General features: G+C 37.1%; 11 protein-coding genes and 4 pseudogenes across 18 annotated transcripts; 7 read left to right on the top strand and 8 right to left on the bottom strand.

Annotated features, from left to right (window-relative positions):
• Positions 1–10,963: 10,963 nt before the first annotated feature.
• Positions 10,964–11,933, bottom strand: LOC125218083 (AT-hook motif nuclear-localized protein 20 pseudogene; annotated as a pseudogene).
• A 2,392-nt stretch (positions 11,934–14,325) lies between these two features.
• Positions 14,326–16,646, top strand: LOC125219497 (Tetratricopeptide repeat (TPR)-like superfamily protein). Its single transcript, XM_048121487.2, has 8 exons — positions 14,326–14,500; positions 14,577–14,693; positions 14,802–14,897; positions 15,107–15,179; positions 15,826–15,887; positions 15,999–16,080; positions 16,209–16,269; positions 16,352–16,646. The coding sequence occupies exons 1-8, from the start codon at positions 14,360–14,362 to the stop codon at positions 16,401–16,403; spliced, it is 684 nt and encodes a 227-aa protein (XP_047977444.1). The 5' UTR covers positions 14,326–14,359; the 3' UTR covers positions 16,404–16,646.
• Positions 16,647–30,710: 14,064 nt separating this feature from the next.
• On the top strand, positions 30,711–30,897 carry LOC125185818 (small nucleolar RNA U3; annotated as a pseudogene).
• Positions 30,898–36,812: 5,915 nt separating this feature from the next.
• On the top strand, positions 36,813–39,269 carry LOC125223400 (mitochondrial inner membrane protease ATP23-like; annotated as a pseudogene). Its single transcript, XR_016130264.1, has 6 exons — positions 36,813–36,996; positions 38,066–38,303; positions 38,374–38,503; positions 38,593–38,722; positions 38,800–38,883; positions 38,959–39,269. The product of XR_016130264.1 is annotated as a mitochondrial inner membrane protease ATP23-like (transcript).
• A 1,773-nt stretch (positions 39,270–41,042) lies between these two features.
• Positions 41,043–46,192, top strand: LOC125221593 (protein HESO1-like). 3 transcript variants are annotated; one of them, XM_048123732.2, is made up of 9 exons: positions 41,043–41,197; positions 41,523–41,689; positions 43,404–43,568; positions 44,045–44,220; positions 44,298–44,393; positions 44,634–44,703; positions 44,879–45,009; positions 45,172–45,282; positions 45,408–46,192. In XM_048123732.2, the coding sequence occupies exons 2-9, from the start codon at positions 41,551–41,553 to the stop codon at positions 45,867–45,869; spliced, it is 1,350 nt and encodes a 449-aa protein (XP_047979689.1). In that variant the 5' UTR covers positions 41,043–41,197; positions 41,523–41,550; the 3' UTR covers positions 45,870–46,192. The 3 variants fall into 3 exon arrangements, with proteins under 3 accessions (XP_047979689.1, XP_047979692.1, XP_088914716.1); XM_089058590.1 differs by having other exon boundaries at positions 41,045–41,138; XM_048123735.2 differs by lacking the exon at positions 43,404–43,568.
• A 612-nt stretch (positions 46,193–46,804) lies between these two features.
• Positions 46,805–50,067, bottom strand: LOC125221594 (BTB/POZ and MATH domain-containing protein 3-like). Of its 5 annotated transcripts, none has more exons than XM_048123737.2 (5): positions 49,407–50,067; positions 48,980–49,328; positions 48,112–48,379; positions 47,263–47,307; positions 46,805–47,167 (listed from the first exon to the last, which is right to left on the bottom strand). In XM_048123737.2, exons 1-5 carry the CDS (start codon positions 49,772–49,774, stop codon positions 46,950–46,952), a joined length of 1,248 nt encoding a protein of 415 aa, XP_047979694.1. In that variant the 5' UTR covers positions 49,775–50,067; the 3' UTR covers positions 46,805–46,949. The 5 variants fall into 5 exon arrangements, 4 of the variants coding, with proteins under 4 accessions (XP_047979694.1, XP_047979695.1, XP_047979696.1 ...); XR_007176388.2 differs by having other exon boundaries at positions 47,077–47,167; positions 48,072–48,379; positions 49,407–50,065; XM_048123738.2 differs by lacking the exon at positions 47,263–47,307 and having other exon boundaries at positions 49,407–50,066.
• A 5,225-nt stretch (positions 50,068–55,292) lies between these two features.
• LOC148933309 (uncharacterized) lies at positions 55,293–56,387 on the bottom strand (annotated as a pseudogene).
• A 416-nt stretch (positions 56,388–56,803) lies between these two features.
• Positions 56,804–57,655, bottom strand: LOC148933310 (uncharacterized). The gene has a single exon (XM_089059814.1). It carries the CDS (start codon positions 57,653–57,655, stop codon positions 56,804–56,806), a length of 852 nt encoding a protein of 283 aa, XP_088915940.1.
• A 2,695-nt stretch (positions 57,656–60,350) lies between these two features.
• Positions 60,351–64,129, top strand: LOC125219949 (mannose-1-phosphate guanylyltransferase 1). The gene is made up of 5 exons (XM_048122055.2): positions 60,351–60,528; positions 62,384–62,500; positions 62,678–62,740; positions 62,843–63,082; positions 63,176–64,129. Exons 2-5 carry the CDS (start codon positions 62,390–62,392, stop codon positions 63,845–63,847), a joined length of 1,086 nt encoding a protein of 361 aa, XP_047978012.1. The 5' UTR covers positions 60,351–60,528; positions 62,384–62,389; the 3' UTR covers positions 63,848–64,129.
• A 126-nt stretch (positions 64,130–64,255) lies between these two features.
• LOC125219950 (CASP-like protein 5B1) lies at positions 64,256–68,118 on the bottom strand. Its single transcript, XM_048122056.2, has 3 exons — positions 67,530–68,118; positions 66,860–66,992; positions 64,256–64,696 (listed from the first exon to the last, which is right to left on the bottom strand). The coding sequence occupies exons 1-3, from the start codon at positions 67,658–67,660 to the stop codon at positions 64,496–64,498; spliced, it is 465 nt and encodes a 154-aa protein (XP_047978013.1). The 5' UTR covers positions 67,661–68,118; the 3' UTR covers positions 64,256–64,495.
• An 809-nt stretch (positions 68,119–68,927) lies between these two features.
• On the bottom strand, positions 68,928–75,890 carry LOC125223260 (delta-1-pyrroline-5-carboxylate synthase). The gene is made up of 20 exons (XM_048126329.2): positions 75,673–75,890; positions 75,048–75,119; positions 74,844–74,947; positions 74,478–74,580; positions 74,234–74,395; positions 73,556–73,833; positions 72,597–72,747; positions 72,348–72,512; positions 72,189–72,266; positions 71,422–71,511; positions 71,176–71,262; positions 71,008–71,094; positions 70,807–70,903; positions 70,587–70,690; positions 70,434–70,509; positions 69,841–69,991; positions 69,653–69,721; positions 69,487–69,553; positions 69,327–69,397; positions 68,928–69,231 (listed from the first exon to the last, which is right to left on the bottom strand). Exons 1-20 carry the CDS (start codon positions 75,730–75,732, stop codon positions 69,150–69,152), a joined length of 2,154 nt encoding a protein of 717 aa, XP_047982286.1. The 5' UTR covers positions 75,733–75,890; the 3' UTR covers positions 68,928–69,149.
• Positions 75,891–96,874: 20,984 nt separating this feature from the next.
• Positions 96,875–98,036, bottom strand: LOC125223349 (ras-related protein Rab2BV-like). The gene is made up of 3 exons (XM_048126462.1): positions 97,901–98,036; positions 97,638–97,816; positions 96,875–97,518 (listed from the first exon to the last, which is right to left on the bottom strand). The coding sequence occupies exons 2-3, from the start codon at positions 97,800–97,802 to the stop codon at positions 97,030–97,032; spliced, it is 654 nt and encodes a 217-aa protein (XP_047982419.1). The 5' UTR covers positions 97,803–97,816; positions 97,901–98,036; the 3' UTR covers positions 96,875–97,029.
• A 10,450-nt stretch (positions 98,037–108,486) lies between these two features.
• Positions 108,487–112,559, top strand: LOC125221196 (cucumisin-like). Its single transcript, XM_048123321.2, has 10 exons — positions 108,487–108,591; positions 108,865–108,953; positions 109,037–109,131; positions 109,207–109,450; positions 110,164–110,677; positions 110,878–110,981; positions 111,156–111,374; positions 111,455–111,563; positions 111,654–111,867; positions 112,042–112,559. Exons 1-10 carry the CDS (start codon positions 108,487–108,489, stop codon positions 112,557–112,559), a joined length of 2,211 nt encoding a protein of 736 aa, XP_047979278.2.
• Positions 112,560–115,332: 2,773 nt separating this feature from the next.
• On the top strand, positions 115,333–118,429 carry LOC125221195 (cucumisin-like). The gene is made up of 9 exons (XM_089062686.1): positions 115,333–115,413; positions 115,499–115,590; positions 115,688–115,773; positions 115,882–116,125; positions 116,193–116,706; positions 116,893–116,996; positions 117,082–117,412; positions 117,510–117,723; positions 117,909–118,429. Exons 1-9 carry the CDS (start codon positions 115,333–115,335, stop codon positions 118,427–118,429), a joined length of 2,187 nt encoding a protein of 728 aa, XP_088918812.1.
• A 1,400-nt stretch (positions 118,430–119,829) lies between these two features.
• LOC125224436 (uncharacterized) lies at positions 119,830–120,391 on the bottom strand. The gene is made up of 2 exons (XM_048127835.2): positions 120,057–120,391; positions 119,830–119,973 (listed from the first exon to the last, which is right to left on the bottom strand). Exons 1-2 carry the CDS (start codon positions 120,382–120,384, stop codon positions 119,957–119,959), a joined length of 345 nt encoding a protein of 114 aa, XP_047983792.1. The 5' UTR covers positions 120,385–120,391; the 3' UTR covers positions 119,830–119,956.
• Between the last annotated feature and the right edge of the window lie 1,505 nt (positions 120,392–121,896).

Consider the following 121,896-nt stretch of genomic DNA (forward strand, 5'->3'; position numbering starts at 1 on the left):
TTCCAGTGTTAGAGTGAAGTGTCTGTGATCTATGCTTGTAGTGCTTTGTTTTTCCATTTCAGTGAAGTAAAAAATGGTTAGAGTGAAGTATTTCAGTGTTAGAGTGAAGTGTCTATCATCTATGCTTGCAGTGCTTTGTTTTTCCATTTCAGTGAAGTAAAACATGGTTAGAGTGAAGTATTCCAGTGTTAGAGTGAAGTGTATGTGATCTATGCTTGTAGTGCTTTGTTTTTCCATTTCAGTGAAGTAAAACATGGTTAGAGTGAAGTATTCCAGTGTTAGAGTGAAGTGTCTGTGATCTATGCTTGTAGTGCTTTGTTTTTCCAATTCAGTGAAGTAAAACATGGTTAGAGTGAAGTATTCCAGTGTTGGAGTGAAGTGTTTGTGATCTATGCATGAATTAATAGTAAACAAATAACAATGCTACTAATATGAAGGCTTCGAATTCTTGTTATGTTATGATGATTGTATGTATAGCTGATTGTTAGTATAATAATACTTGTATATGAAATACTATGGTGCTTTTATATACAAATGTATTCTTAACAAAGGTGAATATTTTAGTAATCATTGCTAATGTTATCTTTCTTCTATTGATTATAGTAACACTGCACCATATATAGATTCAAGAAGCTGCATTGCACCTTAGAGTGAAGTATATGATGACTGTTACTATGGCGAGCGGGAACACGATTGAAAATGTATTGCCTAAAAGAAGCAGCAAGTGAATACTCCAAAGGCTAAGAACAAAGTATTGAAGCTCATTACTATTGTCGGAAACAAACCATGAGTCATTGAATAACTTGGCGACAACATCAAAGCATTATCAAGAATGTAGCAACAACATGGAGATAAATGTGGAAAAATGATTGTAAACTTCAAGCGTTCATGACCATTTGTATGAAACTAGTTCATAATATGTGTCATTTAGTACAATATAAAGCTTATCCGTTTCAAGTAAATTCAATATTATGTTGACTATTAATTTACTTCACTGCATAGCATATTTGCTTCACTATAAAGCAGTTTTACATCACTGTACACAACAGTTACTACACTATATAGTATTTCAACTTCACTGCAAGTATATGTTCACAATAAATGAACCAAAACATGTAATTGAAATAAAAATCACTCAAAAGTGTACTAAAAATGAGTCATAAGTGCTCTACAAAGTGAATTATTTATGTCCAAATCCTCACTGCCTATGTTTTGCCTTCTCATTCCCCTTTTTGCAACTCCCCAATCAATGCTCTCTTTTGTGTGGAAGACAGGACAACACCTTCTGCAAGAAGATGCTTCTTACCTGGGACAGAAGGGCAACAACAAATGTCAAATGGTGACCATGATTATCCTTACCCGTAAAAGGAGCAAATATCATACAGTAGCTACATATTAAAACCTTCATATAAGTACACTATAAAGCAACTTTAATTAACTATAAGTAATATAAACTTCACTATAAAGCATGCAAAATATATTTCATTATAAGCATATACTAGTTCACTATATACTCAATATACTTCACTATATGTTCAATATACTTCACTATATACTCAATATACTTCACTTTATGAAATATTCACAATAAATCGCTGTTTGTATAAAAAGGCAATGTTATACTTCATTGTTTGTTATATATACTTCACTATATGAAATATACACATCAGTGTAAACATTAAATCACTAGTGTATAAAAAACCAAAGTTATACTTCACTCTATGAAATATTTACATCACTATAAATGATAAATACTTCACTCCAACGTAATATAAGTAGTTTTAGAGCTAATCATGCTGTGCAATTCACAAAACGCGTACACTTCCATTTAAAGCATATATACCTCACTCTGACATCTTTTTTCGCATCATACACACACTAATCATGCTATAAGAACAAACACATAGACTTCATCTTCATCACTTTAACTGATAATAATTGATAATTACCTTTAGATTCTTCTTCTTCTTCTTCTTCTTCTTCTTCTTCTTCTTCTCCTGATGAAGGGGAATCTGAATCAGAATAATCTGCCAACGATGGTTACGGAATTGAATCCATGCGATCAGAAATTCAAATGTCGTTGATCAATCTCGCTGGAGAAATGAATCAGAAAGAAATCGAGCTGCAGTATTGAATCGTGGCTGACCAATCGCTATGAGGAATGAATCGAGATGAATAAATCAGGAATCGTTGAATTGTGATGGAGAAAATTCGTAAATCATGACTGATCAATTCACAAATTTGGACGATTCACGATGAACAAATCAGAAATCTGGATGATTCAGGAAAAACGCGATTTGATTAGGAAGATCAAATAAGAAATCTGGACGGAAGATGAACAATTTTGAATCTATGGAAGAAATCATAAGCTGAATTTGGTTCAGATTGTACAAATCGCTACACACAATTCACGTTAATCTTATGAGTTCCGAAAATGCCCTTGGGCTTTTATTTTGAGAAAAATCTGAAAGATTATTTAAGCCATAGGATTAATTTGGAGTAATAAGATATGTGGCTGAGATTTAGTCTCTAGTTATACACTTAAAATTAGTTAGACCTTGATCACTCCTCTCTCTATATATATATATATATATGAATGGCGGTCGCCGCACGTGTGTTCACATGTGCAGGATAGGTCGGGCTTAGGGCGGGCCGAAGAAACCACTGTGCGGGCTGCGGCGGCCTGCCAGGAAGCGCCGTTTTACGAAGGCTTGTTTTGGGTGGTGAATTGAGGCTTGGTGAATAGTAACTCCCTCTTGTTTATACTTGATAATATTTTGTAATCATGTTCATAGCATTGTGAGGCTATTATTACTTCCATGAATTGCAATACTTGTGAATTTCTAAGAGATTATAGATTAGTATTGATTTATTGTTGATACGTTTCTACATGGGGGATGAGTTCACGTTGGGGGATGGATTTTTGTGTCCTATTTTGGTTGATTATGCTCTACAAGTTTACATGCTACCATCTAGGATGCTATGATACACAAACTTGCATATGATTGTTGATTCTTGGTTTTGAGTTATATTGAGTGCAAGTTTGGGGGACCCTTTGATTGCCTATTCGTTGGTATTCTTCTTAAAGAATATAAATTTTCTTATGTAGGATAATAGGATCAAAGGGAAAGCCCAAGAATGCAAAGAACTATGGCATTAGCCTTGCCACGGATGAGCAAAAGGCTATGTGGAAGAAGGTGTCGGCGAGAGAGACGGCGCCCTCGAGATACCCCCAAGATTTCCCTCTCCAAACTTTGGGAATCACGGAGGACTTTTGGGCGTTGTGCGACGTAGGCGACGGGAACGGTCTCGGCTACATGTTCCAGAGGAAGTGGCCGTCATTTAGGAAGTATACTCTTGAGTTTCTTAGCTCATTGAAGGTCACCAAGGATCACCGTCAAAATGTTCCGCTTAGCATCGACTTCCACTTAGGCAACCGTTGGCACTCGCTTACCATGGACGAGCTTAGTGGAGTATTCCATTGCTTCCACTCCAACCCCGAGGAAGACAATGACTACAATTTTGACGAGGTTTGGGGTGCGATTGAAGGAACTGGCACCGGAAGCGTGCATGAGTATAAATCACATAATAATCGGATCTATTTAGCAGATTATTTAGACAAATTTTATTCACGTAATTTGTACTTGTATCATGCTCATAACTTGAATTAATCATGTTCTAAGTGTAATTGAAACCTAAAACATGCTTTTCTACGGAGCAGAAATAATACCTTATTAATTCTCCAAAGAACTGATGATGGCTAACGACTTCTCCACGTGATGCTTTGAATACTAGACCACAGATCTTCTCTCTGGTTCCCGAACTGTACTCCAATATCAGTGTGGACTGATCTCACCGGAATACTAGGACTCAAACAAGAGACAGAAAAACTACTCCACGGAGAAGAAGGAAATTCGACCAGCTCAATATGAGAGGGGCGAAATTTTCGAAAATTTTAAGAATAAAAATTGTGATTATTCTGTCTCCTTTATTCTCCTATTTATATTAAGTTCCTTTTGGGCCCAGACAGGGATCTATGGAAGGTTTTGGATATGGGCTCATCCAATATACTTTTTACTAATTAAATTGAACCCACAATTTAATATAAGCTTAATTGGAATATTACGAGCAGCCACTACAGAAGTAACATTGAACTCTCCCCATCCAAATCCGAAATTATAAGTAATCCGGATTTCCGTTTTATCTTTCATTTTCCGCGCTTAAGATTAAAATGTCCATTAATGAATTAATGTCTGCTATGGACTTAATTAATTAATATCTTATTAATTCCAAGAGTGGACTTAGCATGAAATGCTTATTTATTATTCATAGAGTAATCAAACTCCAACTAGCCAGGTTCCGAATAATAAAGAATTGTTTCGCGCTCCTCTTGAGGACATTATCAAACGAGACTCACCTCGCGCACGATTAAGTATAATAGCAATCGTAGCACCGCTAGATATTAATCACCACTACCCAATATATCAATTTTATTGGGTTACGGAAAACTCGCACCATTTGATAAGTCAAAGTAATGCATAATCAATACCGTATGCTCAATGCTAACCTACATTGATTAAGAAACAAATATTTATCAAGACCTCGCCTTTCAGTAGATAGCCCAAGGACAAGTCTTGCTGTTAGATCCTTTCAGTGCTATACCACACCAATGTCATCTTATTTCAGTAAGGCTTAGAAATATGCCGACTGACATTGCAACCTTTCACGATGGATAGTCTAATTCCATATAGGTTGTGAAATTCTTCTTTTTCTTTGTTTAGGACTGACCGTGTTACCTTAAAGTGGACGCTGCCCACAACCGGTCTACTAAAACAAGGACTTAAACTTTGTTAAGTTAACTTATACATTTAAACATGCAATTAACATCCATTAAATGTAAAACATAACAACATTATGAAAAAAATAATCTGTTTGATTCCTTGGAAAATAAAATAAGAGTTTTACAGTATTCAATCACTCGAAACGTGATTTCTAGTATATAAACTCTAACAACGATGACGAATGAGCACGAGCACGCCGCGGGCTATGCCAAGTCTTCATCGATTCGCAACCCCGTTTTGAGGTTCTGACCCTTACGTGGCGACCGCCGCATGTGTTGCGGCGGTCCACCGCTGGAAAAGAACTGACATCGTGCGGCGACCGCCGAACGGCCGCGGCAGCCTGCCACCTGAGCACTGTTTCCAGCGCGATTTTTCGCAATTTTTCGGATTTTCGCCTCGTCAAGCCTCTACGCGAAAAATTTTCAAGGTATGTTTTCTTTTTAGTAGTTCACTCACGTCCCTACTGACTTTACAAACTTATTTTACGCTTTGTTGTAAATAAGTTTGGGGGGATGAAGTGGTGGACCGTGAATTTAGGGTTTTTGTTTTAGGGTTTTCTTTTTGTTTTAAAGTTTATGCTTTCATTTTTCAAAACCCGTAGGTGAATTTTGTGTTCTAAAAATGTTTTCTTGAATCCATGTCATGAACTTAACATGAAGAACTTAGAAACACGAATGCTTAGGGACACACTTTAGGTCGAGTTGCCAATGATATTACATTCCATCTATGTTTAAGTGTGGCTTAACGTTTTGATTTGATGGTTTGGTTAAAAGGTGCATAATTAGTGAATTGCTTGTTCGCCTTGATTCATGCTTTATACCTTGTGAGGATTTGAGCCTTAATTTCATTCTTGTGTGATTTATCTGCATTCATGTATATGTTTCTAGAACTTTCTCCTAGCCTTGCCTAAGTTTACATAGTGTTAAAGTGGATTTAGGAGGATGATTGGCCATCTTTTCTTAGCCTACTTTTATCAAAAAATTTCGACCCTCTCAAAATTTCAAATTTTTCCTTTTGGAGCCAATTTTGAGCCTTTAAGCCTTTTCTTTGGAAGCCAAAATAATGGGGACAATTCCTTGGGTTAGTTAGAATTTTATATTTTTGTAAAGGAATTGGAGAGATAAGGAATAAAGTACAAAAAGTAGTATGCTTAAATGTATAAAAAGTACAAGTTGTGAAAGTGAAAATCCAAATTATGTGCTTGATTCTAGAAAGGATGCGTATGAAAAAGTAAGGAAGATTAAAAGAAGGAAAAAAAGAAGAAAAAAGAAAAGAAAAGTGTGAAAGGTTGTGAAAAGAAAAGAAAATAAAAGGATTGGAAAGTGAGTTGAAGGAGAAAAACAAAGTGTTAAAAGTATCTTGGGTTATTAGAAAAGTGGAGTCACTTTAACTCTACTTGGGATATTTTATTTTTAGTCACTTTTTAGCCAAATATTCCTCACCTACCAAAGAGCCTTCATTACAACCAAAGATAAAGACCTTTCGTACTTTTGATGCTTAATCACATCTAGTAAGGAGGGATTAGACTTTGAGCAAGCCTATGGTAAACTTTGCACGATGCATGATTTGAGTGCTTATACACATTACCTTTATACACTTTGAGAGTGAGAGAACACTTCACATATTTGGAAGTTTGCCAGATGTGAGTGCATGAATTCAAGGTGTTCCACGAGTTAGTAATGAAAGTGCACTAATAAGTCTTGCTTGATTTGATTGCGTTAATATATGCTTAATCTATTCTTTCATCTTTTAAGGCAATGACGACGTCTAGTCCTTGTGTATTCTGTGCGTCTATTCTTGTGTCTTTATTGTTTTGTTCGAGGACAAACAAAAATGTAAGTTTGGGGGAGTTGATACGCTCGAATTTTGCACTATTTTAAGGCCATTATTTGGTCTGTTTTTTATGTCAAAGTCACTCTATATGTCCATTATTTGTATATTTTATCTATTTTAGTATTTTGACGTGTTTTGTGAGAAATGTGCATAATTGAGCCAAAAAAGGGAGTTAAAACACGAAGTCTGGAAATCTGGAGTCAGATGGCGACCGGTCAGAGCAATGCAGCAGTCCACCTCGGAAAAATTACACTTAGAAGAGAGTCCGGAAGTCGTGCGGCGGTCCGCCACCGGAGGAACAGACACTCTGGAATCCAACGCGGCGACCGCCGGCCAAGGTGTGGCGGCCTGCCGGAGAAAGGCGGCGAATCCGAATTGCCCTAGATCTACTCCAAGATTTACCATATTTTGAAGATCTTTTCCTTCTACAATGAGGATTGGCTTTTCCCTATAAATAGGACCTCAAGCTTCATCAACCAGAGAGCTTCTTTTTGCAAAATAATTCACAAAGATCAAAAGTTAGAGTACTTCAATTGCGCAAGGAGTTGGAGAAGGATTTCAAGAACATCAAGAACGACAAGGATTCAACCTACGAGTTTTATTTGCTTTAGTTTTATGTTCAAATTGTCTTCCCTTCAATCTATGTGTTTAGCTTATTCCATTATGTGTAACTAAACTCATAGGATTCTAGGGATGTGTTAGTAACAACTTTGGTTATACAATTCCAATTTTCTATTTAATATCTGTTTTGTTCTTACTTTGTTTCTTCCCTAAGTAATTCTGATGTTGCATGATTGAGTGACACAATCTTGTATGATTTAATATAACTTGCTTCACAACTGTGAGAAAGTTCTAGCGAGTTAGATCCACTTAGTAGACGATACAGTTAGCTTCCTTTAAAACGGCGCTGTTAATTGAGAGTGGAGACTTTTCAAGGGTCTTAGGAGCTTTATGGAGTTACGTGTTAGGATTGACAACCTTAATCTTGTAATCAACGTTTGCATCGCATGAGCATAAGCTACGCGACTCGTCCTATCAAAGTAATAACTGTGCTAGGGTATTGTAGTTTGGAATTTGTATAACCATAACTGTGAGCGCACATCCCTGAAATTCGCTTATCTCTATTATTTATCTTCGTGTTTATTTGCAATTGGTTGTTATTTGCTTTCTATTATTTTCTGTTTTCAACATTTCCCAAAATCCTTGGGTTTTCCAAATAGTAATTGAGTTCTAGTAGAGGATAGACACTTTGTGTTTGCCTTCCCCGTGTTCGATATCCGGTACTGACCTTTTGCTATACTATATATACTCTGTATACTTGCAGGTTTATTTAGTGCTAAAAAATAGTGCATCAGCAATGTAAACGCAAAATTCAAGCAATTTTTACGAAGAATCAGCACATGATCAGAATTAGCTAGGTTTTAGAATGAAATTCAATCAATTTTTTTCAACACAAAATTCGACATCAACAAAGTGTCAAGGATTCAGCACGACATTCAACATCAACAAAGATTCAACGCCATTTCAATACATAATTCAACATCAACAAGGAATCAACGACGCAGTGTCAACACAAAATTCAAGCAATTTTTTCGACGAATCAGCACATGATCAGAATTAGCTAGGTTTTAGCATGAAATTCAAGCAAATTTTTTCGACACAAAATTCGACATCAACAAAGTGTCAAGGATTCAGCATGAAATTCAACATCAACAAAGATTCAACGCCATTTCAACACAAAATTCAACATCAACAATGAATCAACGACACAGTGCCAATGCAAAATTCAAGCAATTTTTTCGATGGATCAGCACATGACCGGAACGCATAAACCTAGGGCTGGGAAAAAATACCGAAAAAATGATATATCGCTCGTATCGTATTGAAAAATATCAAAAAATTATCGAATTTTCGATATATCGTAATTTTCGATACAATACGAAATCGTATCGTAAGTTTTCGATACGATAACGATATGAATTTCCTTATATCGAGATATATCGTTTTATATTGAAAATACGATATATATTCAAAATTTTCGATATATATCGATATTTTAAATTCGATATATATCGAAATTTTTGATATATATCGATATTTAACGATATATCGAAATATCGATACAATAACGATATGAAATTCTTTCATATCGATATTTTTGATATGATACACGATACAATGTTTTTGATACGATATATCGTATTGACCCACCCCTACATAAACCGCTGATCAAATTAATTGTTGAGAATATGAGACGTCAATTACAATGGTGAAGATCCTCACTGAAGATGTGAATATTTGCAGTTTGAAAAGTGGGAGATTAATTAGGAACGCACAAACCGCTGATCAAATTAAGTTACAAAATTACCCTCTGTTGACAAAATATATATTCTTGTTGATATATGAATTGAACGTCATATTAACCACAAATCTGATATAATTAGTGACTATGGTTAAAGTTTTGAGTTTGTATTAAATATATGGTTTTCATTTGATCACATCCCTTATTAATATTATATATTTATTTATTTATGATTAATATTTAATTATTTTAGTTGAAGAAGTTAGTGAATTATTTATTTATGACTCGTTATTTTATGCTATCAATCTAAAATTAAGTTGTGAGATTTAATCTAATGAATCAAATATACTCTTCCCATTTCATATTATTCCACTTTTCATTTTAATTTGTTAATTTGTGATTATTTTTTAGTATAATTAAATTAGTAGGTTTAGGTGTAATGAGAGATAACTTAGATAGTGAAATATTTAATTAATTCTAATATACTAATTAAACACTCTAATTTGTATTTAAATTATTAATAGGGCGATTAGTTTGGGATGAGCCGAAATAGAAATAATAAAATGTAGTATTATAATCTTTCAAATTACATGGAATCGAGCGGGCCCATAGAATAATTTAGTGATAACGCTATACGCGTGCATAATATATTAGACAGTATGAAAATCATTTATAACCAAGCCCGTATCTAAAGATTGTAACAAAGATCCGTACTAGACAAAGATATGTATCGCCAAATGAAATAAAATAAAATGCTAGTAATATTTTTTTCATAAAACACGAATTCATCAGGCATCTATAAAAAGTTATCCAACATTACATAGTCCGTCTGATATTAAATTACAAGAATTGAATCCTGAGCATTAATTAAAATGAAATTAGACGAGGCGTCTCCAAACTAAAATAGTAAAAATAATCTATTTTTTTTATAGAATGAGGTAACCGGGATGTGATCAAATAAAATCTCTAAATATTGTATAAACTCAAAACTATAATCTAGACTATTGAAAAATGTCAACAAATCACAAAAAAACATCAACAGGTAAATGCCAATAGAATTTCAACGGTAGTCAATGATTGATGTTGTGTTGATATTATGTTGATATTGTATTAACATTAAAATCTTGAAATTTTACACTGTGTTGATATTGTATAGAAAGTGTGTTGAGGAGTTTTGAGTCTGTACAATATAATACTCCCTCCGTACCGCTTTAGCAGTCCCAATGACTTTTCTGCCCTCTTTTTGTAAAAATGATAAAAAATAGTTAAAGTCGAGAAATGGTAAAGTAAGAGAGACAATAATATAGAGAAGAGTCTTATCTACATTATTGTCTCTTTTACTATTTTTTATCATTTTTACAAAAAAATGGCAGAAAAAGTCAATGGGACTGCTAAAGCGGAACGGAGGGAGTATATAAGTTTGCATTTTATCACTATCCTGAGGTAGTATATATTAATTAATATATATAATTGATGCTTAAATGGGGTATTTAATTATTCCATCATGGAGTAATAATTTGTGGACAGTTAAAATTTTTAATTTTATTAATATTATTAAAAAATTTAACGAAAAATCTAAAAAGAGTCTGAATAATCGTAGCATAATTGTTTAGCATCACTTATAAATCTTACGTACATTATAATACACCAACTTTATAAATTTGTGGATAAAGGATTGGAAAGAAAAACTTTTAAAACAAGATGAAAAATAAATAAATTGCAAGTACAATGAAGTGCAGTTTTGTTGATTTGTCTTTTAACTAATATATAGGTCGTGTGTTTGAATTATTATTACTGTGTTATTCTTTTACTAGTTCTTTTTTTTTTTTTTTTTTTCAAATTTGTGATATCATCACAAAACAATGGAATATAATGCAGTCTTATATTGACATCAAATATTAAAAAATTTGCAAGTAGCATATAGCAACTCAAAACAATGGAATCTAATGTATACAACAAAAAGAAATAGTACTAGACATCTAACAAAAAAAATATTCCTATACTATTAGTAAATTTATGAAGAATTGGAGTTAAGATCTAAGCAATTTACTTTACTAGGAAGAATTGTTCGCCCTAATACGGAGGAAGGTCCGCCTGATCCCAAAACATGCCGCCGTTGGTACCCAGATTCGACGGTTCAGCCACGGCCGCAGGCGGCGGCTGCGATTGCATTCCGTCGCCGGCGTCTTGGAGCGGCACTCGCTCAAAATTGGCATTGGTGAATGTGTTGACGACGATTACGACCGGACCCGAGGCTATCAAAGTGCCGACGACCGGGCCGCCGAAGACCTTCCCCTGGTTTCCGGCGAGGGAGACGTTCAATGCGGCGTATCCCGGCTGCGAAATCGAGGACGGAAGAAAGGCTCCGGAGAGGGAGATAATCTCGCATATCCCGGTGACTGTGAAGACGCCGTTGGGCTGGCGGAGCGTGACGTTGCTGACTCGGCCGGAGGCGCTGGAGACGGAGACGCCGACTTGGCGGCTGCGGGCGATGTCGGCGAGGCTTTGGAAGATGTCGCTGCCGGCGGCGATTTGGATGAAGTTGGTGGGGTGAGCAGCGTTGGGGACGGGGATGGGAATGGGAGCGCGGGGCTTGTTCTTGGAGCCGGGGGGACGACCGCGGGGGCGGCGGCGGGGGAGGAAGATCTCTATGTCGGTGACCTCGTTGTTAGGGCTAGGGTTCGGGTTGGTGGTGCCGCTGCTGTTGGATGTGTTGATAGCGTCTTGATTCATCCCCATACTCCCTTGTGCACACCACATGTTGGCCATGTGTGTTGATTGATTTTTAATCGTTGCACAAATAATATCTATGCATCAAATTCTATCTCTCGCCCTATATATACAGGAGATTACCATCCTATCTCTATTAGGAAATAGGATACGAACAAGGAAATTTCCATGTATAAAGGACTCCTAACCATACAAGGAAACCTATGACAACCCAAATCTATTACTCCTATTTACATAATTTGATATTTTCCTTTTGGAATTAAATACTTGCCATATCTATCTCTGTAGAACATGGAATAGAATCGGGGGAGTGAAAGATTTTCGGTAGAAAGTAGTTGAAAAGAAAGTAAGTGTGAGAAAAGGATAGGTGTGACGGTAGCCATATCAAAGCATAAAGATTAAAGGTCGGAGCACTATAAGCTTATCATCTTGGGCTGCTGTCCCCATGCCCCATGCCCACAAATCTTGAATGTTTATTTGTTTTCCTATTAAGGAAAATATAGTACCTTTCTATTTCAGTCTGCTATATATTTTTCGGAGGGGGACGTACATGTGTATCTATAATGTATTGGATATGTTGATAGTATAGTTTTATTAATAAATGAAAAAAAGAAATTTAAAGATGAATAAAGATTATGTTCATGATAGATTTGAATCTGAATTAAAGATCTTTGAACTCAGACAAATATCGATAATATCTCAATTAAAATTTAAAAGTGAGTGCGGGCAAAGAGACAAAACTCGGATGTCTCTGTCCGATGTGTATCGCATCAAATTGCTAATGTCTCAACCCTCACCCAATTAGATTGCCACGACCAATTTTAATTCAACGCTAAAAATAACTAATTATACGCATCAATATTTCGACACTATTTGTTTTGGTATTTATTTACGTATATTGATAACTAATATCATGGAACTTTCAAAAAGTTAGCTTTTCTCACGAATTTTAAAATTGACAAATAATATCATGAATTTTATCGAGTTTGTTATTTCCCATTAATGAAAATTTTTCAACCATATTAATAGATTGAATAACAATTTTGAAGGGTGTGCTCAAGAAAAACTATCCTTAAAGATTGAAAACTTGAAGCTCTCGAAGTTGTTGTCGAGAAATTACGAAAAAAATTCTATATAATGATATTATTTGCCGAAATTTTTTATTGGTGGAAATAACAAACTCGAGGTAAAGTTCGTGATATTATTTGTCAATTTCAAAGTTCGTGGGAAAAACCCAACTTTTTGAAAGTTCCATGATATTAGATGTCAATATCCCTTATTTTTAAGAAATATCCAATACGGGATGAGTCTTTATTTTATAGTACTCCCTCAATCCCAGTTTAGGAGTGCAATTTAGTTAGGGCACGGGTTATAAGAAATTATTGGAGTGTGTAATAATTGAAGTGAGGTAGTAGTTGTTGAAGTGCGTAATAATTGAAATGAGATAGTAGAAAGTGAGACTCTTTTGACTTTTTGTACGTTTAGGATTTTGTTTTGTTTTATTTTTATAAAAGTAATGACATTTGGTGTAAATTTCATCAACAATGAGGTTATATTTTATGTCCAAATATAATAAATTTTAAATGAGACTCTTAAATCGGGATGGACGAAAATAGCAAAAAATGACTCTTAAACTGGGACAGAGTCATTCAATATATAAAAAACACAATTAGCAAACTCTAACTAATTAGGAACAATCCGAAAATCTAGCTACTCACGGGGTCACAATTACAACGTTAATTGAATTGAATACCATGATACTCAAGTCTTCGGTGGATTAAAGTTATAATCATATCTCTAGAACTTGAGTGGCTCTCCTTTTCTTATATGGGGTAATATTATTTCAGTCTCTATGACAAAGTGTATCATATACTATTCTATTTATGGTCCCTTTTCGAACATCAATTACCTCCAACTTTTGGATATCTCGCAATGCATCAAATGGAGGCATAGGAGGCCAATGAATGCCGGTGTAAGCAATCCATACACTGAAAAAGAGCAACTAGTTTCTCCAAAAATATGTGATGGGCTTGAAATATTATATCGTTGCTTACGACAAGCCATAATTTACTTTTGCACATAGACAACACGTTGTCAAAGATGAATTAATTAAGAGTTCTTCCAACAAAGACGCGACAACACTAGATGCATAAATCTCTCTACACTGCAAAAATACATATCGATAAAAATAGAAGAATTATACAAAGGCTTGAAGGGCCACATATACCAGTGGACTTTGCTTATATCAGACCATCGTCCTTGAAGCAATTGCCGACCAATGACTTCAACTTGTTAAATCATTCCAACATAATTTACAAATTAGATTATTATTATTCTTATAATATAAATAACAAATACCATAAGATTATAAGCACAACCGAATTATTAAATCTTAAATAAAAGAAAATTCTTACTATGTTTTAAGGGGTGGTAATAGTTCATTATAAAATCTTACCATGTTAGGGGTGGTAAATATCATGTAAGTTCATTACATCGTTTTATTTGAATATTAAAATTTGGCTGAGTTTTTAAATTATAATATTATTTAAACAAATGATATGAAAATGAAATTGTCCACGTAAGCACTAGCATGAGTCGGATTATCCAAACAAACATGAGCAGCTAGCAGTTATCCATCCAATACCACTCATCAATGGCTGCTCTCAACTTCTGCTGTTGTTCTAATCTCTCCCCTCTTCCAAACCTCACCACCGCCACCACATCTCTCTCTCACCACCAAAATCCCCACTCCCTCACCGCTTCCTCTCCCCTTGCCAGCTGCAGTGCGCCGCAGGTACTTGCCGCCTCAGCAACAATCATCACCTAATTTTTCATTTTGTTCAACATAAATCGCATTTACTATTTTTTAGGGCACTCAATTTCGGAGCAATCTGTCTTCCATATGTGAGTCATTCTCTAAAGCGAGTGTCCTTGCACTAGTTTCCGCTTCACTTGTTTTTGCTTCCAACCCTGCCCTCGCATTTAAGGTAATTCTCGAATTTAATTATATTTGATCTCGCTGAATCGTCGATCGTTTAGTTTATTTCATGCTTTTATGTTGAATCGATCTTAAATTGGGGGTATATCATGATTAGGGGGGAGGTCCTTATGGTGCTGAAGTTACAAGGGGGCAGGATCTAACTGGGAAAGATTTTAGTGGCAAGACATTGATCAAGCAAGATTTTAAGACGGTAGGCGTTTTTGCAATATGTTTTATCTGCGATTTTCCGTTTGGTTTCTTCCTGATTGATGAAATTAGGGATGGGATTTTGCTAGCTTGATGCATACTCAGTTTAGAAATATTCGTATTTAGCTCGGATCACATGTATGGAGATTGTATGGTATATGTTGCAGCTTCACTAGTGAATGTCAATGAGTTAGTTGCTGGGTTTTTTGGCAGTCAATACTAAGGCAAGCAAACTTTAAAGGTGCTAAATTACTGGGGGCCAGCTTCTTTGATGCTGATTTGACAGGTATATCCATAGTTTCTGTCTTGTTCCCAAGTTGAACACCTTCTTTTTTCGATACCTTCTTCGTTCAGCATTTTTAATCACCAAGGATTTCTACTGTTTCATGGATAATGGCTTCCTTGGAGATGAAAGTTTGATTTGCATAAATGCACGGGGCTGGCTGATAATCACTTTGTGTAGAATTTAGGTCGATACGTAAATGATGAATTGGAGGGAAACTAGGTGAGTTGTTTGTAAATAAATTAATATCGTTCCCCTGATGATAGAACTTACTATAGATGATAAATACTTGTGATGGAAGTGTATCTTCTTACCCAAACTATAGTAAAGCTGGTTTTATACTATCCATGATCCACCGGCAATTATGGGGATTGTAATACTGTATTCATTATTTGCCTTGGAGATTTTTGTGGAGTGCTAAACTACTTGATTTTCTGTTATATTAGTGGATTGATTGTATTATATCCTACATAATTGATATGGAGAGAAGATAAAATGAAGATGACATTCTGGAATCTTAACCTTCGTATATGGGAGCTTGTTCATGCTAACAAGTAGACATGTCAAACTAGTAGATATTGTTTTCTTTGAACCAATGAATTGTAGGTTTATATTCTTTTTCTTTCCTAAAAATACTTGTCATGTTCAGGAGCTGATCTTTCTGATGCTGATCTTAGAGGAGCAGATTTCTCCTTGGCTAATGTAACAAAGGTGTCAATGCTCTTTCTGGTTTCATACGACTTTTCTGACTCTGGCCGTTCCAACATAGCTGGTGCTGAAATTCTAAAGATCTCTTATAGAAGTGTTTCCTCTTTTAATTAGGTAAATTTGAGCAATGCCAACCTCGAAGGAGCACTTACCACGGGCAATACATCTTTCAAGGGTTCCATAATAACTGGTGCAGGTACTACTATAAGAATATATCTTCTTCAGAAATAACTAAGTGATCAGATTGAATTCATTAAAACCAGACCAGCAAAAATATTGCTGAATTTCTTGGTTAAGACTCTAATTTGTTGATGTATTTTTCAGACTTCACGGATGTGCCATTGAGAGACGACCAACGGGAGTTACTATGCAAAGTTGCAGATGGGTAACCACACATCAGTCACCACCACTATCTTCTCCACTACTGTCTTTAGTCTCTCTAATCTAATAATATGTTTGATTGACAGGACGAATCCGGTAACAGGTAACGAAACCAGAGAGACATTGCTTTGCAAGTAGCACGTCATTTTGGAGGTGCACGGGCAACAAAATTGTTTTGTGATTAACTTTAGAAAACATCATCTCCTTCTCCAACAGCATTTGTTTATGAATGAATAGCTCCTAAAATAGCCTCGTGAAGGTATATTCTTTGTATGGAGTACTATATGAACGGAGAAGTTCAGTTTGCTATCTCAAGTTTTTATTGCCTTGTGAGACTCAGCCCGCTTGGGCCCTTATGAAAAAAGCAATGTTCATTCTTAAGTTGGTGTATCCGGGCCATGGCCCTCACAAAAAGTGTAGCCCACGTTAATTAAACTCGGCCCGCGTGAAAAAGCATGTTCATTCCCATCAAGTAAAGTTGGTGTATAAGATTACCGTCAAAGCGAAACGCGGCCCTATTTTACTTTCTATCTTACCTTCTAGTATTAATTAACTAATTTATTAATCAATAACAGTTTAATTGATAATGCAAACAAATTTACAATTTTAACCTTCTAGAAATCAAAGTAATCAATTTAGCTTAAATAATCGGAAGTACATGCAATAATTAATTTGGATCACATTAATCCTAACGTAGCTTAATTATTAATTTAATTGTTAAGTTAATCGTAATCAAAATAAGATAAACGTACTTATATTGCACAATAACAAAAATGCTGTATCACATTTTATCCTTAATTGATTTAGGCTAACAAAGTACTTTTAACTGAAAAATAGGTAGTAAAATAAAAATTAAAAACAAAAATTATACATAAATTTGTGCTAAGGTAACTGGCCGAAAAATGGTGATTTTAAAACTAAACATTAAATTATGGAATTATATAAGTTCTTATAATTAAAAAGAAAAAAATGTTTTTTATCTACTAAGCAATCTAGTCTATCAAATGTATTAGTGTTATTTTTATCTTGTTTTCCATCTTTTCAACCAAACAACATCATTAAATTATTATCTTGATTCTCATATCATGATTTGTATCTTAAATTGAAGCTCATTATAGCCTAATTATCTTAAATGATCTTATCATCGAAGCACTAACTAAATTATATGTTAGGGGACAAAAATCAACATTATGTTTATTAATCCTGAAGCAATTGATCGTGATTCATAATATTTCAGGAATTGGCGAAGATTTTAACAAATAAAAATAAATTTTAAAGGATTATAAAAGGACTGTATTGTTGAATTATATAGTATATATTAAGGTGAAAATGTATGGACAATCTTGATTTTATACCGAGTACTTTAATTTTATATAATTACCGAGTACTGTATTATATAATATACTCTCTCCGTCCCCCATTAGGAGTCACACTTTGACCGGGCAGGTTTGAAAAAGTTAGTGAAATGTGTGACCCATTTTTTTTATATTGGTTTTATAATAAAATGTGAGTGAATTGAGTTAGTGGAATGTGGGACCTACTTACCATTTATGGTAAAAATGAAGTGTGACTCTTAATTGGGGACGGACCAAAATAGAAAAGTGTGACTCCAAATAGGGGACGGAGGGAGTAAGTTACTCCCTCCGTCCCCTATTAGGAGTCACTCTTTGACCGGGCACGGGTTTTAAGAAATGTAAAGAAAAGTTGGTTGAAAAAGTTAGTGGAATGTGGGACACATTTTTTTATATTGGTTTTATATTAAAATGTGAGTTAATTGAGTTAGTGGAATGTGGGACCTACTTACTATTTATGGTAAAAATGAAGTGTGACTCTTAATTGGGGACAGACCAAAATAGAAAAGTGTGACTTCTAATAGGGGACGGAGGGAGTATATTTTTACGTACCCGATTTATTTTTTTAAAATATGAAATTGAATCAAAATAGCATTCGTGGTTCCAACTCATAGATTGTTGTGGACGCTCGTGTGACTCAAATTTCTAGTTTTTCCAAAGCTGAAAATTTGCTTATTAAAATATGATTCATTTGCTGAAAATGCTGGATCTTAGTAGTTTCGTTTTTCTTCAAAGTTTGCTTATCTTTGTACGCAACATCAAATTAGTCTAATAATATGAAGATGTAAATTGTAATTAATGAATACTTACTTGATCCACTATTTAATAATAATGTAAATATTAGTCAATGAAAACGAAGGGAAAGTGTGAAATCCATGGCATCGAAATTAATTACTGTATGAATTGCAAAAATCTCATCGTGTTGTGATATGTTGAGCAAGTCATCCAACTGAACTCGATATGTATATTAGATTGACCAAGCATTCGTGCACTTTAATCAAACTTTATTATGTTAGTGATATAGATGTATTACAATATGTCAATATATACATTTTTTTTAATGAATAATTAATCCAAACCTCAAAGCCAAGTTTGCAGTGGTTAGGTGCCCTCGAATATGCATAAGAATGTCTAAGTTCTTACTTTCCATTTTGTAATATATTCCCACTATTTATTATTTTTCCTTTTTGGTCCATCTTATTTGCACGAATGCTTTTATAATATTATTTCATCATTGTGAAATTATGTCCAAGAAACGTACGCAAATTGTGTTTGAATCTTTTGAGTTATACATTAATACATATATGTATTATTCAACATTTTTACTAATTAATTACCTTATTGTCCATACATGATTAGTTTTTGACACAACCTATTTGAATGACAAATCAAACACTTATTTTTACTATCTGCCAGAAAAAAGCTAGATCCATCTATTTTACCAGGCAAAGCATAAGAAAAAAAAAAAGTATGTAATAACTACTCCCTCTGTCCCATTAGAAATGAAACGTTTTTCTTTTTGGTCTGTCCCATTAAAAATGAAACGTTTCTAAAAATAAAAACAATACTTTCTCTATATTTTTTTCTCTCTTACTTTACTCTCTCTTCATTAACTCAAAAAACAACACTACATAAAATCATGTGCCGAAAAACAAATGTTGCATATTTAATGGGACGGAGGGAGTATTAAGTAATCACTTGTCTTTTTTCATTTTTTGGGTTTCTTTCATAAAAATTTCTTGAACCCTTTCTTTCTCTCACAGTTTGATTTCTTTCTTCTATTCGTAATTTTCCCCTATCTCTAATTTAGTTAGGGGTCACTAAATTATCTAAATGTATTATCGAACCCACCAATAAACACATTTATTTCTGGTAACCCCTCCATAGTTTCAATGTAAAACAAAAAAAATATATGTGTATATATAGAAACAGACATTTGGATGTGTTCTTGTGCACATCATTCCTTAACTCCATAGTTGATGAAGACTGTCAGAACTGAAAGCGTACTGCTAGTTTGTTACTTACTGGTTGTTGCGATGTTTCAAACAAACTCATCCCATTAATCCCTTGTTCACAATACATTTGCTTCCGCAGCCAATAAATGTTACTTTTTGCATATCTACTTCTAAATCTAAACTATTCTTGGTCCAAATATTTATCATATCTCTCTATTACCCTTGTAGAAAATTGAGACTCTTTCCAAGAATAGTCGGATTTCCCCATTACAAATGGTATTCTAGCTACTTCTTATTTCAGTACCATAGATGCATATATACCACTTGTATTTTAATGATGTCACCGATTTGTATGTCAATTTCATAATTTTTCTTACACTATTTAAAATAGGAAATATAGTATACTCCATCCGTCTAAAATTAGTCTAAAAAATGGAAAGTTATTTTCAATTTATTACTCACTATTTATCTTCTTTTCTCGTACTTTATCCTCTTTATCTTTTTTCTTAATCATACTATACCAATGAAACTATTTTTAGTGGACAACGGGAGTACTTAAGTTTTCTATTGTTTAAAGCGCACCCTACATTTTAACAATGTAGTAACACTAAAGGTGGGTACCCGCAAGACTAGGGCTTTCAATTTTTGACCTGACACGATATTCCGACATGAATGCGCACGAAATTAAATAGACACGAACATGCAATTTTTGGATTTGGGTCCTTATAGGGTCGACCCAATAAGAACCCGATGATATCAAGTTGAGTTATGGTCGGGTTAGGGTCGAGTTTGTGTTATCCGTTAAGAAATAAAACTATGATTTTAATTATTTTATTAATTTAAAAATATTAAAATTTAATTTTATTATTTAGATTTAAATCCTGATAAAATCTTAATCATGTTATAATAAGTTTTAATTGTGTAATGTAATATTTTATCGTGTACTATCAGGTTTTAATCTTGTAATATCATTTTCTGGTCGTTATCGTGTTGTGTCAAGCTAAATGATATTCTATTCGTTTCCTAAAAATAGAAATTCTTTCCTTTTTGGTCTGTTTTTTAAAAATAGAAACTTTCCCTTTAAGAAAACTTCTTTCACTCTAACAAGGTGATCAAACTCATTTTCCACTATCACACTTTTTCTTTTTATCTGGCTCTTATATTATCAATTTTGCATTAAGACTCGTGTCCTTTCAAAAGTTTCTATTTTTAGGAAATGGAGGGAGTATAGTATTCTCTATTTCCGCGATTAGGAGTCCCGATTCACTTTTACTATAAATAGTAGGTAGACACATATTCCACTAACTTACTCAACTCACATTTTATTATAAAATTAATAAATAAAAATGAGTCTCACATTCCATAATTTTTTTCCACCCCCTTTCCTTTATATTTCTTAAAAACCGTGCCCGACTCAAATGGGACTCCTAATGACGCACGAAGAGAGTAATTTACTATCATTAACGACAGGCAGGGACGGAGCCAGGAATTCCATACAAATGGGGCAAAAATATATATAAAGATATTTTAAGAAGTAGAGAAGGGGCATAATTAGAGGATATTTCAAAAAAAAAATTAAAATTAATGATCAAAATAGTATAAATAATTTTTTTCAGCTGGGGCAATTGCCCCTCGTGATCCTCATATGGATCCGTCCCTGACGACAGGGCTGATATATTTTTGCATGACGCTATAACCCACACGAATACTATGAAGTTATTGGGTTGGAACACATAAGAACCCAATGATTTTGGGTTGAGTTAGTGTTTGACCTTATTGGATTGGGTCGATATTGGGTGGACCGGATAACTACCCATCCACATGATTTGTCAGCTCTACGCAATGTAGGAGTAGTTTTTTAATAAAATGTGAATAGAATGAGTTACTGGAATGTGAAATCCATTTATCGAAAATAGCGGACGAAAAGAAAAGAAAAAGATATTTAATGGCGGACGAAGGGAGTAAAGAGATGGATCACAATATACCACATTAACAAAATCTTCTCGAAGTCACGTGGAAGAGTACATGAATGCATAACTTTAAACACAAAGTTATGTTGCAACCCTAATTTCACATTTGACTGCCAAAAACATTTCAAGCAGAATATTCAGATTCCGAAAAGACAGCGTGTCACATCGAATGGTACATGAATTCCTAACCCTAAATTCACAAAATTAGTGTTCATGTTTCAAAATTTGGAAACTACATTTTAATTACTCGATAAAAAAAAATTGGATATCAAAATGTTAATATTTCATTATTTGTACTGTTTAAATATCTTCCCATTAAAAATACAAATAGTGGGTTTCAGCAACGGCCTTTCCTAGTACGTGAAATAAAAGCTGTTTTCAGTGAGAAGCATACACTTGCATAAAATCGTAGGTATAACATTATTTAGTTTACTCTGGTTCTGATGAATATAAGTCAATTAATGGTGTCCATCAAAATCCCATTTAAAGAATTAGGAACACTTGCCGTTAATTATGCAATAACCTTTGGGATCAAGTACCAACTGTGGACAAGAAATTAATTTCTGTGTGGCTAGGGTTTGAGAAGTTGTGTATTTTATTTAACACATATAGCTAGCTAGGTTAGTAGACTTATATGTTGGATGTTTAATTGTAGCTTGTAAGATTCTGGTATTGATTGTCATGCCATTTTGGATATAATTAATATGGAGTGCTAATTAATTATATAATTATTGAATTGTATTAAACTGTTTTTCCTTGTGGATGAGCACAAGAGCATACAACATTTAATTAGTACCATTTCAATTTCTACTAGTTCAATTAAATATTAACTTGGATTTCCCTTGAATTAATTTACAAATAATTAAGTATACCAAAATGGACAACATAATGAGCAAGTTAGTTACTCCATTATATACTCGTTGCATAGATAAAACACCTTTTAAATAAAAAAAAATTCATTGGTTATTTCGTTAGTTAAGTTGTTTATCCAATATATAGTAGTAGTACTAGTAGTAGTAGTAGTACATTTCAGAGAGACCTTTTAAGGGTTTATATTCATATGAACGATTTTAGTAAATAGTTAAAATAGAATTATGTAATAAATTTACTTTGTAAGAGGGGCCGGGGAGATTAATCTAGCTACAACCAAATTACTTATTTTAATAATTGGGGCCAGTTCTTATCAGCGTGTGAAAAAGTGTCAAATTCATATTTTGAAATTTGAATGCATCAAATGTCAAATTACTACTATTAATTTGAAGAATTTATCCAATGCTTACTGCAAACTAAGGGCGTTGACATTGTAAACATAAAACACACGTCACTGAATTAATCTTATAAAGGTTAATTATCACAACTAGTACAAGTAAAACATTTAGATTGTGACTTGCACTTTCACCCAGATTCAAATATTCCTCAATACTATTATTAATTAATTACGATTATGCGTACTTAAATAAGCTCTATCATTTGTTACATTCTTGCTTGGTTAACTTATCGATGTTAAATAAATCCTTTCTATTGGCTTTTTACACTGAGATATACAATTGTTATTCAATGTAAAACCATTTTTGTAAAATAAACATAAATTAGCATGGATATTGAAAGTAAATACTGAGTTCATATTAATATTGAAGATGAGAGAGAGAAAAAAAACTAAAACACACCTGTTATAAATTTATAATTAACTAGTTAATTAACGACATAATTAGTAGTGAAGATGAAAGAAGCTACAAAATGTGCCCTAATTTAACTGCCGGAGCTCCTAACCTGAGCTCGAGATCAATTTCCTGATCCATAGCAGAAAAACTCGAGCATAGTTTATGCCTTTTACAAATAGTTTCTTCACAATTGATAGGCGGAGGAGTTTTGGGAGGCGGAGGAGATTGCTTGAGTTTGGCTCGGTCGCGGCGGTGGACATTCATGTGGCCGCCGAGAGCCTGCGCTGACCGGAATTGGCGACGGCAGAAGGTGCAAGGGTAGGACCTCGGCGGCCACACCAGCGATTCCTCGAGAAACGGCGCCGGCCGGAAGTGATTCATGGTGGTGGGGAATTGGCTCCACATGAGGTAATGTGTGCTTCTATGATGTTCCATTTTTCTAAAAAAAAATTAGCTATTTAATTTGGTTGAGAAGGTTTTTAGATGGAAGGAGATTTAGGAGTGGAGAAGGGTATTTATTTGTGAAATGAATGCATGGAAAGGTAGAAAAAGAATCTAGGGGAATAGGAAAACATGATGTTGAAAAAAAGGTGTTGTTGGTGGTTTTGCAATTTGGCCCTTTGTTATGTTGTGTCTTTCTTGGATTTATTTTGAAATCTCTATTTTGTTTAAATATAGGACTTGTTGTTAGACTTGTAACTTTACCATTGAATGCTATTTTGGGGGCATGCAATTTTTTAGGGCGTAATCCCTTAATTCACTGGTAATGTTTTAAATAATCATGTATATATTAATTATTCTATCCGTCCGTTTTAAATAATCATGTATATATTAATTATTCTATCCGTCCCTGAAAAGTATTAATATTTGATTTACCATGAATTTTAATATACAATTGATAAAGTAAAAGAGAGATAAATGATAATGTAAGAGTGTTAATGGACTCCACAATTCTATATCAATAGTAGTGTAGTGTAATGACTTCTGCCAATCGCAACACTGGTTTCCAACCATCAAAACTACATAATTTTCACAGTGGTACATTATGATGGGCGGCTTGTTCAACAACCTTCTGCCATCGTCCATCTTGTTTTGAGCATCACCATACGATCTCATTTTGATTCCTACTGCCATATCACCGCTGGTTTCATCCAAAATTTGATGGGTGGGACGATTAAAAATAATGAAACTTTATAATTAAATATTTTACCCGTATATATAACTAAATCATAATTTAATCAAATTTCATACTATGATATAATTATCACTATATATCAAAGACTATTACTTAATTGAATACAATAATCTAATTTATTTTCTTCTCCAAAGCTCTTTTGAGCGCTTTTAAGTTCCCATTGTTTGTAATATACTGTCATTAATAATAACATCGTGAAATGTATGTTGTCACTTGTCATAGATGCTATAAAAATGCATTGTCAAATTTTAAATTCAAGTCATTTGGTCTATTTCAAGTTGTGGTCCGTTGATCATTTGAACAATATATATGGAATGAGTCACTTTGGTTTTGGATATATATACCAACCGGTCCAAGTGGGGTTTTTTGAAAAATAATGAATTCGTGGTGATCTTAAAATATAGGTTAGGCCAATATCGATATAAGATTTCAATATTTTTCTATATCACAACTTTGCAAAAATGCTGGAGCATGAATCAATCACAACATACTGAGTGAAATTCGATTATTTTCGAGAACTACATTTATTAATTTAATTATATACATTAATTATACAGCCCTGATAATTTAAGAAAGCAACACTTATCAAATAGTAACGAATTAAGTGTTGATTAAAGAGGTCATTATACTTAAATTACAAAGGGCGTGAGAGGGACTAGATAGTGCCAAGCAATCAACCGATGAATTAATCAATTAATGATTAAATTTTATAGTGGAGGTTTCCATTTGCAGGCAGTCTACTTCCTCAATTCAAAAGTTTTATTAAGATCGTTGTAAAAATATGATGTTTTTGTTAGTGTAGTGAATGTCTCAGAATCTTTCAAATCTTAATTTTCTCTATCACGTCATTTCTGTGCTAAAACAATACATCTCTCTATAGCATGCAATATTAATTTCTTGCACTATATAATCCAACATTCAAAAACATAACTTCTATTGGAATTAATGTGTAACCTGTGAAAACTGTGAGGTAATCATTAACCTTTTAAAGCAGTCATATTACTTAAATATAAATACGAATTTCTAATGAATGGGTCATATTGACTGTTAAACAATCACATGTCATGTTCCAGCAATGCACAAAATATCATAAGTCATAACTTATAATAATATTAGTAGTATTTTGATTAATCCTGACCCATCTGATAATTTTGATTTATATCTATTTAATGATCTATCAATAAATTTTGAGACTGAGACTATAAAAAATCATGCAAGAGACCACCAAAACTCAGTTAAATATAAATAAGTTTGCTTTAGACAAGGGTCAACAAATTATGCACCATGTGATTACTATTTATTTTTATCTATTAAATCCAAAAACTATTCTTAGACGAAAAACATAGCTTCCTTAAATAACTAATTGATTGACTTACAACCACCAGCTCTCTAATTCTTTATTAGCAAGAAGTGAATTTTTCTTGAATTTTGATGTTTTCTTGCACTCTAGATTCTTTCTGTGTTGTCTTTATCATCGGCTCGATCAAAGAAATTTGAGATAATAGCTTGTTTAAAAACAGGAAGATTGATTGCAAAACAACAAATTATCATTAAAACCCCAACTCCCAAGTGACAAACAAATGAGTTCATATGTAATGGTGTTTAAAGAGAATTAAATAGTTATAAGGTGTTATTGCCGACTAATCATGAGACTGGGCCAAGCCTTATCTTTTGACATATACGACACGATACATGGTCATTGGCAAAATAAACTTTAGGTGATCATCATTTTGGTACTTATATAAAATGAAGTTAATGAGTTTATATATTGGACTAAGGTCGGTAACCCATATTCAATTTTATACCCTAATTTATACCTTTCATTTGCCACATCATTATTCCCTTCAATGTTTGTGGCACACTACAACTTCAACAACCTCATACATACCTCTCTTCGTATCTCTCCCAATACCTCTACTCTAATATTTCATTTTTTTAAAGCAATATTCACTTTAAATAGCACTATAAACAATAAAATAACTCTATTAATATTTAGGGTTAGAATTAAATGTGTTGGTATCATATAGAGTTCGAAAATTACAAATACCAAAAGTTTGCATAATTAAATTTCCAAAACGTACTCTCTCCCCTTCCTAAGTGATTCATATTCCTTTTTCGGATGTCTTAAGATATCCGATAAGTGAGTTCTTTTCATTTTTGACATTCTCTCTTTTACTTTTTCTCTCTACTTTATTAATCATTTCAGAGCATCCGCAATGGTGCTTAGGCCAGCCATTATCTCCCCTGCCACGTCAGCAATACTAAAAAATCCACTTGCCACATCAGATTTAGGCCAGCCATAGGCCAGCCGCAATAAAAATAATTCAAAATATACTACATTTACGGAATTAAAATTACGATTAAAATACGGAATTAAATTTACGAGACATATACGGGAAAAATAATCCATTCCATTAAAAAAAAGTACAAAGATTTTAAAAAAAAAGTACATGATTTTTTTTTTAAAAAAAAGGGCTTCCACACACGAGCCCCGCCGCTCTCTACTCCTCATCGCCGTCGCCGTCGCCGCCGCTGCCGCCACCCGTGGTATCTGAGCCCACGTCGGAACCCGCTAGCCGTGCCCTCGCGATCTCCAAATCAACACGCATGCTCTCGAGCATCTCGTGAAGAAACATCTTCTCCGTGGGGTCAGTGGCGGCCTTCCACTCTTGGAAGACCTTGTACATCTGATCCCGCGTATGGTTATGCGAATGGAGAGTGTACTCGAGTGGGGCGGGTGGGAGGGCGGAGGACTGGACCTCGCGGGGCGATAGGAGGGATCCGCCCCTCGCAGCCCGCTGCGCCCGCTTCTATCCAACCGGGCGGGGGGCGACCAGTAAATGAAGGAGGGGATGGAAACTCCTCAGCATCCGGGGGGAGGTCGTGGGATCCGCCGCTGCTGCCGCTGTAGTCGCCGCTATAGTTCAGTCGCTGCTTCTTCGGCCACCCAGCGTCGCACCCCGCCCGGAACTTCTCGGTGTCCTTCAGCAACAAGAAGCACTCCCAGAAGGTGAACTCCTTATACTTCCCCTACAAGGGGAACTGACTCGCGGCTATCCTCCGGGCGTCGTCCTCATTCTGCCCACTAGTGAGCTGACGGAGGGCGTTGGCGTACAAATTCGCAAAACGGCCCACCGCGGCCCTGGTGCGCTCCCACCCCTTCCGGACCTCCTCGTTGCTGAAGTCCTTCCCGTGCGGACAGTGCCTCCTATAGGCAGCTCTGATATTCGACCACATGTTGACGACCCGCTGGTTGTTCGCAACCAGCGGATCGTCGCACACCTCCAACCACCCCCTGGCCACCCCGGCGTACTCATCCTCCATCCACTTCCTCCGGCCAGGGGTGTGGTCAACAGCGGGCTGCGATGACTCGCCGACCGCCTTGGCCTTCCCCCTCGTCTTCTTCTTCGGCGCGGCCCACCTCGCCGGAACGGGAGTATCCGGATCCTCGAGATCGATCCCCATATCATGCAATGACAGAAGGTCATCGCCAGTGAACTGCGTCTCCACTTGGGTCGACGTGTGAGACGAAGCCGTCAAAAAATCAAGCGAGGGCCGATATACCGTGTCCCCTCCCGGTGACCCCTGAACCCCCCCTGCATCCCGGGAAGCATACCGTGCTGCATCCCCCCGGCACCCCGCCCTGCCACATCATCCCCATCATCTGCTGCTGCATCTGGGGCATACACCCCCACCCGGGCGTTGACTACCCGCCGCCCGTCATCCCCCACGGCATACCCCCCTGCGCCCCCATCATCTGATTCCAAGGGATGTTAAACCCCGGGCCCATCTGCCCCCATCCAGATCCCACAGGTACCGTGGGAGTCTGAGATCCACTCGTCGCTGGACTGGACTCGTTGTTGTGATCCATCGCTCGATGATGCTCTTGTACATAAAGTTAGAGAGAGAGAAAACTCGTTAAAACAAGTGGTGCAAATGAAAATGAAACGAAAATCGCGTTTATATAGGTTTTTTAAAAAAAAAAAAAACAAAAACAAAAATGGGCGTTAGCCGATCGGGCCGCCACAATGGCGGCTAGCCGATCGGCCAGCCCACGCCGAAGCGCTAGCCGATTTCGCTCTCGCCGACTGCAATGGTTCGGCTAGCCGATCGGCCAGCGCGACGAATCGGCTAGCCGGTCGCTAGCCGACCATTGCGGATGCTCTTACTTTATTTACTCTTCACTTTACTTTCAAAATTCCATTTTCTTAAATCTGGTATTGAAAAGAAATATCTCCCTTAATTAGCACAGTCGGAGGGAGTGTATTTCTTGTACTCCAAAAGTTATACTTTCCCATCATTTACTTTACTCTCTTCGTCCCACTATAAGCGAGGCGGTTCATTTTCACACTCATTTTGGAAAAATATAAAATAATGAAAGTGAATAAAATTGTAAAGTAAGAGATAGCATAATGTAGATAAGACTCTTTTCTACAATATCATCTCTCTCATTTTACATTATCTCTACTTTAACTATTTTATATTATTTCTCCAAAATGAGTGCGAAACTGAAGCGCCTCGCTTATGGTGGGAGGAAGGGAGTACCGGGCGTTTTGGTAGTGGACCCCATATTCCACTAATTTTATTCCATTTATATTTCATTTTAGCACTAATTTATGAAAGTAGGACTCACATTCCACTAACCTTTTTCACCCACTATTTACTATATTTCTCAAAACCCGTGTCATGTCAAATGTGGACTTGAAATAATGGATGGAGGGAGTGATTTAAATTTTTATAATTTAATTAAAAAATTATTCTTTAATAAAAATTTATTAATTATTCTGTCTCATAAAAATAGAGACTTTGGGAAACACATGAGTTTTACTGTAAATCGATAAATTAAGAGAGAGATAGAAAGAAAAGGTAGTTGGAGTATTGTTAATGGAGAATGAGCCCCGCTCATAAGAGAGAAAAACTTACTAAATATAGAAAGAGCTAATTTGTGGGACGAACCAAAATGGAAAAAATGTACTCCCTCCTTCACAAGGAAGATGACCCCTTCCTTGGCGGCACAGGTTTTTATGCAGTTTTATTTTGTGTGTTAAGTGGAGAGAGTAAAGTAAGAGAGAAGGAATAAGGTACTAATAAAGGAGTTTCTATTTTCAGTAATGAGTCATCTTGGTTGGGACAAACCAAAAAGGAAAATGGATCATCTTTAGTGGGATGGAGGGAGTAACTAATTTTATGGGACAGGGAGAGAAATTTAATTTCTAACTTTAAAAATAAAAAACCTTGGGATTCGGTCAGGAGTGCCGCAATGCATACCCCTCTCTATTCCGCACCCCTACCCAAGCTGTGATTTTTAGGGTGTAATTAGATTCACAAAACCAATATTAAATCCCCAAAAGTACTAATTCTTCGAGTATACAGATGTGCAATGTAGTACAAAAGATATTGAACCCATATGGAGGAGATTACATTCTAAAGTTGTTTAAAACTACTCCCTGCGTTCCACTGTAAGTGAGTCACTTTCCTTTTTGGGGTGTCCCTCCATAAATGAGTCATTTTCATTTTTTTAGCAAAAAAAATGTTTCCTTTGTTCCCCAATAAGTGTCACACTTTGACCCGGTATGAGATTTAAGAAATGTAATGGAAAGTGGATTAATAAAGTTAATAGAATATGAGTCATACTTTTATAATAAAATAAAATGTGTGAGAATGAGTTAGTGGAATTTTGGGTCCACCACTAAAAATGAAGTGCGATTTCGCGAAGATCGCCCAACCTTTGAATAATGTTGAGTTCGACTTCAATGATGGTTGTAAGAAGGCTTTCCAAACACGAAGGACAAACCCATCTCGCCACCCGTGATAGTGGCTCCAGACTAGAGCCAACCTTTTTTAAATTATGTGTGATGCAAGTGACCACGCGGTCGAAGCAATCCTTGGCCAGCGAAATGGAATGGAGAGCTATGTGATCTATTATGCATCGAGGACATTAAATCAAGCTCAAGGCAACTATGACACAGTAGAGAATGAGCTACTACCTTGTAATGTACACATTTGAAAAAATCAGAGCTTATCTGCTTGGGTCAAAAATTATAGTGTACACTAATCATGCAACTTTGAAATAACTATTGTCCAAAAAGGAAGCGAAACCTCATTCGGTAGATTTTGCTGCTGCAAGAGTTTGATTGGGAATTTAAAGAAAAGCAGGGAACATGGTACAAGGTGGCAGACCATCTAAGTCGGATTGTTCAGTAAGGGGAACATACGGCGAATGCCTTGACCAACTCTGTACTGAGAGGACAACTGGATGAAGGGTGGACGAAGGATGCATCAAACATAGAGCCATGGTATGCCAACATAGTCACGACCTTACTTGAACATCATCATATCTATAGGCTCGTACCTCTGTATCCTTGATTTCTAAGGAGACAGGAAACTGCATCTGGCGGATGAACCATAGCTGCCTAGTTAGAGCGTGATTAACAGTAGATGATCATTCTTGGCTCGACTCTGTTCTAGTCAAGATGGTCGGGCATCTGTTTGACAGACTCATGGTATGCCAGGATAGTCAACTACCTCACTATTGGCGAACTTTCTTCCTCGTTGGTCATATCCACTGCCCAACGTCAAAAGATCAAGAGTGAGAGCAAGTATTCCCTCTGTTCCTTGCTAAGCGATTCATATTCCTTTTTGAGACGTTCCAAGATAAGTGAATCCTTTAATTTTTTGGCATTCTCTCTCTTACTTTATCCTCTATACTTTATTCCCTTTGTTACTTGGTTCACTCTCCACTTTACTAACAAAATCCTATTTTCTTAAATCCTGTGCCAAAAGAAATACCTCTCTTAGCAAGAGACATTTTGGGCAAAAGAAAACAGCAAGAAAGATCCTGCACTCAGGTTTATTTTGGCCCAGGATAATATCGGGATGCCTTCGGATACTATAAGAAATGTCCAAGGTGCCAAATGATGGAAGGACTATAATGCCACAGATGAGATGCCTCAAAACTCCAAGTCTTACAAATGACTTCTAAACATTGTTTCCAACATAATATTTCAAATTGGTAGTTTTGCACAAGGAGAGTGGAGGGGGAGGCAAAATATTTTCTACTCACTGTCCATTTAACTTAAAACATGTGCGACGCGAAACAAATTCATGTCTTTCGTTAGTGACGCTAAACGATTTGCGTCTTTCCATGTGACGCTATACAAAGATCTCTTGCTGTGATGCGAAATGGGCTTGAAAAATTAAGAAGCGTCTTCCCTTATTTCGAAAGTAAAAAAACCTAGCCCAAATAATACTGAATACTTTTTTAATATATATCAAGAATTTTTCCTTTTTGAAACTGCTCCTTTTCGTACTCAATAATTCAAAAGTAAATTAAAACACGTAGAGCATGCACAACCTGATCAAGTCAAAGGATAACCGGTTCAAGTTGGATAACAACAAGAGACGCAGAGAGCATTCAAGACCTTAACCCACAATACTATTAAACTAGTAAAAGGAAGTAAGGGTCGAATCCCACAGAGATGGATGCAGTTGAAGTTGGGAATAAGACATTTGGGAGGTTGGCTGCGGCCACGCTTTAATTTGGGTTAAGTTTAACTAAGGGCAAGAAACTGATCAACTAAACTAGAGACATTATGGACTTAGGAAATTAACTGGATCAACTAAGCTAAAAATGGAAAGATAAAAAGGTATGCGGGGTCACTGACACAAACGCGCGCACTACTCAAAAGCTGTAAACAACGAAAAGATGACAGAGACTACAGTTCTAACTACCTTCTAATTTCTACTTCTTCACTAAGCAACTAGATGAAAACAAGGGAAACAAATTTGAAACAGAGCACAAGCGTAAAACGTGAAATCAAACAGAGCGAACGTAGATCCATAAGAAAATTACGTAAATTAGAGCAGATCTAAGCTATCTAAACTATTTTCATGCAAGTTGGCGAATGGAAACGTAAATCTACCTACGGGAAAGCATAAACAGAGCAGAAATGAAATAAATAAAAGCGATCAAAGCAGAAAATACTAGATCTAACACAGTTTGAACTAAAAACTCCATTTCATTAAAAGAACTTTGGTAAAAAGCGACAGAACATAATTCTAGCACAAATTGAAAGATCAAATGACAACTAAAAGAAACTAGAGTAGCAGCCGAAAGCAAACATTATAAAACAACTAAACTATGAAAGCGATGAACGTTAATTTGTTTTAACCCCTCGGATACTACAAAAGCTTCGAGCTAAGATGACTTCTATGTAGATTCGGTCTCGCCTCCCTAGATGAGGAATAAGAGATGAAGACTTGAAGTGGAAACGACGACTCCTCCAGCAGCTGGCTACTTCTACTCCATACTAAGAAAACTAGGCAAAATTTGATGTGACTAAAGATGATGAGTGATGATCGTGGATGTACACTCTCGCCATATTTATAGAGCAAATATTGGGCCCAAATCCCTAGGATAAGCCCATCTTGTTCTTTGACCACTCTACCCTTCCATGGTAGTTCTGCTTTTTCTTTCTCCTGTGACTCAGCACTGCAGTGCTTGACTCCACTTGATCAGTTCGGCTGCGCAGCGGATCAACTTGGCTCTATTCCATGTTGTTTCACTCCTTTTCTGAGTTGATCCGGTCATTCTTGCACTTGCCGATTTCTTCGTTTTATAGCTCCTGCACACTCAAATTTGCCATTCTTTTTGCACATTGTTAGCCATGTTAGTGTAATAAACCTTATAAAACCATGCTTGTAACGAGCCTTATCATAAACCTTGGCTAGTTCAAATTGATTCTAACACAAATAGTTGTCTTGAACCAAAAATCTCTTGATAAATAAGTTAGTTAAAACATATTAGCAATAAATTTAATTAAATAATGGATATTGGATATCTTAAATATGAGTAAATAATAAATAAAAAGATTTCCTAGATTATTCATAATTTGCATTAAGCTGAAATATCAATATTAGCTTTGATAGCGACACAAATTACTATCGATTTAATATAAAGAGTGAACTGCACATTCAGGATCTACGTATGGTAGTTCAAACGCCACAAGTTTCAATGTTGAAAAAATAACATTACAAGGATCTACATATGGTTGTAATCACATTTCATGTACTTTTTCATTATTTCGAGTCTTTTATATCGTTTTTTACTTCTCTTTTAATCATTATGGCACTTGAGGGCATTCTAGTCTTTCTCATTAATAATGCATTGCCAATTCTTTTTCATCCATCTTCTTCTCCTCCCTTCTTTGTTCTTCTTTCTCTCCTCTGCAGGCTTGTTGAAATTTGAAATCCATGAGCCGCCTATTGAAAAGAAGGGGTGTTTGCACGCGTGTCGTAGGCGTGTCTCTTATATTCACCAATATCTATAAGTTCTCACTTTTAACACATGCAAGTTTTGGCGATGCCATCATGTTCTAAATTGAGAGCGAGAACTTAATACAAAATATATATAACAAGATTGGAACTAAAAGTGCAAATAAATGCAATTAAAAGAAAACTTAAAGTGGAATGCAGCCTGGACAAGTTAAACAACTAGGCAACTTAGGCAGTTGAAAGGAAAATTAACAAATTAACACTTATTAAAAGTTAGAACTTTTCAAAAATAAAAATAAAGCAGCGACTAATATGAATATTCCTAATTCATAGTATACTAATATAATAATTATACAATTATGATTGCTATTTTATGGCAGAGATAATAAGGTACCTTAATTGTTATTATTGAAAGCTTTAATTAGTTTTATAGTATATAATACCAGCAAGGGGAGTGATCAATTGTACTCTTCATTAATTGTCAACTACAACTAATTTAAAACCTAGGATTTTAGAAATCTTGTGGTTTACAATTTGACATATTTGATTTTATTTTTTATTTTTTAATATTAAAAAGATAATAACAACTATCAAATTTAGGGTTTAGAAACAAAATGTCAATATGAAATACATTAACACAAAGACATGACAATGTCAATACAACTTCATATTGACATTGTACAAGCATTGCATTGACATATTATGTGTCGTGTATTGATATAAAACGGTTAACGAAATTTATGAATTTTTTTTAAAAAAATTCAAATTTTGACATCGGAACATATACAAGTGATATCTCGTTAGAATCCTTATGAAATTATCTTTAAGTTGATATATGTTGTGCGGAAAAATAATTTAAATCGAGAAAGTTATATATCGTTTTAAAGTTATGGGATATTTTTCAAAAGTTAGTTACAACTAATTTATTATAAATTGACCTTAATACCTTTATTGACGTTATTTTATCGTATTGACATTCCGGGGCTGTTGATCTAGGCCGTTGATTTAAATATCTAATGATTATTATTTAATTATAGTTAGTAATTAAGTATTGAGTTATCAATATAATACCCTGCATACAACTAATTATCATATTAGTATGTGTATACGATTCTATGATTTCTAAAATTGCTTAATTTTTTTTAGGATTGTTTAATTAATTTTTTCTTACACATATGTGATATTTAATTCTTAGATAATGTAGATTTTATTGTAAGTAATTAGTTTAAGAGAATTGATATGCTGAGAGACAATTTGTGAGGGAGAGTGAGCGCTTATTCTTTAATTATTATTTTTATACAAAATTCTCTCTTTTCTCGTGCTAATTTAAGATTCATCGTATCTTTATTATTTATATTTATAGGGGAGTGTTAGGGCGCTACCACCTTTTAAAATAATATCATTCCACCATTCCTAGCCAATAATTTGTACACGTGGACGAATATTAAGCTGTCACGTGGCACAAAAAAAATCTGAAAAAGACGGTCAGCAATATGTTGTACACTATACAACAATTTTTTTTGGCCAGCAATATCCAACACGCTATACAGTAATCTATAGATTGTTGTATAGCGTTTATAATATTGCTGTATAAGTGGTGTCACGGTGTCACTTTAAGAAGGATTGTCATTTTAACACAAACCTATATTCATATGCCTACCATATTTATCTTCATATTTACCTCATCATTTAATTTTGTTCTCTATGCCTGCCGGTCTTTTTAAAATGCTGAAATCTTCCAATAATCGGTGCAATTGACATTCAAAACAGTGGATTTTATTAGGTATCAGCAAGTTTGCTGCCCAATTTTTTCACGTTGAAGTCCTTGAATCCTAAATCCTATTGATGTTTGGGTATTCTTAATTTAAGTTTTTGCATTCATTTTGTCTATTCTGAATTGAGTTTGCTGCTATACTTTATAATCTTTGAAGTCCTTTGGATCCTAATGACGTTTGGGCATCTCAAAATCTAACCCATCCAACCCAACTACATCACAATACATTTTATTCAACAAATGTCCGAAGCTAAGCAAATGAGTTTTGTGTAAAATTACAATTTCACGTATGGGTTTTCGTTGCCACAAATAAAAAAAAGAATGTTTATGGAGAATTTGCACCTCCCAATTGGCACAGTAGCAGAATCAAATTCAAGCTAATATTTTCTTCTTCTTTACTATTACTCTCTTCATCTAAAATAAAAGGTTGAGAATTGGTAGGAAGTGAACAGTAGAAAATGAGAGAATTTTTTATTTTCCGCAGAGAGAGATGGGAGAGCAGAGAGAGAATATCGGTTAAATCTTAGAATTAAAGAGTTTTTACGAGAAGAGACCAAATTTTGCATTAAAAAAACAATTCATAAATGCTGATTTGGAAAGGGGCGCTCACTCTCCCTCACAAAGTGTCCCTCAGCGTTTCATTTTTCTTAGTTCAAAATGTAAATTTATTATAATGATATTAAATCGTGCCGTGCATCAACACGGGATGTAATATTAGTTGACATGGTGCTTTATATTGCTAAACTATTTAAGTTTTTAACTCATCAATGCAATGTATTAAAAATGTCAACACGGTGATATTAAAATATTTATGCATAATATCAACCCATTATATTGAAGTTCAACAAAATTATGTGTTGACATTTTAAATTCATCATGTTAACATTTTTAATACACTACATTAATAAGTTAGCAAGTTAGCAACTTAAGAAAGTTAGCAATTGGTCATACCTCTTAGTAGACATACAATAACTTGCACTTATCTTTATTCTATTAAATATTCATATGTAATTCTAATAATCTATCCACAAATATAATGGTCAAAATATCGGATATTACCAATATTGATAAATGATAGTATTATTATCCACGACGTAGGCCAACCAATAAAATTGTTGCATTTATGCAAAACAATTTAGCTAATTCACATAATCCATTGGCTGATTTCCACTAATATTGTCAATAAAGTAATAAATATCGTAGAATTTTCTAAATATTGTATGATAAAGTAAAATAGTTAGATTATAAAAGTGCAACTGAATTCAGTCTAGAAGCATTTAAATGAATAAATTAATTGCATATGTGAATAATTTGACTTACTTATTCAGCAATACAAACTTAAAGTAATTTTGACTATAATTGAGTAATGAAGGGTTCAGGGTTTAAGGTTATATTATCCTTCTGACCTGCTTGCCTTCTCTCTCCCACAATCGCCATTACCAACAACCACAAATCGTTGGAGTTTGTGGTAAACTCAGGATTATATTTCTACCACATTTTTCTTCGATTCTACTTGTCTCGGCCTAGATCTGCTATAAACCCCAAAAAAAGGTATTTTCCTGTTTTTTTTTTTTTTGTTATTTTGGGATCTGATCGTTTCGTTTGTTAATTTTCTGTAATTTTTGTCTCATTGTTTGTGCAATTCGATCTTCTGTTGTTGTTTGTATTGATTAGCTTCTTCTATATGTGATGTTTTTGAAAAGAAAAAAAAATCAGTAATTTCTTCACATTTGAATGTTGAATGAAATGTCGAATTGGAATGGCCTTGTAGAATTCCATTATTTCTTCATTCATATTCTACAAAAATATGACCTTGGTTCTATCATTAGATAATTATAGATTCGGTAGAGGAATACGGAGGTGAAGGAGGAAACATTTAGGATAAGTGTGAATTGGAAATTCAAGTTTTATCTATCACTTTATTGTTGCTTCTGATGTGTTCTCCCCCTCCCCCAAGAGTAGTGATTGGGCTTGAGATTATAGTCGTTTAAAATTGATCACTCTAGCAATTCTAACCCTTGTGGACCTTTGATAGTTTGAGCTCTCAAAAGATGTAAATAGGCCTGACTTCATCAAGTGTGGGCAGACTTTTGCCTTTGTCTTTTTCCAAATCTTGTGCATTTAAGATCCTATTCTTCAAATAGTTGATGTCCTCTGACAATGGTTTGTAATAATTGTGGCTTATAATGTAAAGAGTTTTGCATTGTTCTGTTATTGGTTACTCAGTTGGTTCCTTACAATCTCATTTTCTGTTCATTTTAAGCACTATTGCCTGTATGGTTTTAAAAGAGTTACTTTTCCGTTTTCTGTTTCCTTGGCTCTTACCTATTATTTTTGTATTTCATTTGGTATTCTCTGGTTTTATTCATGGTACTTGCAATTAAGTTCTGTTTTTCAGCATAGTGCTCATTACTATTATATGAACTGTTCTAGCTACTGGTTGGCAAAAAATAACAAATGTAAATGTAAGGGGTGATAGAGTTGATTGCCAAGTTATTGATCAGCCTTTTTGCTATTAGAGTCATAAAAACCCAATTTTTTTCTTTCTTTTTCATCCATTATAAATTTCTTTTTTTGCATGATTTACTACTCTATTAATATATTCTGTTTATTGCATTAGGTGCTCTTCTAAGCCAATTATACTTTTACTGTCGACTCTTACTTGACACTATTGTCCCAAAATTCTGGATCTACCTTTTCAACCCAAAGTCCAGGTCTAGATTCATGAAGCAAGAATCAGTTTTTTTTTTAATATAGGGTGGCGGAATTCATGGAAGACGACAAGGGGTCTTCCTCCGCCGCACAGGGCGGAATGACGATTCTAGAATGCGCGAAATATATCCAGAAAAGTTTCAGAAGTAATTCTCTACTACTTTTATTGTTGCTGCTTGTGAGCTCCACACTCATATATATTTGTACATGTTGCAGATCCAACGGTGAAATTTCTGATGGAGAAATTGGAGGAATCTGGATGCGGCATCGAAAAGAATTTCATAAAGGCCACCCATTGCGTGGAGGATTGCTCCGGTGGATTCACCAGGGGATCTGGGGTGTGTATGTCAATTGAAAATCCTAATTTTGCAATCTATACTACTACTAGTGTATGAATCGAAACAAATTTGAATCGTGATTTGGATTAGATTGTAGTGTGCCATAACACTTGCAATTTCAAGATCAAGTGGAGCAAGTGATGATTCACGAGCTCATTCACGCTTACGATGACTGTCGTAGTGCTAATCTTGACTGGGACAACTGCGCTCATCATGCCTGCAGTGAGGTCATTCACTTTTAAACAAACTTGATTAGGAATTGCTTTGTCATTATTTGAATTTGAATTTGAATTTGTTGGAGCAGATTCGAGCTAGTCATCTGAGTGGAAACTGCCATTATAAATATGAGCTTCTCCGTGGTTATGTAAAGATGAGGGGTCATGAGCCTGTGAGTTTCATCTTCACTATATGTGGCCATTATGTTTTCTGAATTATCGATATAATACGTGTTTTTGGCTTATAGGAATGTGTGAAGCGAAGAGCGATGCAGTCGGTAACTGCAAACCCAAACTGCTCCGAAGTAGCAGCAAAGGAGGCAATTGAAGCTGTGTGGAGTACTTGTTATAACGACACAAAACCCTTCGATAGAGCTCCTTGACATGAATGTCGCTTGATGATTTCTCACTTATCCTCGTCGGAAATTATAATGTTTTTCTTGCTTTCAGCATCATTGATGATGTAAAGTTCTTGGTGTACTATGTGATAATAAAAATTACATGCTAAAGGAGTATGTTAATTGCCAAAACTCATAAATTGTTGACATTATTTGGAGTTTCGAGCTTATGGTAGGTAGCAATTACATATGCTAATCATTTTTTGTTTCTCCACTTCTCTGTATAAATCTTATGTTGTAGATGCTTGAGAATTTAATGGTGTTATTCTAGCATGCCAATTGTTTAAAACCGATCAACCCAACTCATCAAACTGTCTTAACAAAAGATTTGGTGACACTATCAGAATGATAAATAAATTAGAAATATATTGATGCAAACAATCAACTGTTGCTGATTGAGAAAAAAAGCTAGTATTTTCTGAAAATAGGGAAAGTACAAATCTAGCACAAGATCTTGGACCAAGCCACAAATAATGATGCTGGTGGCACAATTCCTTAAGCCGATGGTCCGGGGCCTAATAGCAATGGTGCTTCCTTCTCCCCATTACAAAAATGGTATAAATCAACTGAGATTTCGCGAAGATTGCCCAACATTTGAATGATGTTGAGTTCGACTTCAATGATGGCTGTTAGAAGGTTTTCCAAACACTGAAGAACAAGCTCATTTAAGCACCCGTGATAGTGGCTCCAGACTGGAGCCAACCTTTCGAAATCATGTGTGATGCAAGTGACCACGTGGTCGGAGCAGTCCTTGGCCAGCACAATGGAAAGGAGCCATGTGATCTATTATGCCTCGAGGACATTAAATCAAGCTCAAGGAAATTATGATACAACGGAGAAGGAGCAGCTATACGCCTTTGAGAAATTCAAAGCCTATCTGCTTGGGTCAAAAATCATAGTGTACACTGATCATGCAACTTTGAAATATCTATTGTCCGGAAAGAAAGTGAAGCCCAAACTTATTTGGTGGGTTTTGCTGCTGCAAGAGTTTGATTGAGAAGTCAAAGACAAGAAAGGAACCGAAAACAAGGTGGCAGACCATCTAAGTCGGATAGTTCAGTGAGGAGAACATACTGAGATTGATGATGCCTTCCTAGAAGAGCAGTTGTACGTTGTCCAGGCGAATGCCTTGATCAACTTTGTACTAAGAGGACAACCAGATGAAGGGCGGAGGAAGGATGCATCAAACATAGAGCCATGGTATGCCGACATAATCAACGACCTCACCACTGGCGAACTTCCTTCCTCATTGGTCATATCCACTGCCCAACGTCAAAAGATCAAGAGTGAGAGCAAGTACACCCTCTATCCCTTGCTAAGCGATTCATATTCCTTTTTGAGACGTTCCAAGATAAGCGAGTCATTTCCTTTTTTGACATTCTCTCTATTACTTTATTTTCTCCCTTACTTGATTCATTCTCCACTTTACTAACAAAATCCTGTGCCGAAAAGAATTGTCTCACTTAGCAAGAAACATTTTGGGCCAAAAAAACCAACAAGGAAGGTCCTTGACTCAGGATTACTTTGGCCCACAATATATAGGATGCCTTCGAATACTGTAAAGAGATGTCCAAGGTGCTATATGATGTAGAACCCCAAGTCTTACAAATCACTTCAAAACATTGTTTACAACAAAATAGGATGTAATATACAAAAATTATTAACATAAATCGAAATGATGGTGAAAATTTACCTAAAAACTTAAAAATGGCAATGGAAGTGAAAAAATTGGTACTACTAGTTTTTGCTCAGGGGGAGTGGAAAGGGACGTACAAATTCGTTTCTTTCCATAGTGGAGTAGAATGATATGCGTCTACGCTATACAAAGTCGCATCTCTTGTTGAGAAAAGCGTGTTACCTTATTTCGAAAGTAAAAAACCTAGCCCAAATACTAAATACTTTTTGTATATTAATTAATATAACAAGAATTTTGCCTTTTCTTCTCTCCCAACACACACAAGCAAACCCCAGTTCGTAACTAGTCCCCACTCCCCATGATTCAAAGACTAATTTGAGACCTAATTTTGAAGGTCCGTGCGCATTAATGGAGTTTCCCTTGCTTTCGAAGCTTCTTGCGAACATTTTTTAGGTCTGAAATTGGAGTTTCATTTTTACCTTTTTCTTCTCTGCTAATGTGAACGTATTGTTGAGAGTGAAGCACAGTTTATGTAGAACGCAATTGAGATTTAGCACTTGAAATTGATTTATATATAATGCTAGGTTTATTTCTGTTACGAAATTGAGTTTATGTTGGATTCTTGTGATAGGTTATGTAATTTACAGTTTCAATGATTGTTCCCCTTTCAGTTATATTAATGTGGTTCAAGTAAATTCACTAAATGGTTGCAAGATTTGTCAGTTACTTTTCATTTCATAATGAGAGTGTTTAATGTGTTATATTGGTTTGTATGCAGGGCATGCCTGCTTAAAACCACAATTAAAATGAATGGCTATAATCCAGTAGAGCAAACTGTGAACGAAATTCTTCGTGCAATCAATCCCTCGAAAGAAGATTGGACGATTAGATTTCATATTATAAATGAGGTCCGAGCTGTTATTGAATCCATAGAAAGTTTGAGAGGTATTTAACGCTTCATTACTGCTTTTATGTAATCCACCACTTGAGGTCTGTTACTACACTTACTTATTGTTCTTGTGTAAGGAAAGGGACCCATAATAATGAACTTTGTATCTGCAAAGAGGATAGAGTGTAGTTTATATCAGAAAGAGTAGAATTTGAGCTCAATTGGAGCAAAAATACACTAGTTCTTTCAATAATCACCTCCATTTTTTATGAAGCTCGACTATTTGCTGTATATCTTCTGTCTAAATGCTCTTTCTCAGCTTCCCTAATAGTTGAATTATGAACTCTAGTGAAGTTTATGATGTACTGTAAATGTAGGAAACATGCTTAAATCACTAAAAGAAGTTGGAATTGATGTCATACACTAACACAATACATTGCATCAGTCCAGATAAACAGCTGCAAAATCTCCCAAATCTATTTTCGCCGGATCATCTAGGATATCGAATGTTGTTTTGGGTGATTTTATAATTTTTATTGTCATTTCTTCAATTAATGGAAAAAAATGGAAAAGCTCGATCTTTTGAGAATCATTCTTTGATTGAAAGTTTGAAACTAATGACTAATAGACTAATAAAGACATATGATCTTTTCATAATTATTTTCATGTGGATGATATGTTGCTCAGTGTAAATATATTTTGATATGGAGTGAGGAGTGAATTAGCGCGGGAAGCACGGGGTTGTTTGGCCTACTGAATCGGCAGATGCAGAGAAATGAGAAGGCCGGATCAGGAGAGCAGGTGGAAGAGCATATCTCGGCAGTCTCCCATGAGTTTATCATAGTTGTTAGTCAAGTCCTATTTTCTTGAGTTTGTTATAGTTGTTAGTTAGTCTCTATTTTATTGTGCTTAGATCGTCTATATAAAGTGAGAGCTGAAAATCGTCTTGGAGAATCATAATATAGGCGATCTAAGCACAATAAAATAGGGACTGACCAACAACTATAACAAACTTAAGAAAATAGGAACTAACTAACAATTTTAACAAACTAATGAGAGATTGCCGAGATATGCTCTTCCACCTATTCTCCTGATCCGGCCTTCTCATTCCTCCGCATCTTCTGATTCAGTTGGCCAAACAACCTCGCGCTTCCCGCGCTAATACACTCTCCACCCCGTTTCATATTTGTCCTGTATTGTCTCTGATCTCACTGTCTTAAGAACTTTCATCTTGTAAAATTATTATACCTTTTTGGTCAGGAGGCTGTAAAATTTTCTAGTCTCTGATTACACATGTTGTGATCATTAGCTTAGTTCTGTTAAAACTATAAATAGATTTTCTTCATATTTTATTGCTCTTCTAAGATGCTGTTTAAAAAAGAAAGGACTTCATATCCTAGAGGAAGGTAGGAAGCTTGCTGAGTAAATAGGAAAAACCACTCAGCTGCTTGTGTGTCACTGTCAAGTGTGGTTTATTAGTGAGAGAGTTTAAATTAGAAATTACAAGTAAAGGCATCTGGATGCATATTTCCTCACTAATTACTAATTATGAACACTATCAATCATCAACTGGTACTCATAAGTATTATAGGCTTATACCTTAAAACAGCAAAAAGTATTTCTTGCACCTCTTCTATTACTTAAAACTCATTAGATTATCTTAGGGCCTTCACAGTTTATAGATATACCAAAGAAGTCTGCTTATGAAATGTGTAAATCTCTTGCTGACAACATACTTCTAATGATGTGTGCTTAAAAATGTTGGAGCAGGTGCAACTGTAGAACCATATGGATCTTTTGTTTCCAACCTCTTTACAAAATGGGGAGATATAGATATATCCATTGAGTTGCTAAATGGTTTATATATTTCTTCTCCTGGAAGGAAACACAAACAAAGCTTGCTAGCGGATATCATAAAAGCTCTGAGAAAAAAAGGTTAACTACTAGTGCAAGTTGAAATGCCACTCTTCTTAATTATGTGCCTTAATGTACTACAAGCATTTTAATACACCCTTTTATGCAAAATATGTAAATCATACTACTAATTCTGTTTATTTATTTTATTTACTTTTCTTGGTAATTGGTACACATCTGATTTCTTTAATATTTGAAGTTTAATGGTACCCGTTGCTATAGATATTGGACTGGCTGACCTTAATACTAAGAGGGTGTTTATTTAAAAATGCTGAAAAATTGTGATAGTATTAGATTATGGGGGAGAAAGCGTTGCTTATTGATGTCAAATTGGGTGAAAAATTACGTGACTGAAATTTGGTGTCTGATGCAAGGATTTATAAAATGGGCAGAATCTCCAAATAAACAGATACTGATGCTAGGTTTAGTAGTTGTGACCCATAACCTTTTGCTTTAGTTTAGTAGCTATGACCTATAATTTTTTTCCTTTCTTTTAGGTGGATATCGCAGGCTAAAGTTTATCTCCAATGCAAGGGTACCTATTGTGAAGTTTGAGGGGAGCTTTAACATCTCATGTGACCTTTCAGTCAACAACTTAAGTGGGCAAATGAAGTCAAAAATATTATTCTGGATCACTGGGATCGATAGCCGCTTCCGTGATCTGGTTCTACTGGCAAGTTTCTATGACATTGTGATGAATCTGAAGCATAGTGTCAAGGTCAAAACTTTATTTAAAATCTCTTTGGGCAGGTCAAGGAATGGGCCAAAACTCATCATATCAATGATTCGAAATCTGGAACTTTGAATTCGTATTGTCTAAGTCTGCTTGTGCTTTTTCATTTTCAGGTAACTTCTGTGCCAAGTTGACTTTAGCTAAGTATTGGTCAATAATCACTTAGGGTTTCTTGGAGGTTGGCAATAATATAAAAAGAAGTTCAAATACCTATGGTAGTGATATTAAGTTGATTAAAACTTATAGTTATAGAAGCAAGAACTTCCAAAAAGTAAGAGAGATGTTAGAGGTCATAGATTACTTAATTTGACATTTTTATCTTGTTATCTTAACCATTTTCTCATATCTTACAGACTTTGGAACCTGCTATATTACCTCCTCTTGTAGAAATATATCCAGGGAATATGGCTGACGACCTTACAGGTACCACTGAACAGGGTTTTGTTTATGAGTTTGTTCAACATGTGTTGCTCATTTACTCTTTGAATAATAGCTTCTAAACATGATATCACCTACAGCTTCTGATTTGGACTTATTATGTGTCATTAATTTGAATCATTACGAATGACGCTCATATACTTGAATTACTTTTCTGAAGGTGTGCGAGCTGTTGCAGAAAAAAATATTGAAGATACTTGTGCTGTAAACATTAAAAAAATTTGGGCAGATAGGTCAAGAGCGATCAACCGGAGCTCTTTGTCCGAGCTCTTCCTTTCCTTCCTTGCAAAGGTTATTAAAGTACTTGCTTTTTAATTATAAATCATTATTTGGTAAAGTTTCCAATTTCTGGTTTTAACATCTTATAGAGAACAAACATGAACTGCCCACTGTTTGTATCATAAAAGTTAGTCCAATTGTATTGACAGGGTTTTCATCCCTTTGCACCTTCAGTTTTCTGATATTTGTTCAAGAGCTTCTACACAAGGTATCAATCCATATATGGGGCATGCGGAGGATATTAACATCAACATGAGATGGCTGCCTAAAACCTATGCATTATTTGTAATCTCTCTCTGCCTCTCTCAAAAACAACACACAATCACATGTCAGTAGCAGAGTGTGTGATGCATCCAGAGTTTAAAATATTATCATTCTCATCCTCCCTTTTTCGTCCCCTTTGCTTTTAGGTTGAAGATCCCTTTGAGCAGCCAGCTAATACAGCTAGGACAGTCAGCAGCGATCAATTAATAAAGATTGCAGAAGCAATTCAGGTGACTCATCAAATGCTTCTCTCGCCAAATCAATATCAAGCTTCTCTTTTTTCAGTTTTGGTGGGGCCGCATCTATCATGGTTAGAAAGGAGAGCATTTGTATCAACTTCAACAACGCAGCAATCTACATCAACAACATCTATTAGCAGGAATGCACCTTTTAACAGGAATACTCCTATTAGCAGGAATGGCGTTAAGACACGACCAGAGAGAAAGCAGCCGCCTTTGCAGACACTGCAGAAGTCTCCTGACAAAGTAGTGGATAAACCTCAAAATGGGGAAAGCAATGGATCTAATCATGCATCTACAAGTCAGAAACAGCAAGTTTGGAGGCCAAGATCTGAGCCCAAAGCAGAAAAAAACAGTTCAGGTGACTGAGTCTATATTTTGCTTGCCAAGACCACTCTTTTTTGAGAGCACGGATCGGACTTTGTCTCTGTTGGTGGGTGGAAAGCAATATCGCGTTAAAAGACTGAATTTCATGTCTGTCATCTTTAATGAAAATCTATGCCAGGCATGTTCATTTTTGTTTGTATACCATGCAAAAATAATTTGAATGCGACACATGCAAAGCTCAGTTCCAATGGCTAGTGGAAAACTGATGTTTTGTTAGTGCTGAAAGCAATCTGGTGTGTCAAAACAATTGTTGAGCATGAACTTTTGCTACTTAAGCATTTGAGAAGATTTATGAAACAATTAAATACTCCACGTTGCTTAGACGAGTGGGTTTAATAACGAAATAAAAGATAAAAAGAGAAACAGGCAACTTGTGCAAGTGTTAACAGAAAACAGAAGAAGGTAAATCATTAGGTTGACATGGGTATTTGGAGAGATGATCATATAAAAGGGGCAACCTTCTTGTTACATAAAAATCTCAATCATCTCGACTATATCGACTAGTATACTAGTAATACAAAAAAATGACGAGAGGAAGGGAGAGCAACGAGTTCAAAATGCCAGTGCATTATCCGAGATACAGCAAAAGAGAGTACCAAGAAATGCCGGAGTGGATGGTGGACCGCCTTCTAGCAGAGTACGGGCTGCCCGCCCATGGAGATCTCATGCAGAAACGGCATTTCGCTATGGGGGCTTTCCTCTGGCCTATTGCCAACAACACCCCTTCTCTTCACAAGAAAAATGTCTGAGGAATATCTATCTTTTTATTCTGTTTGTTTTTTAACAATAATGCTTGCTACTTGATGTGTGCACATGAATAATCAAGATCCATATTAAGTAATGTACGCAAATTGTCACTTTTATCATACCCTTTTTGCAAGGTTCAAGGAAGATTGGTAGTACTAGAAAGAGCAGACTAATCAAGACTAATCAAGGACACTAATATTAAACTGTGCTTAGTTGTCAATCATTAGAGTAGATTGAGTAATGCAAATACAAAAATAGACTACTATAGACATAAACGAGCCTTAGTTCCCATGTCTTCAATTTGCATCCACAGCGCTAGCCCCTTCTTTGCACCCGGCGGCCATTAGGATTCACGGATTCTGCTACACCATCTGCAGCTGCCAAATCCAGCGCGAAGATGCTGCTGCTGCTCCTTTTCTTACCTGATACGAGATTTGGCTTCTCATCTGCCAACGCCACTGTTTCCAGCAACTCCGACAACAGTGAGGGACAGCTCTGTTCCAAGTGCTCGAACCCTTCTGATTTCATCACCACTGTAACAGTAAACCAAGCCATTAATACTCTGCTAAATCAATACGAAACCATCATTCTTGGAATTTGGGGGGAGGTTCTGGAGGTAACACAGTACACTGTAATTTTGACATCTCCTCAATGATGTCTGGAGATGCTGTTCCTGAACAATGGATACGAACTAATGAGGTTTCTGCAGAAATGGGTTGATTCTCATATTTTCACTAATTTGGCCCACTTATAATACTTGTCCTGCTATCCACACATCAAAGAACACTACCCCAAAAAAAAGCATCAACTCCAAACATATATACATCTTAAACAATCTGCATCGACCCAAACACCCGCAATTTGTTCACTTCCCTGCAAATGAATCATGCAAGCAAAAGCAATAAAGCAAAATCTTGGAGCCATGGCCTTTTGAGCATCCATATTAAGTATGTGTTCATGCAAATTACAGAAATCGGACATACAGAGAAAATGATGATTAATGTTCTCATGAAAAATATTACATTGCACAAAATGTTTCTACAAAATCATCATTGTAAACATAATTTAGCTTCATCAACCCTTTGTAAAATGGTCATGAAGTTTTTTGGTCAGAACTTATTATGATTGAATGCCAAATTGCATCTAGCTTGAAATGTGTGGCAGAAAATAGCTGATTCAGAATTAATGTTCACATAACTACTGCTTAATTGAACCTAAGTCACATTTTAAAGTATTCTAATGTGCAACATCACAAACTTTACTTATCTTTTCTTTTTATATTTCCTTTTCAAGTTCTTTGGATAAAAAACAAAGATGGCCACACAGAAGTGTAATTAAAGCACAGAAGAACAAAAATACCCACCACGGATGGAGAAGACTAATTTCATCAAGAAAATGTCTCCAGATAACGGACTGGAAAATTATAATTGACATAACCTGAAAATTTGCACCGTTCAGATCTATGGACTCCACGCACCTCCCAAGTGTGTAGTGGCAAATTTTAAACATATCGACTTGAGTTGTGCACAGTGATGTTGCTCTGCCAGGGAAAGAGTTGTTGCCACTGTATCAGTGCTTAAATCTTCACACAATTTTGCTTCACATAATAGTTTCAATCTATCTAAACCAAAGCGGTCTGCATCAGCTAATAGATGTTGCATCATGATCGTAGAAGAAGTAGGCGTGGAATCAACATTTTCAGTGAAATCAGGAAGTTCGTTGGAGTAGACAAAATGTAGCAAAGCCTGCAGACAATTAACCACAATAATTTCACTGAGTAAACTCATAAAGAAGTAAAGAGACCGAAGAGTTGCACGTTATTTGCAATACATTTCCTAAAAAACCCCAGTCACATCCAAAAGGATTGTAAACAGAAGCCTTGGGATATCAAAATCAAGATTCCAGGTAGCTGAGAATTATGATAGTATAATCTTAGAAAAGGCTCAACCTAGATATTATGGATTTAATTAACCTAATTTGTCATAAAAAACACCTCACAACTAGGCCTAAGGCACATGAAAGAAATTGCTTTCCATTTAGAGAAGCAGCCAGCTATGTCTTGAACCAAATTCTATAAGAATCCATGACAGCAATATGAAAATAACCATTCAACAGAAATTACAAAAAAAAAACTTAGTTCATGCCTAGCATCAAACTATATGATATTGTTCATTAAACATGAACTTCCCATAGGAACTGTCAAAGAATATTGTGAGAATATGGTAATCCAATACAACACACAAGAAGATTGCTTTTCCCTAAGAAATTGAAGCTAATTTGGAACAAAATTGGAAGAACAAACTCGTGCGCAACTTTAGACTAACGTTACAAGAGGAAGTAACAACCTTGAAGATGGATGGTTCAACATCATGGAGTTCCAGCTTGTCACTATTAGGATTTCCAACAAGTCCAAAGAATTGAGCTCTAAATACTGGAGAACGGGCAGCAAGTACTAACTTATGCGCCTTGAATGACTCATTCCCAACTTGGAAAACTACGTCACAACCAAGTTCAGTATCCAGCAAATGCTTCAGACTCTGTCCCATATTCGATGGAGGGACGTGAACACTAAAAAATTTCGGTCCCTCAAGGCGCGTCCGGACGACTCCCACAGTGCAATGCATGGAAAGACAATCATCCTTGAGAAAATCAGAAGTTTCCAAGGCACTCCTTCTGAAAAACCGCTTATAACCCCTAAAAAAAACACAAATAGATTGGTAACACTACAAATGTAATCAAGATTTCTCCTTTCACATAAAATTAAGAATTTACCACATGCTTCCTCTGTACTTGAGGGTATAAGGGCCGCTGTCGAGCGCCCGATCGAAATGGCTATGGACCTTGTGCTTGGCCTTGCCGCTCTGATCCAGAAGAGCGAGCTCAAAGAGGGCCCTGACATCGGTGCCCTCGCTGGCTAAGGCGATGAAAACGGAGACGTAGGCGGAGGAATCGTCGGGGTTTTTGCCGTCGGGGTAGAAGTAAATCGCCCAATCGTAGCCTCCGATGGTGAAAGTGTGGGAAGAAACGTACTTTCCGGGGCCCATTCCCTTGGCGAGAGAGTAGCCGCGGATGGTGAAGTGGTGTGTGCCATTCACCGTCTCATTGATGGAGCTGGAATCGGTGGAGTCGAGCACGATCATTTCATTGAAAAACACAAGCACAAGATTCAATTGAGTGAGAATTTGGAGGATTTAGGTTAACTTCATCAATTCAGCTACCACTCTATCTGAATACACGGACCTTTCTAAATTTTCCTAATTCAATTCAATATTCATGCATAATTGTAACATAAAAAAATCTTATAACTCAGATCGCTCAAATGACAAATGATCGAGAGGTTATGTATATATACTACAAGTAATTATGCATAATAATGCATGATAATAAAAAATTAATGTGTGATAATGAGAAAAGACTCTTCAAAATTCTGCAATATCCTATATTTGCTCTAAGAAGAATTAGTACAGTTATACACATAAGATTTTGTTCTATAATTTTGGAGTTCACCGAATAAATGGTCCAACTTTTTATATGTCACTAAAGGATCATTAATGGAATCTTGCAAAAGAGATTAATAAAAGTTTCACATCTTAGACGGTGGATAAACCTATTATATTACTCCATTCGTCCCACTTTAGAAATCTCATTTGAATTTTGGTACAGATTTTGAAAAATATAAAGGAAAATTGGTGAAAAAAAATAGTAAAATGTTAATCTTACTTTTATATATTAGTTTTGTAATAAAATGTTAGTAGAAAAGATTAGTGGAATATGAGGCCTATTACTATTTATAGAATATTTCAATCGAGACTCCTAAAATGGGTCACTCAAATATGGTTAAACAGGAATTCTAAAGTGGGACGGATGGAGGAATAGTTATGGTATTTAGGAAAACTCACATAATCCTTGGATTAATGAATCAGTATGGTATAACACCAGCAATGAAAGAAAAAGATAAAATCATTATTTATTCTTGATATTTGAGTATTGTACTCCCTCCGTCCCATAAAAGATGTCACATTTTTCTTTTTAGTTTATCCCACAAAAGATGTCACATTTTTCTTTTTGGATAAAGTTCTCTCTCACATAAATATAAATATTACATTTTCTCTCTCTATTTAACACACAAAAAAACCCTCCTAAAATTTCGTGTCATCCCACAAATGTGACATCTTTTATGGACGGAGGGAGTATATTGTTTTGAATTAATAATAGATGATAGTTATCATAATCCAAGTACTGATATCTTGGATAGTTGGGATGATATGAATGTTAATCCCAAAGCCTCCATGCAAATGGCTTTTTCCAGGATTTGTCATGCAGATCTAGAACAAATCGTGCAAATAAAGATAGAGAAACACAAAAGGTGTGTGTAGAAAAGAGATCAGGAAGAATGTGTTGGTTTCTAGACTAAGGACGTAATACAGTCTAAAAGAAGGAATAAAAAAATAAACTGAAATGAAAATTACAATAATCGAAACGGTAATCGTAAAAATATTAATTAGCCGAGTCGAGAAGTTCTCTTTCCGCAAGACGAGATACGCCCCAGTAGTGCTCTCGGATTGGCGTGTCGTCCCCAAAGATAAAACATCTTTCATCTCTGATGAAGCAGCACCGCTATCAGCAGAGCTCCAACGAACTGGATGGAGGTGAGGGCAGAGCTGACAAAAAGACAATGCAGGAGAGGAAGAGAGCTTATGCTTTGTATGCTTGTGAATTGGTGGAGATTTCAAGTGTATCTTGAAATGTCTTGGTGTAGAGAATGCAAGAGTATGCATCACTATCTATAGCCAATGTGGAGGAAATGGAGTCAAATTTGCCTTTAAGGCTAATTTGTAACGGTCACCGGTTACAAATATTACAGAAATTACAAACGTCAATCATGGAGCATGAACCTGGACGGATCTATATATCTAGACACCTCTCATGTAGTTGTTCATTTCGGATATGTATCTGGACGACCCGATCAATGTGCACGCATTGAATTCTGCGAAGCTTTCTCCGTATGCTCATTTGCCACATTGTTTTGTCTACGTGTCCAAAATGAGATTAATTAATTACATATCTCCATATATCGTGACATACTTTAATATATTATTTCTCACTCAGTGAGAATCGGTTTAGAGAAAGTGAATATACCATAATCATCTACTCGGAGCGTAGATCGATTATAAATTATTTAATTATTTCAAAATTAAATAATCTGTCACTTGTATGACCCGATCCAATTGCGTTGACCGTTCAACGATTCCAACATAATGCTAGGAATTCGAATTCTCTTTTGGGACATTTGGACCTCTTCAAACACATAAAGACAAAAACTACTTTCACCAAGACTAATACCACTATGGCGTCCATTTTGCGATGGCAAGGAAACATCTTCTTCTCAAAGTACAAACCTGTTTTGCTTTTGTTAGGAGGATTTAGGAGTTGAGCTTCTTCCTGGTCGTCGGAGAAAATTTTTTCGCAGAAATCAGTGTTGTAGACAATGCATTTGAAGTGCAGATCGACGGTTTGTTCAAAGACCACAAACTGGCCCACTGTTAAATTGTGGCGCTCCACAAACTGAGGCCATCCTTTCTCCAAACAGATTACGCCTTTGTCGCCTTTTCTCAAACTTACTTTCCATTTTCTGATTCTGCTCTCCAGAAACATTGTTCTCGATTCCAGCTTTTCTATCGCCTTGGACGTAGCTGGAGGCAGTTTCTGTAGATGTGTAGAAAGAATCAACATCTGTGTACATAATATTAACATGAGATGTAGAAGGACTTAGAATTAGAAAGTTCGCCAGTTTTTGGTGGAAAGGCATCAGCACTTTGAAAAACTGCATCGGATCTGAGGCGTGTTTTCCTTCCATTGAATTTGAGAGGTGAAATATTGGTTTTGATGAAGCAAAAAGGGAGTACTTCATATAGGTACATAAAGCAATAGAATATGATTTTAGTAAGATAGAAAAATTGTATTTGTATCTTTATATAGCATTATGATTGTTTCTTATTCAATAAAAGAATGAGCGGTCTTTCATATAGCCAATAGCGATTATGATATATAGGGGAGTGATCAATTGCTAACTAATTATCATAAAAATGCTTTCGTGTTTTCCTAAATTGGCTCCATCTAATTTGAAACATTCAATCTAATAGGCATTACTTTTACATTAAATGAATTAACAATTAGATGCAACCACTTAGATCTCACAAAAAAGCTATGACTTAGGGTTTAAGAGGCTTTTATCTAAAACAATCATGGGAAACTAGACATAAAAATGTTACTCCCTCCGTTTTCTAAAAATAGGGAGGTTTGAAACGGCACAGATTTTAATACACAATTTGGTAAAGTAAGAGAGAAGGGGAGAAAAATTGGTAAAGTAAGAGAGAGGAGAGAGAGAAAAGTAATGGAATTAATGTTAGTGGATCATGTGGTCCACTTTAAGTTGTTAATTGTAATGGTATAAGTGGTAAATAAATTGATGTATAGGGGTGTAAAGATTTCCTAAAATAGAAAATTTGAAAGTTACTCAGAAGGAGTATTATTTATTTATATCAAGAAGACAATTACATGTAAAAAAAAATCCAAAAGTGGGATTTAATTACTAAAATTTGGAATCATGATGATCCACCCGATTCAATCCTGAAGTCTTGGGTAATACTAGTAAATACTCATGGTTAGTAGTGTTAGTATTGTTATTACATTAAGTTGTGCCCTAGTCAAGGTCTAATTGAGTATATTACTTTGAGGTGTTTGAGGTTGAGGTTTTATTGCATGTAAAACTTGGTCAGTTGAAATTGATTCTAACATAATAGAAATTGTCTTGAACTAAAAAACTCTTGGTAAAATAACTTAGTTAAATTCTATTAGCAATAAATTTATTTAAACAATGGATATTGGATATATTAAATATGAATAAATAATAAATAAAAAGATTGCCTAGATTAGAGCGAACTGCACCAGAGGGTCCTAACTTTTCGACTTGTTTCACCGGATACCCCTAACTTTAAAAAATTCCACCAGAGGTATCTAACAAAATATATAATCACAAACCTTGTGTTTTTTTCCATTTTTCGGACGAAAATGCCCAAATTGGTTGAAGGGCAATTTAGTCTCTTTACGAACAAAACCTGCATTATTCTGCAGCCCTATTCTGCACACCTACCTACTTACTGCAATGTAAGCAGATGTTAAAAAAGCATAGACTCTATTTTTCCATTCTCCTATTTTCTTTTTTATTCTCCTCTCTAATAATTTCATTTCTTATTCTCCTTTGTAATAATTTCTGTTCTTATTCTCCTTGTGAACCCCAAGCATCACCATACCTAACTCGACCTTCTTACTTCTTCTGTTTATTTTTTGTAAGTTGTAAAGTTTGCGATTTTCCTTTCCCTTTAGACTGGTAGATTGATTGGCGGCAGCGAGTTAGGGGTTTTATTTGCAATTGTTTGGTAGGGTTACGGTGGTATCCACATTTTAGGGGATTTCATTTGAGCGAGCAATAGTGATTTGTTGTTGATGTTTTTTAGAATATCATTCAAATTAATTTGCAATTCTTGGTTGAATTTTATTTTGGCAAGTCAATTCAGGTTTTGTAGGGTTACAGTCGGGCTTCTGGAATTTTATTTTGCAATTCTTTGTTGAATTTTATGGTTGTTGGGAGTTGGGCATCTGGAATAATGATTTTATGTTTTCTGCTATATTTTGGCGACATTGCAATGCTGATTTGGAATTTGTAATGTTGAATTGAATTCAGGTCGTGTTGCAATGTCTTCTTCTTCTCAGTCTTTCGGGTCAAGCTTCAATTGGAATTGGCCTCGTCCCGAAATTGTGAATTGTAACCACGATCTTGAGGCTGAGCTTGTGACATCTAGGACGGCTGCTAACCCGGGTAGACGTTACTATCGCTGCCCAATATGGAAGGTTAAAATCATGTATTTTTTTCGTTTTTCCATTATTTTTGTTGGCAGAATGCTTAATGACAAAGTAGTATGCAGGAAGATGATTGCAAGTTTTTTCGATGGGTTGACGCGGGTCTATCCCCAAGCCAAGACAGTTACTTTCAGAGAGTGAAACTTGAATGAGACCAATTCGAATCTGAGCTTAAAGCCAAATCGCTACTTGAAGGTGTTCTGCAAGAGAAATTGTGCATGAAAACCGATGATTTTGAAGCCTTGAAGTTACAACTGGCCATGAAAATGAAGAGTGTGAAGCATTGACACTACAAATTACTAAGACAACAACTACTTCTCGAAAGTTAAAGATCACAATCTTGTTGTTATGCTTTGTAATTTTTCTACTGTTATAAGCTATGTTGTGTTTTCTAACAAATGACGAATGAAGTTACATGAAGTTAAGTATTGTACTATGACTTCAATCTAAATCACGATTGAAGTTTTTCAAGAATGACTGAAATCACGAATGAAGTTACGAAACTATGACTGAAATCACAAACTATGTCCTCAAATGAAAAAACCCCGACAAAATAGAGTAAGTACTCTATCACATGCCATCAAAATACTAGTGTAATTTGCTACAAATCACTGCCACAAAAATTAACCAAAATACTAGAGTAATTTGCTACAAATCACTGCCACGAAATATATCATCATCGTTAACATACATATCATATAATCACTGCCACAAAATATTAACCAAAACCAAAAACCACTAGTTTTGTGACATACGAACACTGAAACCATCCCAAACAAACACCAAGTTTTTAGAGCAAGTAAGACAGTCAATCTTGATCACCGCGGCGGCCAAATCGCTGAGGATGAGTCCTGGCCGTGGTCCGCTGAGGCTAAGTCCTGGCCGTGGTCCGTTGAGGCTGAGTCCCGGATCCGAATCATTAGGCTGCAATAATGTATACCAGAAGTGAGCGTACGAGTGGAAAATATAGTTGTAGATGCTTATAGTACCTGTTGGCGATTGTTTGACGATTCAGGCAAAGTACTCTCATCACTCTCACGCGACCCAACCTCAGACCGAGCATCTGTCCGAGGATCATTGCTGCATGTCCTCCTATTATGACCTTCCTGACCGCAACGACGACATTTCATCACGAAGGTTCATCGCAGTGACTCACCTCCGTCCGCATGAAGACGAATCTGGGGCTCTTCACGCCTCAGTTTCTTCGGCCTACCACGCTGTCGCTTTGACCTGGGGGGCGCCAGTTCCAAAGAACCGTAAGAATTCTTCGGCCAGTTGTCCACCCCATTGATTGGGTAAAGGACATTCTCGTACAACATGATCATTGTTGACTTCAAATAATAACGGGAGACGTATCGCATTACATCCTCGCCATTCTTGTTGATTGTTGCAATAGCATGAGTGCATGGGATTCTGTTAGCTGCCACAATCTGCAAGAGCATGTAAAAGAGGACATGTTGACAACATATTGGCTAGACGACCCTGTTACTTGGTACGAAGACTCTCCATTCCATGTAGCCCTCCACGATGAAGCCCGCGAGTACCACTTATCCACAATCTCCTTGATAACATGAGGGACTGTGTGGTCGTAGCTTTTGATCCACTGGCCTCTGATCTGAATTCTTTCCATCTGACTCGTTCGAATGTCCTCCAACATGCTGATAATTGCTTTCTCTCGAGCCAATACAACCTTCGAATTGAATGTCTCACATATGTTGTTTAGGAGCACATCACAACAAGTATGTGGAGAGAAAAATGCCTTCACCCACTTTTCTTTGGGAGCAACTCCAGAAAGCCAATGATGTGCTTGTGGATACTCGGTCTGCAAAGCATCCATCTTATCCACATAATGTTCGATGGTGGTACTCGCGGCAATCTCCCACAATCGCTCTTTAAAATTTTCCCCGACGAACCTCTTCTTGAAATTGTTGTATATATGCTGAACACAGAATCGATGCTCGCTCTGTGGGAATTCCTCAACAATCACCTTTGCAAGACCCTGCCCATCGAATGGAACACAAACACATTAGCACAAAATCACATTGATCATACATAATGTATTAATAAAATCACATAAAAAATAAATCACAAACGAAGTACATTATGTAATAGTGAAATCACAGTGGCCATACCTTTTGTTGGTCAGACATAAACACATATCGTGGGCCATTTGCATGCAATTCAAGGTCCTCAGACAAGTATTCCACAAACCACTTCCACTGGACATAACTCTCGGCCTCAGTCACGGCTCAAGCAATCGGCCACCAGCCATTGTTGGGATCAATTCCCATTGCTGTCATGAGCTGTCCTTTGTACATTCCTTGCAAGAAACAAGCGTCGAAGAATATAATTGGCCGACATAACTGCTTCCATCCCTTTTTCAATGGACCTAGACAGCAGTAGAACCTGAGGAATCTCGGACCCACGGCGCCAGAATCCCTCGAACTCTCATACTGTATATGTACGCTGGAATCAGGGTGCGTCCGCTCTAATTCGACTTTGTAGTAGAACAAGTTTCGATATTGGGTAGCCGCAGAGCCGAAAATGTCGTCCAGTGCATGCTCTCTGGCCCAGTATGCCTTCATCCTACCTATCTTCAGCCCAAAATCTTCATCCACACATTGCTGTATAGCTGCAAGTGGAATGTGATGGTTGGCTTTGATCTTCTCCATGTAACGCTCGCCTAGCCACTTTGCCGTCAACCACTTATGATCCAACACTTGGGAGCATGTGTGAGCGTGATCGCGTTGCATATTCATCACCACATAATCATGACCGTTGTGTGATTCGAGCTTCCTCAAGTAAACATACCACTCACAGCCTTGCCCTCTACAAATCGCACGAAGTTTGTCGCCGTCATTTCTTTTCACGTGCACCCGCCTTCTGGACATTATTGCGTACTGCCTCAATACGTCATAGAAGAAATCTCTATGCTTAAAAACATGACCAGGCTTCCACAACGAAAGCTCATTAGGAAGAAGCTTGAACGGGGTATACTTTATGCCTCTCTTCTTCAAACCCTTCAAATCTTCAAGGTCATCCATATCTTGTAGCTCGTCCACAAGTTCTTCCTCGAAAAGTGGGTTATCTGTCATGTTCATCTTTTCCACATATGGCGAATACTTCCTCCGCCTTTTCTCCCCTGACCCCCCGACCCCGGTTGGTCTTCGCGTTCACCCGTCTGGTCTACAGTCTCTGGCTCCTGATTCACATGTTGTTGCTGGAAAATGGAAAAGCAACAGAAAACATCCACGGACGATCCTCTGTTAGGGTTTTGTATACAGTTAGAAAAATTTCAAAATATCACAAATAGAACTAGAAAAATCCCAAATTAAAACCCTAAAACAATTTCACAAACAAATAATTTTCGGATCCCTAAATCACAGTCAACCCCGGTGCCTTGTAAAGGTTAGTTTAAGTGAACGATTTGTAAAATTTCAAATCTGAACTTACTATATCCATCCTCTGGGACAAAGAAATCCAACCGAGGATCGCGGATGGTCCATGTTCTGGGTCTACGTCGACTATCCTAGGTGATGACGGAGGTGATGGTGACGAAGACGGTGGCATTGGCGGTGGCGTTGGAGGCTTCTTTTTGCGCCGTGACGACGCGGAGGAGGACGCTCCAGTGGAATCTCGCTTCCGTTTTGGAGGCATTGATGATTGATGACAATGGCGAGTCGAAATTTACAGTAGAAAAATGTGGTGAGTGTGCGAGAAGAAAATGTTGAAGTGAGAATGAATTGGAGGGAAATAGGAAAGAAAAAATAAAAACCAAGTGTTATAATTTATTTTTCAAATATCAATGGAGGTTTAGGGTGGCGTCCGTCTGCATTCTGTGGCACAGAGAGGACAAAGGATTTGATGTGTCTGTCACATCCGGATTCGCGTCATCTACAGTACATGCAGCAGGTGAGAGATGCAGGGGCGGCGTCATAAAATGTCCAGTTTGCCCTTTCAAGCCCTAAGGGTGTTATGGTCCGAAAAACATGGTTTGTGATTATATATTTTGTAAGATACCTGTGGTGGGATTTTTTTTTGTTAGGGGTCTCTGGTGAAACAAGTCGAAAAGTTAGGGCCCTCTGGTGCAGTTCACTCCCTAAATTATTCAGAATTTGCATTGAGATGAAAGATCAATATTAACTTCGATACCGACACAAATTAATATCGATTGAATTTAAAGAGTGAACTACAAATTCAGGATCTACGTATGGTAGTTTGAGTGCCACAGGTATCTATGTTAAAAAGTACCCTCTCTGTCTCACAAAAGATGTCACACTTGTGGGATGACATAAGATTTTAGGAGGTTTTGTTTTATGTGCTAAGTGGAAAGAGAAAGTATAATATTTATATTATTGTGTGAGAGAATTTTTTCTATAAATGGAAATATGACATTTTTAGTGAGACATTTTTTATGGGAATGAGAGAGTAACATTACAAGGATCTACGTCTGGTTGTAATCACATTTTAGGTGCTTTTTCATTATTTCGAGTTTTATGCCATTTTACCTTCTCTTTTCACAATTATGGCACTTGAGGGCATTTTAGTCTTTCTCATTAATAATGTCTTTTTCAATTCTTTTTTCATCTATCCTCTTCTTTCTTCTCTTTTCTTATTTCACTCTTATGCAAGCTTGTTGAAATTTGAAATCCATGAGCCGCCTACCGAAAAGAAGGGGTGTTTGCATGCGTGTTGTAGGCGTGTGTCACTTCTATTCCTCAATATTTATAAGTTCCACTTTTCAAAATACTAGTGATAAGTTAGTGTGTCGATCCTACAAGGAAATGTGATACCTGCTATGTATTTCCATATGTTTTAATGATGCCTCCATGCTTTAAATTGGGGATGTGAACTGAAATACAAAATATAAATAACACCTAAGATTGGAACTAAAAACGCAAATGAAATGCAATTAAAAGAATGCACTTAAACTATAACGTAGGGACAAGTTAAACAAACTAGGCAACTCTGGCAACATTAAAATTAATACTTGGCAAAATTAGAACTTTTTATAAATGAAAATAAAACAACTTACATGAATATTTCTAAGTTCATAAAATATAATATAAATTATGATTGTTATTTTATGTTAGAGAAAAGAATGGTACCTTAATTGTTATTATTGATTTCTAAAATTGCTTACTTTTTTAGGATTGTTTATTTATTATTTTCTTACACATATGTGATATTTAATTCTTAGATAATGTAGTTATATTTTATTTTAAGTAATTAGTTCAAAATGTAAATTTATTATGATGATATTAAAATCGTGCCGTGCATCAACACAGGATGTAATATTAGTTGACATACAATAACTTACATTTATCTTTATTCTATTATTCATATGTAATAATCTATCCACAAATATAATGGCCAAAATATCGGATATTACCAATATTGATAGTATTAATATTATTGCGTCAGAACGTGACTTGACTCTATCCACGACGTAGGCCAGCCAATTAAAATTGTTGCATTTATTCAAAATAATTTAGCTAATTCACATAACCCATTGGCTGATTTCCACTAATACTATCAATAAACTAATCCATATCGTAGAATTTTCTAAATATTGTACTTGATCAAGGAATATAATTAGATTATAAAAATGCAACTGAATTCAATCTAGAAGAATTTAAATGAATAAATTAATTGCATTTGTGAATAATTTGACTTAATTATTCAGCAATACAAACTTTAAGTAATATTGACTATAATTGAGATATGAATTGCACGTAAACTCGGTTTCTTTACAAGTCAGCAGTTCGTTATATATACGTACAAATAACTTGTATCTATCTGTCTATAAATCTATCCTTCTTCTTCCCAGCCTTCCTTGTTTCTCCCACAATCGCCATTACCGACAACCACAAATCGTTGGGGTTTGTGGTAAACTGAGAATTATATTTCTACCACATTTTTCTTCGATTCGACTTGTCTCGGCCTAGATCTGCTATAAATCCCAAAACAAAAGGTATTTTTCTGTTTTTTTTTGGTTATTTTGGGATCTGATCGTTTCATTTGTTAATTTTCTGTAATTTTTGTCTCGTTGTTTGTGCAATTCGAATTTCTGTTGTTGTTTGTATTGATTAGCTTCTTCTTTATGTGATGCTTTTGAAAAAAAAAATCAGTAATTTCTTCACATTTAAATGTTGAATGAAATGTCGTTAGCTGGATCAGATACATAGACATCAAATTGGAATGGCCTTGTGGAATTTAATTATTTCTTCATTCACATTCTGTATATATATGACCTTGGTTCTATCATTCTTAGATACTTATAGATTCGGTAGAGGAATATGGAGGTGAAGGAGGAATTATAGGGTAAGAGATACACAAAGGAACTGGTAGATTTTTACTTCCAGTGAATTGGAAATTCAAGTTTTATCTACCACTTTATTGTTGCTTCTGATGTGTTCTCCCCCTCCCCCAAGAGTAGTGATTGGGCTTGAGATTATAGTCGTTTAAAATTGATCACTCTAGCAATTTAGCGCCAAAATGTTTGGCTGCTAACCCTTGGTGGACCTTAGATATTAGGTTGGCTCCATCCCAATCTGAAGTCATGTTTGAGCTCTCAAAAGATTTAATTAGGCCTGACTTCATGAAGTGTGGGCAGACTTTTTCCTGTCTTTTTCAGATCTTGTGCAGTTAAACTCAAATACATGATCCTTTTCTTCAAATAGTTGATGTCCTCTGATAATGTTTTCTAGTTAACCACTCTTGTTCTTGTTACTTCACCACTTCCGTATGGTTTATAATAATTGCGGCTTATCATGTAAAGAGTTTTGCATTGCTCTGTTGATTGGTTACTCAGTTGGTTCCTTACGATCTCCTTTTCAGTTCAGTTTACGCACTTTTGGCTGTATGGTTTTAAAAGAGTTACTTTTCCGTTTTCTGTTTCCTTGGCCCTTACCTATTATTTTTGTATTTCATTTGGTATTCTCTGGTTTTATTCATGGCACTTGCAATTAAGTTCTGTTTTTCAGCATAGTGCTTATTACTATTATATGAACTGTTAGTATGATTTTCTAGCTACTGGTTGGCAAAAAAATAACAAATGTAAGGGGTGATAGAGTTGATTGCCGAGTTATTGATCAGCCTTTTGGCTATTAGTTTCATACAAACCCATTTTTTCTTCTTCTTTTTTATCCATCTGAAATTCCTTTTTTTTGCATGATTTACTACTCTATAATATATTCCGTGTATTGCATTAGGTACTCTTCTAAGCCAATTATACTTTTACTTTTGACTCTTTCTTGACACTATTTTTCCGAAGTTCTGGATCTACTTTTTCAACCCAAAATCCAGGTCTAGATTCATGAAGCAAGAATCAATTTTTTTTTTTTCTAGAGTGCTTTGAGTTTCTATTTTGTGCAATCTATATCACTAGATCTGCTAAAATTTCACTATACCACTGATTGAAAGAGCCAGCCTGTAGTACAGCTGGAATCTGCCAGCCTATATGTTTTGGCATGATCTGTTGAATATATGGAAATTGTTTTTTGTTATGACATGTATATGGGTTGACTGTTTATTTCCTCAACCACAGCTTAAATTTTTTACTTTTGTGCCTATTTGCAACTTGGTTATGTCCTTGCTCCTTAGCTTCTCCATGCATTCATTTCATATCAATTAGTGCAAGATGGTTATGGAAGACCGACAACATTGATTAGACCATTACAGTTGTAACATATTTTAAGTACAGATGTCATTGTAGAGTTCATGTAGCTTTCCTCTTCCCTTTGGACACGCATATACGAAGAAAGAGCAAATACTAAGTTTATAAATTGTTTCGGGTTATCAAGTTAATCCATCAAAGTCTTTTATAGGTAAGGATGAAGGCACTGATTCTTGTTGGAGGGTTTGGCACTAGACTGAGGCCACTGACACTGAGTGTGCCTAAGCCGCTCGTTGATTTTGCTAACAAGCCCATGATTTTGCACCAGGTACGTTCTATTTTGTTTTTGAGAGTATTCTTTTTGTTTGGGGAGGGTGTGAACTGGGCCCCACGTTCTAACATTATGCATGTATTTCAGGCATAATGCTTAGCATTAGTTCATAAACCGTTTTAAATCTTAGTGTATTCATCATGCATATTAAATTTCTTCTTGCCATTGTATCAGATAGAAGCCCTCAAGGCTATTGGAGTAACCGAAGTAGTCCTAGCCATCAATTATCAGCCAGAGGTGTGAGCTTCTGATAATTTTCTAAACAATTTTACTGATGAAAGATCCTTCAATTTTTTTACTTGTTCTGCTTTATTAACAACATTATTTTTTCAATTCCAGGTAATGCTGAACTTTTTGAAAGATTTTGAGGCGAAGCTTGAGATCAAGATCACATGTTCGCAAGAGACTGAACCTCTTGGAACAGCCGGTCCTCTTGCCTTGGCTAGGGACAAGCTGATAGATAAGTCTGGAGAGCCATTTTTTGTTCTTAATAGTGATGTTATCAGTGAATACCCACTGAAAGAGATGATTGAGTTCCATAAATCCCATGGAGGTGAAGCTTCTATTATGGTAACCAAGGTAAGATAATTTTTTATATATGTTGTTGAAGATTTCTGATTGTTGAGTTGGAACAAAGACCATGATTTAAACCTAAATGATATGCTGATCTAGGTGGATGAGCCTTCCAAATACGGTGTTGTTGTTACAGAGGAATCTACTGGGAAGGTTGAGAGGTTTGTCGAGAAGCCAAAGTTATTTGTGGGTAACAAGATCAATGCTGGCATTTACCTTCTGAACCCTTCAGTGCTTGATCGTATCCAATTACGCCCCACATCAATCGAGAAGGAGGTTTTCCCTGAAATTGCTGCTGCAGGAAAACTGTATGCAATGGTCTTGCCAGGTTTCTGGATGGACATCGGGCAGCCAAGGGATTACATCACTGGTCTAACACTTTACCTGGACTCATTGAGGAAGAAAGCTTCCCCTAAACTGGCCGCTGGAACTCATATAATCGGAAATGTCTTAGTGGATGAAACTGCAAAAATCGGGGAGGGATGCTTGATTGGCCCTGACGTTGCAATTGGCCCCGGTTGTGTTGTCGAGCCGGGTGTGAGGCTGTCTCGCTGCACAGTCATGCGCGGAGTCCGCATCAAGAAACACGCCTGCATATCATCGAGTATCATCGGCTGGCATTCGACTGTTGGTCAGTGGGCTCGGGTGGAGAACATGACCATTCTCGGAGAAGATGTTCATGTTTGCGACGAAATATATAGCAATGGAGGAGTTGTTTTGCCTCACAAGGAGATCAAGTCCAGCATTTTGAAACCTGAGATAGTAATGTAATGGTCTGCTGTTAACAAATGTGGTAAGTAATTTAAAATACACACACACTCTCTCTCTATCAACGTGATTCTTGTTGTCTCTCCTTTATTTCTTTATGTTTACTACCTTCTAATTGTAAAAGTCCGTCGCTGCCTAAAGATGGTCTCTGATCTGAAATTTGTTTTCTTTATTGTCCATAAAATAAGCAATTTGTATTCTCTAAGATACATTTTTGTAGATTATTATCTCTTGAAGTTTAAGCAGCTTCCAAATTGTTGGCTGTAAATTTTTTATGTTGACCAATTTGTTGCTCCATCAGATTTGTGTATTTCGACTATGGTAATGTTCTCATCTATTTCTACTTATTGAAGAGACCTACTCATTTGCATATGTTGTTGAAATCACATACAAACTGGAAAAGCTGAGGTGTAGTATGCTTCAGATCTGATATAACAGAGCTGTCGAAGTATAGACCAAGAATTAATATCTGACCTTACAAACAAATCTCTTCCCTGATCAACAGGGAAGGTTTGAGGTTCACAAATGGTAAAAAAAGCAAAGCAAAGAAAATGTAAATGCTTCTTACAAAGCTCTTTCCAAAATTGACAATATACACACTGGCCTATGAGCATCCGGTCATGGTGTTGATGGGTGTCAAAGAGAAACTGTCTAGATTGATGCCACAAGCCAAAACATGATATAAGAAGATATGGCAAGAAGAAACCACGACGCAAAAGCAAAAGCTATGGATATCTGGAACATATCGCATGACAAATTCAAATTATCATTGCAGATATTTGTATCTCTAATGAAGAGCATCATAACACCGGCCGAGGAGCAAGCAGCTGCAAGAGATAGAGTAGCGGTCACCTGCAAAATGGAATTTAAGTTGGAAGTTCTGAGCAAGTTTGGTCAAATGAAATAAATTCACAGATGGTCATTAAACTAGATAAGCTGCCAACAGAGCATCTCCACCAGTGTGTGCTGCACAAACAACGGTTTTGACTGTTTCATAAGATCGTGCAATAACACTCATTGCCATCGATACTGCTATGTTTTCAGACCATTGAACAGTTCTGTCTCCAAAAAGATAAAAGAAAAAGGGAGCTATGCACCGTGCTAGTAGGAACCAATCATGCCCCTCTTTGCAAGATTTTCAGCCATCTACAAATATATGCAAATGATTTTGTATATATCAAACATAAGCCTACTGGAATCTTGAGTGAATATATTTAAAATTTCAAATCAGAGTTAATACCCCAACCTTTCAAAACATGCATGTTGAGCTCACAGTAACGGATACTGAATATAAACAAGCATCTCTTTCTACTAAATGATGGTGTGATTGGACACATCCTTACGCAGAATTCCAGCTCAAGCTCAATGTGAGATTTTCTGGTATAAATCATGTTCAGTTATATTTTCATCTAAATACAGTAGTTTTAGATTAGTGTTTTTAGCCAAAGCCAGAACCTACAAAATTCTACTCGCTCTAGAAAATGACATGAGTTACTTAAGAGATAAAATGAGACTAGGAGTTGCCAAGTAGCCAATTATGTGCTTGTGTCATATACCTATTTCTTATGGTGGCTACTGGATAACTTCCTCGTGGTGGCTAGGGCTATGTAACCAAATTATATGCCCTATAATCTTTTTGTATGGTTCTTGCAATGGATGGGAGCTTTTTTTGGGTAATGAATAGGTTACAGGAAATAACTATACCCTAAATCCAAATAAGAGTATCTGAACAGCACCGCTCCTTCTTGCGAATATTATGTCACTTTAGTACCCAATGAACATTTAATGATACTCCCTCTGTCCCATAAAAGATGTCTCTCTTTCCTTTTTAGTTTGTCCCACAAAAGATGTCACATTTCTATTTTTAGAAAAAGTTCTCCCTCACAGTAATATAAGTATTATATTTTCTCTTTCCACCTATCACACAAAACAAAACCTCCTAAAATCCCGTGCCGTCCCACAAGTGTGACATCTTTTGTGGGACGGAGGGAGTACTATAATATTGGGTTTCTTAAATTATTTTATTTTTGTTTGCTATTTCTATCATTATCGTGGTGTGCTCATGTATATCCTAGTATAGTTCCTATATTTGTGTTGTGTCCAATTTTATGCTTATCATGTCTCATTATCATCTCAAACTGAAACATGGCAATTGCACAAACTATCTCCTCTAAATGCGATAACGCACAAAATCACACACCTGCTTTCTAATTTGACAGTCCTGACAAACAAAGTGTTCCATATTCAACGTAAAATACATGTCACATGAAAGTATCAACACTAATATGGAGTGTAGACTGAAAGAACACACCGGAAGTATAGATAAAATACTAAAGTGACATCTGCCTATATGAGTCTTCATACTGTATTAAGAAATAAAAGTTCATAATCGAAGTGATAGCGGTGTTTAAGAGCATCAATCCATTTAGGCCCTTCTTGGTGTGATGGGATAGAATGAAGGTGGAATGGAATAAAGATAGGAATGGAATGACAATTTCTTTGCATTTTCATTCCATTCCCTCCTTTATTCCATCGCACCAAGCAAATGAATAGAATGGAAGTAGGAATCACATTCCATTCCATCTTACCAAGAAGGGCGTAAAAGTTTCCCTCACTTGGAAAAAGAACCACTATATACAGCCTGAAGGGGGTTTCCTTTTCCTCATTTACTTCCAACAATTTTTCTCACCAAAAACTGAACCGTTCTAATAATTTGTTCTACTTATAAATTTCAGCCAATGCCAAATTTATGTGTGATGCAAAAGGATTCATCACTAGACTCAACTAACTGAGCACTTCTAGACTAATCATACGTCATAAGAATGTAACATGCACAAAGTATTACATAGCCCCATCAAAAACTACCATCAATACAGATCTAGACTGTCAGAAAGTATATTTCAACATGTGATGGATGGAAAAGACTTGGTGATTGTCTATCCGTTGTAGATATGGAATAAACATGTGAAAGTAAAAGCAGTTCGAACTAATGAATTTCATGAGTGTCTTATTTACCCAGTCACCGACGACAAACAGGCTCACAATGATGTTGGTATGCAGGTCCTTGTTGAACCTCAAAGCATGTATATCAAGGCACATGAGTCCAAAGCTCCACAAAACCTGAAGCCCCATTGATGCAATTAAGTAACTGTCAGAACAAAATGTTTCAGCCATTAGTAAGAAGACACTTGTCTACGACTCTACTATGGTATAGACCATTTTTAGACAGTAGGCACACAAGTATTGACATCCAAGACTCGAAAGAAACCATCTTGCGTGACTTAAGGGCATCTGACTATCAACTTCAGAAACTATATCGGTACGGATGCTACTTAATTCAGTATCACCAAAAGCATCAGCCAACAAATCAGAGAGATTCTGATAATTTTATTTTAACATACAGTTTTGCATCCAACCCTCATTTAAAAATTTCAAGAATAGCCTAAGGCCTAAGCTAAATTGGTGACTGGTTGAAAACCAGACACCGTTTTCAGTATCAACCCCACAATCATCAATCTCCATTAAATACTATATATAACAAGTTACCAGAAACAGGAAATTCTAGATTTCTATTACTGGGACTCCTCTATTAAGAAAGTGTTGTCTTTCCCAAAAGAAGCGGCTGCAAACATAAAAAAATAAAGAAAACAATTGTTCTGCAGAAAAAGTGCGAAACGAGAATTACCAAAAGGCAGTGGTAGTTGAGAAGCCAGAAGCAGAGGCCATGACCCCAATTGAAGCAGCTGCTGACACACACTGCCCAATCCTCAATATCAGCCCACTTTTTCTCCCTGGGCTTCCAAACAGCTCCTTCATCTCTCTCTCTATCTCTCTGTATATATATGTATATTACTGCGCAAGATATGAACAACTTACTACTTTTCCTGGTAAAGATTGAATCTTCATGTGATGGGTTAGTCCCCGAGGACAGATGGGACAGTGGGATTCACTCAAAACATTCCTCCGCGAGATTGGAAATCAAAATCAAGAAAAATAGAAACCCCTTCTCCTCACCCTTTAGAAGAAACCATTAATATTGTCTCACTTTTTTCGGCCTTTCCAATATCGATATCTATAAATTCAGCTCATAATCAGCCATATTATGTGTGTGAATTGTTGAATTCGCCGAAGAAGAAGGTCTAATTTTGTTATCTGAATCTCATCACTCGAATCATCTGCTTAGATCCTCTACCAACCTCACCAACTGCAAGAGAAAAGGAGCTCTGAAAATGTGAAAAAAATGGACAAAAAAGGTATATTTGTCGCCATTTCTTATGATTTTAATTTCAAATAGTGGACTCTTTCTGTTAGCCACATAAAATTGAACACCTTTGTTTGAAATGTGTTTATTACGCATGACATTTTCATTTTTAAAATTAACATTGTCAAAGAAATAGACATTTTGTGTTTGGTAATAAACGGAAATATTTGACATTCCGTATTCCCATATACTTTTATTCTGAATAATTTACAAATTTTTGATGATTTATTGTTACATTCTATAGTGTTTTTTTTTCTTCGCTTTATAGTTCAAAAAAGATGAGAATGTGATTAAAGGAGAGTATTAACTGAAATTCACAATAAAAACCATTCAATGGGGAAAATATACAAGACAAAGCATGAGAAGGACACACCTTCTAAGAGAAAGGAATATACCTTGGCAAAAAAGAAGTATATGCAGTACTACTAAATTTCTCATCAACGCCAACATTTCTAATATCCACTTAACGTTCTTAAAACAATTGCATATTTTATACTAGAATTGATTTGATAGTTGAGAGTTGTTACGCACATATTTCTTGACATAAATAAATTTGAATGGATTGTGCTTTGAAACATAGACTTTTATTTTTAACTTCAAATTACTACATATTATTGTTAGATGAATTGTTAGGGATCTTACTAGAATTGACAAAGGGTTTGTGTTGCGCAGGCACTAAAATACCATAAATTGGCTACAACATCAAAATTTCATCAATAATATAACCGAATTTTGCAATTTTAAGGGCTATACCCCAAATTTAATTGTTTAACAATAATCACACGATTTGTGATTTTGAAATTATGACAAGCACCCTCTCAATTCTGAGAAGTTAAGAATGAGATTGAATAACATGGAACTTACATCACGATTTAGATGGTGTGGGAAAACTCCACAATGCTATTAACTGAAACTGATAACTTGGCCAAATAATAACTTACACCACTGCCCAAATACAACTTTTGACATTCGTTTGATATTAATATTAATAATACACACAGAAACAATACTCCTCTTTTCCTACAAGCAGGTGATCAAAGTTATTCATGCTTCCCGGCTCATCTCCTTGTGAGTATACACAATGTCTTTGTCACCATTTACCACTTGCCCTTTTCCTCTTGCAAGCCTGTATCAGATTGCACCATCATTTTGCTTTCAAGTTTAACGAAATACGATTTGCAGTTGCACATATACCATTGAAATTTCTTATTACAAACATACCATCGTGTTGTTAGCAGTCCTTCAACACCTACAGGACCTCGGGCATGAATTCGACTTGTACTAATACCAACCTGTTAGATAGATACAGTTACATAAGGATGGCAACGATACTAATGATTTGTTCTTGAGACCTACTTGAACATAGACGAATATAACATACCTCTGCACCTAATCCAAAGCGAAAGCCATCACTGAATCTTGTACTTGCATTGTGAAACACAGCAGCACTGAAATGTAACAGCTCATGTTAGGATTTTAGTTGGATTCTTTTACAAGTTTATTTCAAATATGATACACGGATGGTATATATTGACATAAGAAATTACCTGTCTACTTGACGCAAAAAGATTCCAGCAACATCATCGTCTTCTGTTACAATGCAGTCTGTATGTGCACTGCAATTAAGAGAGTACCCACTGCATTAGATACCATTCTAACAATACTGAGAAGCACCGGTTGTAAAAAAACATGTAAAGACAAATATGAGTTGGAAAGATCTCAAAAGGTGACATGCCTGCCATGCTGATGTATATGATCAATGGCAGCATTTACATCATCCACAATCTCAACAGTGCAAGCAAGAGCACTATATTCGTGGTGTAATGACCGTGCCTCGGGAATGTTCAGTGAAGAGCTTGCTCGAGGTCCACCAAATATTTTTACTCCTGAAACACGCATGTTATAAAAATACTAGTATTGTGAACACCGGTTTCATTCGAGGGGTGTGAAAACAACTGTAATGCAAATTATTTAGCCTATTTCCAAATCTTTAGACAAACTCTAGTGCAAAAATGTTGTATAGCATTTGGCTAACAAAGATACAATAAGATAATTATATGATTAGTGACAGTGATTCCAACTAAAAGCTTATAACTAAAAACTTTTGAACCTTTGTTATTCTAAATATTCAGTCACCGTCATGGAAAAGGCATGACTTCATACAGTTTTCATGCATAATGAGAATATCAGCATATCCTGTTTAGTAAAAATTTTGTATTGTTTCAATAGATGATCTTCTAAGGACCCTTAATCCCCAAAGAGGGATAAAGGGAAATTTATTTTTATTTTGGATATTATAGGTTGGTTGGATGTTAAAGACACACCCACCTTTGGTTTGAAGTTCCACTATTAGCTCATTTAGACCACCAGTCTGCACAAGGTCCTTGTGTACAAGCAATGTTTCCTATAAAGCAAAGGAGATGCTAGTTTCCACTCGTATCTTGGATATAATTAGAATAAAGTGTTAAGAATAAGACATACCATTGCATTGCAGGCAGCAGGATAATCAGTTTTTGCATCTACAACGATTTGTTTAGCCATGTCCATATTAGCAGACTTATCTACGTATACATGACATATTCCATCTGGGAACAAACCACACAATAGTTTTCAAGTATAAGAAATTTGATGACTACTTGACCAAAATACTACACCAAGAGATAATAAAATAGTCTAGAAAAGTAGAATATATATTTTTTACCAGCATGTCCAAGAACAGGAATCTTTGTTGACACCTTAATTTGAGATACAAGTTTGTTGCTCCCTCTTGGAATCACAAGGTCAATGACATCATCCAGCTTTTCCACAAACATTAAACTTCAGTTCCAACTCTTATATTGTGGATTTAATACCAATGAAAAATAATACAATAGAAGAATTAAGCACTATATAAATAAAAAACCTTGAGCAACTCAGGGATCTCTTCTCTAGAAGTAACTAGTCCAATAAGGCCTTCACCAACACTTTTTGGGATGGCCGATGTGATTATCTGAAATAACAAGTGATGAAGTCAGAATCTCTAATACTAAGAATGGAATGTGCTAGAACTACACATTTCACATGATCTAACCTTATGCAGAATTGCATTTGATCTTCTAGCTTCTTTGCCCCCTTTTAACAGGAGTCCATTCCCACTTCGAATTGCTAGTGAAGCTATCTGTTTAAAGGGAAACAGAAGGCCATGAGTTTGTACCAATGACAAAAACAAAAAAATTATCTGATGTGTCGTTGACAAGTTCATTATAAACAAAAACTGAAGCCCTGGGATACCATTAAACATGAAACATAACATCAAATTATGATTACTGTACTTTACCTGAACCAGTGCATCAGGTCGAGACTCAAAAATGATCAAAAGAACGCCCAAAGGAGATGATAGTTTCTCCAAGATGAATCCTTCTGATAGCTGCAGTAATAATCATCAGGCAATCACAAACTTATCTCCTAATAATCTACCGTATAAGATTTTCAAAATTTATAATCTGTTGTGCATTTCTCTTGGAAAGTTTGGGAGCAAGCCCAGACGTTTTATCCCTTACCAAGACATTTTATCAAACCCAAGTCGACCAGAGATTCAGAATTTCATCACATACATATAAAAATAATGAATATAGTTTATTACATTTCTGTAAAGCAAACATGCATATAAAAATTGACTTCCTACACTATGGATTTCAAAATATTATACTAGGATTTAGCTCAAAAAATTATAAGAAAGAAATATAGCAATATTTGTGTTGAGAGCTGGATACATGAGACTTGATTCAAGTGTTTGATCTTGGAACATTTTTTAAAGCTTGGTTCCCACAATTATAGATACTATTTCAGGCCTGCTTACACAAAAAATAACATGATGCTACTCTTTATTGCAGAAGCCGAAATAGTAGGTGGCATTTCTAAATGAGGGACACCTTAGTTTGGTAGCTATGAATTTGAAACAGTCAACTTCTACTTATCAATTGCAAACAATATTGCAGAAACAAAGTATCAGGAAGACAGTATAACTCCACACTCTCACTATTTCCCACCATTACTATAATTCTAATGTAATGTCTAATGAGGATAAGGACCTCATTTACTGACCTCCATTCTCTTCAAAACTCGACCAACTGGCTCCTCCATGTTTGCTAGCACGCGAATAGAATTTGCGAGACTTGAAACCTGAAAATCATATAAAAATTATGAGAATAGTTGTAGCAACACTTCAGTTAAAAGGTGATGTGCTTTATCAAGTCATCTTACCTTACCAGGCTTCAAAGCAAGCCTCGATACTAAAGCTTTTTCATATCTGGCCTTTAGGGCTTCAGCAATATCAGCTTCATTTTCAGCAGTTATTAGCTTCTCATTAGCCTCTAAGGCATCAGCAACACTCAACAAAATTTTACTCCTGTCATGAGAAGACATTGCCTGCAACATACAATTGTGACATGCTTATTAGAAAACTTTGTATTGTGTAGCAAACCAAAAGAGTTCTTATTCAGGAATTATTACCTGCAGTCTCCGTGAACTATCTCTTGCAGCCATCGCCATCTCCCTCACACCTAATTCTCCTAGTGGGGCCCATTTATGTGCATCTCGGTGGAATAGTGTGCCAATACGTTGTCCACTTAGAACCTTTAGAATATTTCCATACGCAAAACCGCTACATCCAAATAGAAAGGGTTGGGATCAGAGACAGAAAGTAGAAAATTCCCAATGAATTTTTAATTTGGGCTGTTAAATTTAATTCCATACTGTTATTTTTAATCCTCCTACATAAGTAATGAAGCAGTACATACATAGAATTAAACATTCAAAACTTCATAAAAAGGTGCTAATAAATGTGCATTTCATTTAGAGACATACAAACGCTAGCTATCTTGTTCCTAGTGTTCGATATAACTCGAATTAGCAGCTTAAGAGACTTTATGTAAAAAAAAATGAAATGAAACTATTAACAAACCAGAAACAATTTATATTAAACATTTGAGAAATTCAAATGAGTTGCATATGGATGCTAGCTTTATTCATCTTCGAAATGAAAACAGAAAAGCTACTTGAAGTCTTGAACCACGTGTCAATGCTTAAGATCAGTAGGAACAAATTATTGCATTGCCTAAAATGAACTTTTTGTAAAGAGAAAATAATATTTTCATCACATCTGTTCAAACTAAATGTCTCTTGTTGTTCACTTGTTCTTACTTAATAAGGAAACTTTTGTAAAGAGAAAATGTTCTTTTCATCACATCTGTTCAAACTAGGTGTCTCTTGTTTTTCTTACCTTATAATCCATCTGCTCCTTATGCATTACAGAGTTATATATTCATTTAAATACAGTGAGAATTATGTTGTAAAAGCCACTTTAAAAAAAATTGAAAAATAAATTATCAGTGTATGATAAAAAATTCTCTTATGCATTTTGTGTAATAAACAACCAAGATAGAAAATTTTACAGGGAAGTGAGCAGGTACCTGGTGATAACAACAGGAATACCAGCGTACGCAGCATAAACAGCAGCTTTTACTTTAGCCGTCATCCCTCCTCTTCCCACCCGTGATTTGTCTCCAAAAGTTATCAGACCCTCATGTCTTTCCTTAACATACGTATGAATCAGTTCAGATTTTGGATCACTTGGTGGGCCGCTATAAAGACCGTCTACATCACTCAACAGAACAAGTAGATCAGCTTTTAGCTCCAATGCCAGAAGAGCCGCTAAACTGTCATTATCCCAAAATATTCCGGAAGCATCCTACAGAATGGAAACATATGACAAAAATGATGTGAGGAGCTGAGAATATGCTGCTATCCAATCTAGATATGTAGTTCGCCCCACCAGTACGGACCTAAGAACCCAGAGAGTATTCATATACCTAGCTCCTAAATGAAGTAGTCAACTGATATTTGTTCTATAATATGCATTCCCATGGAATAATAAAATTAAAGAAAGATCACTGGACACTTGCAACAGTAGTTCCCCAAACAGGCAAAACATGAATTTGCAAATTGAAACTGGTGAAGAAAATTGGAATCTTTCCTTTACTGAGTAGTTTAAGGCACTTTCTTTGATAACATGTAGTACAGCTAAATTGCGCACCATCTGATCTAATTAGAACAGAAAAGATAAGCAATGAATAAAATCAATACCCCACCTCATAGGGAGCTTTCCTGGTACTGATGGCATCATTTTCATTAAATATTGGAACCACCTTCAGCGACAACATAGATTTCACAGTTTCATTCAGTTGCCTTCTGAAATCTGGGTCTCTAAAATCATTATCAGTTACTAGAAGCTGTGCTGAGGTCGTATCCAACTGCACGAGAGAATCCCATATTAAGTTAGATCCACATGGTTGCCATATCTTCTAGGAGATTTTATTTTCTCTAAGGGCGCACCTGGCTGAACAAAGTGTCATACAGAGCCATAAGACCATTTTGTCCAACAGCTGCACAAGCTTTCCCATCAAGTTCAACTTGCGGCTTTTGGAGGTCAGCAAAGCTGCCAAAAAGCCAGCCAAAAATTATTATAATGATAAAACGGAGGCTTACAGTGTTGTCAAACATAATTAAAAAAAATCAAATTCTTATGCTTTTGTCTATGCACTGTTAATATGTTTAGGCACCAGTTAAATTGATGATGAAGCATTGAACAAAACTATGAACACAAGTTCCTGAGAAGTTCTTAGATAAGAGGAAAAGATTCCATATAACTTTCAGAAATCTCTGAAGCCTTAATCAAGCGAATAGAGGAAGCCAAAATACCTGCTGTGAACTAGTTTCCGGTATCGAAGCCTCTGGCGGCCAACACCAACAGCACCTGATGTCACCAAAATCACCTCGTAGCCATCAGTGTTGAGTTCATGGATCTGCACTTGATATGCAACTCAAAAATGTAAGAATCACACAAGTCTTATGGATGTATATGAATTGAGATAAACTCTTTATAATTATGTAATCATTGAGCACCTGCTCACAAAGTGAGCCTAGTCTTCCAAGAGCTAGTCGTCCATCAGCTTGAGTAACTACGGCCGTTCCCACCTTCAATTTTAGAGATGAAGCATCAGTTTTTGATGTAAGAAGAAGGAAAATTACAATTACTTCCTGCTGCACTACTAGTAAATCATACAATTGCAAATAAAATGATGAATGCAACTTTTGTATGCTAAATCACACACACAAACACAATATTAATTGGCATTGATACCCATCCACCAGAAAATTGAGTGCAGTCAGAACTGAGTCAACATCTTCATCCAAAATCTCCTAGTTCTGTGTAATTTTACTGTATACAGAACTAATACATATACATTTGTAAACTACTTAAATGGCGGAAACAGAGTAGTACAAGTTCATGAAAGGGAGCGAATAATGATAAATGTGTACAGCCTTTAAATGCTGGTGGCATACAAATTATTCGTGCAATGGCATCGAAAACGATTCATTTGATGGCAATAAACAAACACAGACGCAGACGCAGACGCAGAGAGGAAATTCGCACAATAAAACAGCAATCCAGAAAGTCAAACCTCTAAAAATCAGAGTGAGATTAAAATGAAAGGAATAAGAATGAAAAGGTTGCAGAGTTGGTTACCTTGATGACGATGCGTTTGACATCTCTGAGAAACGAACGAGTGGAATCAGCAGCCTCCATTTGAAAAGATTTTAGAGAGAGAAAGTAAAATGCAGAAATAGATTGAAAATCGGAGATGAAGTGGAGGACTCTCGTGAAGACAAGTATTTATAGGGTTAAAATGTAAGTAGAGTAACAGCTGCCATATGAACTCAGCCCTTCACTGCACCCCCCACTTTGTCTTCTTCTTCTGAACAATTCCCGACGTGGACGGGTAGTTTTCGTTTTTATTCTATCTATTATAAAAAATATAGAAAAGATAAATATACATAAATTCTAAGTTTGCATAATAGAGTCTCTTTAGGGGAGTGTTATATTGCTAACTCAATATCTAATTGCTAACTACAACTAAATAATAGCCATTAGATATTTAAATTAAGGCCTAGATCATCAACCACGAAATGTCAATATGATCAACAAAAAACGTCAATAAAGACATATGATTAATTCCATAAAATATCAATAGGGGTATTAATGTCAATTAACTACATGTTTAGTTATAAGTAACTTTTAAAAGAAATCCCAAAACGTTACATTCATATAACATATATCAAATTAAAGATAATTTTATAAGGATTCCAACGATGCATATGTCCCGACGTCAAAATTTGAAAAAAAATTCGAAATTTTTTCAATTTTTTCGTAAAGCAGAAATGTCAACATACTATATAAAATATGTCAATATAATACATGTAGAATGTTAAAGCATTGTGTTGACATTCTCAAAGCATTGTGTTGATATTTCCGAAACACTATATTGACATTTTCATCTAAAACCCTAATTTGGCGTTTTTTTTATCTTTTTTTATTTTATTAATAAAACAAAAATTACACGTGGCAAATTGTAGACCACACGTTTTCTAAAATCCTATGGCCTTAAATTAGTTGTAGTTAGCAATTAAGTGATGAGTTAGCAATTGATCACTCCCCGTCTCATTATATGTAAATTCACTCATTATAAAACCGCATAATGGGACTAAATTAAGATTTTTAGATTTAGTATTTTATAGATGGGATGCGCAAATGTATAAATTATTTCGTATTCATCACAGATCTATTTTACTTCAGCCTAGGCAAATAAGTCATAACACATTAGGAGATTTTAACTTCATTGCAGAATACATTACTTCATTCCAGTAGGTTTTTACTTCATTCCAGTCGGTACAGGCAGTTTCACCGTCACATACCGTTCTTTCTCACTGCAATGTCTATCACCACTGCCACGATGCTGACAACAAAATGGAATGATAATCTAATTGAATGGTGCAATAAGTGATACGCTCGGATTTTGTACTGTTTTAAGGCCTTTATTTGGTCTGTTTTTAATATCAAAATCATAACTCATGTCCATATTTTACATATTTTATCTATTTTGGTATTTTGACGTGTTTTGTGAGAAATGTGCATATTTGAGCCTAAAAAAGACAGCAAAAAGTCGAAGTTGGAAATCTGGAGCATTCGAGACACCTAGCGGTCCGCTGCAACCCATACAGCGGCCGCTGGGACCCAACGACCATTGCGCCAGTAGCGTTCCGCTCTGGAGAAAGTGGTGCTGAAAAGAAGAAGACGCATATCGACCGTTGGGGAGTGCGTAGCGACCGCTCCAAGAGTTTCCGAAGCTACGAGATTATTCATAGTGTCTACTGCAACACAGTGTAGCGACCGCTATCCAAGAGGCAGAGGCTACAGATCAGACGCAGCGACCGCTGGCCAAGATGCAACGGCCCGCTGCAAAAACGTAACGCACAGAATTGACTTACTTTCTCCCCAAGATTTATCAAATTTAGCCATCTTTACCTTATTTGCCGCTGCTCAAAATTTCCTCTATAAATACCTCCTCAAACCTCTTCATTAAGGATCTTCTTTTTTGACATATAATTCTAGAGCATAATTTTGAGAGTTCTTCATTGTGCAAGAGGTTGAAGAAGGAATCAAGAGAAGATCAAGGCTACAAGAATTCAACCTTTGGGTTTTATTGCTTTAGTTCTTATGTTCACTTTATTTTCCCTTCATTCTATGTTTTTAGATTATTCAATTACGTGTAACTAAATTCATAGGATTCTAGGGATGTGTTAGTAACGACTTTGGTTATACAATTCCGTTTTCTATTTAATATTCGTTTTGTTTTTACTTCTCTTCCCTAAGTTGTTCCATAATACTTCACGTTTGAGTAACACATTCGGTGATGATATAATATAACTTGCTACATATTCGTGAGAGGATGTTGACAAGTTATGTAACGACCCGCCATTATAGGGTACAATAATAATGACGATCGTTAACTAGGAAGACTTAAATGCAACAAGTTCATAGGCTAGGGCTTCATTTAAAGGAAATTTACCAAAGCATTTAATGAACAATTAAATAGGAGAAGAATAATGCCTTAGCAAAGGAATCCAACCAAAAAGGCTATCGCAATAAATGCTTATCAAAGTTTCCAAAATAATTCCAACGGTACCATATCCAAAAATTCCCACGAAATAAAAGTATTCATCCCAACCAAAAGATCACAAGTTTCATAATATAGCGGAAGCGACCAAGAAAGAAGTGAGGCTATGTATGGAGACACAACGACACTTAGAGTTCCAACAGATCATCTTATTATTTCCTACTCAACACCGCCGCCCGCTCGCCACCGCTCAACCTGCACATAGGGAAAACACATGCAGGGCTGAGTACTTATAATCATACTCAGTGGACTCATTGCCGAAAACAGTTTTATCAACAATAGTAATTATGATGCCATTTTCAAGTGTCCATCGGGGTTTTAACTTTAGAAAGACCCGAGGCACCAAAATATATTCTTTATCAAATATCACGGTCGCGCAACCATTTTTCACATCGACGTTTACCATATCCTCATTCTACATGACAAGGAATGCGGCCGCAATCCAGGTCACTAGACCGGCCAACCCGTACGTCAGCACTCGGTCTAACATTGGTGTACACTAACCCAAGTAGAGTTTGCGGCTCTACAAGGATCCGAATTCGATTAAATCAATAGTGGCATAGCCACGAGGGATAGGCACGACAAAACAAATCAAGGCATGATAACACATATCTCATTCTCATCAATATCAGTTTAGGACAATGTCCTTATTTTAAAAGAAAGCCCACCTCGTCGGCATAGCTCGAGAGTATTCTCTTCTCCTCGTTTATCACGCTGAGAGCGCGAAGTATCACCTTTAAATTAGGCGTATCACAAATCAGTTTCAATCATTGATCTCAAATCATGCATGTCTCCCATATTTCCCTTTTTCCCATCGATTATTTTCAAAATCATCAATCAAAATCAAAGTATGATTAGCATATCATTTTTATTCAAATAACAACTCCAAATTCACCATTAAATCGTGTTACGCATGAGTGTTCCACCCACACAACACACGCACACGATCACAATACATGTGCACGCACGCCGAGGCATGCGCACACACACACACACGGCCACACACACACGGCCACATACACAAACACATCCATACATCCCAAATTCATCAATTTTAATTCCCTTTCACTCAATCTAAATGCATGTGGACTCAAGAACACCGATTAATCGGTAGAAGAAGAGGAGATCAAAAATTAAAGTACCTTTTTCCAAAAGAACAATCGGTAGAAACAAATTATAGTCTTGATTCTTCTATAAACTCTTGGATTTCAACTTGAATTCTTCTCAATTGATGAAGAAATCTTGGAGAAAAGATGAAGAAAACTTGGAGAGAGTGGGGAGAGAGATTTTCGAAATTATGGGGGAGTGGGGCGCCGGTTTTGTGAATGCTAGGGTTTAGGATCTCTCATGTATTTATAGAGTGCCAAAATAATATCCAATAATTAAATAAATCAAGATTTGGAAGATATGGAGAGATTTGTTGGTTGAAGTTAGCGTGAAGTAGGGGAGAAATAAGGGGGATTCGAAAATTATAGGCTATTTAATTAGCCTATAATTAAATTCAAATATTTCACGGAGTAGAATAATATATCACGGAGCAAAATAAATAATTAAATCCTCTTCAAATAATAGTAGTAGGCGATTTTTATGCCTATCTCACAAGGGATTTAATTTCAAATCCTAATTTAATTAGGATATGACAATATCTTCTTAGATTTGGCAAGATATGCTAGGATATTTTAGCATATTTATATTTATTCATGGAAGAGAATAAATAAGGGATCAAATAGTATAATAAATAATTTCTCCCTCCCTTCTAGATGAGATTTTCGAAAATCTCATGGATATCAAAGGTGGTGTTTTCGAAAATTCCATGATGGAATTAACGTATAATTGGACTTTGGATTTAATTTGGATAATCATCCCAAACAAATAATTAGATCCAAGAAAATAGGTTTCCTTCTCCAATAATGATGATGGCCGAAAATTCCACACATTTAAATAATGCTCCTATTTAATTCTCACTCATCCCTTAGGAAAATAATTCACCACAATTATATTTCTCCGCATCAAATATTCACACCAAAACAATCATTTCTTTACTTTCTCTTCCTTTTCTCAACGCATTGACCTTTCAACGGCCACGTCGTATTTTTCATATCTTTGACTATTCAATAGCCACGTCAACATTTCAACAAGTTGACTATTCAACTCAATCTAAATTCTCATACGCAATTAGGTCACAAAGACACCATGCAATTAATTACTCATCAAATAATCCACATATCATAGCATTTAAGGCATTTAATGCAAAAAATTTTATAACCTGAAAATTAGGGTTTGAAAAAGTGGGGCGTTACAAGTTAGATCCACTTAATAGACACTACAATTAGCTTCCCTTAAAACGACACTGTTAATTGAGAGTGGCCTTTTCAAGGGTCTTAGGAGCTTTTAAGAGTTACAGATCTGGAATTGACAACCCTGGTGTTAGTAATCTATGCTTGTGCCGCATGGGCAAAACTTATGTGACTCGTTCTATCGAAATATAAACTATGCTAGGGTGTTGTAGTTGGAATTTGTATAACCATATTTGTGAATGCACAGCCCTGGAATTCTCTTATCTCTCATATTTTACCTCTTTAATTATTTGCAATTAGTTGTTTTATTGCTTTCAAATTGTTTTTAGTTTTCAATATCTTCAAAACTTTCGATTTTCCAAATAGTGAACGAAGCTTAGTTGAAGGTAGACAGTCTGTGATTGTTTTTCCCGTGATCGATATCCGGTACTGACCATTAGTTATACTATATATACTTTGTATAGTTGCAGATTTATTTAGTGCTAATAAAAAGTGCATTAATAAGCACATGGAATGGTGTAATAAACTATTTGAATGAAGTATGCGTAGAAGCATTTGAAGTCCTGTTGAAATAAAGTATAAACCTTATCCAATGAAGTATTGACAATTTTTAATAAAGTATTAAACATATTGGAATAAATTAGTAGTATCTTTTTTTAAGTGAATAAAGTAAAAACTCACTTCAATGAATTCAAATGAAGCATGTGTTGAATCATTTCAAAACCTACTCGAAGTAAGTAAAAACATATTATAGTTTCAAGGTATTACATACCGTAATAAAGTAATAAACATGCTAGAATGAAGTAAAATGGGCTTGTAATGAAGACCGGAATAATTTACACATCATCGAACCTCATAAAAAAAACTAGATCTAATGGTCCTAATTAGGTTTCTAGTTCGATCTTTAAAATTAGTTCGACATTGATCACAACTCTGTACATAATATCCTTAAATTTTTTAATTCGATTGAATTTAATTAAAAATTATTTTTGTTATTTGTTGTATTATTATGTAGTAATAAGAAAGAAGTGATATAGAAATTTTATGTCAAATTATAATATGATTTCGAGCTTGATTTGAATTGATTATACAATATTTAGTAAAATATGTTTTCTTTAATTTACAAATATTTAAGTTAAAATTTTAATTTTGTTTGGAAGTGTTGCAAAATAATTAGTTATAAAATTTATTTTAAATCAGTTAATGTTTATGAATCAATTCTCAAGGTTAAATATTAAAAACATTCGATTATGTACGTACAATTATGTACATTTATCACAACCTCTATTTTTCAACATAAATTTTTTAGAAATGAAACGAATTTTAATACAAAATTAGTAAAATAAAAAGAAAAAGGAGAAAAAACATATCAAACATAATTTTTTTTATAATATAGAAAAACATAAATTAAAATAATTTGTTATTTTTAAAGCAAAATAGAAGATACTAGTATAATTCAGTGAAAGTAATAATTATATTCGAATCACTAAAATCAATCATTCGCTTCACTAAAAAAATATATGTTACCAAATGTTATTGTTTTATTCTTTTTTTTATTTACCTTTTCTCATTTTCCATATTTTCATCCTATAATTTATCCTAAAATCATTTATTAATACCTCTTTCCTTACATTATTTTCTTTAACATAAAAAAAAAAAAAAAAAACTTTTTCTCAACATTTTCATTCTCATTGTGCAACTATGACCGGCCAAGGACCATTTAACTAGGCAAATTGGATGAACAATCTCAGCAGCGACCACATACCATCGTCGGATTACCCAACTCGACGCCTAGCTACCAGATGCATCCTCCAACTAAGAACGTTTACCAGCCCTTCATGGCCACTTGCGGCAGGGATCCCACGAGTCGACGCAATCGTTATTACAAACTAGGGAGACTCAGCCAAGGGGTGAAGGAAATTTAGAAGAAACTCCGGTGACCTATGACTATTACAATGCCACTGCCCGTCATCCCCACACTCCGCTCAAAACGGATAATTGTTCGAAGTGCTGTTCCCACTTTGGAGGATCCGGAAACCAACAAATTGGAAATTTTTTGGGCGAGGGTGACTGGAAACTACAACAACGCGTGCCCAAGAGGAACGCTTCCCGCAATGGTAGATCCTTTGTCGTTATTTCGATCGCGTCGACAAGGATATCAAAAAGTTTTGCGACATCTATAGGAATGAAGAACAACAGTACCAAAACAAAGCGAGTGGAGTCGGCATTTTGCTGGCGGCTATGATGTTCTTCCTACAAGACACTTGGAGGACCTTCAAGCATACCATGACTTGGGATAAGATTCTGTATATGAATATAGGTGGGCGAGTGACATTTAGTTAAACACGGGTTCGAGCTCGAAACGTACGAAGCACACTACGAGTGCCCAATACACTTCAAGTGGCGGCGGTGGTGGTGGCTGATCTGCGCCCGATGACGAGGAGGTCGTAAGCCAGTTCGTGGGAGCTGATGCAGGGGCTTGAGCTCCGGTGCGCGACGTTGTTGGATTGGGACGAAGGCTGCGAAGGCGGTTAGAGATAGATGTAGGGGACGAGGCGAACCAAGTGATACGCTCGGATTTTGCACTGTTTTAAGGCCTCTATTTGGTCTGTTTTGAATGTCTAAATTACAATTCATGTCCATATTTTGCATATTTTCCCTATTTTGGTATTTCGACATGTTTTGTGAGATTTGTGCATATTTGAGCCTAAAAAGATAGGAAAAAGTCGAAGTTGGAAATCTGGAGCGATCATGCCATCAAGCGGTCCGCTGCAACATGCGTAGCGACCGCTACACATATAGCGGTCCGCTCCGGAGAAAGTTGTGCTAAAAATCATAAGACGTCTAGCGACCACTGGGGAGCGTGCAGCGACCACTCAAGAAGCTCCCGAAGCTATTGGAGTATTTGCAGCGACCGCTACAACATAGTGCAGCGACCGCTATCCAGAAGGGGGAGAAGCTATAGACAACGCACAGCGACCGCTGGCCAAGGTGCAGCGGCCCACTGCAAAAACGCGGCGCACGATTTGACCTACTTTCTCTCCAAAATTTACCAAAGTTAGCCACCTTTTACCTTATTCTCATAGCGCTCGACTTTTACCCTATAAATACCCCCTCAAATTTTTTCATTAGAATCTTCTTTTTGCCTCATAATTCTAGAGCATAAAATTGAGAGAGTTCTTAATTATGCAAGAGGTTGGAGACAGAATCAAGAGAAGATCAAGGCTACAAGGATTCAACCTTTGGGTTTTATTGCTTTTAAGTCTTATGTTCACTTTGTTTTCCATTTATTCTATGTTTTTAGCTTATTCTATCATGTGTAACTAAACTCATAGGATTCTAGGGATGTGTTGGTAACGACTTTGGTTATACAATTCCTTTTTCTATTTAATATCCGTTTTGTTTTTACTTCGTTTCTTCCTCAAATTGTTCCGTAATACTTCATGCTTGAGTGACACATTCAATGAAGATTTAATATAACTTGCTACATAATCGTGAGAGGAGGTTGGCGAGTTAGATCCACTTAATTGACACTGCAATTAGCTTCCCTTGAAACGACACTGTTAATTGAGAGTGAAGACTTTTCAAGGGTCTTAGGAGCTTTTAGGAGTTATGAATCTAGGATTGACAACCCTAGTGTTAGTAATCTACGCTTGTACCGCATGAACATAACTTGTGTGACTCGTTCTATCGAAGTATAAAATGTGCTAGGGTATTGTAGTTGGAACTTGTATAACCATAACTGTGAACGCACATCCCTGGAATTCTCTTATCTTTCATATTTTTATCTCTATAATTTGTTGCAATTAGTTGTTTATTGCTTTCAGTGTTCTTATTTTAAAAAAAGTTTTTAAAAAATCTTTGTTCTTCCAAATAGTGAAAGAAGCTTAGTAGAAGGTAGTCAATCTCTGATTCTATTCCCCTTGTTCGATATCCCGATACTAACCTTTAGTTATACTAGATCTACCCTGTATACTTGCAGGTATTTTTAGTGCTAATAAAAAGTGCATCATCAATCCAGACGACCCCCTCCACCGGGGTGAATAATACTTTGATGTCCATGTTCTTCTAGATCACAATGGCTGACACTGCCTGTATGACGTCGTTTTCAGAGCACATAATTAAAGACTTCAGCTTCTCATGACTCAATTGGGACTTTCTCTGATGCCGACATGTCGTTTGTGCTGCCACAACAACCTCCACAACTGATGACAAAGTGATTTTTTAGGATTTTAATTATATGATTTTTTAATATTTAGGATTTAAATTATGTATTTTTTAATTTATATGATATAATTCTGCAATTTTTAATTTTTAGGATTTTATTTTTTAACTTTTGGGATTTTTAATTAAGTGATACGCCCTCCGTCCGCCCTTAGGAGTCTCATTTCTTGGCGGCACGATTTTTAAGAAATGTTAAGAAAAGTGAGTGGAAAAAAATTAGTGGAATAGAAGTCCCGCTTGTGGTAAAAAGTGAACCGAGACTCCTATTCACGGACGGACTAAAATGAAAAAACGGGTCTCCTATTTGCGTACGGAGGGAGTATTTGTTAATTAGTTGTTTTTTATTGAAGAAATTAAATAGTACTCATGAATTGTTAAGAGAAGAGATACTTATAGATATAAAGGTTTACATGTGTTGTCTCTTGATTAAGAAATGAAGTAAAATGTGATGTGGAGCCCATGAATAATAAATGGAAGAGATTTTATACTTTGTACTAGGCATGTCAATGCAGCCCGCAACCCGTGGGCTGACCCGAATAGCCAGCAAAATTTATAGGCTTAGGGTTGAAAATTTATAGCCCGATAAAATCACAGTCTGATTAGCGCGCACACGATTAACTCGCAACCTGTTAGGATCAAACCCTAAAATCCGATGGGCTGGCCCGAAAATCCGATAAAATTTTTATTGTTCTATTTGTTTGACTCCTAATCGGACACATTCATTGATTATTTTTATAATATAGATAACTAAATAAAAAACTTTCAATTTTATATTAATTGTACAAATTATATATTAATTTTTTATTAATATAATAGTAAATAAATAAATTAGCCCAATTAACTCGTTGGGCTAGCCAGAAACCCTAGCTTTTAGGGTTAGGATTGAATTTTTATAACCCGAAAAAATCACAACCCGGTTAGCCCGCAGCCGATTGACCACCCGCAACCCGAGCAGGGTTGGCCCGAAACCCGGTGGGCCGGCCCGATTGACATCCCTACTTTGTACCTTCCCATCTACTTCCGTCCCACTCTAAGTGGAACATCTCTAATTTGTAAGATTTTATTTAGTCTTATTTTATGAGTAAAGTGAAGATAATAAAGTAAGAGAAATGGAAAAAGTAGAGAGAGTGATATTTCTATATTTAGAAATGTGTTATTTAGAATGAGACATCCTAAAAAGGAACATGTGTCACTTAAAGTGGGACGGATGGAGCAATACTTATTACTCCCTCCGCTATTAGGAGTCTCGTTGACTTTTTTGCACTCATTTTATAAAAATAATAAAAATCAATAGTTAAAGTAAAGAAATTCCAAAGTAAGAGAGAGAATAATATAGAAAATAATCTCGTCACCGTATAAGTTTTCAGCTTTCTCAATCACATATTGTGCCCAAACTACTATACTACTATACTGTTTATCTTCTCAATCCGACATATCACATATTGTGCCCAGACTACTATACTGTTTATCTTCTCAATCCGACATATATCATTGGAATAAATTGGGTCATAATTTGTAGATAATTTAAATTAACAATATCATTACCAAAGAAATCACCTATTTTGTTACATTACGTCGACTAATATAGTAGGTGCGACAAAAACTTGGTGCTTAAATTTTCACACTTTTTGCTCATCTCTTGCACATGGGTATATTCTATCAAGTAACCAATCACTTGAATTGATCTCGTTGAAGGTATTGGTATGTCTTACCATCTAAAATGTACGGAGTGTTTTATAAGTAAAACTTTTAGATCAATGATTGCTATTAAACAAAAAAATTTAGGTTCAATGATTTTGCTATTAAACAAAATTAGTACTACTATTTGACTACATTGGTATATTTTTATGGGAAAATTGTGAAAAAAAGTTATAAATTTTGGTTAAATTCTGTTTAGTTCCGTCATTTTAAAGTCGATCATAAAACTCATAAAATTTAACATTTTTCTCAACTCTTAATTTGGATAAAATTATAGCTGATGTGATGGAAAATTTTATATCGACGAGATTCGATAATGAACTTTATCATTTTCTCAATACACTTAGCACATAACTCAGCCATATAGCAATCTAATAAACATGTACCATAACATATTACAACTAAACATGTGTACCATATCATTTTCTGTGGCTGGTTTTGAAAATTGTAAGATATATAAGAATTTGACCAAAATTCTTTTTATAATTTAACCTTTTATATTTATGTTTTATTTGGAAGTGGAGAATAATTAATGGATTTCGAATCCTCAATTTATTTGTCATGAAAAGGAGGTCACGTTGTTTTAATTAGTATCTCCTAAAAAACATAGGATGGCATATACTTAAAAGATGTAAAATGAGAACTGGATTAGAACAAGAATATAAGAATATTGATTTAAAATATTGGTCGAACATGTCACACTGATTTTCCTAATATTAATTTACTTTTCTATATTCGGTCGAACATGTCACACTGATCTTGCAAATACATTAATTTACTTTTCTATATATGGTTTACATACTACTCCTATTACACATAACACACCTCAAATATCAGCAACAGATGCTACTTAAATAGTATATATTATACCTTATAACTTGAATTGGCAAGGTAAGTCAGTTTACAATCAGTTTCAAATTCGACCACTTTATAAACATATTCTAATTAATATGACAAGTTGGAATCTTGGAGTGAAACTGAAAAGGAAAAAAGTGAAATTCAGTTGAAACAGAAATGAGCAACTTATTTTGGAAAAAGAAAAGCATATAAGGAATTTGAAATTGAGTAGAAAATTGGGATTGCTATTTAAGAAAAACATTTGAAAATGTATTTTTATCATGTTTAACTTCCACTTTATTATCCCCGCAATTAAATTTCCCAATCAGTGTGAGAATTAAGAATTGATTTTAACGCAGTAGACTACATATTTGTGACAGTATTACAATAATGTGTCTCCAAATAATTGGTTTATTGATCACAATCGTAGCCCATATAAATATTAACCATCCAAATTAGTTCCTAATTTCTATTGGAATATAGTTAGTATGCTATGCGTGTGGTAGACACTAATGTAAGGCATTGTTGAAGGAACAAATTAAAATTGAGTATGTACAGATCTGAATGTAGAGTTTATTGATAAATTTGGTTTTGGCTTTTAGAGGGAATAATTTGGTAAATAATTAGGAGAGCGTCACAGCCATAAATTAATGAAGTACTACCATTCATCCGCCACGTATAATAGATATTACAACTAACATGTGCATTTCTCATTTGTTGTATGCTTCATTGCAAGGCCACTATAATAAAAAAATTTGTTTTATACACAAATAATAATATTCCATCAAAGATTAGTTATAGGATTGAGAATCAAATCAGGATATCCTTTTATTGCTATCATATCATATTTTAGAGCTTATATTAAGGGGAAATTAAATTAAAAAACCATTCTTATTATGTAAACGATATACTATAATTGCTCGCAGGGGCAGCGTGGTTGGTTCTGGAGAGGCAGAGTTGTAACAATAGGCAAGGATCGATTCCTACTATTATCATGTAGTCGTAACATTTCTCAGGCACAAATGTGCAGCCTTATGAGATGGGCTTCTGGTAGGACGGTGGGTTAACAGCCCTTTCCTTAGCGGGCCACTACGTATCCTAATTGAACACCTCTCATAATATTGTCGGACTAGGATGTGAAGGACTATTAGGGGTTGGAATCTCAACCTTTTTACAAAATATATCATGTCTAACTCCTTGATAATACATCGTTCCTATTGATGAGTGCAATACTAAAGTTTAAGTTCCATGAAAAGAAAGTTTCATTTAATTTTAATTTTCTAATACAATTACTTTCATGATAAACATAAAATATATTTAAAGGGGTGTGATCCATTACTAATTTTTTAAGTTGTTGCTAATTTATCAACGCACCCCATATATTTAATCTCACTATAAAAAGTATTCCGTTTTGCAATAAAAGTTATATTTGGTGTGGGCACGAATTTAAAGAAATGTAAAGAATGGTGGGTTTAGAAAAATTAGTGTAATATGAGGTCCACTTTTCTATATTGGTTTTAATAATACTTTAAAATGTTAGTGAGGTGGGTTAGTGGATTATGAGATCTATTTATCATGTATTGTAAAAACTAAAATATGACTTTTATTATGAGACGAACCTAAATGACAAAATATGATTCTTATAGTGAAACGAAGGGAATACTCAGCACTGCTCCACAAGTTTTCTCCTGGGATAAGACACTATTGATTTGTTTCGTGTCCTGAGTAAATTTAGATGGCTACCTATGATAGGAAGATAGATCTCCACAAAAAATAGGGGGCTAATATTTTAAATTTTAGGATAACCTTAATCTTTTCTCGTGTCCATATTCGATTAATTAAGTAGCTGAGTTGGGCTTTCATTTAAAAGAACTAGTGGCAGCCTAATTAATATGGCTTATCGGATAACGTACACTTACATTACATCATAAAATGTTAGCCTTCTTTAAATTATATACTACGAGACAACCTAGCTAATTATTCCAAAATCCAGTTACAATCATTCAGGTTTTACACACTTTATTATTGCATTTTAAAGTTTATTTTATTTGGATACTACAATCGTTAGGCTAAGATTATTAACAACCAATCATGACAAGTTGTACAAAAATGAAATATTTTGAGGGTTACTACAAGATATAAAGATTGAAGAGAATAAATAAAAGATAACGGTTTCGTAGCGCGACAAATGAGTGGGTTTGTTACGTGTGTGAGAGTAAGTGGATTTGTGAATTGCGATGCCACGCGATGTCCGTGAGTGGCTCAGGCTCACCATCTTACTTTCAATCTTTTCATTTTGGCCAAGTAATGTTAATTCATATCACTTTGGCACGTCACTTACTACAATATTGTTAAATAATAACAATAATATTATTATTATAAAAAGAATGATAGCACTAACATATTCATATAGGTACTGCGCCTGTGTCACATATACATGAGCATCAAGCATGATCCCTTATTGGACAACACGAAATTTTGTTCAGTTTTGTGTGTTAATTGAAAAAATAAAGTAAGAGATGAAGAATAAAATAAGTTAGAATTTCTATTTTAATAATGAATTATCTTAGATGAGACAAACTAAAAAGAAAGTGAGTCGAGTACTACTCTGATAGACCTTGGGGTCTATCGATTGATTCAGAGCACCGTTTGTGATTGCAAGAACGAAAAGAAAAATAGAGCGTGAGGCTAGGGTTTCGAGAAAAGATTTTATTTCTTAATTCTCGATGATTTTTTGACTCTCTAATGAACTCTTTATATATAGAGTTCGGACCCTGCTTGATTCGACTTACGATTCGGGAAAGAATCAAGAAGAAAACCCGAAAAGATTTAATAACTAAAATACTTAAAGTTCAAAATAAATAAATAAAGCAAAAATACCAAAAATACTTTAATCAAAATAATCCTAATACTAATGGGACGTGAAGTCCCTGAACCTTGCGGGCCTTGATGCATTCCTCTTCGGCGGTCTCTCCTTCCGCGCCTGCTCCGGAGTCAATCGTGCCCTCCGTCTTCCTCTTGTCTTTGGTTCGTGTTCATCACCTTGCTGCTGGGCTGTCTTCTCTCCGTCCGTCGTATCATTGGACTTGGTGGTTGAGTCCCTATCAACTCCCCCTCCGTTAAAACCGACCTTGTCCTCAAGGCGGAGCGCCGGAAAATGGTGCAGCAGAACCTCCTTTGACTCCCAAGATGGCGTTGCCGGGTCAGATGACCAATGTGTAAGCCATTGTTCCTGAGGCAGCCCGTCGACCAATACAACCCTCTCCGCGGACGCCCGTACAGGAGTATCAACAGGTTGACTCTTGCTAAAGTTGGCCGGAAGCTGATGATGTATTGTGTCTGATAGGGGAGGCACGAACGGTTTGAGCAACGACACATGAAACACGTCATGGATGCGACTCTCCAGAGGTAGCTGTAAACGGTATGCCACTTTACCAATCCGCTCTGTAATGACAAACGGACCATAGTAACGCCTACTAAGCTTAGCTGAACCAGGCCGAGCTACAGAGATTTGCCGATATGGTTGAAGGCGTAGTAACACTCGATCCCCCACATTGAACTCTACATTCCTGCGGTGTTTGTTCGCGGACTCAGTCATACGAGATTGTGCTTGTGCCAAGTTCTGCTTCAGTTCCTGTAACAAGGCAGTCCGCTCCCCTAGATTTGCACGAACCGCCGCGTCTTCCGCTGGTCCCGCCGGCGTGGCGAAAATATTAGGAGGATCTCTTCCATAAAGGGCACGAAAAGGAGACATTCCTATACTCACATTAACACTGCAGTTTAGAGCCAATTCGGCCCATGGCAAGAATTCGAACCACTTCTTTGGCTGTTCATGGGTAAAAGCGCGAAGGTACTGCTCAAGAGCACGGTTCGTCACCTCGGATTGACCATCGGTTTGCGGATGATAGGCCGTAGTGAATTGCAATTTTGTACCGCTCATCGTCAGGAGTTCCTTCCAAAAATCACTCATAAAAATTGTATCGCGATCTGACAGCAGCTTGTCGGGAAAACCATGTAATTTCACCACCGTATTGACGAAGAGCTTAGCGACCCTTGGCGCATCAAAACTAGTTGGCAAAGCCCCGAAGTGAGCGTATTTAGATAACCGATCAACTACTACCATAACTGCAGTATACCCATGAGACGGTGGAAGACCCACAATGAAATCCATTGAGGCGGCTGCCCAAACGGAATCCGGAATCGGAAGGGGCTGGATGAGGCCCGACGGACAGTCAGTCACATATTTAGTTGCCTGGCACACTGCACAAGATGCCACATACTTCCGCACATCAGCCCGCATACCCGGCCAATAGAAAGCTGCTGCCACACGCGCGAAAGTGCGCTTTTCGCCCGGATGACCGGCCGATTTGGCGTCGTGAGATTCTCCCAGAATATCCCAGCGAACCGACGAATCTCTACTAAGATACATGCGGCGCTTAAAAAATAATACCCCGTCGACGGCAGAGATGTGTGGCGGTGCACTACCTTCGGCCACTGCGTGATGAAGCTGTAGCAGATCGTTGAGCTTAGAGTTCTCTGCCTTGATGGTCTCCAAAATTGCTGGAAAAGGGCGGGCAAATAGAGTCAACAATTTAGAATCACCCGAAACCAGATCATGATCGCGCCGCGACAAAGCATCCGCCACGCGGTTCGAGGCTCCCGACTTATACTCGATCCTAAACTTGAACCCCATTAGTTTTCGAATGTAGAACTGTTGGTCAGGGGTTTGCACAATTTGTGATAACAAGTCCTTCAAACTTCGCTGGTCACTCCTAATAATAAATTCACGACCAAGCAGGTATTGACGCCATTTCTGGACCGCCTCGACGATTGCGTACAACTCTTTGTGATAGGTAGATGCTACGCGACGTTTTGGTCCCAATTTTTTGCTAAAAAATGCTAAGGGGTGACCCATCTGCAGCAAGACTGCTCCGATGCCGGAGTCGGACGCGTCTGTCTCGATAGTGAATGGGGCATCGAAATCTGGTAGGTGTAGCACAGGGGCTGCTGTCATTGCCTCTTTAAGGGCCGAAAAACTCTCATCCGCTGCAGGCGTCCAAGTGAAAGCCTCCTTTTTCAACAAGTCAGTGAGGGGAGCGGCAATAATAGAATAATTCTGAACAAAGCGACGATAATAGCCAGTAAGGCCCAAGAAACCCCTCAACTGTTTCACTGTCGTTGGTGTCGGCCAAGAAGTCATAGCCTCTATTTTTGCCGGGTCAGCTCGAAGCTCCCCCGCCGAGATTATGTGCCCAAGATAATCAATGGTATCCACACCGAACGAGCACTTCGAGAGCTTGATGAAGAAGGAATTCTCGCTCAAAATTTTGAGGACATGCTCGAGGTGTGTTGTGTGATCCTCCATAGAAGCACTATACACCAAAATATCATCAAAAAAAACAATTACAAACTTGCGCAAAAACGGCCGGAAAATACAGTTCATAGCCGCCTGAAAAGTTGACGGTGCATTAGTTAAACCAAACGGCATCACCAGGAACTCAAAATGACCGTCGTGTGTGCGAAACGCTGTCTTGTGGATGTCCGACACATGCATGCGGATTTGGTGGTAACCTGAACGTAGGTCGAGTTTGGAGAAAACTCGTGCCTTGTGAAGTTCGTCGAACAACTCGTCTGCCGTAGGGATCGGAAAATGATCTGGTGTGGTGGCCGCATTTAAAGCTCTATAATCAACACAAAAACGGAAGGTCCCATCCTTTTTGCGTACCAGTAGCACGGGCGACGAGAACGGACTATTGCTTTGCCGAATGACGCCCTGCAGTAACATCTCTTTAACCTGTCGTTCGATCTCGGCCTTTTGGAAGTAAGGATACCGATACGGTCGGACATTCACCGGGCGAGTTCCTTCGGGAAAATGAATCTTATGGTCCCATTCGCGCGGTGGAGGAAGCGTTGTTGGCACTTGAAAAACCGAGCCAAAGGACTCAATGATCGAGGCCACTCGCAGGTCTGTTGGGGGTTGGTCCACGGTGGTGATTGCGAAGTCGGTTTCCGGCAGAGTCGGGATCAATTCGAACAACTGGCACTCTTGTTCTTGCTCGATGAGAGAGAACAAATGGTTGTAAGAGATCTGTTTCGGAGGCGCCTCGTCCCCTTCCAATAAAATCACCCGATTACCCCACTTGAATTCCATCGTCAAGTCTCGAAAATCAATGGAGACCTTTCCAAGTTCCTGAAGCCATTGTACTCCCAAAATCACATCGGGACCCTCAACCTGCAGAATAAACAGATCTATGTCGAAAATGTGGTCGTGCAAGGAGATAGGTGTTTTCAGACAGGCAAATTTACAGCGTAAAGATGCGCCATTGCCAACAAAAACACGAAAAGGAGTAATAGCATGAACCGGTAGACTTAGCTTTTCAGCGATGGTGGGCTTGATGAAGTTATGGGTACTGCCACCATCAATCAGTACGGACACTCGTGAGCCCTGGATCTGGCCTTGCAGACGTAATGAGCGAGGACGCAGCTTTGGGCCTATGGCGTGAATGCATGAGACGTCACCGGATATGGCCATATGCTCACCCTCCTCATCAATTTCGACATCCTGGAAGGGCTCAGGAACATCGTCTTCGTCCTCTGCACCTATTAAGGCATAAAACTTTTTGTTGCAGACGTGTTCCGGGGTATATTTCTCAGGGCACCACCAACAAAGCTTTAGGCGGGTCCGTTCAGCGCGCTCTGCTGCAGAAATCCTCACCATCGGAATGTTTGAGCGCGGCTGGGAAGCCTGGTTGTTCCGTTGGGGCTGGGATACAGAGAGGGGCGGCTGCTGCTGGCGTGGGCGGGTCTCCCGACCTGTCCAAGATGGATTGCGCGCGGCTGGTGGTTGCGCAGATAGGCGGTGGCATGCTGCGGAACGCTGGGCCAGTACGAACGTCTCCTCAAGAGTTTCCGGCCGTTTCGTAAGGAGTTCATGTTTCATCGGCTCCTGTAGGCCTGTGATAAATAGTGAGATTAATGTCGTCTCGCCCACGTCCACCGTTTTCTGCATAATGTCCTCAAAAGCTGATTGATAGGCCTCTACTGTCGTAGTTTGGCGTAACTCCGCAAGGCATCCCACATGATCAACGTACAAATCCGGGTCAAATCTGTGTTTGACGGCCAATAGGAATCGCTCCCATGTTTTGTGCTTACAATTATCTTCCCAATATGTCAACCAACTTGATGCCGGATGATCGAAAACAGATAAGCCGTGAGATAAAGACGATCCTTCAGTGGTGTATAGTGGTAATTGTAATACCGCTGAATTTTCCGGATCCACTCAGCCGCGTGATCACCGTTAAACCGTGGTGCTTCCGGTTTGACCCGCGGAATCACCTCCGCTACGATGCCCGCTGGTGGTTGATCGAGGGAGGGCGGAAGTCGCCATCCCTTGCTGGTAGCGCGAGGGCCTGCTGCGTCGGGCGGTTTGTTTTGAAGGCTCGCGTCGAGCAGCAGAGCGAGGCTTTCCTCGATTTTCCTATTGGTTGCCTCTTGCCGTCGTGAGAAGGCCTCGAGGTCGAATTGGTTGGACGACAACTTCTTGTCCTGGTTAGCGTATCTGATTTTCATGTCGAACATCAGTTGAGTCAATTCCTCATTCGAATAGACAGTATGCGGCGACTCCTCGTCATTGTGTGGAGAAGAAACAGATGCCATTGCGAATGGTGGGAGAAGAGAACTCAATGTAAAGCACCAGATGATAGACCTTGGGGTCTATCGATTGATTCAGAGCACCGTTTGTGATTGCAAGAACGAAAAGAAAAATAGAGCGTGAGGCTAGGGTTTCGAGAAAAGATTTTATTTCTTAATTCTCGATGATTTTTTGACTCTCTAATGAACTCTTTATATATAGAGTTCGGACCCTGCTTGATTCGACTTACGATTCGGGAAAGAATCAAGAAGAAAACCCGAAAAGATTTAATAACTAAAATACTTAAAGTTCAAAATAAATAAATAAAGCAAAAATACCAAAAATACTTTAATCAAAATAATCCTAATACTAATGGGACGTGAAGTCCCTGAACCTTGCGGGCCTTGATGCATTCCTCTTCGGCGGTCTCTCCTTCCGCGCCTGCTCCGGAGTCAATCGTGCCCTCCGTCTTCCTCTTGTCTTTGGTTCGTGATCACCTTGCTGCTGGGCTGTCTTCTCTCCGTCCGTCGTATCATTGGACTTGGTGGTTGAGTCCCTATCATACTCTCTAAGAAAATAGCAACAGTAAATTCCTATCAACTAAAAAACGATAATCTCATTCTCAATATTTGATGTCTTCGAGAACGGCTGCGTTATACTAACTTATACTCCCTCCGTCCGCGAATAGGAGTCCCATTTCATTTCGGCACGGATTTTAAGAAATGTTAAGAAAAGTGGGTAAAAGAAATTAGTGGAATATGTGACCTACTTGTATAAATTAATTTTTAAATTATATGTGAGTGAAATGAGTTGGTGGAATGTGGGGTCACTTACCATTTATAGTATTAATGAATCGGGACTCTTATTCGCGGACGGACTAAAATGGAAAAATGGGACTCCTATTCGCTGACGGAGAGAGTACTAGTTAGCAAAATGTGAGGTCCACGTACGTTTATCCAAGTCAAGATGGGCTAGTTTTAAAAGTGTGGAGAGGGAATGGGCCCAATCACAATTTGATGTAGGCCCAAGTTAACATATTTGTCTTACGTTATTTGGGTTTTCTTTATTTTACTTCTCTATTTTATAACGTTGGACTCGATTTAAAATTTGTATATTGCCAACAACCAAGTAAAATAACCAAAAAATGCACTTCTAATATTGTTATTTGATTGTAAAGATAAAATCGCCAACGACAAATTAATTAACCGTAAAAAGTAACATTTTTTCATCACCAATTCACCATAGGATTAAGCTAATTTCTATTAATATATTTAGAATCTGAATTTGTTAATTATTTACTTGTTAAATTTAACAGATAAATTATTAAATATGATAAATAAAAGAAGAGTTTTACTCAGAATCGATTAATAAAGTTGTAGATTGTAACTTCAATCAAGTGACAAGGTTTGTTTGGTTTCATATTGGCAAATTACAGATGTCCTTGTAATAATACATTTTATATTGTTAGGTCCTTGTATCAATATATTTTATTTTATTTTTTTACGATTTTCTTATTTCATTAGATCATTATATTAATACATTTTTGATTTAATAGGTTTTTATATTTTTATATTTAATTTAATTGGATTTTTATTTAATAACTTTAAAATTTAATTTAACTTCTCTTGTGGTAATTAAATACCTTATTTTTACTTTTATTAAAGGAAGAATAACGTAGGAAATAAAATGGATAGAGAGGTGAAGAGAGAATATAGTAAGAGATAATATAGTAAGTGGGAAGAAATGCGTTGACTTTTTACTAAAAAGGGATATGACTCTACTGCTATGGAACTTACGAATGACAAAATGACTCCACTACAACTATGGAACGGAGGGAGTATATATTCAATATTCATGGAGTACATACTACTACTATAATAAATAAATTAATTAAATTTCCAAACTGCCAAGAAAATGCCTCAGAAAAACATTGTTGCATTTTGACTCATACTGCCCGAGCTAACCGATAATAGTTTCACATATATAAGCACACAACCAAGAATAGCTAGGAAAGCTTAAATCGTTAAATAAATTATTCACCTACAACAATATATATGTCTGCCTGTAGCATAAATCATACAAAATTTTGTTTACATAATTAATTCAACCGATTAAATTTTTTTTTTGACAATCAATTCTCTTCACAAAATAAAATTTGCATTCCTTGTGGCATAAATGAAAAATCAACTAGAACAACATGAGGCTTTCTGCTGCTGCTGAGAGTTGTTAGGCTCCCCGACTTTGATTGTGGTGCCCTGGCCGGGGAGCGAGGCGGCCCCATCTTGGGCCGCCAGTGCCTTACGGCTAATAATCTGATAAATATCCAACAATATAGTTTGGAAGGCCTTTTCAACGTTGTGGGCTTCCAATGCAGATGTCTCAAGGAAGGAAAGGCCTTCCTTCTCAGCGAAGACCTGGGCATCGTTCTCGGCTACAACGCGGAGGTGGTTTAGATCAGACTTATTGCCAGCAAGCATGATCACAATGTTGGAGTCCGCGTGGTCCCTGAGCTCCCGCAGCCACCTCTGCACGTTCTCAAAGGTCTGACGCTTTGTCAGGTCATAGACCACGAGCGCCCCCACTGCCCCGCGGTAGTAGGCGCTCGTGATCGCGCGATATCGCTCCTGCCCCGCCGTATCCCATATCTGCGCCTTCACCGTCTTCCCTTCCACCTACACGTGTCCATTTCTTTTCTTAAATAATTACTCTAAACCTAACAACACATTTTTTCTTTAACAATAAATCAATTTTTCTGAAATTTAAATTTGTGATTAAATGTAAGATTAATTACCTGGAGAGTCCTCGTTGCAAATTCAACGCCTATTGTGGATTTGGACTCTAAACAAAACTCATTCCTTGTAAATCTTGACAAAATATTGGATTTCCCAACGCCTGAATCTCCAATTAAAACGATCTTGAACAAATAATCATACTCGTGATCTACTTTATACGCCATTGATTTCTTCTTCCCTTTAAAATCAAACAATTAAAATCAAGATTCATCCTTCAACATAAAGATTGATTTTAATGAAATTAAGAAAAGTACATACTCACCACTAATCAACAAATTTTTGTACGGTTCACCATTGCCAGATTACCAAAACTGATTCTTGATTTTGTCACGAAAGAGAGAGAAGGGGCCTACCTAGTGGTTGAAATTCAAATTACAAAAATATAAGTAAGAAAAAAATGAAAAAGAAAAAAAATGTTTTTGCTGTTAAGATGAATAACAGAATTAAGCGATATAACAGGAATTTAAATGGTCGTTGTTGTTTGCATGAACTGAGGCCTATGTATGGTAGCTAGAAACACTTTCATTTAAACATACATACAAAACTCTCGCAAGCATGATTTAAAGTCTTGGGTTCGTCACTAATAAAAATTCGGGTTTATTTGATAAGATTTGAATATTTGTATTTATCTTGGGTGAGCCACTTTACTACTATCTCCGTCTCAAAAGAATATGCACTTTGAATTCGGCATGAATTTTAATGCAAAATCGGTAAAGTAAGAAATGGGTAAAAAGAAAAAGTAATTAAAGTAATGTTAGATCATTGACAATGAAATGACCCTTCTTTTATTATTATTTAAACGTCAACATTTTGCTCTACTTATTATAAAGGGACTATCTCCCTGTAATGGAAGGGTCTATATCCCACTTTCTATTATATTTCCACATCATCAATATTTGCATATTTCATTTTTAATTGTTGGCATCAAATAAAATGCAATAAATGAGAATAAATTCAAGACAAATAAATTATAAAAACGTACTTAATTAAAAGCCAATTCCTACATTTAAAAAAATTTCAGAAAAAAACCAACTAAAAAAACACAGATAAAAACCTACAAGATACTAACTCAAGCGTCATCATCATCGGATTCCAAACCGAATATTTTCTTTATCTTCGTGATTGTTTTCCAGATGTCCGTCCTAATCCGCTCGTCTGCTGCCTCTTCGTACAACTTGTAGAACTTGTGCAGCGTAGCGTAGTTGGTTACTCTTAGCTCACCTTCCATGCTAACTTCGGTCTGTGAGATTGATACGACCCTACTCAACAATGCTCGGTTTGATGACGAGAAGGAGCTGCATGAGCCCACGCAGCCTGGTGTATCTGGGCAGAGCGTGATCGTGGAGCCCGAAGCGAGAGGCAGAGGCCGGAGCACCGCGGTGAAGAAGGAGCGACCAAGGAGGAATGCACCTCGACCGGCGAAGTATCGCGATTTCGTCCAGTATTAGAACTAGATTTGTTTTGAATTGTTTTGATTTGTTTTTTATTTATTTCCTTAGTTGCAGAACTATTTACCTTTCAAGATAGAGTCAAATCTTTTCGGGTTTTCTTCTTGATTCTTTCCCGAATCGTAAGTCCGAATCAAGTAGGGGGAATTCTATAAATTGTAGAATTCCCCTAGATCGAGTCATTGAGAATTAAAGTAATAAAATCGCTTTTTCTCATCTTTGGCGTTCTTAAACCCTAGCCTCACGTTAGGGTTGGTTTCTTGGCTATTGTTCACAAAATTTCATTGTTACGAGTGCTCAGAGAGGGAGATAGGAACAATCATCCTATCAATTGGTGCTTTCTTGACTCTCTCTTCCCCCGCCCATCATCACGATGTCCGGAGATGCAAGTTCGATGACCGACAGACCGCCGCCCACGGAGTTCACCCTCAATGAGGTTGGCCGGATGGTGTATGACATGACGATTCGACTTGCCAACGACGAAAAGAAGATCCAGGCAAATCGTTTCGCCCATGAGTCATTTGAGAGGCAGCAAACGTCTCTTAATAAGAGCGTGGAGGATCACATGACCAGATTACAGGTTGCGGTCGAAGATTTAGGGAAGAAACCTCCGGAGGGGACGGCGACGGTAACGGCGTCAAAGCCGCGGGGTTGGTCGCTGCCCCGTTCCATCCTCGTCAAGCCAGTAGGATTCAACGCGGAGGCGTGGCCGAAGCTCAAGGTTGAACCCCCACGTTTCAGTGGTGAGGGGGTCAATTTATGGATTAAGAAAGTCCAAAAGTATTACAATCACAACTTTACACCCTTGGCAGACAGACTTTACCTCACAGAATTCTTGTTGGATGACGCAGCAGCAGAGTGGTTTGGATTCTGGGAGGCTAATAGCGAGAGTAGGAGTTGGGAGGATTTTTTGTTGGACATAAAACGGCGTTTTGATCCCGACCTCTACGAGGATTACGTAGGTCGCCTCGCGTCTCTACGACAGACCGGCTCTTTGGAAGATTACCTTGCTGAGTTTGAACCTCTACTCCAAAAGGTCTCGAATGTAGGTGATAGCACCTTAACATCCCTATTTATCGCGGGGCTCGCGGCGTCTCTGAAACATGAATTGCTGACACGACGCCCATCGTCACTAAGCGACGCCATCGCGCTAACCCAACAGCTCGCAGCCTGCCAGTCAGCAATGGTTCGGTCAGTTCCAGCCAATGGCCGGACGCAGTGGCCGCGGCGTGACCAGCGAGCACCTGCTAGCGCCATCACGAATGGCCCCCGCCCTCTGGAAGGACCCAAGCCACTTCTCCCTCAACAGAAACAGCAGCGGGAGGGCGCCCCACGTGACTACCCGATCATCCGCATATCTGCAGCCGAGAAGGCCGATAGGACGGCTCGCAACCTTTGTTGGTACTGCCCGGAGAAATACACCCAAGGTCATGTCTGCGCAAAGAAGTTCTACGTCCTTGTGGGGGAAGACAGTGAGGATGAGGAGGACCTCCGTAATGACGGACAGGCAGAAGAGGACGGAACTAATATGGCGATCACTGGCGATGTCTCTCGGATTTTTGTCATCGGCCCAAAAATTAAGCCACGCTCTATTCGTCTCACCGGCCTCATACAAGATGCACCGCTTTCCGTACTGATTGACGGGGGCAGTACACATAACTTTATCAAACCCTCCGTAGCGGAAAGGTTATGTCTTCCTCTCCATGTTATCTCTCCTTTTCGTGTATTTGTTGGCAATGGAGCTTCTATGCGATGCGATTATGTGAGCTTGAGCACACCGATTGTGTTGCAGGGACATTCTTTCAATATCGACCTTTTTCTGCTCCAAATTGAGGGCCCTGATGTCGTGTTGGGAGTTCAATGGCTCCAGGATTTGGGCGATGTGACAAAAAATTACAGGACACTGCAGATGAAATTTGTGCTTGACACGGGCCCAATCTGCCTGCAAGGGGAAGAAACAGCCCCAACGAGAATCTCTTGCAGCAGCTTATTTTCTCTGATTGTCCAGGAACCGGAGGCCCAGCTGTTCGAACTCCTACAGGTAGACCGTTCCGCAGTAACAGACAAAGCCCCGGTCTTGCCCGTCAACCCGTTATTGACCGATACTCTGACAGCTTTTGAACCGGTGTTCGCCGTCCCGACTGGCTTACCACCGTCACGCCGCTGGGACCATAGGATTCACCTCTCACCGACCGTCAAACCTATAAATGTTCGGCCGTACCGCTATCCACACTTTCAGAAGACAGAAATTGAGAAACAGGTCCGTGAGATGCTCCAACAGGGTGTGATACAGCAGAGTACGAGTCCTTTCTCGTCGCCAGTTCTATTGGTCCGCAAAAAAGATGGCTCTTTCCGTTTCTGCGTGGATTATCGTGCTTTGAATGCAGTAACAACGCCGGACCATTTTCCGATCCCGACAGCAGATGAGCTTTTTGATGAGCTGCACGCGGCTAGAATTTTTTCTAAATTGGATCTCCGTTCAGGGTATCATCAGATCCGCATGCATGCTGATGACGTCCACAAAACTGCTTTCCGCACCCACGACGGTCATTTTGAGTTTCTTGTTATGCCGTTTGGACTCACGAATGCCCCGTCGACTTTTCAGGCAGCTATGAACAACATCTTTCAACCATTCCTCCGAAGGTTTGTCATTGTGTTTTTCGATGACATTCTGGTCTATAGCAACACGATGGACGATCACATCCGCCACCTCAGGGAGGTTTTGTCGACACTCCAGGCCAATTCGTTCTTCATCAAGCAATCTAAATGCGCTTTTGGTGTAGCCACGATTGATTACTTGGGCCATATCATTGCGGCTGGCGAGTTACACGCGGACCCGGCCAAAATCGAGGCCATGGTGAATTGGCCGCCGCCTAACACTGTCAAGCAGCTTCGCGGATTCCTGGGATTGACAGGTTATTATCGCCGCTTCGTGAAGAATTACTCAATTATCGCGGCCCCTTTGACAGAACTGTTGAAGAAAGACTCGTTCGTCTGGTCCGAAACGGCAATGCAGAGCTTCACCGACTTGAAATCAGCAATGAGCTCTGCGCCGGTCCTTCGCCTCCCGGACTTCGCGGTGCCTTTTGTGATAGAGACGGATGCGTCGGATTTTGGGATTGGAGCGGTTTTAATGCAACACAATCACCCTATCGCCTATTTTAGCAAGAAGTTAGGTCCCCGCCGACGCGTGACCTCGACGTATCACAAAGAGCTTTATGCCATAGTCGAGGCGGTACAGAAATGGAGACAATATTTGCTCGGTCGGGAGTTTCTGATTCGCAGTGACCAGCGTAGTCTCAAGGAGTTGCTTTCGCAAGTGGTTCAGACGCCGGATCAACAGTTTTATGTGCGGAAACTTATGGGATTTAAATTTTCAATAGAGTATAAGGCAGGAGCAGCAAATAAAGTGGCCGATGCGCTATCGCGACAAGAGGAGGACACCAAACCCGAGGTTTCCCAGATTTTTGAGCTGTATACACGTCCAATGCCGGCTGTTTTGGAGGTGCTTCGGGCGGAGAATTCCTCGCTGCCGGATTTGGTACAGCTTCGTGCAGCAGTGACAGCGGGCAACGGACCCAAATATGTTTCTGTTACTGATGGGCTACTGTATTTTAAGAGGCGGTTGTATGTTAGCCGAGAGTCAGCAATCTGCAGAGCCATTTTGGAGGAATGTCATGATACTCCGACGGCGGGTCATCCGGGGGAGCGTCGGACCTTTGCTCGAGTTGCTTCTCTTTTTTATTGGCAGGGTCTTCGACAGGATGTTCGAAAATATGTGGCGTCTTGCTTTACCTGTCAGGCGACGAAGTATGTTCGTGATAAACCGAACGGGCTGATTCAGCCCCTGCCAATTCCTAATATGGTGTGGGACGCCGCATCGATGGATTTCATTGTTGGGCTGCCCCCTTCCTTCGGCTACACTGCGGTAATGGTGGTGGTTGACCGCCTATCTAAATATGCACATTTTGGAGCTTTGAAAACGGGGTTTGACGCGCCGACAGTAGCGCAACTTTTTGTTGACACTGTGGTCAAGTTGCATGGTTTTCCGCGGAAACTTCTATCGGATCGTGATTCAATTTTTATGAGCGAGTTCTGGAACGAATTGCTATCTCTCAGTGGCACAAAGTTGGAGTTCACAACGGCCTACCACCCGCAAACGGATGGCCAATCGGAGGTGACTAATCGGGCACTGGAACAGTATTTGCGTGCCTTCGTGTACGATCGCCCAAAGCGTTGGTTTGCCTTGCTACCTTGGGCTGAATTGGCACTTAACTGCAGTGTAAATTCGAGCATCGGTATGTCGCCTTTCCAAGCTCTGTATGGCCGAGAGCCTCCTAGTCTGTTTGACACGTATGCTAGACCGTCACAAAATCTGGAGGTGGCTGATTTGTTGAAGGAAAGGGAGGAGACGTTGCATGCCTTGAAGCTGCGAATTCAGCACGCTCAACATTCTATGGCAGAGTTTGCAAATCGTAAGAGGAGGGATGTGGAATTCAAAGTTGGTGATTCAGTGCTGCTCAAACTTCAACCTTATCGTCAGAAGTCAGTAGGGAGACCCCTCTCTAACAAGCTTGCTCGCCGTTACTATGGTCCGTATATAATTCTCGAACGTATTGGAAAAGTGGCCTATCGGCTACAGCTGCCAGCTGACAGTAAGATACACGATGTGTTTCACGTTTCCTTGCTCAAGGCGTTTATTCCAGATCAAACCAGGGGCGTGGAGTTACCACAGGGGTTCAAAAGGAGTCAGCCACGGGACACTCCTTTGGAAGCAACTCAGCGGCGTGTTGTTTTGGTCGACCAAATACCGCAGGTTCAATGGCTAGTGCGGTGGTCATCGGATGTTTCGGCGGCGCCGTCTTGGGAATCAGAGGACCTACTCAGGTCGCATTTTCCTCATTTGCACCTTGAGGACAAGGCTGCTGCTAAGGGAAGGGGAGTTGATACGACCCTACTCAACAATGCTCGGTTTGATGACGAGAAGGAGCTGCATGAGCCCACGCAGCCTGGTGTATCTGGGCAGAGCGTGATCGTGGAGCCCGAAGCGAGAGGCAGAGGCCGGAGCACCGCGGTGAAGAAGGAGCGACCAAGGAGGAATGCACCTCGACCGGCGAAGTATCGCGATTTCGTCCAGTATTAGAACTAGATTTGTTTTGAATTGTTTTGATTTGTTTTTTATTTATTTCCTTAGTTGCAGAACTATTTACCTTTCAAGATAGAGTCAAATCTTTTCGGGTTTTCTTCTTGATTCTTTCCCGAATCGTAAGTCCGAATCAAGTAGGGGGAATTCTATAAATTGTAGAATTCCCCTAGATCGAGTCATTGAGAATTAAAGTAATAAAATCGCTTTTTCTCATCTTTGGCGTTCTTAAACCCTAGCCTCACGTTAGGGTTGGTTTCTTGGCTATTGTTCACAAAATTTCATTGTTACGAGTGCTCAGAGAGGGAGATAGGAACAATCATCCTATCAGAGATGCTTGACTGTGTCTTCCCCCTCCCCTTCGCTGCTTTCCCTTCGATCAGGCGCCGAAGAGTGGGTTGACTCACCTCAACCGACTTAGTCAAGTCGGTTGGTGTTGGCCCGCCGTTGCTCAAACTCTTAGATCCGACGAGCCTCGTCCTTCTCGAGCCTTGCGCCATTGTTGCCCGAAACCCGATTTGGAATTTCGGTTGATCCTTCAGTTTGTGGTAGGATTCCTAGTGATTGAAGCCCATACTATGGACGGTGGTCGTGAACTAGGCATTCGACAACTCCTGGACGTTGTCGTAGGTCATACAGCTCGTCATCGATCGGCGGTTGTTCTTGTAGATTCCATGAAACTTACCAATGTCGCACATAACACGCTCAAAATGCTTGCGGAACTCGGTCGGCTTGTGAGTCGGGCTTCACCCCAAGCTGATTGTATCGTTGCGCGATGCGGGTCCAGAAACTCTGCTTCCGTTGATTGTTGACTACAATCGGATCCTCACCGATATTTATCCAACACCTCGCCAGAGCATGCATTTCAGCTACATCGTATGTTGTTCACGGCCTCCTAACCTTTTGAGGCGTAGATGGCTCCGTGGCCTTTTCCTTCTCCTTCGCCTTCTCCTTGGTAGGAGATGGGTGCATCTCCTCCACCTCATACCCTTCCGTGCTTAAGGTCGGATCATTGACTGGAACAATTGTGGATCCGTGAGAACCGGACGTTGAACTCACCATTTTTGGCTGGTAGACCGCGTCCCTGTAATTCAGGTCAATTCCTCTTCCAATGCTCAATTGGAATGCCTGTGTGGTCAACAGTCTACCAACCCCGACAAAGGCGTTCCTGGAGAATTGAGGGAGATTTTGGTATTGGTTCCCGTTGAAATACAGGAGACCCCCGTTGTCTAAGAAAGCAGTGAACTCGGGGGCAAATTGGTTGCCTACGGCGGATTAGGTCCTTCAAACGAATAGGTTTCCACTGGGGGCTTGGTTGAAGGAGGGAATTTGAAAACTGGGTGGAGTTTGGGTTCAGGGGAAATATAGGTTTCGCCCGTGTATGGCTTCAATCGCAGTAATTTTGTAGAGTACGTTGTCGGAATTCATCTTGTAGAGAGAAGAAAAAAAGTATAGAGTGAGTAGAATGGAGTGAAATGAAGAATGAGGTATAGATGTATATATAGAGGATAAAAATAAAAAATAAAAAAATAAAAAAATAAAAAATCGATGATAGGGCCGATGATGGGACATATCTACAACGGAGAGCCGATCGACGGCCCTATGGGATTGGCCAAAGCCGTTACAACGACTCAAATGGGGGGAGGTGGAATGGGATGGTGGAATGGGCCATATCTACAATGGAGAACCGATGTGGGAACCGATCATAGGCTCGATTGATCGGCCTCCTATTGCTAATGCTCTTAGTGGAGAATAGATCCCACCGTATTAGAGATGAAGAGTTTCCAAAATTAGGACTAAAAAGGACAGAATGCATATTTTCGTGGGACGGTGGGAGTATAAAACATTGGCTTTAGGATCTTAATTTTTACTAGTTTTTTTGCATAATTTTTTTCACTCTTGTTACATTTTCCAAAATCGGGTTTAATTTGATCGGATTTGAAGTTTTATATTGCTTCCCAACCTTGATGCATATAAATAATAATGCAATAACTAATTTGAAACATTACATTATACAAACCTAATTCAATTGCAAATAAAAAGTAAAATATGATGATAAATAAGAATAGTAGAAACTAATCAATAACGATATGGAATCAGTAGACCACAATTCTTTATCTAGTTTCCATTTCATCAATGCAAAGATGTCGTAATCTATCTACAACTAGTGCGTACATTGTTTGACTTGATATCATAAGGTGGCAGTACATTGTTTGACTTGATAACTAATATTATTTTATTAACAAAATGCTTATATGTGTAGGATAATGTATTATACTCCCTCCGTCGTCTCAACAGAGACGTTTCAATTTTTGCATCCATTTTGAAGTGATAGATGGTTAAAGTGAAAAAAATAGTACTCTCTCCGTCCCAAAGTATTAGACCAACTTTCTTTTTTGGGATGTCCCAACATATTAGACTCATTTCCTTTTTTTTGCAAAAAGTATCTATCTTATTTTATTCTCCACCTATTCTTTCTCTCTTCTCTCCCCAATTTTTTCCCTCTCTCATACTTTACTCTCTCCACTTTAACTATTTAAATATCAATTCCTTAAATCATGTGCCAAAAAGAAGTGAGTCTAATACTCCGGGACGGAGGGAGTAAATAAGAGAGACAACTCTACATTATTCTCTTTCTTAATTCATTCTCCACTTTACTTATTTATTAATAATTCTGTCCTACGATAGGAATCACATTTAGTGTGGACACAAATTTTAAGAAATACTCCCTCCGTCCCATTAAATATGCAACATTTGTTTTTCGGCACAAGATTTTATGTAGTGTTGTTTTGTGAGTTAATGAGGAGAGAGTAAAGTAAGAGAGAAGAAAAAGTAGAGAGAGTAGTGTTTCCATTTTTAGAAACGTTTTATTTTTAATGGGACAGACCAAAAAGGAAAACGTTTCATTTCTAATGGGACAGAGAGAGTATAAAATTGGAAAAGCTAATGGAATATGAGATCCATTTTTATATTAATTTTATAATAGAATGTGAGTGAAGTGAGTTAGTGGAATGTGAGATCTATTTACCATTTATGATAAAAGTAAAATGTGACTCTTATTGTGGGACGGATTGAAATAACAAAAGGTGACTCTTATTGTAAGACGGATGGAGTATTATTTTATCAAAATAAGTGAAAAAATAAACGTTTCTATTGACATGGGATGGAGTTAATATGGAAGAAAGAGTACTGTAACTCAATGGTAAAAGTAAGTTTGTAATTACGCAATGAAAATGCAAATAGTTATAGAACAAATAGCTTAATTAGCAAAAAATTGGGTGTTAACTTTACAAACTCGAAAAAGCAATGTATTCCTTAATATTATCACATTTTGTCCAAAGTAGATGCTGAGAAAGAGGTATATCCGACCCCCTTCATAATTCGTAATGATAAATTTAAGGGTAAAGGTCAGTCTTAAACATATAATTAAAATATAAATTTGATCTACTATATATATATATATATATATTTAAAAAAAGTTCATAACAAATGAAATTCTTGTCGGAATAGTTTTTTTTGAAGGTTCCGTAAAAAAAACTAATGGTCATGTCACTGTGCAATTAGCGTTGACCGTTAGTTTTTTGACAGAACTGTAAAAAAAAAGGACTACTTCGGCGACATTTTCAATTGCTAAGGACTTGTTTTTCAAAAAGTGAATATTTTGGACCAAATTCGTATTCTGGTTATATATTTAAGGCCAAAATTGACCTTTACTCTAAATTTATAATACCAAATTAAAGTACGCAATTTAGCCAAATTTTGATCAATATTATAAAAAATAAAAATTGTAATATAATATTAAATCACAAAATATTAAATTTTTCTTATTAAATTATGTATTTTCAAAACGTTATTGTTTCATTAAAATAAATAATTTTTTCACTTTTTTCCTCTCTTTTTTCTCAACTATTTTGAGCCTCACTGAAGACGTTTTATACACGGATGACACAATTAATAATTGAAACTTCATAATTTATTGTTATGATTTCAAAATCTTATGGAATCGACCAGAATTTGATCAAACACCTTAATTTAAATGGCTATTATCAATTTATAAACTACTCTCCACAAAATAAGAATAGAAATTACAGCGTGAAGCATTGTTGTTGGGTAGAGCCGGCTTTTGGACAGAGTATTTGTAGGCGGTTTTTACAATATGTCACAGTTTAACATCTCCTTATATATATTCATGCTTTTATTGCAATACATGCAAGAAACACACAGCCATATCTAAACCTCAAAACTCTTCATTTTGACATGGCAAATACACCAACTTCTCCTTCATGGAAGGCTCTTTTATATATATGCATGGCTCTATTCTCTATGGTCATTAGCTGTAGAGGAAACTCCTCTGATCACAAGGTATGTATAATTTTATACTCCCCATCTCATAATAAGAGTCGTATTTTGCCATTTCAGTCTGTTTCCATAATAAGAGTCCTATAAAACTAATACATATAAGTGAAACTCATATTCCACTAACTTATTCAACCCACTTTTTTTACGTTTCTTAAAATCCGTGCCATACTAAATAGGACTCCTATTGCGGGACGGAGGGAGTGTATTTCTTTCGAACAAATTTGAGTTTGTTTCATCAATTTGTTTTACCAAGCTAGTACATGGATTTGTTTATAGGTGTACGTGGTATACATGGGAGATCTCCCTAAAGGTGGCATCTCTGCGTCGGCACATCACGTGAGCCTTCTACAGGCTACTCTGGGAAGGTTGACAGATTAATTTCATGTATAATTGGAAAATAAAAATAATTAATTTAGTTTCTATATGAGTAATATATTTCTGAATTCAGCAAAAGGGCGTCGGAGTCTCTGCTCCACAGCTACAAGAGAAGCTTCAGTGGCTTTGTGGCGAAGCTAAGTGAGGATGAGAAGAACAAAATTGCTAGTAAGTTATTTTCTACAATAAACTGGGAGGCTATTGATTAAGAGGTGCATGGAGTTGTAATGATCTTAATTTCAGGCTTGGAGGAGGTGGTTTCTGTGTTTCCTAGCACCAAAAAGCAGCTGCTCACGACGCGATCATGGGATTTCATGGGCTTTCCTGTGAACTCGGAAAGATCTCAGACAGAGAGTGATGTCATTGTCGGAATGCTAGACACCGGAATCTGGCCTGAGTCCCAGAGTTTCAACGACACCGGCTTTGGTCCCGCGCCTGCCAAGTGGAAGGGCACTTGCCAATCCTCATCTAACTTCACTTGCAACAAGTCAGTATTTATAACTTTTTTAATTGTTTCAATATGATATGCTTGTTTTATTTCGGCACATACACTGTTGGATATTTTAGTGTAATTGAGTTAACTTGATTGATCAATTTTATCATAATGATACATCATATAAGTATGGAAGTGCGGAGTGCACGCTTATTTGAATTCATTATGATGGAGGGAGTCCGGGGGCAGCGCCCCCGGGTAGCGGGGTCCAACGAATTTGCTGTATAAGAAATTCATCCAGAAATGTAATTTCTGAAAGTCAAAGGACTAATTTGCAATTTCGGAACCTTTTGAAAATTAGTTATTTTCGGCAACAGATGCACTGGTTCATCTTCTTCTTAATCTGGTCGATTCTTTTGGTTCTGGGATCTCTCGAATATCAACATACAGAAGCTCTGATTTCTCTGAATTGTATCCGATCAAATATTTTGGTAGAACCACCGAAATTAATAACATTCGCATTAAAAATTGTCTTAGTTATTCTTTTTTATTATAGTGATAGGGTTGATTATAGCCTCTCTCCACATTATTTTTCAAACAATATTTGCATTGAAACCCCCTTCTTGTCCCGCAACGACAAAATAGTGTTATTGACTCTTATAAATGAATGGAGAGTGAGTGACCATTTCTAATGATTTGTCATTCATATTTTAAAAATTGTAAACCCTAAAAATAAACCTAAAAATTGTTACTATGATTCTATGCAGTAAAATCATAGGAGCAAAGTACTACCACAGCGATGGGAGCATCAGCCCACCGGATTTCCCATCGCCGAGGGATTCAGAAGGCCACGGAACGCACACATCGTCCACGGCAGCCGGCGGGCTGGTCGCCGGGGCCAACATGTACGGCTTGGCAGCCGGAACAGCGCGCGGAGGAGTTCCATCCGCGCGCATCGCAGTCTACAAGATCTGCTGGTTCGACGGCTGCTCCGATGCAGACATTCTCGCCGCATTCGACGACGCCATTGCCGACGGAGTTGACATTATATCCATCTCCGTCGGTGGCTTCTTCGCCTCCGACTACTTCGAAGATCCCATTGCCATTGGCGCTTTCCATGCCATGAAACAAGGTGTTCTGACCTCGAACTCCGCGGGGAACTCGGGGCCGGATCCTGAGAGCATCGTCAATTTCTCGCCGTGGTCGCTTTCGGTTGCAGCCAGCACCATTGATAGGAAGTTCCTCACCAAGGTCTTGTTGGGAAACAACGCTACTTATGAGGTAAATTATCAATTCAAAATTGATTCACTAATTTAAAGAACCATTTTGCTATTTTGGACGGTTCACAATTTAGACATCCATTTACTTTTTTCACTTATTGATATGCGGACCCCATATTATACTAACTTTTTCAACTTGCGTTCCATTGTAAAATTGATACTAAAAGTGAGACTTACATTCCACTAACTTTTTCTATTCAGGGAGTCACGGTAAACACATTCACCCTACCAGAGGAGAGTTACAATTTAGTCTATGGAGGAAATGTGCCCAATACTAGTGCAGGTGTTGATGGATCCATATCAAGGTAACATATATATACTCCTATTTGAGTAAAATCACATGGATATGATGATTAAATCCACTTCACTTCAACTACAATAAACCTGAAAATTCAGTGATTATTGAAGAGAAACAAAGATAGAGGTAATTTTTTTGGAAAATCCTAATGCATGTGTGATTTGTTACAAAATTGATGCAGATATTGCGAAGCAGGGACGTTGGACCAAACACAAGTAAAAGGCGCCATTGTTCTTTGCGATGAGCTTAATGATGCAGATGGACCGGCAGCTGCAGGTGCGACCGGAGCTATAATGAACGGAGATATCTTCAACGACACCGCCTTTTCATTCCCTCTGCCGGCATCATACTTGTCATTACTAGATGGCGCTCGTGTTTACGATTACATCAACAAAACTAGGTTTTTCTATTCTCATCCTTTTTTTTTCTTTAATTTGCTTCCATATTTTACTTATTACTCATTGTTCTTGGCATATATAGTAATCCCACAGCAACCATCTTCAAGAGCACTGAATTCAATCAAACAGCTCCATTTGTTGTTTCCTTTTCTTCAAGAGGCCCAAATCCCATCACAAGGGACATTCTTAAGGTGGACTAATTAATTAGCTATCTTCATATACTCCTAATTAATTAATGAATGATCTTAGAGTTTTCATCATTTTTTTTGTTTCTTCTGCAGCCTGATCTTACCGCACCAGGAGTCGATATTCTAGCCGCGTGGTCGGAGGCTACAACGGTCACTGGCATCCCCGGAGATGATAGAGTTGTAGCGTACAACATCATCTCTGGAACATCCATGTCTTGCCCTCACGCCTCCGCTGCAGCTGCCTACGTCAAATCCTTCAACCCTACATGGTCCCCCGCCGCCATCAAGTCCGCCCTAATGACCACCGGTAACTATCAATCCTTTCTGTTCCCATTAAGTGTTTTCCAATTTTCTATTTCGGTCCGTCACTTATACTTATTATTTGTATTACTATTTTTGACAATTGACCCATGCTGCACTAAATTAAATTAAAGTGTTTTAATTTAAATGAATTAACACAATACTTGGTATGGTGCTCAAGCCGCTGTGATGACCGTGAACGAAAATTCGGATGGGGAGTTCGCGTACGGCTCGGGCCACATCGACCCCCTGAAGGCGAAAACCCCGGGTCTAGTGTACGACATCGGAGTGGCCGACTATGTGAAGCTGCTCTGCGGGCAAGGCTACAGCAACAAAAACCTACAGCTCGTAACCGGTGACAACTCAACCTGCACGGCAGCCAACAACGGCACGGCCTACGACCTCAACTACCCGTCCTTCACACTGAGCGGCCCCGTCACAGCCGTCTTCCACAGGACTGTCACGAATGTGGGGTCCGCGACGTCCACGTACAAGGCGGTGGTGGCTGTGCCGTCGGAGCTGACCGTGAGTGTGCAGCCGAGCACTCTGACGTTCACGTCGGTGGGGGAGAAGCAGAGCTTTGTTGTGACTGTGAGCGCCGCCATTGCGAGTGAAATGGTGTCAGGGTCGTTGGTGTGGGATGATGGAACCTACCAAGTCAGGAGCCCTATTGTTGCTTACACTACTGATGCTTTCTGATTCTTTTTTTTTAATAAATTGAGATTATGTTGATCTGGTTTAATTTTGCTGGTGAGTTTCAATAAGCGTAAGGGCGATTGTATTTCAATTGTTTGGTCAAGCATTTTTATTCAAGTCCATATAATTATGGCATTTGTATCCTGCATAATTAAACATTTATGTTTTCTATGTTCCACTCTTATTTTAATTTGTTCTCTCCTTTCTGCGGTAGTAGAGTATTTTTTTTCAGCCCGGAGATTAAGAAAAGATAGTGAAGTACTAGAAGAGAGTATTTTAATAAAGTACTAGAAGAGAGTGAAATGTATTGAGTATAAAGTAAGAGTGAAAATAAAGTTTTTTTAGATCTTTAAGAGGTTTTTGAATTAAGATATAAATAGAAACGTCCATCAAGTTTATATTATAGGAAATTTTGTAACTTTATTAGCTTATAAGTTGAGTAGATATGTAATATTAATAGAATCATATTACCAATTAAGTAAAATATATAGAAAAGTTATAACGAGTTCATAATCCGAAATTAATTATATTGAGCTTGTGCATGAGTTAATAAGTTGTATAGTGTCAAGTTCAGCATGATGATCCATTTAGTTAAACCAAATGAGTTGGGGTGATATTTTATCAGAGTTAATCTAATTTAGAGTTCTAGTTTTGTTTTTGGAGGTGGATCCCCTACAGTGCACAAAAACACAGTACCTTGTGCTGTGCTTAATACGCAAATTTTTATTAACAAAACGCAGCCTTCTCCTTCTTTCGCCATTTTCAATATTTTCATTCTTTAGGAGTAGTACTATTAAAAAACACAGCATTCTTTTTCTCCCTTCTTCTATTATTTCCATTCTTCTTTTTATATTATAAAATGCTGAAAAATGTTACAAAATCTGATAATACTCCATCTGTCCTCTATCAATTATCTATTTTTATCATTTTTGTTCGTCCCTTATTAATTGTTTATTTCCACTTTTTACTATAAATGGTAAGTAGACACAGCATCCACTAACGCATTCTACTGCTCCCTGTGTTGCCAAAAAATATGAAAAATTTGGTTCGGCACGAGTTTTAATGCATAACTGGAAAAGTAAGAGAGAGATAAAAAAAAGGTTTTAAAGAATTATTAGTGGAAAATGAGTCTCACCTCATTAGAGAGATGGAGTTTCCAAAATTAGAAAGTTCATACTTTTCAGGTACGGACTAAAAAGGAAATAGTACATACTTTTTAAGGAGGAGGAGGAGGAATCATTTTATTATAAAACTAATATATAAAAAGTAGAACTCATATTTTACTAATCTTTTCAACTCACTTTCCTTTACCTCTACGATTTCAAATCCTTAATTTATTTCTTATGATGTTAATTACTTATTTCTTATGATGTTAATTACTCTTTCCGTCCTAATTAAGTTGAGTCGTATTTCATTTTGAGAAGTTCCAACTAAGTTGAGTCCTTACCTTTTTTGACCAAAAAACAAAACATTTAATCATATTTACTTTATTTCATCAGTTATTTTACTCTTTCTTTATCTATTCTACTTTATTTATCTTCCTTATTTTTCAACAATTTCTTAATTTCTGTGCCTAAAAATTTTGGTGAGACAGAAGAAGTATACATTTGATAATTTAAATAGTTATCTATTTTATATATTCAATATCATGAATGATAATTATAATTAATGTTTTCAGATATAAAATATAAAAACAAAGAATGGAAATGTTGAAAGAAGAGAGAGAAAGAGAAGGCTGTGTTTTATAAAAGCAAATAATGAAAAGTAGAAAAAGACGAGAAGGTATAAATAAATAAAGAACGAAAATATTGAAAAAGGCGAAAGAAGGAGAAGGCTGCGTTTTGTTAATAAAAATTTGCGTATTAAGCACAGCGCGAGGTGCTGTGTTTTTTTGCATAGGGGATCCACCTCCTTTGTTTTTAGGTGAATTAGTATTCTTTTCTGAAACATAAGTTTTTGGAAACATTACAAATTAAACTTAGTATATTAGCCAAGTAGCCGCCCATCTAATTTAATACTCCCTTCGTCCCACAAAGATTGTCTCACCGGGCAAGAGTTTTAAGAAATGTAATGAAAAGTAAATAGAAAAAGTTAGTGAAATGTGAGTCATATTTTTATATATTAATTTTATGGAACGTGATCAAATGAAAACTCTAAATATTGTACAAACTCAAAACTATGATCTGGACCATTGAAAAATGTCAACAGATCAAAAAAAACATCAACAGGAAAATGTCAACAGAATTTCAACGTTAGTCAATGATTGATGCTGTGTTGATATTGTGTTGATACTGTGTTGACATTAAAATTTCAAAATTTTACACTGTGTTGATATTGTATTGAAACTGTGTTGAAGCTGTGTTGAGGAGTTTTGAGTTTGTACAATATATAAGTTTGCATTTTATCACTACCCTTAGTTTTATAGTAATAAAATGTCCTTAGTTTTATCGTAATAAAATGTGAGTAGGAATTTGTTAGTGGAATATTAGGTCCATTACCAAAAATGGTAAAAAGTGAATGAGACAAATTTTGTGGGATGGACGGAAATGAAAAATGCGACAATCTTTGTGGGACAGAGGGAGTAATTTAGTTTAGAAAGAAGACATAAGAAAGCTTTTATATATAGTAGTGCCTATGTATATCCCACTTTTATTACAAGGCCGGCTCTCATTTGTCAGCCGTTTCGTTAACATCAGTGTTTTGAGTTCTCAAAGACACTAATGCAAGAGAATTGGCTTATAGCTGCATCTCTAACTCCAAAATCCTCTACATTTCCATGGCAACTTTAGCATTATGCATGGCCGTTGTAACGGTCGCTCTGTTCTCGCTAGTAATGACAAATTCTCAACATCTAAAGGCAAAACAAGTTGGTATTGTTACAATTTATATTGGTTTCAGGTATAAATAAATATACAACATTTTAAGGTTGTTTCGATTTATAGGTGTACATAGTCTATATGGGCGATCGACCAAAAGAAGGCGAGTTCTCTGCTTCAACACAGCACAAGAACTTGCTACATGCCACTTTGGGCAGGTTTTTCAGTCTCACTTGTTACTCAAGAATCATTTGTTTGTTGTCTAATTTCTAAGAGCTTCTCTTCTAAATCCTAATATGCAATGTGATGTATTAGTGCCGAGCCGTGGCTCTATAGTTACAAGAGAAGCTTCAATGGGTTCGTCGCCAAGCTCACCGAGGATGACAAAAACAAGATTGCTAGTAACGGATCTCCTTATCATCATTTCCTTTTTTCCTTGTTAGAGAAATAATCTCAAAAATAATCAACCAATATTACGCAAAGTAAACATTAATTCTTGATGTTTACAGACTTGGAAGGTGTGGTCTCTGTGTTTCCCAACACGAAAAAGCAACTGCACACGACGCGGTCGTGGGACTTCATGGGATTTCCTATAAATGCACAAAGAGCACAGTATGAGAGTGACATCATTATTGGAATGCTGGACTCCGGCATATGGCCGGAGTCCCACAGTTTTGACGACCAAGGCTTCGGCCCGCCACCCACCAAATGGAAGGGTAGCTGCCAATCCTCATCCAACTTCACTTGCAACAAGTAAGAAAGTTTCTGTCTGTAGTCCTAAGTTATTTTGTTCAAAACTCATCCAACATAAGTTTTGCAGCAAAGTTATAGGAGCAAAGTATTACCACAGTGAAGGGCCTATGGCTCCACCAAATACTCCATCTCCAAGAGATTATGGAGGGCATGGAACACACACAGCATCTATAGCAGCCGGCTGCTCAGTTCCCGGGGCGAATCTGTATGGCTTAGCAGCTGGAACAGCTCGGGGAGGAGTGCCCTCTGCGCGCATTGCTGTGTACAAGATCTGCTGGCACGGTGGCTGTTCGGATGCAGACATTCTTGCTGCATTTGATGACGCGATTGCTGATGGAGTTGACATTATCTCCTTATCAGTAGGGGGATTAACCCCTCTTGATTACTTTAATGATTCCATAGCAATTGGTGCATTCCACGCCATGAGAAACGGGATACTTACATCGAATGCAGTTGGTAATTCAGGTCCCAACCCCAAATCCATTGTCAATTTCTCGCCCTGGTCCCTTTCCGTTGCTGCCAGCACCATTGACCGGAAGTTCCTAAGTAGAGTCAAGTTGGGTAACAACAAGACTTATGAGGTGATATGTTGTTCTATGTGTTTTTTGGTAACATTAAATTTAAAGAAATGGCCCGGGACTTCAAGTATTGACCACTCTACCATTACGCCTTAACTCATGCAGAGTTGTTCCATGCTTCTACGACATGCTACTCGTATAATATAATTATGAGGATTTATTTAGCATGTTGTGTGATGTTGTTACTAGGGAGTATCGGTGAACACGTTCACCTTAGAGAAGGACAACTACCCGTTAGTCTACGGAGGAAATGTGGCTAACACAAGTGGAGGATATAACAGATCTGAATCAAGGTAGCGTGTATAATTTGGACCTGAATGTAAGTGATGATGCAATGAGAGTAACACACACATATGTCATGTGATGTGTTGATATTAGGTACTGCCTACCAGATTCTTTGGACCCTGAATTAGCTAACGGTACGATTGTCCTCTGCGATGGACTGAGTGATGGCGAGCCTGTGGTGGCGGTTGGTGCAGCCGGAGCTATAATGCACGCCGATCAGTTAAGAGATGTGGCCCTCTCTTATCCTCTGCCTGCCTCTTACTTGGGATCAGTTGACGGTGCTGAAGTATATGCTTATATCAACACAACTAGGAGTCCGACAGCAACCATTTTTAGGAGTGATCAAGTTACTGATACATTCGCTCCATATGTTGTCTCATTTTCCTCAAGGGGTCCCAATCCCATCACCAAGGACATCATCAAGGTGGCATACATTATAGTACTCCTACAGTCCTACTAAGTAAGTCATGTTATTCAATTTCTTGAATTGGGACCTAACTTATTCTTGAAATATTTCCTAGCCTGATCTTACTGCACCTGGAGTCGACATTCTTGCAGCATGGTCCGAAGCTAATACCGCCTCGGGATACCCTGAAGATACGAGGGTAGTAGCATACAACATCGTGTCTGGAACATCCATGTCTTGCCCCCATGCTTCTGGTGCGGCAGCTTACGTCAAATCATTCAATCCCACATGGTCCCCTGCCGCCATCAAATCCGCTCTAATGACCACAGGTGATCGTGCTGCACCTATCTCGGTTTTGTTTTTGGGACACTTTCCAAACGGTCTCATACTAATAGAGTACAGGTTACACTTATATATTGCTTGCGCATTCATAATTGAGAATTTCTAACTAAAGTTTGGATTTCATCGTATCATTAAAATGTCAACATCCTCTCTAATAGTAATGGCTTGACAGCTTTTACGATGAGTGTGGAGAGAAACGGGGAAGCAGAGTTCGCGTATGGCTCCGGCCACATCAACCCACTCAAGGCTATTTCCCCCGGTCTGGTTTACGACATGGGGGAGGCCGACTACGTCAGGTTCCTATGCGGCCAAGGTTATAGCAACAAAAACCTGCAGCTTGTTACCGGCGACAACTCGACCTGTACTGCAGCTAGCAATGGCACAGTCTACGACCTCAACTATCCGTCTCTCTCGGTGTCTAGTGTCTTGGGGAGTTCAATCAGCGCTGTGTTCCACCGGAGTGTAACGAATGTGGGGTCTCCGTTGTCTACTTACAAGGCAGTTGTGGAAGCGCCACCGGGGCTGAGCGTCCGTGTCGAACCTAGTGAGATCTCCTTCACATATGTGGATCAGACGCAAGAATTTGTTGTGACAGTTAATGTAACAATTGGGAGTGGAGTGGTGTCGGGGTGTTTGGTGTGGGATGATGGTACATATCAAGTTAGGAGCCCCATTGTAGCTCATGCTATTTAGTTCTAACTCATATCCTTTGTTGCATTGTTTTGTGTTCAAACTTCTATGTACTTTAAGTAAGGGTTCGCTCATTAAATTACGATATTTGTTCAAAGTTTACTGCTTGAACTAAATTAGAAATAGACGAGAATGGAGAAGAAAAGATGTGAGAGAGGGGAAAAAAAGTAATAGAGAAATAGAGTAAAAGATTAGAATTTGAATAGTTATTCATAGCTCTTATAATTACTTGTATACTAATATTAATACAATTTGATAATATTAATCAGTATTACATTTATTTTTAGGATAATGTCAAAATATAATGGAATTTTGCGATTTCGCAACCGATAAATCTATGAAAGTTAGCTTTCATGTTTGTCAATATCCATGTTGGACTATTTCTGACAAATTCCGTTTTTAATTAAGAACAATTGTAAGTTGTTATGTTAAGAATCATATGCGCGTGAACGTTTGAGACTATCTTTTTTTTTTACCACAGGTGTACCAAATCCGCTGATTATTTCTGTTCGACTAAATTTACGGATTAAGACCGAAACTCTTTTAGCAGGTGGTGGAGTTTGAACCCGTAACTTTAGTATGTAACAATGTTGATATATATGGAGATATTGTCAACACATAAATTTTTCAAAATTTAATATCTTATCGAATTTATTAATTTTGTAATTATTTTATTTCACTGTTAAGTTGATATTATGCCTATTTGTGAATATTATAGTACTCCTTCCGTCTCATTGAAGATGATTCATTATCCTTATTGGTTTGTCCTATTTAAGATGACTCATTACCAAAAATAAAAACATCTTTATCTCTATTTTATGCTCTCTTACTTTACTCTATCCACTTAACACACAAAATAAAGTTGCATAAAATCTCGTGCCGCCCAAGAAATGAGTCATCTTGGAACGGAGGAAGTAGTTAATACTGTGCAACAAATTACTATCTCTATCCCACTCAAGATGACCACATTCTTGAGTGGCACGAGATTTTATGAAGTGTTGTTAAGTGGAATAAATTAGAGATGAAAAAGATAATTGAATATTTTAATGATGAGAGAGGAGAGAGGGGATTAATTCCAAAATTGAAAAGTGATCATCATGATTGGGACAAACAAAATAGAAAGGTGATCATCTTGAGACGGATGGAGTATTATCTATCTTATATAATTAATCGCAGTTAGAAACAAAATTATGTGCAAGACACGTGTGTAACACTATTATACAGTAGTACTTATAAGAGTAGAACCATTATCTAAATAAACTCCTTTTTTCGTAATTCACGTAAAAATTTTCATATATTTGTTGTTCTCCTCCTAGTAGTTTTTAAAATTTATAGAAACTCGCATCCGCCATTTTGTTGCTGTTATGAATTCAAATAGTACGGGAAAAAAGAAGGCTAAAACATCAGCAATTTATTTATTTTATTTAAGTTGAAGTAGAGCAGAGATCACACGCAGCGATGATGTTAAAACAATTACACAGTAAAATCAACAACAGTCTCCGCCATTAAACATCATATCCAATCCACGTTTCACGGCAACGTATAAGCTGCACAACACAGAAACAATGATATTATCAATTTAGAACAATAATATAAAAACAAGAGATTAATTAATTTGAGGAAATCAAACCTCCACACTTGTAACCAACTGGCCTATCGGCAAGGTTACAACGTTTGGGAATGCCGATGGCGATTTGAGGATTAATCCCGGCCATTTTGGCCATATTCGAGAGCATCACAGCGCAGAGGCACTTGGGGTTCCTTCCCAGCTTCTTCACTTGAGCGCAGCAGCTGCTCGGGACGGCCGCGTTGGCGTCCTGCGCTGCTGACGCGCACGGGGCCAGCTTCATGGCTTCGTTGTCCGGGGTCGATTTCGGGCACTCGCCAGCGCCGTTTGTGGAGATGGCAACGGAAAGGAAGAGGGCTAGAAAGCACAGCGCCTTGGTTGATGCTTCCATGATGATGAATGATGCATTGGCATGAGGAAGGTGGGGGAATTTATAGAGATTAATTTATGCTTATTAGATGACGCACGTCATTTCATTTTCTGCACTTATTTTGAAAATATAGTTGCAAATTGTTAACGTGAAAAAAAAGTAAAGTAAAGTAAAAGACAGAATACCATTGATAAAACTTTCTCTACATTATTTTCTCTCTTAACTTACTTTTTATCCACTTTAACTATTTATTAGTACTCCCTCCGTCTCACTAAAGATGATCCACTTTTCTTTTTAGTTTGTCCCAACTAAGATGACACATTACTAAAAATGAAAACACTTTTCTCTCTCTACTTTATTCCATCTCTCTTACTTTACTCTCTTCACTTCACATACAAAATAAAATTGTGTAAATTTCTGTGCCGCCCAAAAAAGGGGTCATTTTTATTGGGACGGAGGGAGTATCATTTATCTAAAACAAGTACAGAAAATGAAATGACTCTACTACTGTATAAAAAAAGGGAGTGCATTGTGCGATTATGGATTTAAATTCGGGTCCGTTTAATATCATGAAATTGGATTGGATCTGGAATCTCATAAAATTTGATTTGATTCTAATTTAATTTCAAACATTTTGTCTTGTGAAAATGAAGTTATTGATATGAAATCGAATTTGAGAGAATTGTGTGTGTACACACACTGTATACACACACACACATACACACTCAGTATGTATACACTATACCACACACGATGCACGTACTACATAAAATCACACGCACACGCACTACAGACACGTATTGTACGCACATACACATAACACACACATTGTTATCATTTTTAATTTCCTCTATTTTTTTTATTATAGTTTATGTTTTTTTTCTTATATTATTATTATTATTATTATTATTATTATTATTATTATTATTACCTCCGTCCCGCATTATGAGTCACATTTATTTTTCTGCACTTGTTTTATAAAAATGATAATAAATAGTTAAAGTGGAGAAATAGTAAAGTAAGAGAGAGAATAATAATAAATAGTCTTCTCTACATTATTCTTTCTTTTATTTTACTATTTCTCCACTTTAACCATTTATTATCAATTTTATAAAACGAGTGCAGAAAAGTAAATGTGACTCCTAATGCGGGACGGAGGTAGTATTATTTCTGTTTTCCTTTGCATTTTTTTTAATTATGTCTTTTTTAGGCTATGTTTTACTATGTCATTTTACTATTATTATTATTTTTATATTTTTATGTCTTTTTTATGTTACCCTTTTTTGGCACTGCCAGCTCTTTCGACGTCGTCATTGCTTTTAATGACGACGACGATGATGATGACGACAACAACAACAATGCTACCGCTTTCTAGACACTGACAGCTCTATGGATGTCGTCATTGTTTTTAACGACGGCCATTGTATATATCTCTAGGATCTATCACTCATCCACTAATTGTTTCTCTCTCATTTTTCTACCGTCGCCACTGCTTCTAAAGACATTGACATTAAATAATACTCCCTCCGTCCC

This window comes from Salvia hispanica, chromosome 1, assembly GCF_029641045.1.
Source record: "Salvia hispanica isolate PSC_SH4W2 chromosome 1, Shi_PSC_v1, whole genome shotgun sequence".
NCBI classification, from domain to species: Eukaryota; Viridiplantae; Streptophyta; class Magnoliopsida; order Lamiales; family Lamiaceae; genus Salvia; species Salvia hispanica.

Bases quoted from the DNA above. Each gene is read 5' to 3' on its own strand.
- LOC125219497 (XM_048121487.2), top strand. From the start codon at position 14,360: ATGGCTGCTCTCAACTTCTGCTGTTGTTCTAATCTCTCCCCTCTTCCA. The intron at 14,694-14,801 runs GTAATTCTCGAA...TATCATGATTAG, and splicing joins ACCCTGCCCTCGCATTTAAG to GGGGGAGGTCCTTATGGTGC. The intron at 16,270-16,351 runs GTAACCACACAT...TTTGATTGACAG, and splicing joins CTATGCAAAGTTGCAGATGG to GACGAATCCGGTAACAGGTA.
- LOC125221593 (XM_048123732.2), top strand. From the start codon at position 41,551: ATGAATGGCTATAATCCAGTAGAGCAAACTGTGAACGAAATTCTTCGT. The intron at 44,704-44,878 runs GTACCACTGAAC...ACTTTTCTGAAG, and splicing joins TATGGCTGACGACCTTACAG to GTGTGCGAGCTGTTGCAGAA. The intron at 45,010-45,171 runs GTTATTAAAGTA...TTGCACCTTCAG, and splicing joins TCCTTTCCTTCCTTGCAAAG to TTTTCTGATATTTGTTCAAG.
- LOC125221594 (XM_048123737.2), bottom strand. From the start codon at position 49,774: ATGATCGTGCTCGACTCCACCGATTCCAGCTCCATCAATGAGACGGTG. The intron at 49,329-49,406 runs GTAAATTCTTAA...TGTTTTTTTTAG, and splicing joins AAGTACAGAGGAAGCATGTG to GGGTTATAAGCGGTTTTTCA. The intron at 47,168-47,262 runs GTACTGTGTTAC...TTACTGTTACAG, and splicing joins GGAGATGTCAAAATTACAGT to TGGTGATGAAATCAGAAGGG.
- LOC148933310 (XM_089059814.1), bottom strand. From the start codon at position 57,655: ATGAACATGACAGATAACCCACTTTTCGAGGAAGAACTTGTGGACGAG.
- LOC125219949 (XM_048122055.2), top strand. From the start codon at position 62,390: ATGAAGGCACTGATTCTTGTTGGAGGGTTTGGCACTAGACTGAGGCCA. The intron at 62,741-62,842 runs GTGTGAGCTTCT...TTTCAATTCCAG, and splicing joins CCATCAATTATCAGCCAGAG to GTAATGCTGAACTTTTTGAA. The intron at 63,083-63,175 runs GTAAGATAATTT...ATGCTGATCTAG, and splicing joins CTTCTATTATGGTAACCAAG to GTGGATGAGCCTTCCAAATA.
- LOC125219950 (XM_048122056.2), bottom strand. From the start codon at position 67,660: ATGAAGGAGCTGTTTGGAAGCCCAGGGAGAAAAAGTGGGCTGATATTG. The intron at 66,993-67,529 runs GTAATTCTCGTT...TTGTTCTGACAG, and splicing joins TCAACTACCACTGCCTTTTG to TTACTTAATTGCATCAATGG. The intron at 64,697-66,859 runs GTAAATAAGACA...TCCATTTTGCAG, and splicing joins TGTTTGTCGTCGGTGACTGG to GTGACCGCTACTCTATCTCT.
- LOC125223260 (XM_048126329.2), bottom strand. From the start codon at position 75,732: ATGGAGGCTGCTGATTCCACTCGTTCGTTTCTCAGAGATGTCAAACGC. The intron at 74,948-75,047 runs GTGCTCAATGAT...TATCAAGTGCAG, and splicing joins TAGGCTCACTTTGTGAGCAG to ATCCATGAACTCAACACTGA. The intron at 74,396-74,477 runs GTGCGCCCTTAG...TCTCTCGTGCAG, and splicing joins ATGACACTTTGTTCAGCCAG to TTGGATACGACCTCAGCACA.
- LOC125223349 (XM_048126462.1), bottom strand. From the start codon at position 97,802: ATGGCGTATAAAGTAGATCACGAGTATGATTATTTGTTCAAGATCGTT. The intron at 97,519-97,637 runs GTAATTAATCTT...GGACACGTGTAG, and splicing joins TTGCAACGAGGACTCTCCAG to GTGGAAGGGAAGACGGTGAA.
- LOC125221196 (XM_048123321.2), top strand. From the start codon at position 108,487: ATGGCAAATACACCAACTTCTCCTTCATGGAAGGCTCTTTTATATATA. The intron at 109,132-109,206 runs GTAAGTTATTTT...TCTTAATTTCAG, and splicing joins TGAGAAGAACAAAATTGCTA to GCTTGGAGGAGGTGGTTTCT. The intron at 111,375-111,454 runs GTTTTTCTATTC...TGGCATATATAG, and splicing joins GATTACATCAACAAAACTAG to TAATCCCACAGCAACCATCT.
- LOC125221195 (XM_089062686.1), top strand. From the start codon at position 115,333: ATGGCAACTTTAGCATTATGCATGGCCGTTGTAACGGTCGCTCTGTTC. The intron at 116,707-116,892 runs GTGATATGTTGT...TGTTGTTACTAG, and splicing joins GTAACAACAAGACTTATGAG to GGAGTATCGGTGAACACGTT. The intron at 117,413-117,509 runs GTGGCATACATT...AATATTTCCTAG, and splicing joins TCACCAAGGACATCATCAAG to CCTGATCTTACTGCACCTGG.
- LOC125224436 (XM_048127835.2), bottom strand. From the start codon at position 120,384: ATGGAAGCATCAACCAAGGCGCTGTGCTTTCTAGCCCTCTTCCTTTCC.